General features: G+C 41.8%; 1 protein-coding gene across 1 annotated transcript; it reads right to left on the bottom strand.

Moving 5' to 3' along the window:
* Positions 1-25,829: 25,829 nt before the first annotated feature.
* On the bottom strand, positions 25,830-92,402 carry igdcc3 (immunoglobulin superfamily, DCC subclass, member 3). The gene is made up of 14 exons (XM_037096487.1): positions 91,954-92,402; positions 85,134-85,439; positions 57,756-57,900; positions 57,499-57,629; positions 57,065-57,202; positions 54,153-54,311; positions 49,657-49,822; positions 38,901-39,148; positions 36,975-37,139; positions 36,504-36,692; positions 36,242-36,346; positions 35,917-36,052; positions 35,584-35,794; positions 25,830-34,516 (listed from the first exon to the last, which is right to left on the bottom strand). The coding sequence occupies exons 1-14, from the start codon at positions 92,018-92,020 to the stop codon at positions 34,391-34,393; spliced, it is 2,292 nt and encodes a 763-aa protein (XP_036952382.1). The 5' UTR covers positions 92,021-92,402; the 3' UTR covers positions 25,830-34,390.
* Between the last annotated feature and the right edge of the window lie 10,149 nt (positions 92,403-102,551).

The raw sequence follows: 102,551 nt of genomic DNA, 5'->3' as shown, positions 1-102,551 counted from the left end.
CTTATTTGAAAGAGCAGCTTCCAGTCTGACAATTGGCAGCATACCGATAGGGGACAAACAGCGCTCTGTACACATTCACTCACACACACACACACACACACACACACACACACACACACACACACACACACACACACACACACACACACACACACACACACACTCTCCTTGTAGATACCCATGCTGTAACACTCATCACACTCACAACACACACACACACACATGCCGAGAGAGATCAACTTCGCTCCCGCTTAGTTTAAGTGTGTGTCAGGGAGGACAAGAAACCTCCACCACTGGTGACACAAAACCTACAATTCACCTTTTTAAGCGTACATTTCCATAACACTGGAACAGTTGCTGGTACAATACAGTACACTTCTCTTTCCTCCTCGGCATTGTGGAGGTGTCTGCCCGCAATGAATACTCCGTTGTGTTTTCTGTCTGACACTCTTGACCTGCATTTTTTTTTTTTTTCTGGGACCAGCATTCCTACCGGCCCTCTTTAGAGCTCGGAGAAATGTCCCCACCATGGATGGGATCCCTAGTGTGTCTCTTCCTCCCTCAGTGTGTGAGATAATCAACTGCAGTAAGGCAGTGTGTGACCCTCTTTCATACTCTCTCCATCTATCTTTGCTGTGCGACAGAAAGAGCCAGCGTGGAGTAGAGCGAGAGGATGGAGTACAGACTGGGCAGTAATATCACTGAGACAAAGATTGAAGCTCTTGGACTGCGCTGCCCGGCGCTCATCTCGATAATGGACGGGGTTAGGCGCAAGTGGCCCCATCTCGAGCAGATGAAGAGGGAAAATGTCTCTCTTCTGGCCTGGCCGGCATTGATCTACCTCTGGACAGAGCAGGAGTCTATTATCTTGGAGATTACTTTCAAAGCTTTTCATTTTGACCCCGCGCCTGTGGATCTGCCAGCACTATAAGGACTGATTGAGTGCCCTGCAGCCAGAAGTCTGACCTGAATCCGGCGTGGACATCGGCCTCAACCAACCAAAAGCCTCCAGTTCTCACTCACTCTCACCTCACTCTCTGACCTCCATTCTCTCCTCTTTTCTTATCTCATTCGCAGAGGCTCCTTCTTCCCCATGTCCACCTCCTCACTCTGACACCGACCCTTTAGCCTCTCAGTATCTCGTTTTTTTCCCGTCTGAACCCTCTTTTCTCTAGAGCAGATCCCCACATCACGAGATAAGTTTGTCTCTTTGATCGAAGGGCTTTCAGCAGAAGTCAAAGGTTCTCAAATCATGGCCTGACAAAAGCAGGAAAGCGTCCCATTTGAAGAAAAACTAAAAAGAAATGCTTCGTTAATGTTTCAATAAGCCTGTTAATCATGCATCGTTTATTTATATTCTTTGATGGCATTTAAAATTTCCAGTCGATTGGCATCTACAAACAACAGAATCATTATTACGCGAGGCTGGTTCATTTCTTAATCACTGGAACAAATAATATGAAGGCCCCATATCTATTCCTCCCACAATAGCATTGCTTCATTTGCTCACAGTGCAACACAGAATCAACCAAAAAATGTTTCCTATCCACATGTTCCCATCTCTGTGAATTACTGGTGTAACTCCCTATTTTTCTTTTTAAACTGTTATCGACCGAATCTCTAGGTGAATCCACAGCCTCGCTTTACACGCACCAGAAAAGTGCGACTCACGCAGCAAAAGTGGCAGCTCTAACCTGCTAACATCGACACCGTGAAACAAGACGTACCTCTATGCTGATATGTTCGCTACTACATTCACAATTTTGATGTTCCTTGAATGATTTAAGGAAAAGTACTTGATAGTTTTGGTAGTCGCCTCAGTGTCAACACCGTTGACCAGTCATCCAGTGCACCACCGATGATTTTCAGAATTTTGCTAACAACAGTTTGTTTTTTTTTTGTTTTTTGTTTTTTAGCTATTTTGGAAATGAGTAATGTGGGAAAACACGACTCAGAAAGTTCTACTCCTGAGGGATGAAAGATGACCTGAACGACTGGCTTATGGTAGCTGTAAGTTAACTTCACATTAGCTGAAATGGTTGATTATTGTAGTTCAAAAACAAACTGTGCTGTTTCACAACAATTAAGTTAAACTAAATTTATTGCTAAACTGTGGTGAAAATTAACCCCAGTGATGGCACAGTTTTCATCGCCTACCAGAAGACTTCATAACCAAAAGAAGCTTCTACTATGTTTACTCTGTCTGAATCTATCTGATTTAATGAAACATGACCAACTGTATTTCTATGGGAGTACTGGTGAACTTCAGAGTTTTCATCAATTCAGTGTCGGTAGCAACACCCTCAGTAATGTAGCTTCATATGCTACTGTACGTTATCAAAGGAAATTAATGTAAAGATGAAAAAACACTGTAAGGCGGAGCTGAAAATAACGTTATTGTGGTTGAGTCAACTCCAAGTAGCTGTTTTTTCACAGTTAGCTTTATGCTATTTGTTCATCTTTACTATTCGTTTTTTGCGTTCATTTTGACCTCACTGTCTTAGATTACCAGTAGTTTGTCATCCAGCGTACCACCAATGCTAGCTTGTTTTTCAGAGCTTTGCTAACATTTGGTTGCTATGTCTCCTTTTGTACACACGCTGCTTGCTACATTAAAGTAATGTACTCTTTTCCAAAAGAGGACGTCATTGTTCAAAAACTTGCTTTCATATTTTAAGGGACCTACTGTGTTATTGAGGTGATTTATCAAAATGATAAAAACTAAAAAAGTGACTGTTAAAACTGTTAACAAGTTGAACAAAGATAATTGTAAAAAGTGAAGCAACTAATTTAATGCTGAAAAAGAACCGTGCTCACTAAGTTTAGAGGTGGGGGTTAAATTCTGTCTTTGTGTTCTTTTGTATATTTGCTTCTGTATGAATTCAACGGTGACACACATTAAAATATCTGTAATGAAATGTGCCGTATGGACCAAATTGCCTCGCCGCGGTTCACTGTTGTTATTTCCCACCTCAACCTCACCTTGTTCTGAGGAAGGTCTTTTGACTGTCAACCACCAGCGTCAACAGACACAATCTGTCTTTATTAAACATTCGACTGTGAGCAGAACAGCCGTGAGTCTTTTCACTTTGAGTGTTTGTCATAATGTAATACCTCTTTTCCGATCCATCTCAAATTATTTTATATTCTTATTAAATAGACACTTACATTGTGATAGTAGCCTGCTGCACTGACTGCAAACATTTAAAAAAAAAGGGACCCAGACACAAGACAAACAGGGAAGTAACTTAATAAAAAGCCAGCTTTAATGACGAGAGCTATAATCCAAAATCTGTGAAATGCAAAATACCAAAATACAAAGACAAACGACAAACCAGAAGCAAAACAAGAAACAAGGAAGTCAAGAATCAGGAACAAAAGGCCAGAAACACATGATTACTAATAAAACAGAGGTGAGGAGCAAAAAGGGCGGGAAAACAGAAAAAGGGAGGAAGCGAAAAGCAAAACAGGACAGACCTTCAAAATAAAACAGTAAATGACTAAATCTAAAACTCAAACCATGACAGCTACCACCATTTATCTTTGAGTTTGTCTGAGTCTACACGAACACACACAACAGAAACAAACCATTGTCAACAAACAATATAGCAACTGACCTCAGACACCCTCTGAGATCATGAAGGATTTCTTTACTTTCATTTTTCATTCCTTCCCTTTTTCATTTCCTGTCCTTGTATTTCATTTCCTTCCCCATCTTTCCTTTCCGTTTTTCTTGATTTTAACTGGGCTTTCTATCTGTTTTGTGACTTTGTAACTTTCTTGTCTTTCCTTTCCTTCCTTCCTTTCTTTCATTTCCTATTATCTCTTTTTTCCTTTGTCTCCTCTTTTTTTGTCTTCCATTTACCTTTCTTTTTTATGTTTTGCTTTCACTTTCACTTCATATTTATTATCCCTTTCTATCATTCCGTGTCTTTTTATTTCCTTTCATTGTCTGTCCTTTCCTTTGTTTCCTGTCTTTTCGACATTTTATCTCCTCCAATCTGTTTTGCCCCAGTTTCTCAGGCCATCTGTCCATCCATCAGCAGGGCAACTCTCAGGAAGAACATCAGAAGAGTATCCCTCTCGGCTGTGTGGACAGATAAATCCGTCCATCATCACAGGGGCATGTGTCAGGCAATCAAGTACCATGATAACTTAACGAGGATCCTGACTGACCTGCCATTACTGACAGTAATGGGAAACCGAGAACTAAATTAATCTTAATGGCTCCTTCCCCTTGATTTTGTTGGCTTTTAATTTTTGTAATTGATTTTATGTGGGTTTTTGCAACTCAGCAGTCGCTGAGCCAAAATGAGTTTGGTCAATTCGTGTCCCTCTCTGGTCGGGGCCAATTGATTCTACGACAAGGTTATATTCCCTGGACCGTACTGATCAATTAATCATGATGGATTTCCAATTGTTAGAGGCCACAGTTTGTAAGACCCTCCTTTATTACCTTAGAGACTGATAGGATGACCTTTGCTGGCCTTGGACAGACCATCCAGAATAAAGATTTTTTTTTTACACTGTACACACAAAGAAAGGACTATTTAATAAGGGAGAATTAAAGTTTTATCAGTTTTATAGCTCAGAAAGTCATGTTTTAAAAGATCGAAAGTGACTATAAAGAAAGAGACTGACGGATAGTCGTTTATATCGAGACCCTCTGAGAGTGAGAGTGAATTTGATGCGACTGGAGAATGATGAGTGAATGATGGGCTGTGACAGTGACAGTGTAATTGGTCCCAGACGCGCCATTAAAGCAGCATACATTGAAGAACATCCCTGACACCTCATTAAAAGAGACTGCAATATTTGTGTTTCATATTCTGAGAAGTCAAATTAAATTCTCAGATGCTTTTATTTGATAAATGGCACTTCGAGGGGCCGAGCGGCTCATAAATATACCAGATTCTGTACAGTGCTTGATGGCTGATGCCCCTCCCCTTCTTTGATCAGCGCCTGAGTGATTCGGATGAAGGGCAGGAGGTGAATTGATCCAGGCGGTGTCCTGTTCATAGGCAGCAGCTCAGCCCATTTGATGGAAGTCAGGAGGGGACAGCTAGTCCATTGGTGGGGACGCACTGGGACTGAATGACATTACTCCGAGGTGGGGGAGGGGAGAGACAGGGGAAAAGAAGGAGGGAGAACAGATTTGTTGCTCAGCTTTGCTCTGACCTTCAGCAGACCTTCGACAGACAATAATAACCTGTCCGCCTCGCCTCTCTCTGCTCCTCCACTGTTGTGTGCTTTCCACAAGCACTTATCATCTTCAACAATAGTTGTGACCATGTATGGCTGACATGCACAACCATTTAGAGGTCTTTTGTCGCAACTCTGTCTCCTAGAAATGACACTTACATGCTACTTATTTGCGACCAATACAGTATGGTAGATGCATTTGTTGTGTAATCCACATAGGATGAAGGTTGTGGTGGATGAATGGGTCAAACACTGAACTTCTGAGTCTTTTGATGTGAAGCTGTATGAGGTACTTATCTCTTGTCGTGCTGCCAAACAGCACAGACACCAAGACATGTTGTATTTGCTGTCTGACCGCAGTGTAATCTAATAGGTGGGCCTTCTTTTAGGTGTCTAAAATATGTCTTGCTGTTGGCCCCTTTAAGCGGCACAATGCTCTGCTTCCCTGTAATTTATTAAAGTTTTATTCACAGTTGGTTTGGTCATGTTCTCCGGCTTCCTCCCAAGGACGCAACATACAATCTGTGAAAGCTGCTCGGTGGCGCTTCGAAGGCAAAAACGCTTCCTGGGTATGAAAATACTACAAAGACAAAGTAAAACAAGACATTACAAGCCAAACCTCCAAGCCATGTCAAATGTTAACTGTTGTTCACGTTTACAAACATGACAGCAGTTTTGATTTTGTCATCTAATGTCAGAAAGTACATTTTATGAATATATCCTGAACATTTCAATCAGAGGGAATCTGCCAATTTACAACATTTCCATGCTGAGCGTATTTGCAAATGCTTTTTTTTTCCACTGGTTGTTCAAGAAGCCCAAACTGAATTGGCAAAGAAAGGTGGTTTTTAGATCCCAGTGCATGGAACAATCTACAGACTCAACTTAAGCTTGAGAACATTGTACCACTGAACAGCTTTAAAACTATGGTGACATTGACTGAGTCCAGGTTGTTCTTGGCCAGCTCTCTTCTGTAAAACTAACCAAGATGAATTTGGTTAAATAAAGGCAAAAGAATCACAAAAAATCCCCAAGAACATGTTTGGTTTATTTTTCTCATAGCCGCTAATGCTAAGACACGTAAAGCGCTAGTCGAAGTCAAGATTGAACCGATTCTGGTCTTGATTCAGTGTTTTCTAAATTCAACAGTGACTCACAACAAAATACATTTATTTCAACTCATCCAGACCACAAATTGTTGCCGCTTCCTGTGACATCACAAGTGAACATAAACGTGTCGGCTTTTACATCTCCCATTGGGTGACACGGGCTAGCCGAGTTTAGGGAGACACTGTTACGTATGTTCGTCGCTGTAATTGATGGAAGTCTTGAGGAAAGATGGATGTAAAAATGCACACACACACACGCACACAATGCTCAGGCATATTCAAATCAATGCCCAGCCTGACTGTGAAGCATTAGCGTCTAATTGAAGACTTGGTTATTATGAGTGCTCGTACATGCTGAGCTGCAGCAGCAGACAATCCCTCGATATGTCTCCAGCTGTGGAATCTATTCTGGCAATTTAGTGTCTCTATTCAGAGAACCAGCGAAAAGCCAGGAGAGGAAGAGTCCCTCATTCAGTGTTATTGCCATGTGCTTGACAGGCATTATCTCTCCAGAAACTACATGTGGCACCTCAGCTATTGAAATGCAAATTTGACAAAAAGAAAGACACTACAAGGGTGGCAAACATCAGCATATTTCTCATATTAAATCTGGAGGGCTGGAGGACTGTGTTATATTGCAGGTATCCAACTGTGCTCGGTCCTGAGGAGCAGCGATGTGATCTAAAGCAGTGAGGAAGAAAAAGAAAAAAAAACACCTATTGAGTGTGTTCTTTTTTCGGCAAAACAGTTGATGTATTTCCATAATTGCATTTGGTGACAAGCAGAGGGAGGGATGGATGAACCAGAAGCAGCAGAAAATAATGGGAAGGAGACGATTAGGTCAAAGGGAAATGGAGATTTACAGGAGTGGACAGTCCTGTGTTCAACTTTTGCAGAATATATGGCATCGTTTTCACGTGCTGCCAAACACAACGATCACCTGAACAGTTTTGCTGTTGACATTATTCATCCGCTTACAACTTTAATCATTCAATATTTATGTAGGAAAGTAAAACTGCTCTGGGCGCCTGCATGCGGACGCAGGACCTCTTTGTTCGTCGCCGTAGAGGCGTACGCAATTATGCGCAATGAAAATTAACAAGTAGAATCGTCTGAGGAAGCTTTGAATTTCCCTGCCTCTTCCCATCTCCATGTGAAAAGTGCTGCCAGTGATATGCATAATGAATTATTCAAGATATGTGTGTCTGTGTGTATGTAAATTACAGGAGATAGTTATGACATTTGAATAAAAGGTGGAGGGTCGTCACTGTGATTGTAACTGATGTGAGGAGGGACAGTTGCTCTTTGGACGGCTCTGCACATTCATATGCTCATTACTGAGAAATCAATTTAAATATCTTAAAATGCACATACCATGCAAGTCTCAGACACACGCGCAGACACACAAACAAGACATGTGATGCTGTAATGCTTAATTGCATTCATGCACACATGTTTGTGTTTTGCCGTCATTTAATCACTCGCGGCAGCTCTCGGTGCAACAGAGAAACTGTCACGTTGCCATGTGTGATTGTGGTGCCGCCACAGATGTGCGTGACAGAGACAGGAGGACGTGAGCGTGTGCACGTGGGAAAAGGTTTCTTACGATAATGTGACACTTGCTTTGACCTCAGTGAGCCTCACAGTGAGAGATACAGTCACCTAACGATGGACGGCAGTGAAAAAAAAAGCAGCAGAAGACAAGAAGTCAAAATGTTTCCATTCTTCTGGACTATGACGGCGATGGCAGGTTTCACATAGAGCTTTCTTTCAAATTTAAATGACTAAACTAATCTCTGTCTTGCCAAACATCCCCCCCACACACACATTTAAGTCTATAAAAAAGTAAGACTGTGGTTGATATACAGTGATCATATCATAATGATTCACACTGAATTAAAGAATGATTTCCCCTTCTTTTTGTTGTTATTCTTGTTTTTCTCACAGGTGGAGCACTTCTACGACTTGGATTGGCTTGAAACTCTCCCTCTTTGAATCATCAGCACAAAAAATAACAGCTCTGTTAGGTAATGTCCGGTTCTTCGATAAAAGGTCAAAGGGACAGTACTTGGTGGAGGTTAACTGTGGCTACGAAGGCGCATTTTATCAAGACAGATATGATCACAGAGCTTAAAGATCTGCTTTATAAAAAAGTCCATTTTTGAGTCTCATTTCCCAACTCGTCAAATACTGACGACCGTGATGACTCAAAGCCCTAAAAATGGTATTCAGGAGAGCCAGAGTATGCGGTATGATGCTGGCAGAGAGTGTGTAATAACCTAATTTTAACTACCTTAAAATTCTATCAGGGAGAAAAATGTATAGATGTCTATCACTCATCAGATTCTGAATGTTTACTGGCTTAGTTTTGAGACGGAAATGACACATTCCTTTCCCTGAGAAACCGTGAAGGACTAGTTTTCTCAGATCCTCAAGAAGAAAAAAATGAAGGTGTGGGAGGCTACAAGTGCAAAACAAATTGTGCTGGTACATGAGAGGTGCTGTGTGCGGTTGGAATATGTGTAAACACATGAGGTGAGGGTGTCGGATGAAAAAGTTACAGTTTAACAGTGTTGTGTAATTTTCTCCTCAGCTCATGAACAGGAGACAAACCACTGCTGTACCAGACCAAACCAATGTTACAGTATTGCTCTAAACCACATTAGCACCAAATCGATAACAAACACAGGGTTGGTTTACGGTGTATCTCTGAAGACGCATCTACAGCTTACAGGTACGGGGTGGGGTTTAAGTCAGCGGATGCAGAATGGGGGCAGGGGGATGCTGAGCAGCCTGTCCGGGGAGTGTTGACAAATCCCCAGGTATTGATTGGATGCAGTAGCTTCTGGACACATACGTCCAAACTGATCCCCTCAAAGCCAAAGTGAGATGGTGTACACTCTGCGAGCAGAAGAAGAAGCTGGAGGGGAATTAAATGCTGTGACAAAGACATATGTACTGCGAAGAGAAAGCACGTGTCTCTGTGACAGCCTTACTGCTGCTTGGTTTACTGTACACAGCAATATGCAGCAAAGGATGACTGATTGCCCTGCAAGGTTTACGGTCGTTGCAGTTGAACCCTGAGAGTGTGTGTGTGTGTGTGTGTGTGTGTGTGTGTGTGTGTGTGTGTGTGTGTGTGTGTGTGTGATGTCCATCTAGTCAGTGAGATACTGGTCTGTTTGTATTGACATAGTAAAGAAACTGCACCCTCGTCAGCAATACTCAGCAACATAGTCAATCACTGCCCTGACGACCTGGATGCTCCGTTCCTCTGGGGCACACACACACACACACACACACGCACGCACGCACGCACGGACGGACATATATAAGCCCGACTGAAGGATCACATTTCCACGCTGTGAGGAGTGATGATCTTGTTGCATGCCACAACATCAAACTGCCACATCGAGATGGAAGAAATGAGAGAGTTTACGAGGACTTGTAGCTGCTGCGGTCTTGGCAAATGTAAAATGAGTGATATGTTGTGTCGCAGCCATACCGTCACTAACCGTCAATAATCAACAGTAACTTTAGTTGACCATTTATTTTTTTCCCGAAAGTTATTTCACTGTTAACAAACAATGAAATGTTTCATGTATTAAGCAACTGTTTATTGTAAAGTTTCAACTGATGCGTGAAATTCTTATATAAACCTTTACACATTGATTCATACATTATTTATAAAGCTTTTCATTTTTAGGTTAAAAATGAAAAGAAAAAATGGCTAGACTATGTGCTTCTCTGTGGATTAGCTACTGCATTTTTGTATGTTTTGTTTTTCATTTTTTATACTACTGGACCACTGCTTGATCTGCAAGCTAAACATATAATGGAAAAAACTGTACATTGAGACGAACTCCCTCTGCAGTGACAATATCTGACCATTAGGTGGCAGTGCTTTTCTTTCCTGTGCATTGAGATAATTTTTGGGGTTTCCATATTGTGTGTGTGTGTGTGTGTGTGTGTGTGTGTGTGTGTGTGTGTGTGTGTGTGTGTGTGTGCACGCACACGTTTCGTCATCCATACATTGCCGAGCCTGCAGACCAATGGCGATGTGCCTCGGAGACAACAAAGGAAGGACCATAGTAAAGAATCTGTGTAATGGCTACAATCATTGTGACAAAGGCCAGTCAGGTGCAATGATTTATAATCAAAGGGAGACTGAAATGAAATGATTTTCTGACAAAAATACAATTCAAATTATTTCATTTTTGCATTAAAAAAAAAAAAAATTGCCTTAGCGAGTAAACAGTATCAAAGCCAATAATACAATGTGTTATTCTTGCACCTGCTGCCCTCTTAATATCATTATGGGCTGTGATTCAGTTAGTGTTACACTCTTTATACTAATAGATCCCTCTGGTGAGCTCACGGGTATTTTATGGTCACCTATCGATCGCACGATTAGCGGCGCAGCAGGGTCCACCCACTTCATGTCCAGTTGAGAGTAATGGTTATTGAGTGAGCTGTCAATGGTTAAGAAGGACATTGACCAAAAGAACATGGTGGTGGTGGTGGACATGGGGGGTTGTGGAGGTGGTGGTGGTAGCAGCAGCAGCAGCAGCAGCAGCAACCGTCCTGACCTTCACCTCTCCTCCACACTGGCTCACTAATTTGATAAGACAAACCAGTAACTACAGTGACCTCCACCTGTGGCCCCACACTGTCCACAATCTCTCCACCCTAACCTGACTCTTCATGACTCGGAGCTTGGAAATAAGAGCAGAAGTAGGTCCATCCTCTATTAGGCCGCCTATCCTTCATCCTGCGGGTGATGATGCAATTTGAGAGCAATGCAATCATTCCACATGATCCAATCTTGGAGTACAACAGCGGGATTAAAGTGGACCCTCAGGCCAGTCCTCATTTTTATATGTTTGCGTCGTCAATAAAACAAGCCTTTGTGGACCTAAAGCTCCAATCAAAGGCCTTGTATACATCAAAAATTCTTGTTTTCCTTTTTATTTCTTTCAGGGCTGAATCTATTACCCTGTACACTGCTCCAAGAGCAACAAATCGATGAGAAAAATATGAATTTTAAATTGCAAGTAGAGTATGTTCTCTGTTTGCTCACCTGCCTTACAGACCAGACTTCAATTTAAATCGTGACACACGGGTCAAAAAATCCAAATCTAACAAATCTAATAAATGGGGCAGTGTTTGATACAGGATTAAGGATCTGTGCGTTGCACGCTTGTTCCGCAGGATTTGGTCGAGCAGATGAAGCAGTGGAAATGAATCCTCCTGGGACAAGAGAGGGCAGGAGAATAATTCAGGGTAACTTTGAAAGGATTATAGTGACCGCAGATGTTTTGGAGGAAGCAGCGAACAGAAGTGGCCACGTGCCGTAATGAACCAGGAGACAAGAAACAAACAGCCGCTGACTTCTTCAGATTGTGTTTTCACAAGCTACAACCTTCATGAATTCTTGATGCACATCCAGTCAATTAATCTTAATGTTAAATCTTAATATTGCATGAAACGTCAAGGTGAAAAGGAGATGACCGAATTCAAATTAGACAATAAATAAGTAAACCTGCAAAAAATGTGTCTTTGTGTCCACTGTGGGACAACAAGCAGCACTCATCACATCAACTTGCTCGTGCAGCATGTTAATATTGTCGCTGGCCGAGGGCTAATTTGAACGACAAAGTAATCTAAACTCAGTGGTTCAAGGTCGAGTACAAGTGCCTCAACCTGGTTTAACTGATTTGGGGGCAGTGGAAACAAGACATTATTAATGTTGCATAACAACTACACTCACTTCATCATTGATCTGTCCTTTAGAACAGGGTTTCAAATTATTTGAGAAATACTAAATCATTTCAGCATTTAGGAGTCTGATGAATGACATCCTGCCCTTCCTTTATGTAGCTTTGAGACTGTTACAGAGAGCCAAATTCACGGCCCTTCAGGCGGATCTCACGGGACCTTTTTATGGCGGTGAATGGAGAGAGACAAATAATGATTTGATCCGGCCCGAGTTGTGCCACAAACTACACATATGCTGTTTGTCAGTTTAAAAGATCATTTTCCAAGTCAAGAAAAGTCACATTGTGTCGTAAATATAAAAACATAACTGCTCAGCGAAATACATCGTCTCGACTGGCCGCTGCCTCGGCACAGAAAATGTACTAAAAAAGATGAAGATCACCATAAATCTGCTCATTATGACAAACTGCTGCTAGTTCATCAGTTCTGCGAGCTGCCAATATACAGGAGCCGCTCTACAGCGGTTAAGTTACGGGTTTTGGCAACAATTCACGGAGACAATGTCACTAACACGACTGTTGGCTGTGTAGTCTTTATAATTACGTTTTCTCACAGTCTTATATTTTATCATGACAAACTGTGACGGTCTCAAGTTGAAATATTATCTTTGAAATGACAATTGACAAACCTCGTGTTTGTGATTCAATGTAGAATTCAGATGGGATCAAGAAATGACTCGTCTCTCAGCAGAGCAGAAGAGGCGAGACTTTGGCACTCTGCATATTGTTCCAGCTCTCTATTGAAGCATCGTGATGTTTACAGTGACAGTACTCAAAACTAAAACTGAAATACAGACGTCTTCAAGGCCATTTTACACACATCTTGGCGTGGTGGATGGGTCTAAATACTTCAATACCCCACGAGCCTCGGCTTACGTTGCAATGGGCAAATTCAAAACTCTTGATGGGTGCAGCTGAGAGCAATGTCAGAGGAATTCATCTGTAAGTGGTGCATTTTACTGAATTTTATGGAAACAGTTCAGTTCAGTAGAGCGCATACCTCTGTCAAGGCCAAACAGTTCCCTTTAAAGCTAGGGTCTACAGTCCTGGAGAGCTAGCAAGATTTGAAAGTGGCACCTTCTCTAAGTCCCCCCCCCCCCACAATCCCGTCAGTGCTCCGTCCAAAGCCACGCCCCCACAAACTTGAACGCGCATCTGGCAGTGTGACTCAGTAGAGAGAAGGAGATGCCGGAGCATGACGCAGCAATTCAGCTGAATTTAGCACGGAGCAGACAGGAAGTAAAGTGCTGAAATAACAAACGACATCCGGTTACTTTTCAAAATAAAACACTCCGCGTTGACACCAGCACCCGTCGTGAGGCCAGCTGTCTACCGTACTGTGCTGTGGTGGACTCAAACACAGCCGGTGGGGACTGCCGGAAGGCGGAGCAAAACCGGATCGGAGCCGCAACGCAGCGGACAGTATCCAGTGGAAACTGGGCCGACTCATTAGCCATTCTCATGGCTAAAAACAACACTCAAAGAAGCTAACATTAGCATTGGGCTAATACGAGCTACAAACGTAGCCAAGTTGGCAAACCTTACAAAAATAACAAATCCCCACGAAACAAAACAAATCATTACCTGTCCAACAGAAAGACAGCAACCTCTGCATCACTTTTCAGGTCCTTCACATGCCCCAGTTGTCTCCACTGCTCAAACGCAGCACCAATGTTGACTCAGGTGTGACTTCTTTCTTTATCCAGAGCCTATTTCGTCGCAGCCATTTCTGCCTCAGTCTTTCTTTTCCTTGCCTTTTTAGCAGGGTGAGCTGTTGCAAGTCGCTGGCTGCATTTTCTCTGACATTGTAACCAAATGAACGTCTTCTCCTGCAACTCCGTATTTCCTCAGAGGAATGTGCTGAACACTTCTGGCATCAGTGAAATGTAATGTGTGCACGCGCGGAGGAGGGAGGGACAGAGGGGGGCGCAGGCAGAACGAGACATGAAGGCATCTGACCAATCCGAGCTATTCAGGCCGAATAACAGGGACTGGTCAGTTTTTTCTCAGTCCTGCTGCTGCCACAGAGGTCTGATTATTTTCGTTCCTTTTTCTGAATACATAATGTATTGACTACTCTCAGGATAGCAGGACCATTTCACCCAGTATAACAAAATGTGTTTCTGAACAACATTACAGGCCCTAGCTTTAATTCAGTCAAACAAAACGTGTTCTACTCACTCAGTTATCAACCATCTAAACACACTTGATTTTTTTCCCCACTCATGAGCCAATGCATTATTCCCTTAATGCAAATGTCGAAAAAATGTTGGATGAAAAACATCTTGCCTTGTGAGAGAAAGTGAGAGAACATACCATGTTCCTCACCAAAAGTTAATGGGTCCATTCTGGGTCAAGACCTATCTTTCATCCACGTTTAGTGGAAAAACAGTAGCTTTTGTGTAATACAAATTACAGGTAAATTTAAAAGTTGTGTTTTAGACCATGCATTGAATGGAGTATATTCACCCTCTTTCAGCTCTGTTTTGGTTTCAACCAGCTCCAGAAGAATATGTTCACCAGCCAGTTGCTAACTGTCTGCTGCGTGGTGTTGGGTGGGTGGTGTACAGGTGCGTTTAAGAGCTGTTTTTCGGAGCTGGATGATTACTTGGTTTATAATCTGTGGGTTCAACCAGAGACATCATTGAACATAGTAATAAGTCAACACGATAAACATAAACATGATCATGCAGCATTAAAGCAGCTGTAATCATGATTTATAGTGTGGTGTAGTGACAATGTTTTTTTGTAGGCTAACCAGGAAGTTAGCATCTCTCTGGCTCCTTTGACAAAAAGCCTGTGGGGGGGGGGGGGTTTGAATCAGATTTTTGGCTTATTGCCCAAAACGATCTCTGTGGGAAAACCAAGTTTATGATGCGTGTTTTGTTCAGTAAGATGATCTTCACACAGGCACACCACCTGAACAGACTACACTGTGGTCGCATTATTTAAACGTCACCACCAGTCTTACTGCACAATCATACATGTTTCCTATAAATTGATCTACAGTTGTGAAGTTAAAATAGTTTGTGACTAATGTCCGCCTGAAATGACGGACTAGTGAGTATATGAGTCTCCGCATTGGGTGGGATGATGTTTAATGTCCACGCACCGCTCTGTGTGCAGTGTGACAAGTGACAGCATTTTTCCCATGAAGTTGATTTCAACAAAGCTCTTGAGACTAATCGCACACCACCTGCCCAGCTGCCAACAGCAGACAGACACAGTTAGTGACTAGCTTGTGAACCCAGTGGAGCATTAGCGGAGCTGTGGATGTGTAGAGAGGCAAATGTCTGCTGACATGTTCACCATACGACCTTTAAATGTTACGATATGTTGAAGTGACGTTTACAGCCCGAAAAATCGTTAAGGATGGGGAGAAAACACATCCACAACGCACAGATTTGAACTCCCTGACTGTTTTCAGACAATAACACAACTCCCCGGTAACGTCTCCACCAACCAACCATCTTTTTTCCAGCAACTTCCTTTTTTCAACTGCCCAGGAGACAGCTGGGCAAACACTGACCCGTATCTACCCCAGTTCCCCATGACCCCTTAAGCCGACCTTACCCCCACCGGCTCCCCATTTAGGCCCCCCTGCTCCCTCCGTTGGCCCCTCGGTTCAAGCGGCCCATCTCGCCAGCCAAGCAAATGGACCTGATGCCCACCCAGGTCTGCGGTCCCTCAGCGGGAGCGATGTGTGAGACGCAGGAATTCACAACACTTAAGAGTTTGGGCAAATACAGAAGGTCGCTCCGCACAAGGAGCAGGGTCAGTCGGCGCTGACACTGCTGCCAGCTTTCTTTCTTTAGCCGTCTTTCTTTCTTTCTTTGTAAACTACATGCACATAGTTCTATATGTACACTTGTATTTCCTTTTATTCCTATTTTCTTACGTGTCCTGATGGGAGGGGGATGAAACATAACTGAACCTTTGGCATCTTCTCTCTCTGTTATTTCTGTTTTTCTTTCTCCGTCTCGTTCTCAGTTTCAAAACACACATTCACACTCAGACCAACAACAGCCCATCGCCTGATTTATTCCCCAGTGAGTTCACTCTTTAACCCTTCCAAGGCTCAGGCAGCCAGGTTTATATAATCTGCAGAAAACATCTCTCATTCTTATAATAAGAAAAAAAGAAAAGAAAACTCTACATTTCAGGGGTTGAAATTTCTGAGCTATTTATTCACATAGTGTTACTCTAAAGTCCTTGACAGACTTGGGAGAACATGCATTGAGAGATAAAAGAAGACGAGCAGCCGGCTCTGTCTTTGTGTGGACACATTTTTGCCTTGGCGTGATTGTCAGTGTTAAGGATAAATAGAAAACAATCGCAGTGTTGCATTTTAACGACACTTCACTGTTAACCAAATACTTCATGGTTGATGATCACACTAGGTGACGAGGATTTTTCAGGTAGAGTTTCTGCACTTCACAAGTATTTGCTTTTACTCCCCACATTTTAACACAAGGATCTGTACTTTCTACTCCTCACGTCTTCAGAACAGACTGGCTTTGTCAGTTTTAACGCATTATATCTACGCCAACAGCACAAGATTGATTTCAACCTATCAGTGAAAGAACTGACAAGGAAGACACAACAAGATGGAAACATGCCGAGAGGGAGACTTGAACATGGAGACGAGGCGTATTAGTGTCTCGTATCTGCAGAGACATTAAAGCCCGCTGCCTAGATTTTCTTATTTTCTGGATTTGTTGCTGTGCTCGCAACATTTACCAATCCAAAATATCAGTATTTGGCATCATGGGAATGAGACTCGGCAACAGAACTGAGTCTGTATTTTCTTACTTCTTCTCTTGGTCTTTCATCACACAAGTATCTGTACTTCTAATTGAGTAAAGAATGTGTGTGCGTTTTCTGCCTCTGGCTGATTGCAAAAACAGTATGTTGATTTTCAGGTGAATTTGAATAGAATTCAGTTTTAATGACTGGAAAAAACTGCCAGAGCTCCATTTAAACCATAAATATCAAGAGTGACACGTTAAGTAAGCTGTCTATCTGGCCAAACATCTGAAATTATTGCCTTAAAGGGTTCACACAGTGACACACATCTTCTATCTTTAGCCCGTTGCTTGCAGGAAATCTTGCATGTCTGCCCGTAACAAGTCAGAATTACCCAAAGAGACGTTCTTATATTCGTCTGACCTTTATCTCACATTGACTGAGCCAGTGAATTTGTGTACACACTGACAGCTTCTATAATTATCACCAAAATTACATAAATCTTTCCGCGAAGTGTAATTTCTTGGAAAGGTTTCTTTCTAGGAAGTAATTAGGGAAAACAAAATAAAGCGTCGCAGATTATACGATCCATTTAAACACAGGTGTTTTAGAGAGAGACGTGGTGGTTAGCTTTGATTCCAGCAAACAGAAACTCTCTCAAGGAAATAAAAATAACATGTTAAATTAATCAATACGAGGCTCCGATCTTAAAGGCAGAGGAATAGTACGTGCAAAAAGAATAATAATAACACAGTGGTAATAGAACATTTGCAGTGAGACTCATTTGATTAGTCAAATAACAAAAACGGCACTGATCCTGATTCATTGCTCGGCCTACGTCATCATTTTGATGACTTGATTTTCATCTACATTTATTGATAGTCCTCATAATTTACAGTCAGTTAAACATTAGTTTAACTCTTCCCGTGCGATGCTCTGATATCGTGCCAGCAGCTACCAACAGCATGCCAACGCAGCTGATCCCGGGCCAGATATCTTGGAAAACAACAGGTCTCCATCACTCTGGCGCCACAGCAATATTTACTGCATGTGACCCTCAGCTCACCTACTGTACATCCACCGTCCAGGTTTATGCCGGGAGGTGGATTTCTGCCATCGGCATAGCAACAGCTCAAGTCACTTCAGTCTCCAGTGTGTGACCACGCCCTGGGGTCTAATTAATACAACACACTGTGCATCCATATGGCTCTGTGTGATTAAACAGATAGAAAGAGGAGGGGGGTAAAGGGAGAGAGAGACAGGATGGAGTGTGCTGGGGGTCTACTCTTCCATGTTTCCCTGCATTGATGGATAAGAATAAACTGCTGCATTAGCTCTTTCCCCTGCGCTTGCAACAACTGTACTCAGTTCAGGGCAATGAAACAGGAAGTCGACCTTGGCACAAGGCAGCGCGATTAGAGCATGAAAAATCAATACATAAAATGTTTGAGTCAATCAAACAGACAATGAATACCACCTTTTTTTTTTCTTTTTTTTTTCTCCATGTCATACGCAATGAAACAACGCTTCCTCAAGGCCAGATACAAGCGTTGGAACAAAGCCCTGACCCTCCTGTTGGAACAAAGCCCTGTTTGCACACCACAATCCCTGAGTGGCTTTCTTCCCTCAGAATGGATTAGAGATAGGTGAGGGCTGGGGTTAATGGAGAGGGACAGGCCAGGGGCAACAGGCAGCAACGTAAAGTGCAGAGCAGGAGAACAAGAGAGAAGAAGAGAGAACATATGAGAGGAGTGAGATGGAAATGGAAATTTGTTTAGTGGTGATGTTTGCAGCCAGAATGAAGCTCCATCTCTCAGGGCACTCAAATTAGAAAATCCTTCATTTCCTCTCTTACCCCTGGTGGTATGTGGTAGATCCATCTCAAAGATTTCTGCCTCCACCCTCACATGATGGCAGCCAAGTCACCAGGATGTAATGTTGGCAGTCGGTTCACATTAGTACTTGTCAAGGGCTACCATATTGACATTTCTGCAAAACGTGTTATATTGGGAGCTGGAGGGGCTGGTGGTGGAGATAATTTGCCAAGCCAGTGACCACAGTTCAGGACTGTGTTTCAACATTTGTAGTTGTGAAACCAGGGGATATTTTTAAGGAGACCTCGGGAAAATTTCCAGCAATCCAGTCAATATTTTTTAAGACAAGTCAGGGCATCTCCAGCCACTCTTTTTCCTTTTTGTGCCTCAACCAAACCAGAGCATAAGCACAGCGTTGTCACAAGTTAAAATTAAGTTACAACATGAAGAAATATAGGCCGAATCCAAACGAGATGTGTTTACTGACATCACGTCAAGTGGGACTGAATGAGACTGTATGATGCGGGGGAATGCCGTTTCTAGCCAACATGATTCAAGCAAAGTTTTAATAAAATTATTGTTTTACACATTCATAATTACTTCTCAAATGCCAAGCCTGTATTGCAATGACTTGTGGGTAATTCAGTCAGTGAAGTCAGGTGAAGTCTGCACAGCAATCAGACTCTCTGTAAGCCAGTAAACAGTCCGCTAACTAAATGAATTGTGGGTTTGGGTAACCATCAATCTGTACTTTAAGCACAAAGAGGTTTTGAGCTGAATGCTAACATCAGCATGTTCATATGCTCACATGCAGATGTTAATTAAGCAGATACAGTGTTTGAAATCTTATATGTATTAGTTTAGCATGCTAACATTTGCTAAATTGCACTTAAAAAAGAAAAGCTGATGCTAATGATGGAATCACATTAGTTTTACAGGTGTTTGATCATGAACAAAAATATTAGACTAATCTGCAGTTTTGACCCGATGATGGTGAAGATATCACTAACATCATTTAAAAAAATATTCTTAAGGGATCACAAATGTCTGAGCCAAATTTCATGGCAATTAATCAGACAGCTGTTGAGATATTTCAAAAGTCAGGGGGTCACCAAAGTTATCGCAATGCATCTTCTGGGGACAATGACTTTTGTCACAATACGTCATGTCAATCCTTCCAATAGTTATCATGACATTTTTACTTTGGCTGACAGACAAACGTTGCTTTTCTTAGTGCCACGCTGCCAACGAGGCTAAAATTCAACAGCAGTGTGTAATCTTCTATGCGACCCAAGGACGTCAGTGTCAGCAGTGTCATACAAACTGTTCGTCAGGTCTGTGTGTTCAGGCCCGTGTCCCACTGACTTGTTGTCTTTGTGAGCCCTTTCTGCAGACTTTCTTGAAGGATTATCCCACAAATTATCACGCTCTAATGTAATAAATGAAGGCAGTGGAAACCCACAGTTCAATCCCAAACAAAGACCCAGTCCCCCCCAGCTTAAACCTCAGCTCTGTCTCTCAACACCTTAATGTTGCATGGCAGGACATGAGAAAACATTTTTTTTTTCTCGTAATTTGAACTTCAAAGCAGCATACACCATCTGCCGCTCTCGTTTTGGTTTTTACATCTTCACACCTTCTGCCGTTCGCTGCCACCTCCAGCGTCCTTCGAGCCCCTCTCTCCTTAACGCCACCCCTACGTCTCCATCGCCTGCTCCCTTTGTCCCATCCTCCCTCCTTTCTTTGTCCTGCTCCACACATCATTGCCGTCGTGCGCACAGGGGATGTGATATCTCTGCCGCTCTCCCTCCCCCACGCTCTCCCCTCCTCTCCCCTTTATTTTCTTTCTTGAGGGCGTTTGGGTGCGTTGTACGTGTTAAACGCTGGGTGTGTGCATGCATGTGTGTTCGGGTGATAAATGAAGAGAAACTTGAGGGACGGGGGGGGCTCTGTCAGAGATGATGGCTGCATATCTCTTGCACGTGAGCCCCGCCGCTTGGTGCCATTGCAAAGGCCACCCAATCTATCTCTAAAATACATATAAATGTGTTAAAAGGGCAGCCACAGCCTGCATGGTCGGCTCCCGCTGAATGATTCCCCTGGCACGCATTGCAATCACATCAGCCCTCCTTTTCTGAGAAACAGTCACTCCATTAATGCTTTCAGTGCCACGTCTCCTGTGGCCTCAGCATGTTAATGCCCACATTCTCCATCACTCATCCTCCACCACATGACACTCCATCTCAAACGGGAAGCCCAGGCAACAGAGAGCTCAGGGAGCGAAGAAGTGTCAGAAATCAAAATGTGTTTTTCCAACCACACCAGCCTTTGGCAAACGCATGAATCTGCGTGTTATACAACAGGTAGGAGTTCAGCTTAATTCAACCCACTCACTAGGATAAAATTTCGGCAGGTAGCGCGTCTGCAAACAGCAGATTTGTTCCCACCATGTTTTGTACGGGTCGTAGGCGACGTGCAGTGTTGACATTTCTACAATACGCGTCATGAAATGTTCTCATTACATGTTTATGATCTGTTTGTCTTATCTGGAGCCGGAGGAGTTAAAGGTGAGGAGGTGCCAAGCCAGTGACTGCAGCTCAAGAGTGTGTTTCAGCATTTCTAAGTGTGACAACACTGGAAACCTTGGTACAACTTCCAGTCATGTTTGAGGGTGCTGAGGGTGTTTTTGTAGACACCTCGAGGTCACTCCAGCTGTGTTTGTGGAAACCAAAACAGGTAATTTAAGCCAAAAGGTGATCTTTTCCTAACCATAACCAAGTGTTTTTTGTGCTAAACAGACCATAATTATTGCACTGTCACAACAAAATCTGGACAAGTAAACCTGAGAAAATGCAGATTTCCAACATATCCCTGGTTTGCAGAAATGCACATTGACAATATTTATCCAGCTAACTTACAAACAAAATATCTTAGAAAATATGGACCTCACATTTATTAGAGTTTTTATCCAAAGTTCAACATTCCCTCTAATTAAAATGTGTCCCTGTGAAGGTGGCTGGGTGAGCAGAGTTTGACACTCACAGGCTGTTTCACTGGGAGTGAGAACACTCTGTGCTCATTCAAAATCTGACTTCTCTGAGCGTGATTTGTGATGTCACAAATAGTTTGGATCAATATTCTGCAAACAAGCGTGAAAACTTATGGTGGAGACACACACACACTGAGAAAGGACTGAAGGTGAAAACGAGACATCTTGCATCTGGCTGTCAAACTTGTGAAATTAAAAATAATTACATGTTCATCTATATTTTTGAGGTTTTGATGAGGTAGAAAGAGAAGATGCCTCTGGGTCTGATTCATTGATTTTCAGTGACTGGCTACTAAATAAACAAACTCTTTTTGTTGTCATGACTGAATAAACAAACTGACCTTAAAGGACATCACAGTTTTATACTGTTTCACTTTGTTTATATGCGGCGGACCCTGCCACCTGTTTAGCTTCAAACAGAGTTCTTATTTTTCTCCAAGAATATTGAAAAATTTGGAGTTAGATCAACTAGATATTGCCCTTCTAATGTGTAAATACTTGATACAATACGATTACCTGCTTGCTGTGGCTCTCCAGGTGGGTGCTGTTACAAACTGGTTCAAGGTGACGAGGAAGAGAGTGAATGCTGGACATCCAGATCCACGACTTCAAATGAATTATGATGTGTTACGTTTCTCTGCAACTGCCGGATGTGTAAATAAAAAAAAACTTTATGCTTACTTACTTAAAAGGTGACGATACCATCTGTCGAGTTTGTGTTTGCAACCTCTTCCTGCTCAAACAAACAAACAAACAAACAAAAAAGGTATGTGATGCATCGACCAGTGGGAGCAGTAACCACACCTCGAGATGTAACAGAAGAAGAACATCTTGTGTACAGCCAAACAACAAACTGCGGGCTGAAAATGTTTCTCAAAAGACTTAAAAGACTGTCAGGGATTTAGTCCGACATCTTAACATCGAACTCATGATTAAATATTTCCTTCTGCATGACGTGAAATTCGTGCAGGTTACAGCTTTTGTTTCATCGCTTCACATCTCCGTGAACTGTTTCCTCTGAATAGATGAGCTGAATCTTGCAAAAAAAAGAATTATGATTTCAAGCATTTTCATGATGATACAGATCTACTTTCACTTCATTTTGATTGTGGATCTTTTACTTTTGAGTAATTTTATACTGTGATATTACTAGGTAAAGACTGCATGCACTCACACATGCGCACATGCACACACGGGCCGAGGACAGCGTTTAAAAAAGGGAAACAGGAGCTGACATGACGGTTTGGATTATTTGCGACGTGAGAGGAGGGATGTCACCTGGGAAGTGTGTTACGGCTGGGAAATCTGGAAACAGTAAAAGAAGAGGGGAAAAAAACGGGGGGGAACTTCAGAGGTAGGCGGGTATGAAAGTTGGCTGGTGTGACCTCTGGTCCTCCCTCTCTCTCTCGGCTGCTCCCTTTGAGCCACTAAAAGGCGTGCGGTGTGAGAAGCCAGGAGACAGCTGCACCCCCCCTTCTCCTCCTCTGGGCTCTCTCTGGGAAACCGAGGTCCCCTTTCTCAACTCACTTTAAATGCTGCGGGGTCAGGAGGAGCCGGGGCCCAGTTGAGGTGGTCCAGCCGGGGATAGAGTTTCACTGTTTTACACGGCCAGTCTGGGCTGATTTGTGTGTAAGTATGTGTGTGTCTGTCTGCGTGTGCGTGTGTGTCCGTGAGAAGGAACTGAAAGTGAGCTGCTCTTGGAAAACTATTCCGCTGTTGTCTCTCTGTTAAACCCACAAATAAAGAAGTGGCTCGCTAAACACCCCCCCTTCTTCCACACACGTCTCATCCCACGCAAAAACACATATTTATACATCACAGCATGTGCAAGTACACACATGGCCCTCCGTTGCTTGCAGCAGCTACCGCTGTCAGGAGGTCTGCTACAATGAACCAAACGCTCACATTTAAAGCTGATGTTCACACCTGAAAGTCCTGCGTACCGTCCACAGGTTGGCATTTGACATGTGGACGACTTTGCAGAAATTCTAAGGAATTGACTTTTTCCGTAGCTATGGCAGTCTTTTCTGTTGGGTTAATATCTGTGATCTGTGGTCCCGGAAGCAATCAGGCCATCGGACAGACTGTACAGAGGCTGATACTTCAGCTTCAACTTACTACAAGGATCTTCTAACTGCTCATGAAACAATCTTGATTTAATACCAATGCCTCTGTATGACTTACACATGCAGACAAGACCATCACCAACAAGACTGGCTGTCTCTACAGGTATGTGATTATTTTTTATGTCCCGTCACTTTGTCAGATTTGGAAGATTACACTGTTTTTTTAAGTGGAGTACTGAGGAAGAATTAAGTCTCGCAGTCTGAGAAAAGACAGGACGTCCTAATCAGATCAGATATTTCATCTGCTGTGAAAGCAGCTTATTATCTACATTTCTTCCTAGGCAGTGACCTCTAGTGGACGTAGTAATTATTACAATGGCAAAGAAGGAAGTCAGGTCTGCAGAGGGAGGAGGTTGAGGCAGGTCGCTGGGTTAAGCAAGGGAAAGACATTCGTGAGACCGTTGTCTGCATCCAGTGTGGAACCAAAATTGAACGGTGAGTTCTTTAAACTTGACGTAGTTAAGTGATGTCATGTGCTTACTGAAATTACCTACGTACCTAATGTGGGTATGTTTGTAACCTAAGTTACATCAGAAACTTATTTTAACCAACATCATGATGATTTTCTGCACCTCACGAAGTAGGTTTTGTTGCCACAACCAGCCACATTATCATCCTAGACGAATGTCCTGTACGTCTGCTGCTGGCATGCTGCAGCAGTTATGTCCTCGTGGGAGAAGTGAGAGATGTCTTTTGGGAGTCACTGGCAATTGACCCATTCAGTCATTTAGGAGAGAGCTTATGTCGAGAAAAGAAGCTGCTCTGTAGTCTGGTGGTATGGCAGCGGATAACTCTGTACTGTCAGAGAGCTGTACAACAAGCGGCTTATAACATCCAATGCTGCAATCAAGCTTCATCTTTCTGTTGCCTAAATATTATGAAGACAAATCATGACTGTGAACGTTTCTAACTTTAGCTTTCTCAACAGAAATGACTCAATCTGTGAGCTGTAGGATGTGACCCTGGTGTGTGTGTGTGTCTATATATATATATATATATATATATATATATATATATATATATATATATATATATATATATATATATATATATATATATATATATATATATATATGGTTAGGTTTGGGCAACAAAGCTACCTGTTGTGTGGAGGAAACGATGATGATTTGGATTAAAATAATATCTGACGAGACACCCAATGCGATCTGAGAGGAGATGCATCAGGAACACAACACTCTGTGTGATGCAGGTCGTAAGGATAGATACCAAATTTTTTAGGGAGTCCCATCAGACAAACAGATGCACAAGGTCGCCAGATCAAGACTCGACTCAAGGGTACAGAGATAGAGGATGTTGTTCACTGTACACTCCCCACTGAGGCAATGTGACTGTGATTTCCAGCTATTAAAATAAAATTGGTTTAATTTGCTTTAACAGCACAAGGCGGTGGTTTGGACAGTTTGGACAATAATTTAACCAACATCAAGAGCAAACTTTCAACTCGACATGGACGAGAATTCCTTCAAGTGCTCTGAAAAAAATGGGACTTTTTGCTACGTTTGTATGAGACTGCTGATGTAACTGAGCATAATGCCGTCGTGACCAACAGAAACGATGGCTGAAACTACAAAAATACTACTTATTGCTGATGCCTTAACCAAACACACGGTGGGAAAACCAGAGAGCGAGACAAAGAAAGAGGAGATTGATCCACTTTGGACTCTCTCTTTGTCTTGAAGTTCAATCATGCATTGGAATTCACAGTGATTAGATGTCCGGCACCAGCCTGCATCGACCAGCAGCTCTGGGTCTCATGTTCAATACTCTTTGTCTGGCCGGTGGGCTGCGAGTTAATGTGCTGAACAGTGGAACAGGACGGTAAAGTGGGAGAGGAAGAGGAGAAGTCTGCGTCAGATTGATCCGCTGCATCTCTGCGGACCGCAGAAAGGCCGACACACACATCTCTGCTGTAAAATAAGCTCCTTTATCCACCAAGCTCTCTTTCTCTCTCTCACACACACACAATGAATACAATCACATGATTTAATGTTACTAGAACTATTTTATTATCACTGTTATTGTTTTTTTTCTTCAGTTTTGCACAATGAACCCTAAAACAATACAAACCACTAAAAATGGTCTATTATGCCTTTTTACACACATACATACACACATACAGCACACACTGTATATGTGGATATGCATGCAGATTTATAATCGCGACACCTTTTGTCTAGAGAGAGTGTAGAAACGTAACTTTTGTGGAAAACATACAGTGGTGATCCCTGACAATGCTCTGAGAACGCTTATTAAATCATCTCATACTGACCTGAATTAAACTGTTAAAACAGACAGAGGCAGTGACCTCAGCAGACAGACACAAAATGAGACAGCCAGAGGGACAGACAGACAGACAGACAGACGGATGTGTGATCATGGGGCTGACTCTACAGATCTGCGCTCCCTTCTGTTTCATCCATCAGGTAACACTGTACAAGTAGTTTACACAAGCTGGTAATGCATATGGTTTTTGGTTTCAGGTTGGCACCACATTTAAACCCTGCAGGAGTGAAACAATAAATAAAACTGCATAGATTAAATAGAAGATTTACTAAAAAGAAACTGTAGTACCATTAAAAGCAACGTCGACTGGAGTGAGAGTAGAACGTAAGGCGGCGGTTAACCGTCTCTTGCCCCCTGTTGTGGTCAGATCCTCTGACGAGCTTTACACCACGAAACGGAGAAGATGGCAGACGTTACAGTCACTACATCGCCAGGACTTTCAGCTGGTTATCTGTCATTTTATGTTGTTAATATACCAATTTGTATGTGAGGGGAATGGTGAATATGAAAACAGCCGATTTTGCTCGGTGGGGGAAACGTTAAAAGCCATCAAATTGGCTATGAGAGGTGGCGAATGGCCACATTTTGAGGAATACTGGATATTTTTAATGACACGACAAAACTTGGTGTTTTCTTAAAGAGTCCTGCAAAACATTTCCATCAGATATTGTGGTGACCAAAGGCGGCTTCTTGTCTTGGTCATTTCGCAGGACATTAATTCTGGCCAGTTGGTTGGTTTGAAGACAGTGAAAGTGTATTTTCTGAATCCTAAGATGAGCAACATGGGGCCCTACATGAGAAAGTTAGAAAACGTTTGGTGATTTCATATCAAAATATTTCTTCATTTTTGTCAGGAATTAGCAAATCTGTGGTCATTGTTTTTGTTTTGCCAGACAGCAGTACAATCCAATCTGTCCTGATGAAGCAGGTTATCTGAGTTCTGAGTTTAAATCTTTTTCACTTAAACTTTAACCTCAATTGTTTCTTATTTCTTCATAAATACTTTATCTCTCATAAATATAGATGGGCTTTCATTGGCTTCAAATTGAGTAGCAGAAGGTAAACTTCATCTAGAGATGAGCCTTAAAGATTTGCAGTTGTACATTTGACAACCTTGTGCAAATAATACGTTACTTTTTCACCTCTTACTTTGGGAAAGGGCAACAAGATGTGAAAAGACTGACTCCAAAGTTTGATTCAAATTAATCTCACATCTGTTCTAATATTTTATGCATATGTGTAAAACTCTTGATGCAAACCACAGACTCTGGGCAAGAGAGGGTCAAATATTCTTACGCCTACGCGGTTTGATATGGCAACAACATATCTGCATAATTCTCCATTTAAGACTTAAACGCTCTTCTGCCTGCAGTGTGAATCGTAACTGCAAGGAATATCTTCTACGCGGTGCTATGTACAGGAAGATTTCCGCAATGCATGTCTCTGTAAACAGGCACAAACAATGACAATTTACTAAGAAGCCTGTTACTGACTTTCACGTTTGATGCTGACTTCACAGGACAGGTGTGAGGGGAGACTCCGCTCGGGAGCTCTTTCTATCTCAACTTCTTATCTTCGGTGGCCAAATTGGGGCTGATTGAATGGCTTGGGATCGCATTGACAACATCGATACAGAACAGACATTCTCCTCAAGCGAAGACGGTTTGTGTAAGGAAAATCAAGACGACTTGTCACCTGAGAGGGTGACAGGGCTGACAGGACCTCACCCCGAGTCACTCGTGTGAGGATGACTGGTGAGAACGGGATGAGGATGAGGTGATCATCAGGCATCAGCGAGGGCGACACAGAATGAGACACGTCAACGGGGAAAAGGTCACTCAACCTATTGTCATCAGTATGAACCATCAAAACAGATTGACCGACAATGTGGGACAGGACCATCAATAGCACCATATTGAGATCACAACATTATTTTTGCCATTATTTGGCTAAATATCACAGTGTTACCATCACAAGTCAAAGAATGATTAACTTACACTTTTTTTTCGTTTCTCATGCAGATCTACTGTAGGTTTTTCCTCTGCCTACTGCCTTTAAACACATTGGATTCAATCTGCCGTCTCGACAGAGCTATATAAATATAATAGTGATCTCAAACATTAAAGTACAATTACATTAAATCACCATCTGACTAAACTCAGCATTATTTGACATGTACAGGCATCAGGGGTCTCAGAGCAGAACACCATAGAGATAAATGCATTGGAAATGTAATCAATTCACAATCATATCCGATGATCATTTGGTGCCTCAACGATTGATATCACATGATGTGGCGGAGCTTTCGAGAGGCGTCGGACTTTTGGAGAAACAGCAATCTGTCAAGTAAAACACCCTAAACCACTGAGTTACAGTACTGAACATCCAAAATAGACATCATACAGCAATAAAATGTCATGGCGAGGCCTAACTTGTCCTTCTGACTTGATCTGGTTCCCTGCGTTCAGTTAATGCATGATAAAAGAGAGTGGAGCCACGTACAGTATTGGCACCATCGTCAATGGTAAATAAACCCTGCACATGCCCAGTTTGGGATGACTTCTTTGTGAGAACCTGAGGTTTTACAAGAAGAAGTCTGAATGAATAACAGATGCAAATAATCGATAAGTTGTTTTTTTCACAATCATAACTTCCTTAAAGGTGCAATATGTAAGAAGTTTAATTTAATTATCTTTTTAACAATGAACTAAACTGTTACTTACAGTGTTGACGTGAGCGATATCTACTGAAGTTAGCATGCTAACTAGCTAGCCCCATTCTCGTTCTAAAGCTCCTGTACTCGCGGTGTGAACACCAACATTCCCTGGTTCTCCAAACCGCCAGCTCCTGGACAGCTAGCTGCATGGCTAACTGAGCTAGATTGCTTGTTAGTTTGCTGCAATTAGTTGTTTCCTCTGGTGACATGCTGCTCCTTATTGTTCTGAGATTGATGTCAACAGTTCAGTTTCGACAATCCTTATATATTGCACCTTAAAGCTCCAGCTAACTTCTTTAAAATGCTTGTTTTGTCTGACCGACGGCTTAAAATCCTCAAAATATTCAGTCAGGAATTTTTACTTCGAAAATGACTTGAATGATTCAACGATTATCAAAATAGTTTCTGATAGATTTTCTGTTGACCGACATATGGATTCTTTGTGGGCTTGGGCCGATGAATGATGACATCTTCCATCATTGATGGCTGACAGCCACGGACTGCTTACTTGTTAGAGGGGTCTTTTTGGACCTCTCAATATTTTGGACCTGGGACAACAGAGCAGTGACTACTGTGCTGAGCAACTCCTGTTCTGCAGCAACATTAAGTGGACACACTACCTCCAAGTCAGACAAACATTTTACCCCCTCAACCAACAATTTCATTGTCCGTCATGATGTTTCACCGTGGACAACCGGAATTCATTGACTAACTGTTTAAACTTTCACAGAGAATAAAAATCAAAACTCAACTTGTGAATCAGATTTCCCTGAAGTTGTCACAGATTACCTTTCCAAAGATCCATGTTAATGTGTAATCCCTGTGTGTTTCCATCAGCCCTGACACCGTAAGAAGGCAGCTGAATCATTTTCTATCATTTTCCACTGTGTCCATCGTCATCCTACCAATGCTTCACTTTTACTAAAACAGCTAACAAAGACGACATCACCGACAGCAAATCTGTGTGAACTGGGCACAGAGCAGAATTCAAAGAGGGAAATCATGTCCAGAAGGCCAAATGTGGCCTGCTGATATACATATAACAAGAGGATCAGAGAGTCCCTGAGCACACACTCTCCCTGTCCGAAGGTCAGGATTCTGAACGGAGAAAAAAACGGACACTGGCTAACTGACAGGAGCAGAGTTTGGTGTATATACCACTTCTCAAGGCTGCGTGGAAATACATGAGAAAGGTCCCCTGACCATGTCAGCAGAGGAATAATCTGGTCTCCTCTGCTGATGGAGTCACAGCACCGGGGAGAACAGCTTTGAGGGCTCCATTAAATCACACAATTCTTGTTTTATACAGCGAAATGACAACCTGACCTATCAAAGTCCAATCACGTAAACATGATCGTCATTGCGCCACATCCCCCAGCGAATCAGGTTGAACAGTGTGGCACTAAAACCTGTCACATCCACCGGTGAGATGTGGGCAATTTCCTGCAGAAGGAGATTAACCCTAAATTACACCGTGGGACAGAGGAAGGAAGGGAAGAAGGAAGGAAGGAGGGAAAACACACCACTTGTTTCCCCACAGAAATTATTCAGAACAACAGAAGCAGAAACACTGATTAAGGCTACAGTAGCCTCGGAGAGTAAATATCACATTGGTAGTTAATAAATATACAAGCAGGAGACATTTAGGTTGGGCATTTGATCTACTATTGTGTACCTTTGTTGATAATGATATTAACACCACAGAAGTGTACAATTAAATACAAGGAAATGGATTCAAGGAGAAAATCTGAAAACCAATAGGCATTAAAAACAAATTTAAAAGGCAAAAACATTACAGTACTGAAGACAATGACTAAGTGGAAACTGTGTATGATGAAGGGTTTGGAGAACAAGCTGTGGGGGGAAGAAACAACTCTCACAGGAACTGTCGTGGACCATTACATTGACCCAAAATAATTTAAACACGCATTTTCCAATTACATGTTTTTTTAAATTTCTCCCATTTAAAATAAATTCAGCATTCACGCTATGTCATCAAAATGAGACAAACTGGAAAAAATGCCCTTTAGTCTGACATGAGCATGTCAGCCAGGATGCTAGCTAGCCCGGCTTCTAGACTGTTTAAAAGGCCAGAATTTGATGGTTTTATTCCAAGAAACTGGATACATCCAAGCAGTTGCTTCTTTTAACCCTCACAGGCCTGGAACAATTTTGAGGCGGTAATGTGAGGAACCACTTTGGATTCAACGTCATACTGAGAATCCAAAGTGTCTTGCTGACAAAATGCAACTATCTCACTGTAGCTTGATGTTCAAGTAAAGCAGCAGAGAGACAACTCTACCATGTTTGAACATGTGTCATCAAAATTAATTTAAACTAGATTTAAAAAAACAAACAAAAAAAAAACCAACAACCTAGTTTGCTGACAACTCAATTGGAGTTATAACTGCTCACAAAAACATCTTGAACAAAATAACGTGAATGCCGCACAGTTAAGATGAGAAATTAGGTTTAGGAGCCGGGACCAGTTGTGTTGGGAGCGTGTGAGAGCTGTAAGTGCCGCCCACTTTACTTTTCTCAGTTTACTTCACAAAGTCACTGATAAACCTTCCACAGAGGACACTGAGTCAAACACCAGTGAGGGAAAAATAAAGTTAAAATCTTGTGATAACCAACACGTTCACATCCACTAGATTCTAAGCATGAACTGTTGAAATTAGTGCACGAGATAAAGGTCCTAAAAAGTTCTCCCTCCATTTGTGTGTTTGTGTAACGTGTGTGTCCCTTTCTGTCTGTCTGTCTGTCCTGCATGTGTCGACAATTGCAATATATATACATTTATATACTATATGTGCGTTCGCACTCTGTATGTTTCCTTCAATGAGACCTGAGAGAAAGGCCAAAGATAGGGTTGAGGTAGGTAACCATAATGCATCAGAGCAAGTCCTGTACAGTAAGTGACTACACGGAGCAGAGAGCTGGAGAGAGAAGCCCTGTGATCGTAGAGTCACCCAACGACCGTCCATCTCCCTCAACCAGCTCTCTGTCCGAGCTCGTTATTATCAACACCGTGTTCCTGAAACACATTAACTACTCAGTGTTGACAGGAGGGAGAGGGCTGAGCAGCAGTTCTGGTTTTGGGAAGAGAGGAACAATAGTCAAACATGATCAGCGACTAACATGTCTCCTGGGCAATAGATGTCTAAAAAGGCTATTACTGTATTTAAGAAGGAGGCAGATAATGTGATATGAAAATGAAATTATTAAGACCACTGCAGCAACAAATACCAAGAACGAGGTTAGAAATACACTGCTGCCGATTTAAATCAAAGGAATCGTTTAACTTTTGGGAAATACGCCCATTCACTTAAACTGAGAGAAGACTGAAACCACTCTCATATTTGTCTTTTAAAGAAACTTCATGAGGTCACTGCTCCCAGTCCGGAGTAGTCCTGGCACATAAAATCAGAGAATCGTTTCAGATTTTTTGTTTAATATCTCATTATCTTATGGAGAGCCAAACGCATAGTTAGCTCTTTATTGTTTTTAATATAACTGTTCATAGAATAGTGTCAATTGTATCCTGGTATTCGAAGGAATACTGATTTTTTTTTTTTTGTACAGCCGAAACAATGCTATCAAACCAAATGGCTCAAATTACGATGATGTCAAACAAGTCATTTCGTGGCAGTTGTGATGCCCAAGGAAATGTATCCACCTTATTACAGATACTTCTTTTGAAACGTTAGTGACTAGACATCACGAGATGTGGATATTACACCATTAAGACACTACGAAAGTTAGCTTCAAAGCCTGGAGGCTTGGTTTCCAAACATTCTGCTAAGCTAAGCTAACGTCTACCATCTGTAGCTGTATATAAACTGCAAAGATCTTGTCATCCAACTTTCCATCTGAAAGAAAATAAGCACATTTCTCACCACATCAAACTACTGCCTTAAATATAAGTGAGAGTTCGGAGGCAATTAGCTTAGCTTAGCATAACGACTTGAAACCATGGGAAAAAACTAGCCTGGCAGGGTGGAAACAATAGTGGTATAATCTGACTGTCAGCAGGAGAGGCGATACATGTATTCCCCAAAGTGTCAAACTATTTCTTTGAGTCATTATTCCAATTTTGAGATATTTTGATGAGATTTGTGCTTAATTTACTTCTTCTACATGCATCACATATGTATGAAAACATTAAATCAATCAATTCAACAAATCTGGACTGAAACACACACAAAGACACATGCACACAGAATTCAATCACATCGCTAATTTTTAGACACATATATGATGCCTGCACATTATATTAAATTGAACAATATGTATCACACCTGGTGCAGCAGTAAATAGTCCTGAAAATACCATCAGCAATGCAGTGTATCTCTAACAGTGGTCCCATTCAAATGAATAAGGAAAAAAAAATTTTATGATCTTTTGAACAAAAAAAAAAATCTAGAAATTAAAAAAAAAAAATCAAGCTTATAGTGGAACAGCATAATTCATACATATTCCTAACATACTGTAATTCATACAACAGTGTTATCAGTCTGTCAACTTGCATGAGGTACTGACATTGCATCTACAAACACCATATTCATCAGAGTTAAGCCAGAATTTCACAGAGGGGGAAAATGGGTTTTTTCATTATGCAATAAACAGATAAACAACAACAACAACAGCGACAACATCAACATTGTTATCTTGAGGTAGAACATTAACTTCAGCATTTGGAAGTGCTTTATGTTGGATACTCGTTTTCTTTTTCGCTTTGCTTCGACAAGCAATAGTGAGAGAGAAACGATCTTGACATCTGAGGTAGTGCGGCACCTGATCTTGTAATATTTCAAACCAATCAGTTCCTCCGCATGTTAAGTAATTGTGAGCACAGGGGAAGGTAAAGTCCCTAAAAGCTTCCCGCAACACATTCATTCCGGCTGAGGTAGGTTTTTGTTGAATCGTAAGGTTCACACAGCCAAGTCTAGTGTCTGTATGAAGGCCGAGAACTCATAAAAAATGTTGATATCACTGAAACAAAGTCCTGAGACAGAATATATCGAATCCCTGGACGAAGGCTGAGGTCTTCTGTAAGCAAGAAGGTGGAATCATTGGTAGGTGAGAGCAGGCAGCAGGAGTCTTTGACATCCACAGAAAAGTCGAGATAAGACCAATAACTTATAACCACTTTGACATATAGGTGACAAAGATATATATGTATATATATATTCAAACTTAAAAATAAAATCATCATTGTATAACGAGGACATTCTGGGGCCTCTATTCCCTGTGCTGCCCAACACCAGAAAATTAACAAAAGACCAAAGTGTACAAATAAAGAACATTTATCTGGCCTGCTGAGCTCGAAACAACCGTCCAATCAGAAGAGAGCTCTCCCAAACTCCAGGCCCAAAACACTCTGATATACAGTCCTAGATCCTCTAGAACTTCTTAACTTACCAATAATAAAAAAAAAACTCTTTGCACCAAAGGATAAACTACTTTGAAAGGAAACACTGGTCAACCTGAGTGAGAGTCTAAGTGGACACTGTGGGCAGCGTCGTGTGAATTGGCCTTCATACATGGTTAGCCTTGGTCCTGCCGACCTGATCCTGCTGCAGGAGGCTCCTGGAACTGTGTCTCTCGCTCAACTGCGAACTCATCCAGCGGTATCGTAGACAGCTGGGTGTCGTTCAGCATGTATGAGTCAGACTGAAAACAAACACAAACAAATAGAGAATGCACAAAATTAACTAATTGGACATTTTAGCTCAATGTTGACAGTTAGGAGAGAGGCTATATTTTTTAAAGGACAGACGAATAGTAAGATTAAAGATGGTTCTTGATTATAAAGGCCTGAGTTGAAAAAAATGTTGATAAACAAGGGTGCATAAGTTCCTGATGGTTGTCACATCATCTACATTTATTTCAATAAATTCAACAATATAATAATACTTTTTTAGACACATTGTTGATCCAGATTTCTCATCTAAAGTGTTATTGTCTGATTTCAGTCTCTGCAGATTTATGCATGTTATTGTCTCAGCCAATTGGTATTTTGTAGTAACATACAGGCGCCACAGATGACAGTAGCTACTTTTCAGGTGCATAAGGAAACCTATTGGGCCAAGTAAATGAGTTTTCCACAGAATGCCTCAATGCATGCTTTTTTGTGCTTTTAATACACGCTTAGACATGAAACATAAAAGAAAGCATATGCCGAGGTGGGTGGAAAATCAATAGCTCATGCCCACACCTTGCCCGCTGTCTGTTGAAAACCTTTTATTCTGCCTTGTTTCCTGCTACTGTACTGTTTGCTGTTGACTGTTTTTGTTTTATTGAGTTGCCTATTTTTTTTTAGTAATAATGAATACATTAAATTAACAAGGACATCAAAGTAATTTGAGCCTTGATTTGCCCTGTGTGGAGCAGCAGGGAGATACACAAAAAACAGAAATCACAGTTGTGTCATGTAGTGCCACCTTTTTGCTAGAAAAGTGACAAGAGGTTATTTGAAACAAACTTAAATTCTGATAAAGAAATTAATAATAATAACAGTTTCCAGCTCATTCACATTGTTGAATTGGTTTTTCCGATGGAATAAGCAGTCAGTGAAACTGTTTTCTAAGCCTAATGGAAATAAATTGTGATGACTGAGCATACGTAAATTGATTTAATGGCACTTCATTCCATCAGTTAAGATAACATTTTCCTCAAAAAGTGGCCAGGTTGCAATGTACTACATTTTTCCAATAAAATGTAACAGGTCAAGGACTAACCATGCGTGTATCTTGTGTATTGGGTTGAGTGAAAAGTCTCTCTAGCTCGTTGCTGTCGGCCGCTTTCTTCCCCGCTATGCTGCCGTTGACCTCCATCTCTCTCCTGGCAGCCCCGTTCAGCCCAGAGGTCCCCTGTGAAGAGGAAGAGGACTCCAGCACCACGCTGTGTCCTGCCTGGGGGGTGGCCTGAACTGTCTTACACATCATTAATCTGGGGATTACATGAGCACATCAAACACGCGTCAGCTGCATGCTCATAACAAGCGGACATTTGACCACAAATACAAAAAGTTGTTTCCACCACTGTTGAGAGATTTACACGATTGTGCTGACCTGCCGCGGTAGCTGAAAATGAGGAAGAGCACACAGAAGATGATGCAGGTGACTCCGATGTGAATGCCGATTATGATGCCTGTAGTGGATGTTTTGCTCTGTTCATCTTTCACGCAGTCGCATGGGGCGTCCAACACTAAGGAGACAATGCACACCGCAGAGTCAAAACATGTTTGTATAAACAGGACATGTCAAGGAGGTGTAAAAGAGACCTCAAGTTTGATTTTCAGACAACAGATGACACACGTGACTCAGACAAGTCAGACGTGGATGCACTGAAGTGACGTGGGACAGTGTGTGGCTGTATTTTGTTGTGTCAGGTTACCAGATTTCTCCACCGCCTCCCGGAGAGAAACGAATCGCACAGTGGAATTGCCGTCTCCGTGTTGGTTGTAAGCAAGCAGCTTTATCTCATAGACCAGTGTAGGATCTGGGCAAAAAGACAAGACAGAAAGAGATGTTCAGATAATGAAAGAAGTACAGACAAAGGACGTCTGAGATGCTTGTTTCCAGGCTCAGAGCACAGTGTCCAAGAAGAAGATCACAATGAGGATCGAGTTCTATGACTAAGAAACTACATATCTCACCCAGCTGAGTGATGTTGTACTGGGTGACATTGCGAGGGAAGGTGAAGGGACCAGTGAACAGTGGTGTGTGGGCTCGTCTGTAATACAGCCTGAAGCCTTGGTGTTGGCCCATCTTGGTGGAAGGTTCCCACATTGCTTGTATAACGTTGCTGTTCACCACCTTGGTGGAGAGGGATGGAGGCGCGGGCACTGCAACAAACAAATACGTAAATAAATGAAAAACAAATGTGACCTTCAAATCACACATTTCAAAATCTTTGAAAGAAGCTTTTAAAAGTACCCTTAACTAAACAAGATAGATCCACAGAGACCAAAAGCAGATTTAAACAAGTTTAAATTCATTAAAACAATCATCAACAAGGTAATTAATCCCAGATTATCCACGTGTTTTAGATATACTGCCAACATCTTGTGTGTTTGCATCTCCACGCATGTTTAATATCATTAAAAGATAATGCTTTATGTGCTCACCCTCCCCATGAGTGCTCTCTGTGGCACTGTCTGATGGTTTGCTGGCCCCGTGGGATGTGTAGGCCTTGACGTAGAAGGTGTAACTGGTGGAAGGCTCCAGGTCCCGGATAATCTGCTGCAGCGTAACCTTGCTGACGGCCTCCTCATACTCCATTTCCACGGGGTCTGAGGGTGGACCAGAAAGAACAGGTGATGTTAGAAAAAAGTGAGAGAAAGAAAGAGGAATGACACATAGTGAAAAAAAGGATGGGAGGAGATGGAGGAGGAGGAGGAGGAGGTGCAGGTATTTAAGTGATAGCAAATAAGATCAAGAGAGGACACAGTAAATACAATCTGTTTCTGTCATCATTTTATGGTTATTGCCCATTTCATGGTTTTATCAGAGCAGCTCTGATACTGCAGCTAATCTAGTTTGGCCCTCCGAGCCTGAATGACAATGCCTGGGTGAATTGCAGGGGTGGAGTTAGAAGGTGGAGGGGGTTAAAGGGGGAGTTATAAAGGATGTGTTAAAGTATTTTATTGCTCTTAATCCAGAAACCAACCAAGCGTAGCCACTATCTACCTCCAGCCCTCAACCTATTGGGCCATGCCATCTTGGAATTGTAATTACAGCGGAGCCTATTGGCCCCCGGGGCCCTTAATTATCCATCCGTTAGAACTACCGAGGAGAAGAGCAGCTGGAGCTGCAAGACTCTCACCACACACAGAAGCCTAAACACACATACACCCTTTTACAGTTGTCAAAAGCTGTAAACAAACACACCGTGTGTAAACAGGCATATACGTGTGCGCGTATGAACATGCACAAACAGGGAGCATCATTTAAGTAGCCCACAAACATGGATGCCAAGGCAAAAATTATTATTTCTTTATTTTTTCTTATAAATCCTAATTAAATCATCTTTAGTGTGGGAGTATAGCACTGAACATAGTTGCAGTGGGGAGGGATGCATTTGCTTTTTGTTTGTTGTTAGAACTGCTTGGTTGTCTCTGACACGTTTAATGAGTCAAAAAAAACACCATACTGAGCATGGGAGAGAAATTCGATATTTTTGGGTCGTCGCACACGGTCCATGCGAAATGGCTAAATAGCGCCCCCTACAAAGTTGAAAAATTCCCATAGGGAATGTCGATGACATTGTCGTACCTGAACAAAAATTGGTAAAGATGTTAAGCATACCCAGACGCACAAAAATGCCTCTGTAGGCCAAATGCCTCTGTAGCGCATCCCCTTACGTTTACATGTACTGATACCACATAGTTGACTCCATCAACTTCATTCCACTTCTAAAACATCCAGAACAAGTTGGTGAAGCCACATTACGAACGCCGTGAGGCTACGAGTAACAGCGTCCGTGTGGCAGCGCCACGTCTGTCGATCATTCGCCAAGAAAATACGTTTGGCTTTTTGACGGCTTTAATAAACTCGTATCATCGTGAAAATTGATACACAGGTCAAGGGTGGCGACCTCTAACATCGGATGGGGCCACGCCCATGGGCGGGGCTAAATGCCTCCATGGCGCCCCCTTGAAAACTTGCCCCCCTATAGGGGTTTTTATTAAGTTAGAAGATGAAAGCTAGTACACATGTGTACGTCGACCAGACGCCCAAAAAAGTCTTTGGCACCAACGGTCTACTCCGAACAGGAAGTCGGCCATTTTGTTTTGAATTCTCATTTTGCCACAGATCCTCCCTTTACGTTTACATGTACTGATACCACATAGTTGACTCCATCAACTTCATTCCACTTCTAAAACATCCGTTACTGCCCCCTGCTCGCACCACTGCCTCCATGCCCCCCCCCACGGTGGCGCGGGGGAGCGAGGGCCCGCATAACCGCTCGCGGTTTTCTAGTTCTATTTGAATTTTACTCATGAATGTTTCCAACATATTTTTAGCTATTTTGATCTTCAGTGGAGACTCACCTGAGGTCCGGCGGATGTGGAGCACATAACCGATGATGTCCTGAGTGTTCTGATCGGGCTCCCTCCAGGACACCTGGATGGTGGTGGGTGAGAGGGCCTCGGCCCGCACGTGTGTGGGCACACCGGGAAGTCCATCGGCCCAGAGCACAGTGAGGCGAGCACTGGCCTGTGTGGAGCCGGCGAGGTTCTCAGCGATACACTGGTAGATCGCCTCGTCAAGCTGGCTGATGCCATATATCGTCAGAGTGCTGTGGGAGGAGAGAAGAAGTGGAAGTTAAGTTTCTCCACAGCGACATTAAATCGCTGTGGGGAAGAGTTGGGGATTATTATTAAGGCTTTATAAAAGGAAAAAGCTTACAAACTCAGAGCTAGTCACAGTTCAACCTGGCCCAAGCTGTTGGAAATATTGGGTTTCAGAGCACAGAGATTCTGTTGTCCTGTGTTCTGAGGCGTCCTGGCGTTCTGACTCATGCCCATAGAGGGATGGCCATTTAAATTTATCAGGGTGAATTAGTGCTACACACGGGCTAAATGCCATTTGTTGCACTGTATCACTGTTTCACTTTTCATATCCAAATAAATGAAAGTCAGTGTTTCCTCTTTGTAAAACAATACCATGCTGTCAAACATGTCATCGCTGAAGAAAGTAATAGCAATAAGAAGCATTAAATCTACTGCTTAAGCCCATAAGACTCTGTTTCATCATTAGCAAAGTAACCGATGAAGTGAAAAGCACAATGCTACTACCTGCACTTGAACAGAAGCAGTTACTGCAGCTACTTATCAGAACGGACCAGATAAGAACTGCACACAGCAAAGGCGATGAACATGACAGTATGTCAAGAGGCACTGTGTTCAGAAGACCTCATGCAAACACATGCTTCCAATAATCTTCTGATCTCAGAAAGGTGTAGATAAATATATTTGTATTAAAAATTGTGGCTTGCCTTCACATCACTGAAATCTTCCATCTTACCATGCATACACTGTAAAAAATGTTAAGCTCAGTAAGTTATCATAACTTGTTTCTGTCATTTACTTGTAATTAATATAATGAATTATAAAATTTCAACTTAATTTGATGAGTTATTGGTATTCCAAGGTTTTAAGTCAGTTAAGTGAAATGGAAGTTTTAATGTGTCAAAATAACTTGACAGTATGAGTTTTCGGTGTTAACCGGATCTGATAACCGGATTAACTGGAAACTGATCATGACCATGATGTGACAACAATATTAATGTGCCATAAAAATAGTGCTTGTTAAAATTTCGTCTTGATCTGATAAAGGACTAATAATTTTGATATAATGATTATAAAACTCCACCTGGTTCCGGCTGCGAGAGGTACAGAGGTACTTTTGTCTGCAGTCTGGAGGACAATTTAAGGACAGGTGTGTGGTGAGGGATACAAATAGTTTATGGTGTTTCCCTTTTCAGTTATTTCAACTCAGAGTATCAAGTTCAAGCAACAAAAAATTGTGAGTTAACAACTAGTATAAATGAATTGTGTGAGTTGAAATAACATATAATTTTAGGGTTCTTTGACAAGAAAAGGTACGTTTTCTCAATTCATTATTTAACGTAGTAAGTTATTTCAACTCAGAGTATCAAGTTCAAACAACAAAACATTATGACTTAACAACTAGTATAAATGAATTGTGTGAGGTGAAATAACATATAATTGTAGGTTTCTTTGACAAGAAAAGGTAAGTTTTCTCAATGCATTATGTGACATAGTAAGTTATTTCAACTAAGAGTATCAAGTTCAAACAACAAAAAATTATGAGTTAACAACTAGTATAAATGAATTGTGTGAGTTGAAATAACATATAATTGTAGGTTTCTTTGACAAGAAAAGGTAAGTTTTCACAATGCATTATTTAACGTAATAAGTTATTTCAACTCAGAGTATCAAGTTCAAACAACAAAAAGTAATGAGTTAACAACTAGTATAAATGAATTGAGTGAGTTGAAATAACATACAATTGTAGGTTTCTTTGACAAGAAAAGGTAAGTTTTCTCAATGCATTATGTAACATACTAAGTTATTTAAACTAAGAGTATCAAGTTCAAACAACAAAAAATTATGACTTAACAACTAGTATAAATGAATTGTGCGAGTTGAAAGAACATATAATTGTAGGTTTCTTTGACAAGAAAAGGTAAGTTTTCTCAATGCATTATTTAACATAGTAAGTTATTTCAACTCAGAGTATCAAGTTCAAACAACAAAATTGTATGAGTTAACAACTAGTATAAATGAATTGTGTGAGTTGAAATAACATATAATTGTAGGTTTCTTTGACAAGAAAAGGTAAGTTTTCTCAATGCATTATGTAACATACTAAGTTATTTCAACTAAGAGTATCAAGTTCAAACAACAAAAAATTATGAGTTAACAACTAGTATAAATGAATTGTGTGAGTTGAAATAACACATAATTGTAGGTTCCTTTGACAAGAAAAGGTAAGTTTTCTCAATGCATTATTTAACATAGTAAGCTATTTCAACTCAGAGTATCAAGTTCAAGCAACAAAAATTTATGAGTTAACAACTAATATAAATGAATTGTGTGAGTTGAAATAACATATAATTGTAGGTTTCTTTGACAAGAAAAAATAAATTTTCTCAATTAAGGCAGCAATTGAACTTAATATTTTAAGTTGAACCGGCCAAATAATTTTTACAGTGCATAGCTACTCACATACCTTTGAATACACACACACACACACACACACACACACACACACACACAACCTCCCACACAAAATAATCATGTCTAGTTTCATTCTATCAGTCAACGCTTTGTCCTCGTGTTTCGGTATTTCTCTGTTTCTTCTGCTCCCCTCTAACCTGGCCTGTCCTCCACTATTACACAAGAAAAATAACAGGGGCATTATGTGTATGTGTGTGTATGCTGAGTAGGTGCTATTAGACACAAATTCATTATCCGCTCCTCTCAGTGTGTCTTTCCTTCGGCAAAAGGAAAAATAAAGCATTTAACATAGTATGGAAATGAAGCCCTGTGGCGCAAAACATTTCTTCATGCCAAGGCCATTTCTGCAGTGTTTATGTTATAATATGTGTAGGAGAAAAAGTGGGAAGGCACAGATAATTAATCCAGCGGGAACGCAGAGGGGCGTGAGTTGCAGCTTTGTCCATTTTCTCGACTTCAAGACGGTGAAGCCCTTTGGTCATGGCATTTTAAGATATAAGGAGCATTTTTCAAAAAAAGGGGAAGAAAACCTCCTGGCCTCCACTTCTCATGCTGTGCTTTGAGTGGAAACAGTGGAATTGAATGCCACAGGAGTTCAACATATCCTGCGGCATCCCGCTAATCTGTCACATGCAGTTTTGTAAGAACCTGTCGAACAGATTGTCATTGTTGTTTGACTGACAGGTAGGTTCCTCAGTGCATTACATAAAATTTTTATGAAGAAATGCCAGGATGATTCCCTCAAGACAAAACATGCAATTTACAGAACGAACACAACTAAAGGGTCTGTGGTTGTCTACCATCACCGGACTTGTGAAATGGGATGTGAAGACAATGGCATTTCAGCTCTCGACAGACAGCGCTGACTTCGGACCAGCCTCAGCGTGGTCTGTAACAATGGATTTGTAAGGACAGGGAGGTGCTCGTCTGGGTCAGCAGGCAGGTTGAATCATTCCATTTCCTTTTCAAAACTGATGATTTTCTAATCTGGGTCAGCATAGGCTGCCAGGTGGAAGCGTTATTATTCGCCCCGGTACGTCAGGTGGATTCAATCTGGATAATTATCAGGTCAAAGAGGCCCTCTGTATTTCACCCTCACTGAGCCAATCTCACCTCTGACCCCAGAGGTGGCAGCAGTCGCCAGCCCTCACCTCGCTACTCAGCCATCACATTTCTGACAGCCTTTCATATCAGCGATGGATGGAGTGTTTGCAGACAGGCAGCCCTGACCAGACGCAGCAAAGAGGCCCCTGGGGACGCACTACCTGATGCTGCCGGGGGCCCCCGATGAGAAACGCAGGGAAATTTCACAAGGCCTTGCTTGTTTCTGAAGGTACAGTAGCATCCGACATTCACATGAATGACTACACACACACACACACACACACACATACACATGTCTGACCTCATTCAAGCCGACTGATCCTGCAGACTTTTGAAATTCTTATGAAATTCCTCACCTGCAGTCAATACTTGCTTTCCAACTTTGGGGTTGAAAATTCAAGTGGTTTCAGCATTTCAGAATAGACAGATATGAAAAGTACAGTGACAAGTAAGTAATTAAAGGCAATAACCAAATATAACCCTAAATTAGTTTTTTTTCCTGAATTCTGAGATAAAGAGTGTTGAATTTTAAAGTTACTGTCTGCAAGATCCTGTGCTTGGGTTTCATTTTGGCAGCAAGCAGCTACTTTGTTGTTTTCCGGACACTTTCAAGCAGCAATTTGGCAAATGAGGGGCAATGTGTCTCTGTTTGAAGTAGGTGTTACTGTTTTCTACAACCCTGCTGAAGCTGGAAATGCAAACCACATTCCCTCTTGTTCTCAGAAAAGGATGCAGGATGTTTAGAGGAATTTAGGTGCTGCATCGTAGGCAACTGGATTTGTTTCAGTTGCCTTTGACACAACACACACATTTATTCAGGAATATCCTTTGGGCTGTCAAGTAATAATTAATACAAGTTTGATTCAATTAGAAAAAGAACAGTCTCTGGAAAACTATAGTAGTTCTTATTTGGATATGCTTCTCATTTCTGAAATATAAACATTCCTCATTAAAAAGCAAAAAAAGTGACTTTTTCAAATAGTTAAGTCAAATAGGATGTGCTAACAGCTGCCAGCTGACTTTACCTGGAATGGGCGCTCTGGACACAAGGGAAGTGTTGTTGTTGTTTACTAACATCATCTCTTGAGGTACAAACTGGCTAGCGGGTAGCTAGTAGGCATGTTAGCTTCAAAAGATGTCTCCTCAACACAATAAAAATATGTCAAACCTGTTACAGCTTCACATTCTGTTCATAAATTGAGATAATCTTTGAACGAGTGAAACTAAAAGTCTTCCGTACTGCACTTTTAATAGGCAACAGCAGAGCAGGACCACCACAGATCCATACAATGTGTGAGGGGAAAAAAAAGAGGAGAGAAGAAGAGATTTGGGAGGTCTGTGGTCGGGCTGTTTGCTTGTCTTGCAAGAGCTCCAAAGCCAAGCTGCCCTGTCTTGACAGGTTGACACCATCATTTACTCATCAGTTCAAGGTCATTTCACTGATTGATGGATAAGGCCGAGGGCCAGGGGAGTGGCTGACAGCGGGGCCTTGGGCCTGTTGTTCGGTTACTGAGGCTGTGTTTGCTCTCCGTTGTCTCTGAGCAGCACCCCATCAACAGCCAGCGCGGCCATTCTGGATCTGGAGAGAGGAAAGGGGGGAAAAAAATATGGGGACAAAGAGAGAACAGGAGGAAGAGGTGGGGAAGGGGGAGGGGAGGAGCGATGAGCTGTCTGTGGCCTGAGAGGAGGGAAGGGCCCAGGGATATGACTGATTACTGGCGGGGTCAGAGTTCAAGGCCAATGCCCAGGCCCCAGCTCTCTGTAATGGGGGCAGGAAGGGGGATGTGGGGCACCGAAAGGGGCTGCAAACAAGAAAGGCAGGTCTTGGTGAAAGAAAGTGGGAGGAAAAAAGAAAAGAGGAGAAAAAAACCCTTTGAAAGGATTCTGAAATGTCCAGATTTCTGTGGTAGACTGTTCCTTCAGACGTTCACCATTAATCATAACACGCCACGACGCTCACACACTATAACATGTAAATGTAAAAGCATCCTAAAATGATTCAGAGAAAGAGACTATATTAGAAGAACGCTCATGGGATCTTCCTCTTATTCCTTCATTCATCACTTTTAAAATAATGCAGGCTAGCTTTCAACCTCACGATTATTACACTGTCGGATGTGAGGTCACAGCTCCTATGTGTTGGATGATTACACTCTTCAGCTTTAGCGACTTAAGAGTGAGGCGAGTCCTTATACATAATTAGCAACAGCTCTCACAGAGGCTTCAAATAGCTACAGCAGCATGTTTTACAGGAGCCTGGTCAGCAAAGGCCAATAATGAAAGAGGTAACGATAATGTGTGTGTGTGTGTGTGTCTGTGTGTGCACATGTGCGTGTATCAAGATCTGTTGCGTTGTGACTCGGAGAGCAATCACACAGCTCCAACGTGATCAGTGAACGCCTGTTTACAGAAGCAGCCAATCAGCTCTCCTCTGACATCATCTTATACAGTGTTTCACGTCGCTGCCACATCTCCGTGTGTGTTTTGTGTGTGCACAAGGAGGAGTTAAGGGGCAACGCATTTGTGAATTTTCATGTTTGATTATGCGTGTGCACAGAATGAATGATGGCATGCTCCGCCGGGCTATTTGTGCACATATGGGCTCACTTGCTTTTTGATTAATGTGTGTGCATGCGTGCGTGTGAATGAAATGTACAATCGATTCCCCTCCCTTCGCTTGTCCGATTTGCTTTTGAAGGTCAGCGTCGTGAGAGATGGCGGAGGGGCGAACCGTCCGCGTGTGTATATTCTGACACTAACACACACAACCACACACTTTAATTAAAATATCTGTGCTAGGTACGCTGCGCTCATTGTATATCCAAGCTTCCCATATCAGATATAGTGTGCGTACGTGTGTGTGTGCGTGTGTGTATGTAAGAACAGAATCATTGTGCTGCCCAGAGCGGCTGAATATCATTTGCATATCATTACTGTTGTTGTGATTTGGTTCTGGAGGTAAATTGTGCCCCGTGCTGTAGGATTTTCTTTCCTTTCAGGACCTCCACCACACACCACATGGCTTTTTGGGCCCCAGGTAAAACTCACCCTACTATGAATTTCCAACCCGGTCTTTCCATAAAAATTTCATATACAACTAAAATTTACGAGGTGGCTATGGCTCAGTGGGAGAGTGTGTTGGCCTCTAAGCAATAGGGGTTGGTAGCCCAGCACCATCAATGTAGGTACACCACCATTCAAACGTCTGGAATATCTGTTTTATTGATGCATCTCCAACAATAATAGTCAAACACAAAATGTTTTATGTACAGTGGAAATAGCTTCAGCCCCAAGAGAAGAATTAAAAAATATATATTTAACTTAAATTTATTCGATGTCCCCACAATGTTCCATGTAGGTTTGCAGCTATTTAGCATGGTGGGAAAACGGTAGGTAGACAGTCATCATACCATGAGCGTTTCTAAAGTGTTATTAAAAATGTACGTATATCAAGTTTATATCATGTTTCCCGGCTGTCATGAGATTATGTTTTAGGAAATTTAAATAAAGCGTTTCTCAACCGAGAGGCCCTTTTCAGTCTTTTCAGGGTCAATGTAGCAGATAATAACACTAAAAATTGTTCAGTGCCATGAATATGATGCCATGATATATTTGATATTAGAAAAATCTCATATCTCATATGTTTTGCCCTTCATAACCTTTGATTTTGATTTAGTTTTCAGTCCAAAAAAGTGTAAATGTCAGTTCATAGCTCAGACAAAAAAAAAATGTGTTGTGTGTGCAGCCAGTATTTTGTGATCGAATACCAGAAGTGCTAACCCAAGACTGACCTTGCTATTCTGAGGTTTACAGAATAGCTTTGGTAAAACAACCGGCCTGTTTGTTGGAAGTGTTATTTTGCACTTGACGCTGAAACAGGAACCTGTTCATATTCAAATCTGCAAAGACTCTGACGTTAAGCTTCCAATGTGTTTTTACCAGTGACTGGTGATTTATTATATTGTTATTTAACATTACTGTTTCGAAAATGCTTCGTACAAAATAACATCTATTTATATAGGGGACCAAAACTAGAACCTAAAGGCAGGAAAGGTCATTCAAATAAATCGAGTTTAGCCCTCTGACTGAACTGGATCAAGCTTTTGTGGCAGGCGATTCCAAACTTCTGTCCAGTACTGTACATGAAGTGAAAGTAATATGATTTCGGACATAATTATGAATTATGTCGATATCACTGCATATAACTTACTTGTGTTAAGAAAGTAGCATTTGATATTGTTGTTCAACAACAGACTGACAAAATGTTTATACTGAACAAACCTGAAAACGGTTCACATGCCATGCAGCATGTTCTTACTGAATGAGCCGGCAGATGTTCATATATCTAATTTGTTTTCTTATAACAGGTTATGTTGAGGCGTACATTTTTGACTCTACTTTGATAAATATATTTTAGTTTTGGAGTTTTGGAAAACTGTTTGGTAGGGCTAAGGGTTAATGCTCAGATTATCTGTCATATGAGAGAGTGACTGCCATGATGAATCGGATTATAATGTGTTCTCTCTGCTCGCCCCACAGCTCACCTACATATTACAAACTCTTCGGATCCACATCAAACTGCTCTGCTCTCTGAATGGCTGACAGCATTTCCTGGTCAACTAGCTGAGTTTATGAGCTAATTAGCTAATGGCAGATCTCAAGCTGAGGCCTGCCTCTTAAGCCAATCACAGTGTGGGCTTTGTGATGCATGCGATCCATATTACAGCAGGTCCATAGCATGCACTAATGGTGGCAAGTGGAAATGCTGTGATGCTCTGACTACCCGCTCCATCTTTCTCTCTCTCTCTCCTCATTTGTTCATCCTGCTGACTCATCATTTCTCTTTTGACCACTTGCTCATTTTTCTTCCTGTTTTTTGCCTGACCTCTCATTTATTTCTTCCCTCTCTTCTTTCCTCCTTTGTTAGCCCCTCGCTCCATCTCTCTCACCAATATAGACTGGTGGAGGCAAAGTGGGAGTGGAGCGGTGCATGTGAGCGATGGAGGTGTCTGCTCCCGTCACTCACTGCTACGGAGTGCAAGTATTGATTCTTTTTGGTGCATATTTAATACATTCACTTCATATTTCTCTCTCTGAATAATAACAGCATGCACGGATGGTTGCCTGCCAAGGTCAACTGGAAAAATTTAACTTTTCGCGTGCAATAATGCAGAACAGAATTTACTCCAAAACACATTTGCTGGATGGATGGAGTAAAGCAGTTTTACGCTCCCACACCCTGTTGTGTTAGCAACAGGCTGGACGCTTAAGTCTCCATGACATGTTATCTGATATGATACCGTAAAACTCACATGCAGCTTTTCTAAGGTGTAACTGTTTGTATTCATCAAACCCTGAGCAGAAAATAAGATCGAACATGCAGTTGGGCAGCTGAGGCTCAGGAGGTCGACTCGGTAGTCTACAAATTGGATGCTTTGACCACGGATTCCCAGGCTGCACGTCAAAGTATCCACTAGATACTAAACCTTACATTCCTCCTTATGGCTGTTTCATTGGCGTGTGAGTGTGTGAATGGCTGGGTGTAGAAATAAGAGCATATATACCCAGCCTGAACCTGTTGGGACCTGTTGGGCTGGCCTAGGTCAGGACAAAAATGTAGACATAAATGTTGGGTTGGGTCACATCAGTAGAAGGTACTGTACTGCCTGAATGTAGAGTGGTATTGTAAAAAGTACTGAAATAAACAAATAAAACAAAAACAAATAAACTTAAATATATTAGTTAAAAAATATTACTTACTAGCAAAATTGAAAGTCCCTCATACAAATAGTGCTTGAGTAAATCTTGGATGAGATAACTAGTAACTAAAGTCAACTAAAGTAACATATACATATAACATAGCGTATGAATGTTTGTATTGCGTGAACGTGACAAGTTCTGTAAAGCACTTGAGTAGTCAGTAGACGAGAAAAAGCACTATAACAATGCAAGTCAATCAAATAATCCTAAACATTATCTGTAAGATAGCACTCCAGTGTGTCACACTGTGCAGTTACTGCACCGCTGAGCCTGGCAACTAACAGAGGGTCCTCACGACATTCCTGGGGACCGCCATGGGAAGGCATCCAACATCCAGTCAATACGCTGCTCACATAGAAAGGCACAAATAAATTGAGGCTCATGTCTTGGCAGGCTTGAATTCCAGCAGCTGCCATGTTACAAGCAGCAGAGACGCAGAGAGATTGCACATGTGATGAAGCCAATGATCAGATCAAGGCAGTAGTGATTAATGCTGACATCCATATTACGTCCATGGGCAGGCTCCAAGTGTGAGAAGATACAGTGAGTGTGGGGATGGTTGGGAGAGAAATCTGGGCTGTAAATTAATGTTATTAAGGTTCTCATGAAAATGGATTTTGATCCAGATTCTCTGCAGGTTTTTCCAGAAGGTAATTTGTCTATTAGAGGGTGTTTAAGAGTGTCCAGCGGGAGGTTAAACACCAGCAACATGCAATGTTCACAACCTGGCAGCCTAAAAGTTATTCCTTATGATGGCTTAAGAAATTAGTAACAGCAAACAATTTGTTTACCTTCACTAAAGCAATTATTAGGACTTAAAAAAACTTTATAAAGTGTGACATAATAGGAAGTGGTATCAAAATCATGTAGAATATGTATGAACAATATATGTGTGCATCAGATATAAGCACTGCAAACATTTTAAAAGCGAGTTGTAGAGAAAATGCCAAGAAAAGTCAACCAGCAAAGACAAACGTTTGCTTAACAACACTAGAAAATTCCAAAAAAGGCCTTTTTGAGGAAACAATACGTTCAAAAGGGTTAACAAACATTGAAAACAACTGACTCTACACATTTGTATAATGTGCAGGGCTTTTGTTCAGCTATTTTCTTTTTACCTTTATAAATCTCAGGGATATAGACATGTAGAAATACAAAGTGAAGCTCTTGTCGTTACCTGTTGTTGTTCCTGAGTTTGACGTGTCCCCCAGGCTCCAAAATCTGCCCATTCTTCAGCCAGGTGAGCTGGGGCTCAGGCTCACCCTGAGCTTGGCAGGTGAAGATGGCGGTGGTGCCGACAGGCCGAGCGATGGACTGTGGAGCCTGAACAAACTCGGCTGGAGCTGAAAGAGGAGATCAACAGAGAGTCAGATACATTGGCCTCGTTCCCACATCCCAAAAAAAAAAACAATGCCAGAGAAACAAACAACAAGAACTGAATGAGATCCAGTGGTGACGTTGCAAAAAAGAGTCAGAAAAAGAAGAAACACAGCATCAAAGTAAAGGAGAGAAGAAGCACCAGATATTGAGATATAATAATTAAAGAGCCTGGAAGGTTTCCAGGTCACTGTCGTTTATCAATCAGAAGTGTTTGCTGTATTATATTTGTAAGATACATATGCTTCTCCAGACATTTAATTCAGGGTCATTTTGCAGGAAAGAAAAGAAAATAAAAGAGAAAAAGAGAGCCAGAGGAGAGAAGAAAAGTGGAACGATGAGAGTAAGACGATTCTGCTCAACAACAGCCCTTCTTGTAACTGATGTGCTTTAAAACAGAATTCACATGAAAATAAAGTGACGCAGTTTAGAGTTTCATCACATCCCGTCTTATCCCAGGCTGCAGGCCTCCAGCTACGGTCAATTAGTGGTAATAACTTATTCATACGAAACGGTTCTTTTAGAGGAGCAGGTCCTTTACTTAAATCACAGGGTAATTAAAGTTAGAGTTTTCATTCTCGGGCTGGTGTTTTTTATTGCAGCCAACTGAAGGAGAGGTATTGTATCATCTCCTCTGCATTCATTATTGTCCCAGTGGTTCCAACTGATTTGATAACCTGAATTATTTATACGCATATTAACTCTAAAATATTTTACAGTAATTATAACATCTGAGCATCATCACTAGAGGATAGAAAGCTGGAACAACCAGTGTATTATATTGCCTGTTAAAAAATATACTCCTCTGTCCCAATCGTCTAACTAATCATGACCTTGTTGGACTGAGAAACTGGAGTCAAATTATAGAAATTAGAGCTTTAACACAGATGCTGCTTTGAGGGATCAACACATTGAATTCTCCTTTTGAGAGTGTTTTAAATCAGAAATGTGATTTTGTGTGATGATTTTTGTGTTTGGTTGTTTCCTTTGCTGTATTGCTCTTTCCTAAAACCATATTTAAAGGTGGGTTTGAGCAACACTGGAGAAAAAATGGTTGATTGTTGATTCTCATTCTCACATTATGAAATATCGACAACCTGGGAATGAGACTCAGTCATGTCTAAGGATTTTGTTTTTAACAGAGACATATTAAGCCCATTTCCAGGTTCATAACTTTATCTTAGGTTACTACGAGAATATGCCTCCATGCTTGAATGCTCAAACGACACACTGGTTTTTTCGCTCTGTGTTCCCCCTCTGACTGAAACACTGTTTTAGCTCCTTTCTCTTTAAGGTCCCCCCTCCCCCAAATACCCAGTCTACTCTGATTGGTCAGCTCACACAGGCCTGAGCCACCACCACTGCCAACAACAACAACAAAACATCGGTGCTAAATGCATCCTTAGTGCCAAGCTACCCGCTAGGCATAAATTATGCAAATGGAGGACATGGTGACATGAACAAAGAGTTTAATATTTCCGTTCCGTTTCAGTTGTTAATTTCCCCACTGTTCCCTCCCTCCTCTTGTTCCCACACTAATAGACAAAATGTTGCCTGACATTTTTTCAATGTAAGCATTTCCATTCTCCCATTGGAAACACTAAAGGACCCTCAGGCTCTTGAAAGGAGGCTGCTGACAGCGTGTGATGGTCCTTTCATTTATCTCTGCCTCTTTCCTGTCTACATTCTTTCTCTCTCTCCTGCTCACGGCATTCTTTGAGGACTGTCCAAAAGGTGAAGGTCAGAAGGAGCTCGGGCAGATATTGATCTGTACCTGTATGGGTGCTGCATCATCCATCCATCTTACCCTTGTTTTTCCCTTTTGACTCTCACACTCCTCCTCTGGTCTTTGTTTCTCTTATCTCTTTTTTTGTAACCCAAAGGAGCTAAATTAAGCTAACTGACTGCATTCATTTAATGTTGTATGAACTCTTGTCTGCATTAATTTGGTTGGAGTTCCTGAATATGCTATTAACTGAGCTTATTTACACTACCCTGATAGACCTATTCCTCAAGGAAGTGCAGTACAACTTTATTTTTCTTATAATGAACCAACCTACATTTATTTGTCACTGGAGTTAACACTACACCTTTGTTTCCACCTATCGATCACAAGAACCAAAGACTTTGACATGTAATTAACATCCAGGGCTTTTCCTCTTTGTTCCTGCTAGGGTACGGGCTCGTCTCACACTTGACAGCAAGATAAAATGAAATATTGATCAGGATCAATATTGCTATGGGCTGAAGCAAAGTGTGGTCCATCTGGTCAATATGTGAGTGAGGCAGATGTTGGATGTTTCCTGCTTGGTGACAATAATTGCACAAGGCCACCCACACATGGCTTCCTCTCACTGCTAAAAACCAGCAATCTCTCTAACCTGCAACTTTTTTATTGTAAATGCAACAATACTCGTATGATGGAGAGAAGAATTTAACAATGACTGAATGAGAAAGCGCTTTTAAAGGATGAAGTACAGAAGTACACGAATGAGCTTTACAACTTTACCAAACATGCAAATTCAACTTTCTGCTTGATACATTTTGTTGATGATATTGTTTGTGTATTCTTGGCTGCTGAGACTGAACTAAAATGTGTAATCATGATCCGAACCTGCCATTTAATGTTATTTTTAAACAGTAAGCATTTGTCTTCTCTCTCCCTTTGTAGAATTTTTTAAAAAGCTGTGGGTACAAAGAGGAGGTTTCAGACAAAGACACTTAATCACGTCGTAGCCTTTGTGATCGACACTCCCCACAGATCTGTCACTTTAACATCTTTGAACAATCTAAAAACCACTGACATCCTCTGACTGGTCTTTGAAATCTTCATTTATATAATTGCCTAGTTCTGTGTTTAAACAGCTAACAACACCCATGACTATGGAGTTTATGCCAACTTGGTCTCAAAACCTTTCTCCCAACAGAGTCTGCTCTTTACAGCCCCTTCTTTAATCACTAGTATCCCTACGGACACTGTGCTCAGTCCCTCCAAACTACAAACAATCACTCTTCATCCTATCTCTAAAAAAAGCAATTTGCCATTAAAGATGTAATCACAACCGCCTGCCAAAATGTGTGATACTGTAAATGATTTCTTGTCCATGTGGAAACTCAAATCAGCAACCCTGGTAAAAACCCAACAGATCAGACTGTGGTTGTACTGAGCAGCCTCTGGGTGTGAATGAGTAACTGTGTGAATGTGATCTGGGAACCTTCCCTGAATAAATCAAAGTGAAAAAAGAAATTCACCTCAATTAGTAGATTAATTGGTAACATTTAGTTTGATACTTAATAACCCAAACAGGTTCAGACCAGTGAATTAGCTATGAGCAAAGCTTCACTTCAGAATGTGGTACATATTTGAGTTAGAAAGGCCTAACATAGAGTTATTTGGACAATAAAACAAACTTGTAGTTTTGTGTTTCATGACATAACAATAAACAATATCTATGAAGTGTTATTCAGAGGAAATGACTATTACTATACTCGCAGTGCTACCACCTTACTAAATAAAGCAAAACAACTTCCTTCCTGTCATGATGACTAATAAAGGGCGAATATGAACGCTAATGAGCAACTCGTTAATTGTTAATTTGTGTTCCGTTATATACTGATTCCCTTACTGATTTGATTATATGCTATTGTTAAAAGCATAGTGTTAATAAATCGTTTGTTGTTCATCTTGTTTTTTGGTTCTCATGTTTGAGACTGACAGCTCAGCTAAATGCAGTGTGTTACCTAAGACGACCAGGGGTGGACTTTTCAATTATCTTTTACGTATGATCTTTTATTATTATTATTATTATTATTATTATTATTATTATTATTAGTAGTAGTAGTAGTAGTAGTAGTAGTAGTATCTTTTAGGAATATTATATATCATCCACCTGGTGCACTGGAAGCTGTTGATCGACAGGCTGTTTGCTTTGGTTGGCAGTAATGTAGAAAATAAATGTGGGTTGAAATCAAAACATTTAAGTCTGACAGATCTGCGCCACCCACTAGTTCAGGATTAGGTATTCAAACTGAAGTCCACCCACATGATGCACACACCTGATGGTGGGGCAAAATGTTCGCTCGTGGAATACTGTAGACTCTGGTTCAGCCACAAGCAGAGCAGCTGGCTGCCTTCTAACAAATACAAGTGACAGCACTGATGGGAAACCAGGGAAGTTATCACAGTCAGGGCAACTGCACAGATGTTAACCCACAGAATTCACAAGCGTTACCTTATCACCTGTCCACAGCTCCCTCTGCAACAAAATGTCAGATTCCTTTTTATCCAGAACTCACCCTGGACCACAAGACGTCCCTGAGCAGTTCTGCGAACACGTGTCCCTGGTTTGTTAGCAGCACACACGTAGACCCCCGAGTGCTGCACACCAACGTCTGAGATCATCAGGTTTCCTGTACCGAGTACCTGGATTCCCTCCACACCGATGGGACGGCCATCTTAGCAGAGAGAAAAGAGAGAGAGAGCAGTTGAGAAGGATGGGAAAGAATTTATATATGACAAGAAAAAGGGGACCAGGTGTGCTCATGTACAGTATGTGTTCATTGTGGTGAGAGTGAAGAGGGCTGTACTGTAGTAAAGATCAGAGTGGGCTCTAATCACCAGCAAGGAAGACTAATTAAATGTACTGTATGTGTACAGGCACAAGTGCTATTTGTGACAAAGCACAACAGACAAGAAAAGATGTGAAGGTCGCTGAGTGCGTGTTTGCTGTGTGAAGCCATGCTTTAATCCTGGTGGATTTAAAGAGTATATTCTCTTCACTGAAGAGTCATCTTGTTTTCTGATGTTTCAAGACGGGTTAATGTTTTGATAGTGCGACTTCTGTTATGGATGTTAATTTAATTAAAACTTTCACACTTCAGCATGAACTTTCTTTTATTTTTCCCTGCCTTTATCTGACAAAGCCTTTCAGTACATTTGCCTTTCAACGGCTACACAGGAGATGTTCCAGCTGCCACTGGGGGACCAGAAACTCTAACTGCAACTTCTAATCTTCTATCTCCTTATGCAATCCATAGCAGCCACTGTACTTACATGATAAGCTCACACTTTCCTGTGCTCCCTATCTGCAGTCGCAGCCCCAACAATGACTCCAGTCTGCCTCTGATATTAGCTATGGGGCCAGGAGAGCATTTCTAATCCCATCTTTGACATCCATCTGCAGCCTGCCAGCCTGTATGGTCCAGAATTGAAGTGCTGAAAGGATGGTCAGGGAGGCAGGGAGACGGGCACCGTACTGGAAGCAGGAGCTCCAGCCATAGATACAAACCATATGGTCAGCTGTGTATTTCTATGTTTATCTTTAGTGCAAATAATTAAAGGAGACCTATTAAACTGTTGTGTTTTTTCCTGTCGTTCAGCGATTAATTTGGTCCTTGTGCATGTAAAAGATCTTGAGAGTTAAAAAGGTCAAAGTGTCCACAAACAGAAGCTCCTCTCTCCCACAGAAAACACTGCTCCTAAGACGCATCGCCTTTAATCAGACATGTCCTCTGGTCCTGTACTGTGGAAAGTAGACAGCAGACATGTCGTCCCTTAAAGGGCCATGTACCAGCCATGAAAGCAACATTATGTTATTTATGTATTTTACCTTAAAATACATGTTTTTAACATGTAACATTGTTATGATGTAATTAGTTATATTTATAGTTGCACCTATGTTATGTCTTACAGATTGTTACAGATCTTGGTTTTATCTGGTAGCCAGTGCAGCCAACGGATATGAGCTTGGTGTTGTCACAATACTTTCTAAATTCTTTACATTACCTTGAAAAATATCGATTTTCAATACCATGTTTGATTCAACGGGGAAAAAACATAATTTGAAGGCATAGAATTTCAGATTTTTATTTAAAGATAAATATAACAATGCTTGTTTACTGTGTGTTTAAAAACCAACAGCTTCTAAGTTGATAAACTTCAGGAGGAGGTGGGCCTGTGTGAACGCTGCAGCGGCTCAAATATTCAGATTCTAAATCCATCAATATTTCTGCACTAGCTCCACAGTCTTTGTAAGACGTCTTGCTGCTTCATTGAGACAGGATGTAATCTTGTGGTGATGGATTATGACGATGACAATATTTTGAATTAATCATGACCAGTTATTGAGACTTTTCTCTGTCTCTTTCATTATGATGTGTTTCATTGCTATTTATGCATTTTTCCATTATCACTATCCAACTGACTGGACTGGCTAGTCACGGTTCACTGAGCTTTTTTTTCTCTCAACAAAAGCAGTCTTGTTCTTTTCTTGCCTTTTTCTTCTATATTTCTTTCTCTCTCTCTCTCTTGCCCCCTCGGTCCGTTTCTCTCTGTCAGCCCCTAATTAACTTAGTGTCAGAGAAGAAAGAGCACAAGCTAGCAGGCTGTGGCGCTGTTCAATGAATAGCATACAAACAAACTCTCGCATTAAGCAGTGACTGATGTGAAACTATCAGATTCATTATGCAGCTTATCCCAGCCTCCATGCCGTAATCTAATACATACAAATCCCATCGTGTTAGCATTTCATTCTGGCGACTTTGTGTAAGGCAATACCGTCAATCTGATTATGGCCAACTGCTTGGGAGGGGTGGCAATTTACATTTGGAACAGCAAAATCAGATCGGATAATAGGTTAAAAAAAAGGGAAAAGGAAAATCAGATACCAGATAGAAAAATTGGCCACGACAGACTTTGAGTGATAGTCCAAAAAAAAAAAAATGCACATTGAGGGCGGGGAAACTAATCGCATCTGTCTCAGCCCCTCACTGCAATTACTCAGAGGCTCCTCGCTGGTTTGGAAGGAGATTTAACTTCATCAGGAGATGAAACATGCATTTGTCAACATGTGGTCGAAACATAGCCCTAAGGCCTAATGCCGAATCCTGTTTCCTCATGTATACACAACAGATGCACCACTGATCAAATGCAGTCTGTGCATACATATACAATACACAATGCAGGACAGACCAAAGGTGCGCTGCAAAGAGCATACAAACACACGACAGTAAGCTCATGCGACCCACACGAAAGAGTCAGATTCCACGTGGATGAATGCACACTGTGGTTGTACTTGGGTTCAGTTGCACATAATTCCTCAAACATGTACACACACACACACGGAGATAGTGAACAATTCAAACTACATATATGCACCTTCTGGGGCCTTTTCTTTGATCTGATCAGAGGAGCGAGGAGTGTTTCTCACCTAATCTGCTCCAAGACACAATGGGCCGAGGGTACCCCGTAGCAACGCACTCCAAGATGGCCGTTTGGTGAACAGTGAGGGTGAGGTTTTCTGGACCGACCAGGATCATAGGCTCCTTGTAAACGGATGACTGGGAGCCTGAATGAGAAAAAAAGGAAAGAGGAGGGAGCACAAGATGGGAATGAGCATGATGGATGGCATCCTTTAATTGGATTCCTCTAGAGTGCATTAGTTCGATATGCTGTATCTTCTTGATCAGGCGGAGGAACAATAGGCTTGGAAAATCTTGGGAATTTGCTTGATAGGAAAACAGAGGGGAATGCAGTGATTGGATTCAAGAACAAAAGACCAGCACACAACACAGGTTTTGAGCTAACTTAATCTACATCCTATCCCTGCCGCTCATGTGAGATTCATTAAAAAAAAAGAAGTACCTGAAACAGTGAGAAGTGCCTCCGAGCTGTGTTTCACTCCTGCACTGTTGTGTGCCACACAGCAGAACCTCCCACTGTCTTCTTCACGCACGCCTGTAATCTGCAGAACCCCTGTCGGCAGAAGAGTGTACCTATGAGAGAGAGAGAAAGAAACAGATATAAGACAGAAGGCAACAAATGCAAAGAGACCTGTTAAATGACCTGTAAAGTGCTGCCGTCTCTAATAAGCGTCAGGCTGTGATGTGGTTTGGTCCAACCTCTCATCCTTGGTGTCCACTGGGCGTCTGTCTTTCTCCCAGCTGATGACAGGCTCTGGCAGGCCATGGATCTGGCACTGGAATCTCGCCACGCCGGACTCCTCAGCATGCACCGACTCTGGCTGGACATGGAAGTCTGCCATGGCTGTAGAAGGAGGGAGAGGGGGATTCCAGGTCAAAACACAGCTTCAGAGCGACGAGCCTGGCTGCTGACAGTACTATCACATGACAAAGTACGGAGCATTGTCCTTTCAAGTTAATGATGTCCTTTACCATGTAGTCATTATGTCTGCAAGTGTGAATTACAACTTCACAACAACACTGCGTGTCGTGAATTTATTAAGACAGAGGTGAAAATACTGACTGACTGAAGACAATCAGTGTGGAACTGCTGTGTTAAGGACACAAGCATTGTCTTATAAATGTGGTAACAGCAGTATTGCTGCTCTCTTTACTCATCACAATGAGAGAGAAATTAGTCTATACAGGGTGTTGAACATGAGCAGAACAATACTGACAGCTGTGAAGTTACTGTGAAAGACATGATTCTCCTCTAATTGTTTTAACAACTCTCTCTCTCTCTCTCTCTCTCTCTCTCTGTATATGTACACACACACACACACACACACGTTTCTATATCATGACGCAAGTAATCAAATGAAGAACCTGTACGTACTGAAGGACAGTGAAGGACAGTCATTATCTCTGAAGGAGGAAACTATATTAACTATATATAATATTACTGCATTCCTCAAAGGAAGTGTTGATTTTCTTTTTACTCTATTTTCTACAAAAATGTTGGAAACATGTTACTCGGTGACAAAAGACAGCATTTCTTTCATATGAAACAACATATAGCATCTTCAATAATGCCATTGTGATGCCACCAAAGTGTAGCTTCAAATCCTACATATTTTTCCTAGGAAACATTCCCTACAAATACAATAATGAAGAAACTTGTTCTAGTAACAGGAGCTCGTCTGCAGTTCTGTGCTCGGGAGAGGACATGACATAATGTACAACTGTTTCTGAGCCACAGTCGGTCTTCTGCTGTAGGGGATCTCTTTAAACATTCAACGGGGCAGGCGTATGGATTTCCTGCCACGTGTTAATGTTTAGTAAGTAGGTTGGGCATGTTTTTTTTTTTTTTTTTTATAAATGCATGCTAACACAAACAACATAGCCTAAACAAGGACATCTCCATGTAGCCAAAATCACTATCAATATCCCTGCAGAGAGCCCCATTGCTGCACTTCACATGTCTACTCCCAGCAGCAACAAAAGCAGCATCCAAGGTGGAGCCAGTGACAAACTCAATTAGGGAGAGGCCCTCTTCTTCCACAGTTCTCCCACCTTCTTCAACACAAGTGTACTCATTTAAATGTCAACCATAATTAACTTGGATGAAGGAGGACTTATCTGAACACCGTTAGCATAACAAGAGGGACGGACCCCTTATTATTTCATAACCTCCTGCTCTTCCCGAACCTGCATTAATTCATTATTTACAGTACTGGGAAGGAGTAAGCAGCATGACTAAGACGGCTTTGTTTTTGCCTGACACATGCTTGGCTGTATGTCCTTCCTCTGATGCCTTTTGTTCCTCCTATGTGTGTCTTTATACTTCTTGTATACTGACTTATTCATTGTTTCCGCTTTGAATATTTTCGTACCAACATGTCTTAAATATTTTTTGTGCTGGGTTGCTGTTGAAGAGAGAGTACAATTAAAATGTCTGTATTGAAATAAAGTCACAGATATTCTTGTTAATGGACAAGAGATGGAGAGACAGAAACAGAGAGAGAAAGAGAGAGAGAGGCTTCATTTGGAGTGGCAGCATCAGCAGTCTAACTCTGGGATTATTCCATTTCAGAGCTTAATAAGAAGCATGACATTCCGCAACACAAATTGACCTTAGATCTCTGAATGGATGTATGGAGCTCAGATGGAAATTTAAACATGCCAATTAATATTCTTCCAATAGTGACAGTTCACTATTGCAAAGTGATGAGGTCTCTGTCTGAAGAGATTACACATTTGTGTTCCATTATTTTGTCTCAACACTAAGAAAAAAAAACAAAACAAAAAACACTGGAGAAATCTGACAGCTTTCTCAGGCTCATACATTATTTTTATTTTGCCTCTCCACCGTGAGCTCACACTTAAACAGCTGTTCATCTTACTGGGGTAATTCAGCTTAAGTGCCTATCTCAAGGGCCTGACTGCAATTTTTTCCACCTGGGACTCACAACCTTTTAGCCATAAAATGTTTGAGGCCGACCTCCCAGCAAAGCATAGATGGCTTTAAAGTCACGGAGAACATCTGTAATATTTCATCACCAAACATCTTCACATTTTCTTCAGATAATAGCCGTTTCTTTTCACCACAGAACCACAAGCTCTGGAACATCTTCCTCTTTTATTTTGAGTCACTAAAGTTTTAAAACGCTGAAAATCATCGCGAATGTCTCTCCTTGTATATTTCAAACCACAGAACCTTGTGAAACAGCTACGAATCCTTCAGAACACAATCCACAGAAAACAGGGAGCTCGGAGTGACTAAAACGATCAAAGAGGCTCGCTGTCTTGGAATACAGTCTCAAATTAAGAAGCACACATGCTGTTTCTATCGTCCAAAGTGTACTGGGAACACCAGGGGCATTGAGAAAGAAACAAAATTGCACTTGAAGTCTACAAGAACAAAGAGTTAAAAAGGAGGACCAGCGCCTTTAAGAGTTTTCTTGTGCATCTCTGCCAAGTAGTCATGGCGTCGGCTGATCTCGCTGTTGTGTGTGTCCGTCGACATCAACCCCCCTAACGGGCCCCACCCTTGGCCCTCATGCATAAAACATGGTCTCTGTAAGAGGCCCACACCCCTGCGAGTATCGACACACTCACAGAATCAGACACAATCGGGGGAAAAAAATGACAATACATTACATATGCAGATAAACGCAAGAGAGAAACTTGTTAACCATCTGTGCTGAATCGAAAAGGAAAACAGCCACTCGTGATCGGGATTGTCCATGTGCCTTTTGTTGACGGAGGGGCTTCAGAGGCAGTCTGAAGCGATGTAGCTCGGCTGCAGCGCGCACGTATAAAACAAATGTGAAAGGCTGCTTCAACAGAAACACACAACTTTATTGATCCCCCCCTGCGCTGAAGGAAGAAACTGACACACAAGAGGCAATGAGGCGCTCTCCACACACCCCGACACCCAGCCCCAGCAGACATGTTCCTCCATTGTTTTTTCACCCTTCCTTTGCTAAGTGTTGACAGACCCTCACAAGTGATTAAAGACTGTCCACTACCAGCATGACGTTGCTGGCTTAAATGGAGCAGGTCTAATTACTGCAATAAGGGAGAGAATGGTCGGGGTGCATACTAAAGAGAGATCCATACACAAGTGCACAGGCAGGAGATTGCGCCTTTGAACATATGTTTGACGGTGCCTTGGTGACAACCACAAAAGAAGAATGAGTGAGGGAGGAATATGAGGGAAGGTCACAGACAGGAAATGTGAAGCGTGGTGATTTAGAGGGGCAGCTCAGCCGTACATCACATCTTGTCAAAACTCCGCCCTGCTGTTTGTTCCACAATTTACAACTAAACTGCTCAAAACACGACTCAGGGCAAGGTAGAAATTCACATTCACAAGGTCTGTTTGATAATTCAGCATTTCACATGCTTTTATATATGAATCCAAGTGCACATGTGCTACTTCCAGTCGATGGCTAATAACAAACTGTTCCTTCAACATCACACTGCTGGTCGTGTACAGCCGAAATTATCCGACTTTTCCATACGAATGACTCAATCTCCATCTAATGAAGAACCGTAGATTAAATGGTGATTATTTGAATGACCCCTGGCTGAATCATTTTTTTGCCTAATGGCTCTAAAGTAATGATCCATTTCTTTATTGCTCGGTTAAGCACAAACACACACACACACACACACACACACCCACACACACACACACACACACGGCACACACACAAATACAGGACTGAGAATAATTAACAAGGTGATTAAAACCCCAAACTGTGATGATCAGATTTAACATTTTTCGTGTTGTATTTATTGTGTGTCTGTGTGGTTTTTTTTGTTTTTTTGTTTTTTTTTTTACAGACCTGTGGTCACATGTTTTTTTTTTTTTTTCTGTGCTGTGGATGATTCATTGATATGACAAAGGTAATGATGCCAGCAGAGGAACGGACATCCTACAGTACCATTCAGACCTGCAGCGATGGCGTAAAGCTTCAGTGAGCCCCCATGTTATAATGTCATCGCCCTCCCTCTCATCTCCCCCTCGCCTCCAGCAAGCCCCCCTCCCTCGTCCTCCCGACCCACCTTACATTTCAACCGTTTCCTCAGCTCTTCATCGCTCCCCTGGCCCCACCCCCATGAGTCCTCTCAAGCCTGTGACATCATTAAGCACATGTTGTTCAAGCGGCGGTGATGACTGCTGTACCCACCCCACCCCCCACCCCGGTAAACCAGTAAAATAGAGATAAGGGCCATAAATAATGGAGATGGTGTATGGTGCTATTCCAGCGTAGAGAGCCCACACTTCAACAGCCTTTAAATAGGCATCCCTAAAATAGCAGACTCTGTGCTGGGACCCTAGAGATGGCATTTTAATGCAGATGTGATATTTTATTGGTTCGCTGCCACACAAGGCCCCCCTCCACCCCCACACTGCACCCAAATCTGGGCAATCCCGTGATCAATCTGCTGGTTTGTGATGCGTGATGCTTATCACCTATGAAGGAAAGGGCTGCACGTGCACAAACTGTGCCCTGTCTTCCTTTGACACACGCTCATTCCCCACCTTTAATGCTTTAGCACATCAACGCCTTCCTGTGTCAGTGCCTGCATGTGCAAAAGCATTAGCTGAACTGCACATCTGCCACTCGGGCTCAGGTGGCATATGTGCTGATGTAAATGAGGACAGTTAAGCTCAGGAACCAGACCTGTTGAACCTTGTTTTTTTTTTTGTTTTTTTTTTATCAAAAGCTCTCATGACAATATACCAGAGACTGGGATTATATAGCAGGACCTTACAAGCATGCTTTCCATATCAGGTTTCCTCCTTTTGTTGATGTGATCCCAAAAGTCACATCTTTTTTTTTTATATATCTGGCATATGATGGTTATTGCCTCGTTACAAACAGCAGGTAGATATTTATTTTAAAAAACAACAGTAGGTATTGGACAAATGTAAATTTTGACATTATGATGGCTCTAGATTAAATGTCAGGGGATCATCAAAGCCTGGTGAACGGCAAACCACCGATTTCTGCTGAGATACTTGGCTAAAAAGCACATAGTGGGTCAAGGGAAAAGTCAAGGGACTGCTTTCACACACACGTGTGCTGGCTTTGTTTGACTTGGCTCGGTGGCAGGGATTTGCATCTGCATTACAACAGGGCTACCTGCTTAAATCCTCCAGTGTATTTTGGTACTTTTATGGCATTTCATATGTTCTGAGTCCTTTCCTGGCTGTTGATGAGGCACACTGTTCACCAAATATTTTTTGAAAAACAATTTGATTATCAATGTCATACAATTGAAGCTGATGTTAATATGGAAAAACAATGTATGACTACCTGGGTCAAATCCGGGAGTCATACGACAACAAAATACATAATTGGTGTAGTGACCTTTGAACCCTCAGTAACCAGTGTCAACTGTAACTGTAATATCCACCGTCCCTTTTCAGTTTATTACAACAAGGAAACAAACTTTGTCTAAGAAAAGGCTGCTGGCAAAAGACTGCTGTAAATTTGGAAAATCCTACGTGAGAGCACAGGCGACGAGACAGCTCTGGTTGTTCGGACTCACCAATCAGTGGTCTGCAGTGTTTAAACTTCACCTTTTAGTATCCGATAAGTGTGCCTGTTATATCAAGAGAGGTGCAATAAAAAAACAGGATGGTACGGAACAATTCTTTTGGTACCATACACAACTTCAGAGCAATCACAACGAAAAGCAAAAATAACCGTGAACAAACAGAATTGGGCGTCCTGGTGGAAACAAGGCTTCACTGCAACATCGTTAGAACCTTATTCCTAATGTAAAGTGAAGATGTTGAGAAGGATCTGACAGCACTTAGTGAGTCATGGTCATACAAAGCAATCAAAGGCATGAGCTTGTTTTGCTGCAACAAATCGCACATGGGAACACATGGATGAGCTAAATGTCAGCCATAAAACACATGGATTCTGTCCACCTAAATCAAAGACTGCCTTCTTCTCTACATGATTTCCAGTCTTTCCTTTACTTGTCTACTGTGATTCTCTGGGTTTTGATTTCCTGTACTCACAGCTCAACATGGAAGATTTTGATACTTGAGTGAATTTCCCATCTCACATGACACAACTGTTTTGACTGCAAATTAATTGCCTTTCCTGCTCATGTTGCTCGCTTGTTTGCATTAGGCTTTCTGGTGGTGTGACTGTCCTTAGTCGGTTGTACTGATCGATACTGTGGAGCTTGTGTGCACCACGTTAAATATAGTAAGATTGATGGCTGCTATTAAGGCTTCCTGTAAAAGGTGGAGGGAGCAGCAATGCCACAGCATTGCTCACAAAAATGCCAAACATTCCTTTTTTTAACCAGAGGACTTAATGGAAGATAACGATACACAGAGTGGCAGAAAAATAAAAACCCCTGTAGGCCACTTGCGTATAAGTGGATGCTGGATCCCTGCGCTGTGTGAGCCATATTTTTGTTTTCATGTTTTGTTCACTTTCGACTCAGCACCTGCCCTTTTCCATGTGCTTGTACACTACCATTTATGAATTGTATTTAAACCCGATGCAATTTCTTTGGGATGTAGCATGAACCATTGCAATAACTGGTATATGACCTGCGACTAGGGATGTCCCAATCAGGTTTTTTTTTCACCCCAATCCTGATCTGAGTCCTATGATATTTAGTAAATGCCAACACCAAGTCAGGATCCGATACTTATATACTTAGCCTTAACTTATATTTTCCTGGATAATACAGCTGTATTAAGAAAAAAGCACCTGCATCCAAGCTGTTCCTTAATAGGTATTTTTTCTTTTGTTGAAACAAACTATATACTTTCATATGGCTCTTTCTTATTCTACATATGCTATTGCAACCCTGGCCTACCACTTTCCTTGCCTTAGTAAGTCAGTCTGTGATGCTGCACAGCAGATCCTCATGTACAGCCAGGTTAAGTGTGTGCAAGATGCAGCTCACACTTGGTACCTCTGCTTTTTTCATATTCCTTATGTTGTCACGTAAAATGACAACATAAGGAACAACAATTGTCTGTTTTACTTGCTTTGCTGTATGAGACCCACGAAACTAGTGCACATACCGGCACATTGTAACTTGAAAGTGGAATAAATGTAATGTAATGCAGAGTTGATAGGGCATACCGAGGATTCAAAAACTCCAGATGACTAAGAAAACCCTGATCTTCTATCACGGAGATGAGCTGACTGTCAAGAGTGATGAATTCAATTACCCTCTCTGAAATATTTTATCGTATTAAATGCAGCTCTTTTTTACCCCTTGCTAAACGGTCGTATAGCAGATGTTACATGTTGCCGTTGGACTGCTTTTGCTTTCCAATTAAAAATATTTCCACACTGCAGACATTTTATCCACAGGTTTGCCAGAGTAATGTAACACGTGCATCTGCGTTCTGCCACAAACTGTGCTGCGACTGGTTCCATTTACTCAGTGGGGTTTTTCTTGCCTTCTGTGATGACAAGCTATAAACTAAATCTCTTTTGGCTCTGAACTGTTGGTTGGAAAAACCAAGCACTTTTGTAAGTAGCTTTCAGTGTTTCATGAAACAAAAAATAAAATGTAGAAGATTAATCGATAACCATTTGCACAATATTATGAGTTTCTTCTAATCTTGCTTTTCTAAACATGATGGTAAAGCAATTCTGTTTTTAGCTCTGCAAAGAAAGTTTTGTTTTCAGCTTTGTCTGCTGATTGGTTGGCTGGTTGGTGAACAGGATTACTGAAAAACTACTGAACAGCTTTCCATGAAACTTGGATGGAAGATGAGTATTAGTCCAGAATAGATCCCATTAACTCTATGTGTGGATCCAGATGAAGGGACGGATTCATCAATTATCTTTTCACTATATTTAATATTTTTCAGGAAATAATACATGTATCCTGATGTAAAATATCAGCTGTATTTAGAGGGCTGGCATCTGAGAGTGACAACAATCTGACGCAGATTCAAAATTTGAATCTCGATCTAGCTTGAATGTTATATTTGGCACTGGATTAGGCTCGAGTGAATTAAAGGCGAGTGTTGGGCCATGGCGGCAGTATGTGCTCTACTTAGTGCCACTCTAGTTATATTTGTTGTTTCATCTGATCAATATTGATTATAAGTATAACTAATATTAATATTAATTAATATATATTAATAATATATATTAATAATAATATTAAACAGTATGTAATATTGTCTATATTTATTGCAGTCTTAGCAAACTGCCTGCCAAGACATCCAATCATCACCGCTGAAAACAGCACAACTAGACTGTATAAATTATATCAATCTGGAAAAAAAATTCGCTAGTAGCTTAGTAGCAAAGTAATTAAGGTAAGAAGATAGAAGCTTTTATGGTAGTGCTAGGGGAAAGGCACATTTCTCACTGTCTAGTTGTTTTTTTCCCTCCGCCCTCACCCCAGGGACAAAGCCTGGGCCTCCCCTGGTGCCCTGTTATGTGCTGGGCCTCTGTCACACCCCTTACTCTTGCACCACCTCAAGCCCCTCCACTGTACACCGCACACCATCGTCCCTCTGCTCCTCCCACCCCAGCATCCCCAGCCCCTGCACTCCTGGCCTGCCCCAGTAGCCCCCAAATCTCGGAATTAAGCCGCCTACGCTCACTTCAGCTTGCAGACTCTAATTAAAGAGAGACCCATTAAAGCACAACAGATGCTGAAAATTAAGGGATTATTTAAATGATTCCCGGTCGCGGCTTTGGGTAAGATTAGAGACAAGCGAGGGAGACAAGGGAGAGTGAGAGAGCTGGGGGTGGACAACAGACAAAAGAGGGTTAAAATAACAGACAGACAGTGCCATTTGATTTGAAAATTAACAGTGGAGTGTTTCTCCTTGTTGGTGTCAAATTTGTTGACATTGTTCACTTATTTTCATTTTAAATAATTGTTTGTGCGTGTAAAGACTCACGAGCAACAAAGAAGGGATTTGATGCATGAGAATAAAAAGACCTTTTTGTATCATTAAAGGATTAGCCAGGCGTAAAACTGAATTTTCATTTAACACATTGAAACATTCCCTCATGTTGTAGAACAGAGACTTGACTGGCCAGTGGGCAAGAAGAGGACAGAAGAGGGGTGAGCTGATTTGGGGGTTGTTTTTTTTTTTAGCAAACACAATACAGAATAGGACAAATGCGACTCTACTGGTTCCAAAGAAAATCTGATTCCATGTAAGCATATGAAAAAAATGACCCTACTTCTCACCTGATTTATTATTTAAGTAAACACCTAATGACTGTATAGTCTCAATCGCTAGTTCCAACACCTCTTCAATACAGCATGATGTTCATTTCATCAGATCCGATCAGCATATCCTCCAGCTTCACACTCTCCTCTAAATATGGTCACTTCTGGCTCCAAAAAACAAGATGGTGAAAGTCATAATGCCAAACTTGAGGCTTAAAAAAAAGCAAGTCCACAAACCAAATGGGTTGTTATGGTGTAGTGGTACCGCTGTCACCTTAATTTCACTTGTCAGGTTTGAGTAAACAAAACTACATTTAGGCTCCAGATACACCAAACAAACGTCACAGAACCAGCTCGACTGTTGTCCCCACACACTGCCTGTGTCTCAAGCTGCACCTGCACACACCTGTAGCTAAGCTATAAGTTCTGTGAGACTACTCGTGCTGGCAATTCAACAGCTCAGCAGTGGGGGACATAATGCAAAAACTTGGGCCACAGATGCTCACAGACAGCTCTGACATTGGCTGACAGCCAACCGTTGGTCTGGTGTGCTTCAAACTTTAAAACAACATGCAGACCAGTAGTTTTCCCTTTAAGTTCCCTGGTTGAACACCGTGGACACAATTCTGCTTCTGTTCTGATTTTCTTTGTTAAACTGACAGGGAGATAAAGAGTATATGAAGTGACAGACATCTCAGAGAATGAGCCTCCTATTAGCACAGCCTGGAACCATCTACTTGAGAGCATTTGATCTGCTCTTAACTCCTCCTTAGTTTGTCATTCTGCCAGATTGCTGACACCAGACAATGTTTTTTTTTTCCTTATAGAATGCTCCAAATCATGGGAGTCATAGTTGTTGAAATCTTAAAAAACAAGAGTATTTTTCCTTTAAAATAGAAAAAGAAATACCCTAACCCTAACCCTAGAAAAGTTATTTGCCTTCCCCAGAAGAACTGACCATCTACTGTCTAGTACTGTACTGGATATCTATTTAACTTGAACAGAAAACATCTTTTCTCAGACAGAGTACTCGCAGACAGCCTGAATTGGAAAATACAACCAAGACCGGAAAGCTATAAACTAACCTGTAAGTAGGTCAGGATTTAGGCTCTCTCTGGAGCTGCTGATTTCCCACATTTTCTCTTCTCTTTAGCTTTCCAGGTAGCGGAGAGTAACTCTTTTAAGTTAATGAAATTCTGTTCTCCTGAGCATTTCAGGGAGCAATAAGCCTTCCTTAAGGGCCTGTGTTCAAAATCATTTCATAGTCAAAGAAGAAATTCACCTACTTTATTCTGACACTCACTCATGCAATTCTTGGCTCAACAGCATCACCAAGTGAAGAGAAGACAGGGCGGGAGAAGTCTGTTTCCTTTTCTCCTGCTTTTTAAAAAATCTTTTCACACCTGATGGTTGCTGGGAAGTGGCGATGCCTTCACAGGGCCATTCTCCACTTGCCCGGAGGCCATATACCTAATTAATATTACCAATACTTGAGCATAAAGCTGTCTGCTTTTGAATTCAAATGAGACGCTTCTCCCATCATCCTCCCAGTATTTATGAGCTCATATCCACATGAGTCATGGGCTGTCTTTAATTCAGCTCATTCACAGTACACTCTCTGCACAAAAGCCCAAACCCTACAACTGCTTTATCGCCCTCTTGAGTTGTCGTTTCTTAGCGTCGGCGAGTTTGAAATATTTTAAAACGTTTAAGAGACATCTGGGGTAAAATAACTTTTATATTCAAATGTAAATGCCATTAAATTCTTCTTTGGCTCGTCTCCGCCTCTTGTTTTGTGTAGCCAGAAATAAGCGAGGCCCGCAGACAGCAGAGGCTCTGAATAACAACCTGGATGGACATTTGGCATCACCATTCTCCTCAGTCTAACACTCATTACTTCCCCCTCATTAGAGGACAACTGTTGGGTAGAGAGGCCATTCTGAGAAGGCCGGGATGAACCTCTATCAAAAACTCTGGCCATTGTGCTGCCATATATAGCTGGTGGAGAAAATATAAGTCTAGAGAACTTTCTGAGATGAGTAGACTATGCTATGTGTGCATGTGTTCCTTCCTGGGAGTGTAGCGTGCAGGGTAGCTGTGCATCTGACAGTGATTTTGAGGGGGGCTGGTCTGAACCTGGGGTAGATGGATGACCCCACATCTGGCACTCCCACGGGACATCTGAAAGACGCAGGGCGGGACCGGCCCATGCGCTCCACTGCATCTCAGAAAACTGGGCTCCCCAAATGGCTGAAATGGCTTTGTAAATCTCACCCCTTCTTCACTCCATCCCACACACACACACACACACACACACAAACAAGAGAAGCCTCTGGTAGCTGTAAGAGGGAGGTCCACTGTGCCTCAGCTGTGCGGTTCCCATTGGGAATTTATCTGTCTTAGTGTCCCTTCTGCTTTCTAAGTCCTAAGATCACATTTTCCAAAAACACAACCCTGTCAGAAATTCACACAAACAAATCCGTCAACGGAGCGGTGACTGCAAGTCTGAAACCTACGGTTGTGTTTTTTATCTATAAATCTCCAGTATGTCCAAATATGACCCAATGTTTGTTTTCTTTTTCTAAGTCACTGTGGTGCACATTGTGACTGGTTTCATAGCACAAGTGAACTAGAAATCTGTGAAACATTCAGAACTTTCCCTTGGAGGAAGACTGAGGCGCATATAATTTGCGGACAATTCTATATTTTTCAATAAAAAAAACAAAAAAAAACCCTTTTTGTGAAAAAAAGTTGAAAAAACAAAAGCAGATAAAAAAACAAGATCCAAAAACTTGCAAATAAAATGAACTAAGACCAGTTACAACCACTTGATCAGGTCATTTAGTCAGTTTGGATGTTTTCCATATTGATTTTACATTCGATCAGCTTTGGTGGTCCCAAAAGTTTTTGATGCTCAGCCTTATAATTGCAAGGACAACCCTGATATGGATTTAAGTAAGATTTGTCGCAGCCTTAGAAAAATAAGACTGCAAAAACATTGTGATATTTGGTTTTCTGTGGTATATACTGTGTTACAAAACACTGGTGACATTTTTTTTTATCAGATACCACATGAATAACTTAGTAGATGCTATGCACGTGATGTCACAGTCAGCAGAAGTCACCATGGTTACAACCCCTGATTGACACAAGCACTTGACGTTGCATGTTCTGCAACGTGACATTTCAGATGCTGAATAATATATTGCGCAGCCCTAATAACAATATGTGCGAACACCAGCCAGCCTCAACTTCTAGGGATGTTGGTACGTTTTTTATTGTATTTTGTGTTTTTGACTTTGACTTTGACACACAAATTTATTTGTACCATTCTGCAGCTCATACTCAAAGTTGTAAGACCTGATGCCAGACACCATAACCATGTTTACTATATCTACCCAACAATACAACATCCACGTCTAACTCAGCAAGGCTGCCCAATTCCAATTTAATTAAAATGGCGGGACACACTGTTTGAGAGTAAAAAAAATACACTTTACCAAAACTTTATGAAGTGAGATAAATCATATATCCACAATTCAGATATTGTAAATTTGTCTTCTAAACCAACTACCCACCTCCTAAAAGACTTCCAGCTCTGGTCATTTTTGGGACCTACAATGGTGAAAATTTTTAATTTATCACTTATGACAGACTCTATACCTTCTTAATATATGATTGCTTTGGATGAAACTCCAACCAAATCTTGATCCAGGGTCTTTGAATAATCATCATCCAGCCTCTAACCTCCTGTTCTTTTAAAGAGAGTTGTGTCTCTCCTCAACCTTTGGCCCACATATTTAACTGTAATTTTTTTTAACCTTTTCATGGAGGGTGTTGTATGCCGTGCAGATTGTAAAACCCCATGAGGCATATTTGTGGTTTGTGATACTGGGCTCTATAAATAATTGACCTGGCTTCACACATTATACAACCCAAATGATTTAACCAAAATAATAAGATTAATCCCCCAGCTCTGGTCCAATCGCTTCAAAACTAAGCAGCAGAGCAAAAGCCTGAGCCACATATGTAGATGCTTTCCATATGAGCTATGTATATGTGCATGTCCTCTAATCTTCAATTTGGCAGCATGTCAGTGACTACAGATAGCAATCTCTTAGTGAATGGCACACTCCAGTTATCCGTATTACGCAGGCCTACCCTCATTTTCGGCTGCTTTTCTCTTCTTCCTCCTCTCTGCTCTCCCGCTTTACTTTCTCACTGCCATTTTATCTTTAATAAGAGTGGACAGGCAATTTTAAAATGAGGACCTTTCCATTAATGCAACAAGAATTGACTTTAACATACGATAATGTGCAGGAGTAATATCCCCACCACCTGCCATAGTTTCCATATCAGAGAAAAAGTGCAAGTTTATCTGTAAAACTCCCAATATTCCAAACAAATGTGACATACTGTTGACGGGAGTGATTGCCATCATAAAGCAGCAGGTTGCGGTTATCCATTGGAAAAAAAAAAAAAACTCAAGCTGGAGTGTTTGTGTGTGCAGGGTCATTTCTGAGAAATTATCCAGGTTACTTGGATACCAGGCCTGGGACACGCTGTCACTTTTACACTCAGCTTAAAACACGTGGACAAACTTGCTCACGCATGACGGTTCATGCACAGCAAAGGTAGACCAACGTGCACGCACATACTTACTGACATGCACAAAAATGAGTTTCTCTCTCTCTCTCTCTCTCTCTGTCTATCTCTCTCGCCCTCGCATGCACACACACAGACACACGTACAATCACTCACACCCCTCCCTGCTCCGTCAGCTCAACTGACAGCAGTAATGAGTTTCTTCTCTGCGTAAGCCAACTGGCACCCACTCAAGGGAATTTTTCAGGCTGAATTGCGGCCATTAATCACAATCCCGGGCAACACAGTGCCATCACGTGTGTGGCAAACAGAGATGAGTTCGTGAGGGGAGGGGGCAAGGGGGCTACAACATAACGTAGGAGGGGCTTGCTATGGTGACAAAAAAACAGAGGGAGCGGACTTGTGAGGAAGGAATGAGAACGACCATAAAAAAATTAAATAGCACTTCATGAAGAGAAACGCTTGGTTCCCGCGAATCATCTCTGTCTTGCTGAGGGGAGGTCTGCGCCTTGGTTCACACTGGGCTAAATGGAGGATAAAGACATGAAGTATCAAAAGCCCAGATGCTCTATTCTGTAAATATGAGCTTAATTAGTGGGAGGAGAGACGCTGTAACATCAATCATGACCAACAAGATAGGCGGGACACACTTCTTCTGCACAGCCACTGCATGCCTTGAGGAACTTGTAGCAACGACGTGGACGCAAATCCATGTCCATGTAAACAGGGAAAGAAATACTGTGTGTGTTGATGAGTTAAATGTATGGAGCAAAGGCAGGCAGTGGAATAAAAACTGGATCAACCCAGAGCAGTGACAGCGGCTCTCTGAGAGCATGCAGCATTTAAGATAATGATACAGAGCAGCAGCCGTTAATGCACAGAGAACTGCCATCGCCTCGTTTTGTGACGTCACACATTGTCATTGCCACATACTCTCGTTGAGACAGCTGGGAACTCAAATTCTGCCAGCTATTCTTTCCTTTTCACTATCTTCACTATCTCCCCGCATTCAGGCTGCCAGCTGACTGCGGTCACTGGGAGTATTGCTGCCCCTCTCTGATCCGAGGAACCCAGCACCCCCATCCACATCAAAACTGGCTAATCCTGATGAATTTATGCTAATGTGCAGTCAGTAACCCCTGGCTCTTTTTGTACGCACATGTGCGACCCCTCCATCACGCCCACCGCTCGGACTCTGGTTCACGTCAATTCACCAGGAGAAATAACCACGGGGATGAGGAGCAGAGAAGGAAGAAAGAGGAAAGGCAAGTGTAGGCCCTGTCATAACCACTTAGTGTTACAAGACAGTGGGTGAGAAATGAAAGCCCTTTGTCTCTGCCTCTACCTACAGCCTGTGTGCAAACAAAAGACTGTGTAGATACTGTATTTGTTATGATGGCATATCTGTTCCATCAGATAATGAAATACCATTTTCAGGATTTGAGTGAACAAAGAGCAGCCTTGGATTTACATAAATTGTGAGAAACATTTATTTTTCTTCCACCATCCCAAGACAAGGGCTTATGAGCAATGACAGAAAATACTGGCTTTGTCTCTGTAGGGATTTTTAATTGTAAATCAAATACCTGTTAATTAAATTTGGATTATCAACTGACTCATTGTGGCTCCAAGTATACAACTTTGATTACTTTTATGGCTGCAACAAATGATTACTGTCATTGTAGATTAATCTGCATATTTTCTTGAATTAGTTGATTAGTCTATAAATTGTCAGAAAATGATGAAAATGTCAGTCAGTGATCCCAAAGCTCATGATGACATTCCCAAATGTCTTGTCTTGTCCACAGCCCAAAGATATTCTGTTTAATTTCAAAGAGGAGGCAAGAAATTAGACAAGAGTCGCACTTAAGAAGCAGGAATCAGAAACCTCTTAATTCTTTATATTTCAGACCTTTCAACTGATTTTTACAGTAGTGTAGTGACTTGTGATAGCTGGTGATTAATTCAAATGTCTGTTCTGGGTTTCTGTAGAAACACGGCGACAGAAACCCTTGGGGGTCTCCGTGGAAAAGGACCAACTCCATCTGTAGACAGAAAAGTCTCATTCTCAGGTAATGAAAACACAACACAGTTTTTTTTGTGATACACAAATGAAAATTTAATTATGAACATTATATTTCTGCCAAAAAGATCCTTCTATATCCTTCACACTGGACCCTTTAAAGTCTTTTTCTCCCAACTGACACTAAATTACCATAAAACACAGTTGATGTTGCATAAGAGTTCTCTAACTGAAAACCAACACTGTGGATGTCTCGAAGCAGTCCCGCACACACGCATCTATCTGCTATTACATGTGATGTAAACTAATGCCCTCGAATCACAAAGGTTGCCACAGAACACACAGGCAGCCTGCAGCGGTGGTTCTCTCTGACTGTCATGCTCTCATCTCATCTATTCCCTGCAGTGCATGGGAGGAGCACAACCATAAGCTGTCAGACATAAGCACATATCACCGGCTCTTCCAACCTGCCATCAGCCAGCTAACCCTCTAAAACTGTCTTCCCACTCACAAATAATGCCTATGCTGGCAAATGGAGAGGGCTATTACACTACTCGCATCATGTTTCATCTTTTCACGCTGTGGCAATGAAATGGTCCGCCTTACAACTTACTAACGCATGACATGAAACCACTTCTGTAAAAAGAAGAAAAAAAGCGAGATACATTCATAAATATGATTAAAGACTGCAGTGGGATGGTTGACACCAATTCTTTATACGGTTATGAAGTAAACACTTCTCATCCCCTGAGCAGCTACCGAAGGACGGCCAGTTGAATCACCTCTTAAGATGGATCCTAAAACTGCTGCTACATCACTTTAGGTGGGAATTCAATTAAATGCTACAATGCTTTAAGCAAAAGAAATACAAACATATGTTGATGTGTAGAAGGAGAGCACACTGCAAATTAATTCCTGTTTTTCACTCATACAAGTTCCCGGCGTGTGCAGGCACTGACCGTGAGCCCATGCCACAGCGTGCACATGTCCGTGTCGGTGCGTTTATTTGATGTTAAGCGTAGGTAATGCGCATGTTACAGTGAGGAATTACGAGAGTGGGGTCAAGGGAGCGGTTTTCCGGCATGTTCTAACGGCAGAGGCGTGCTTCTTCAAGCTAAGCGAGCCCGCCGCTGTTGCTTTGCATCCTGCTGCTGCCTGTCGAAAAGCTGCCGGGGTCAGGAGGTCACGGCACAGCATTGGAATGGAATGTTCCTTCCTGGTTCAAGGTCCAGTCTCCAGAGCCAGAGGGGCCCAGAAATCATTTGAGACCACCGACACATGCGCCATCTATTTCACTTGCTCCCCCCCCTCCTCTTTCATCTGCTCCTGCCTGCTTTACTGGTGGCAGCTTACCTCTGATCACTCAAATTAAAGCTGCAAAATCGCTAACACCTTTACGTTATGTTTACATTATCTGCACAGTCAAGGAAAACAAAGGTGATTAGGGGAATATTGTATAGCACATTACAAGCTGTTTGAATCAATACACTTGATATTTCGGGCTGCAATTATATTTGTTATTGACAAATATAGAGACTTTCTCTGAAAAGTTTGAATATTTCAATATATGTAGCACACAAGCACCCATTTTCTGCCGTTAATGGCCACACTTATGGGTGCTTGCAAGTTTATTGTATTTGTTAGTACTAGTCGTAGTTCCTTTCAATTTTTTTTTGCATGTATGCCATTAAAACTTTATCATATTGCCAAGACACATTTTGGAGCTCTCCCAACTAGTCATGATGTTCTTGCAGTGAAAAAGATATGTCCACAGTGAGTAAAAATGTGACAGGAGCAACAAGATGCCCAGAAGTTGCTTTGGGTTCTGAGCATTAATCAATTACCTGTTTGGTCAATAAAATGAAAATAGTGAAAAAATGTCAGTTACACTGAGGTAAACCTTTCTAACACACTGAATGACAGGAAAAAATGAAAAAGCACAACAGGTCTCCTTTAAGTCTCAATGATCAACACTGAACATTATAATTATGTGCAATAAGGTTCTTAAACATTTTGTGAATCATCAAATCCCTAAAAGTGATATGTGCTTACAATATTAGAGAGACTGAAAACAGGTTGTCAGGAGGAAATGGGCCATCCCAGAAATCTTTCATCCTACGCCAGCAGCTACCTCTTCTAATTGGTTCCTGTGGAATTCATTTCATCCCTGGTGTCCGACTCCACACACAGTAGAGCCTGACAGCCTTTTAACCTCAAACACTTCAGGTGCTTTGCCCTGTGAAGACCATGAAGAAAACATGGTAAAGACTGATTCTTACTTTCAGATGCAGATCCTTAAGAGTTTATGATTTTACAGTAGATGTTTAATTTCACAATATGATTTTAAGATGAACACTGAAGCATCTTTTCTTCCTGCAATCTAACAGTTTCATTCTTGCCCTCTCTTATGGTTCCCAGCACACAAATGCCAATTAGCCTCCACCAAAACAAAAAATAAACCTTCCGATGGGAAATCTGTGTTATTTACATTTTGCATATCAGCAGGTAGCTGGCTGGTCGCTGACATTTCTTAAAATTGCCAGTTTTCTTTGACATCTGAGCAATGTTGGCAACCGCAAGTATTCTCAAACCATTCCAACAGCAATTGTCTAGTTGTGTATTACATGGATCAGTAAAGAAAACAACAGCAGGATTTAAATGAGGTTAAAAACTACATTGTTATTCACAGAGACTAACTGTTAAACCTCCAGGGAAAAGAAGAAAACAGATGACAGAGATAAATAAATGTCCTTTCTGAGTGAGTGAAAATGTGCTTATTTTGCTCTTGTTGTTCCAGGCTGCTGCGTTGCTTGTTTGGGAAAGGGCAGGGTTAGAGCTGTGATGCCGTGGCAGGTTTGGGCCACCTTATTTCATTGCCAAAGCCAAGGTCACTGTCACTGCCCTGGGGCCATCAGGCCGGGGGATGGGTCCCCACTGGGGAATGAGCAGGAGGCTGAGTGATGGAGGAGGGGAAATGCAATGGAGGGAGAATAAAAAGAAGGGGAGGGGTATTCTGCCCTAGCACATACAAAAAGGTCACCGTTTCCCAGATAAGCCCCCCTCTCCATCGTCCAGCCCCTCATGACCTCTGACCCCTCTATTTCTGAGTCAATGCTGAAACAGAGTGAGGAAAAGGGGGAGGGAGGGCGCAAGGGGAAACACACCCACCCAGAGTCAGCGGTGACAAAAGGGGGCCTCAGCCGCGGCTAGCTGAGTCGGTCAGGGGAACAAACGCTCAGGCCACTATCACAAAGCAGAGCCACCAGAGGCTGCACATCTCTACAGCCTCTGCCTGTTCACAGCCACTCCACGGCCCTGCATTTCACGACTAACAATAGGTGCTGCTCAGCTCCGAGAGGTGCCCCAACACACACAAACACACATACATGGGCTAGAGGAGGGAGAGGTAGCTGAGGCCCAGAGGAGAGCTGCTGCCTGCCCATCACTGGCTGGCTTTTGTCTCCGACTCTTCTGCTTGTTGGCCATCGCAGAAAGATTTCCCAATCCCCACTTAAACCGAATGGGAAACAGCACTGAGAGGGTGTTTGTGTTTATATTTGTGTGTCGGGGCCTAACCCTAACCCTAACATTACAAGATAACACTATTAGGTTTGCTATTACCTCGACGACAAATAAAACTAACTTGTGTCCGTTTGAGCACATGCGAAACAAAATGTCTGCCAAAGGAGAAGACAGGAAGAAGGAGTTTTGGTGTTTTTATTGGTGGATGGTGCAGACCCCGTAAAAGCTTTTAACTGCACAATCTGGCCATAAAGGCTCTGTTAAGTGTAGTGAAGCGCGGTGACGGGGCAGTGGTGAGAGCTCGCCAAGCACCCGTTGAAGCCCGGAATCATAGGAACACCAACATGCACCCGCATGTCGCTGTGCCTCCATCGTCAATTCAGTGACCTAACGCACAACCTCACACTACATAGGATTAAACCAGTGCCTTAAAGAAGTGAGGACCAAACAAAGTGCCAGTTTTGTGTTCACTCTAAGAGACTGAAAATTCAAACACACTCTTCCGAGGGGCCAGGGGACCTTAAGATGACGAAAACACACACATACTGCTGCATTTGCAGACTGGTCCGCCCCGTCCAACCTTTGGCCCGGCCTCTGCTCTCCCTCCTTTCACCTTTCACCTCTATTACTGAGGAATTCCTCCCATGAGCCTTAAAAGTGGGCAGAAGGAATTTTAGGCCCCCTTTTCATTTGTTTGTTTGAGAATAGTAAGGGTGGTCCGCAGACATCCGGAGACCAACACACAGACAAACACACACACACGCCACACAAACACCCACCAGTCACTGAACTTGAATTTCAACATAGACCTTGTGCAGGTAGAGCATCTTTGTTTTAATCCATCTCACTTAAAACTTATCAGACCAGCACATTTCTTCTTAATTTATGCTTTATTTAACCAGGGGGTCTCTTGAGATTAAAATCCCTGTCTCGAGGGAGACCTCACCTAACAGCACACCTGTTACAGTTTAAATAGGAATAAAAAAAAAAACTACATACAGGGAGTACAAACATCAAACACAGAAGGAGACGAAATCCAGCTCAGTAAGGCAGCTGCATTTCTACGTAATATAGACAAAAAAATCACATGCTACTCAGTTTTGATATAAGAACTGTCACAATCAACCCACTGACAAGCTATTTAACACTGCTCTGTCGGGCACAGAAATAAAAAGACATTGTCTGAATGGGCATTATCTAGACGATCAGCTACAGTGAACACAGCTGATGAGAGCAGCTGCTAGATGTTTTGCACAGTAGCAGCAGAGGGCATCCTGCAAAGACTGGGTCAACGTATACTCGTGCCTTTGAGCTAAATATGTCTGATAAATATATGTTTAAAAAACACCAATATAAGGAAAATGTTTGCAAATCTGAGAAATAATTACACAAATTAAAATGTGATTCTAGGCCAGGCTGTTTTTAATCATTTGGCTGTTGATTACTTTCTCACATTCATTGTTTTTTATCACATTTTCAGTGATGAGCAGAATTAGATGCAATTATGTTTCATTTTCTATCTTCAAACATTTGAAAAATTGTTTCTATTGCAGGAAAGGCAATCGGGTACTACTAGTTAATCTTTTTGTTGTGTTTTAAAGAGGGAAGCAGGACGTCAGAAGTAGTAAGAGGGCATTGATCTTACCAAGATGGTTATAAATATACCTGGCTACTTGCCAGCTTGTCTTTCCAAACAACAAATGTAAATGGAAGGAAATGAAGGAGTACAACTGAGGATGTGTGTCTATAATTTTGAAACAGTACCACTCAGCCTCCAACCAAGATTTTTCTCTTTCTTTTTTCTGGTTATGGTCACAACATCCGATTATCTCAGTCTTATGCTTTGTATTGTACAACTGTTATTGATTCAGTTTATTGCTATGTTCCAATCTCTACCTTCCCTCTATTTTCAGGTTCTCTTTTTACCATTCTATAGGTCACATTCATCTTAAACTGAAAAATAGCGAATCAACTTGTCTTGTACGGTCTGACCTGAGTTTTCTGTGTATGTATGTATGTATGCCTGCCTTTCGTTCATATAAAGTACAAGTGTGTATTGTCTTCCGCTTGTGTAAAAAACAATTAAGCACAAATCTTTAAGGCGATCTATAACCAAACATATACCATGATTCCATTTATCATATCCCGCAGTGAAAGACATACATAGGATTAAAGTAATGTAAAACATAATGTCGGTGCGCCTGGGGGAATAAGCGAAAAGCTTATTTGAGCAGTTCAATATTTCCATCGTCCAGCTCTTCAGTATCCCTTCTTCTGTTTAGTGGCTCGATTCGCCAAGTGTTGTTGTTTGCACAGGCAGATATCTTTAGAGCACAAGGGTGCCTGTTCTGCACCGCACAGTATCATGAAGCAGCTCCCCACGAACATCAACTTGTTATAGCTCTCCCGGCGTATCTGTTCTCTGTGCATGGCTGAATTCCTGTCAGCACAGCTCAACATTTAAGCACACTGGTGACATTTGCGCTCTAGATTTAGTTGTGTGAGCTGTACATTCCTTACATTTGGGAATATACGAGATTAAATTAATGTAATTCTGTATAAATTAGCAAGTAGAAAACTCTCACTTGGTTTGGAAATCTAACCAAAACCAAATTTTGCATTGCACCTCTCCGTTCCCCATTGTGTGAAGACATACAGCAAATTGAGACAATAAGGCACACTATGAGCTGTGTGGGATCCCTTGCTGATTTTCCACTGCTTCAAGGTCAATGACTTGCCATCTTCAGAAATAATCTCCCCTTCCCCACAGGAGAGCTGGACAAGCTTAAGCATTTGTCAATGCAGATATCCAGGGCTGGCATGAGGGACATTAAGTGCTTTTTATTCAGCTCCTTGACAAAAAAAGAAAATAACAATAGAGGAGAAACAGCATATTTATATCCAAGACAATTAGATTTGCAGTTGTTGACCCTTGCTTCTGCACAGAGTGTAGGAAAGGATACGCTTCGAGTAGTAATCAAATCTCTTATTCGTTGTTGCCACTTCTAAATCAGCTCAAACAGAGCAAGCATAATGACATCTGAGTATTGAGTGTGCAGGTGAACAGTAATAAACCAGTTTCTGCTGTAATTACACAACAGAGGTCAGAGCTCTCCTCCCTTCAGCCCTCCTCATGACTACAGAAGGGGGAAAAAAAAAAAAAAAAAAACGCCCTCTGCCTCAATCCTTCTGACGCACTTGGTGGACAGATGGAGGGGTGCTGACCACACAGCGGGAGCGAACACTGTGATTTAACATCAGCCACATACCTGCCCAAAGGAAGGAACAGGGCACCCAGAGACCACGTGAGCATGCACAAGACAATATGAATGAAGTGTACCATATCAATCGGTGATTCTATATTTGCTTTGGGGCATGAAATGGCAATACCATATACATTTTCCCAACTTTCTAATGCAACGATTTAAAACATTTTTCGCATGAAACAATCTTGTTTGGGTTTTTTTGCGAGCATTAAAAGCAAACGCCAAGTGGCTTTGTGTCAAAACGAGCTTTAGTTGGCTAATCTGTATGACAGTGAGATGACTTGCTTCGTGTGGAGTGAGTGGAGAGGAGTAGGAGGGGGACAGCTCAAGGGCGGGGTTTGGCTGGCAGACAAAGGGAGCTACAAGGAGATGTAGGGATGGAGCTTCAGCATTCACCCAGGCAGGAGGCCATGAAAGGGGTGGGGACAGGAAGGTCTGAGGGTGATGGAGAGCCACCATCGACTCTCCAAACACACGCGCACGCACACGTACGCACACTCTCGCGTAAGCTAACATGAGCTGCCCATAAATCACTCTCACTAACTGTCTGAGTGGCTGCTAGCAGCAAGCCATCCGCGCAGCTTTAAAATGCGGCAACTTCTCATCTTCTGCCACAGCTACAGAGATGTGCATTTCTGTGAGACATTACACTTATTTACATTTACACCCCCGAAAGGAGTTAAATTCACACAAACGAGAGGCATGGGTATAAACGGAGACACTTTTACAGGCATCCTCTGTCTTCTCCCATTTCATCCTTTACAGCCCCCTGGGTTCCTCTTTTTCATTAAAGTCTCATTCAGAAGCCTACCATTATAATGGCAGCACAATTCACCATGACAATCTCAGAATTAAACAAGGTGGAAATGATCATCCAGCAGCCAAGGGCTCTGTATCAATACTGAAGTAGTGTCTAAAATAAATAACATGTATAATACACAGTTATTATACTTTCACTTATTGCATTTTTCATGATTTGTGTTTTCACCCTCCTCAGGTTTCGCACTGACTTTGCCTTTTCTCAGCACACTTCATATTGTGTTTGCCAATCTTTTCAAACTGTCCCTGAGGTCAATTGTAGTCTTCCCAAATGAATGGGACAGGCAAAAAAAATAAATTATTTCCTAACAAAGCTTCAACTCTTTCCAATTAATTCCAGACAAACAGACAAAAGCAAGTCATTTCAATTGATCCTAAAAGCTATTTTGTTTCAGGGGGGCTTTTGTGGTGTGTTGCCTGGTGATGCGGGTGTGCTGTGGGGGAGGGGCGGAAGCCCTGGCCGGGCCCACTGTACCAGCCTTGTCATTCATCCAAATGATGAAAAGCTTCCTGAACGTAAGCTAATGAGGAGGTCCTGCAGAAACCGAGGAGAGAGAGAGAGTGAGACGGAGAGGGAGAAACGGACACTCAAAGAGATAACATTTAGGAGGAAAAAACGATTTTTCTGGACCAACCGGCGATTTAGAGGGGCAACGGGGAGTCCGTCCTACACCAGACCCCGACAGTGAGCTCACACAAATGGTTGTCAAGCAAATGAAAAAGTGAAATTTATCGAGGGAGGTAGTGTTGAGGCTGAGATGGAGGCTTTATACACTGAGAGGGCTATAAAGAGGCTTCAGTAATCACACCACCCATTGCATCACAGTGGTGCAAGTCAGAGCTCTTGTTGTGAGAGGGACTGTAACACAGCAAATTACCTCAAAAACACAAAGAGAGCAAACACTTGGAACAGAAACAGAAACAAATACAAGTCACCGATTTTGTTTTGGGCCATTTCTCTTCATAAACAACATGAGCAAACACTTCCTTAATTATTGATGCCATGCGTCCCAAACAAGGGAGAACAAATGGACCAGTGATTGTCCCAGCGCCTGTATACTACTTTACAAGATTAAGCTCCTTCAAGACTTTATATTAAAGACCCAAAACATAACAGTTTGATAAATTGAGGCTTGATCAACAGGGGAGCACTTCTGTTCTGAGCCAACAGGAGCCTGGAGGTTGATGAGTGTAAGAAACTGAGCACTGAAGGACGATTTTTCTAATCTAAGTACAGTAAGGAATCACCTGTTCCCACCGATTTCCCAAGAAAGGAAAGCCTTTATGAGTGATGGAAATAAACCACCACAACTAATGGATGTTAATTAATGAATTAATTTTACTTCTCGAAGAATTCAAGCACAACAGAACAGTGCAACTCAAAACACATTAAAATCTACTGTGAAATGCCAGCATTGCTGTTTTATGGCAAACCTTACAAAATACAGAGGATATCAGTGGGCAATGAAGGGTAACATGGGGACAATTTACAGTCAGGGGTTCCTGTCTTGTGACTCCCTCTGAAGGGTCCCTGGAAAATTATTTTCACAGTGATGGCTTCTTGCTGCCTTGATAGAAGTGAGACTCCATTAAGAAGGTGCAGAGCATCATTATAGCTGAGCCTTTACTCATTCAACGACTCGTCAAAATCCTCCTCAAAAAAACTCAAAAGGTCAGAGGTCAGGGGTCAGAGTGTGACTCTTGGTAATCCAATCCTTCAATCCTTTGAATCAATGAAAGTCACAAGGAAGAGACAGAAAAAGGTCTGCAGGAGCGCAGAGCCCAGACAAAACAGAATATTTCCACCATGAATGGTTTTGAACTTGATGTGTGCTGCTGGTCAGGTTCATTCACTGAGATGAAATCTGTATTCACATTCCACATTCAGTTTCTCAGAAACACAAGGTTGCTCTGCGATTGCATAATTATTCACTTTCTATGCTCCCATACAGTATTGAAGCCTTGAATTAAAAATAGATTAAGGATCAAATCAAAGAAAAATTTGTGAGGCACGATGGACAGTAATACGATGAGTCATTATTTTATCATTTGCAACCATTAAGTCAGATTTTAATGAATTTATAGTGAACCAGATTAGTGAGGGACAGTGTTGTATGGTTTATGGGTGGCTGTGTGCGAGAGGAATTGAATTGAATTGCTGCATCACTCCACTCTTTCACAACATCAACAAAAACTGCTGATTCTCACTCTGATTCAGAAAAACACAAAGCCAAAACTTTATTTGAATAACATGTGAATGCTACCAGATATTAATACTATAAATATGAAGGAAAATCTGATGACTTTCCCCTGCAGCTGAGTAATAAATGTGCGAACACAGTGGCTATGATCTGACCTTTAAAGAAGAAAGAACCTTTGCGGACGCCTTAAAAGGTTGCATGTGTTTGACGGCGCAAGCCACTGAGCTGATGTGACTTTTCCCTTCGGCCAGTGAGACATCCATGCTAACCTCCCTACATCCCACTGAGTGGAAAAGCTGTATTGGCCACAACAGCACAGCAGTATACTGTCTACACACAGCCCGGGAATCAACAGGCCTTTGCAAGCCTTTGTCCATCCCTGTGTTACAGAGCATATATAACAGAGCATTCAAAAAGTCTTAACTCAGCACAGGGTGTACAGTATCACTAAAGCTGCCGCTGCAACATCTCAGCATGTCCACAGAGGAATGCGCACATCCTCGAGGCCTTTGATTTAAAGTGAGTTGAGACATTCACTGTATGTGTGCGAGAGAAAAGAGAAGAAGTGCGTACAGAGCGTCAGACTGCCTAACTGTGATATAAGAAATGTTATAAATGAACCATGGCAACACCGCCAAGAACTCGACGTTGAAACAGAATGACTTCAAACAAGAGATCCGGTGGTCAAGCCAGAGAGAATCTGTCTTGATGCCTCGACCAGTGAGAGGGCTGCTGGGCCGCTTCAAGCTTACTGCACTCTTACAAAGCAGCTCGGAGACTCTCAGCGGGAGCGCTTGTTAATGCTAAACTCAAAGGCTTGAATTTCTAAGCAGCGCTGTAGATGAGCATCAGAAAGTTCATTACACTGAGAGAATGATATTAAAATATTCAAATTACCCCACAGCCAGGGATATTAAACACATTTACAACCAAGCAATACCCCAATGACTGGGACTGGACTGAAATCTGATTGCTTGAGGCACTTTTTCAATTACAATGTTTACATTTGTAGGGAACACAGATAACAAATTAATCAAACTTAAGTAACCATGTTGGCTGCATTACTGATCTGTTGACTGATGCAAACAGGTTCAACAAGCTGTATGAAATTAAAACAAAGAAATGTATTCAAAAAATAGCCAGATGAGAGGCTTGTGTGATTTTACAGGGGGTTGTATGCAGGACTTTTGGACTTTCTGATGCCATTTGGCAACCAGTTACCTTTAGACAGAGACAAGCTAGCAGTTTCCCTCTGATTCCAGGATTTATGCTAAGCTAAGCAGGTACGTGTTGAACTGACAGAGGAACTGAACTTCCCAATTGTAACTCTTGACAGCACAGCTGATAAGATTCTTACCACAATGTCAAACTAATCCCATAACTGATTAAAACTGAATGCATGTTTACATACAACAAAATGTGAAATGCATCAATAGAGACAAAAGAGGAGACTTACTGGCTGCCTGAATTCGGGCCTTGCGGCTCACCACCAGCCCGAAAGAATTCTGGGCCACGCACTCGTAGTCGCCCTCATCAGATGAGCTGTCAGATTTGGTCTTCTGGAAGTGACTGATCAGGAGCGAGCCATTGATGAAGGTGGTGTGATGCTGGTCCTGAGTTAACAGCAGGCCGTTGTGCCTCCACTGTATTGTAATTGGGGGGAGGCCGTTCACCTGGCAGTGGAGCATGAGAGGCTGCTCCTGTACAGCGATGATGTCACTGGGCTCCAGTGTGAAGGAGAGCTCCGCTTCACACATCACACCTGAAGAGACACAGGTGCGCATGAAAATCGATTATTAACCTTGTAAACAATAGTCACAACAAGATCTCAAGGTCCATGTTGTTAGCTTGTTCACATTTTTCACGTTTTGCTTGTAAACGTGTCAGTTTTCGATTCAACAATAAATAAGTTCATATGTACACCTACACTTAATGATTGGAAATGAATGTTGAACAGTATAATATCAGCCCAAACAAACTGATGTATCAGTTTTACAAACTAAAACTTTATAAATATGTTTGCCTGCAGGTTGTGTTTGCTTGTGGGAAAGATAGATAGCCTATAGTATGTCAGTGTCCAGCTCTGTGCACAGGATTGTCGAGTTGCGGTGCATATGAGCACGAAAGCTCACAAACGTACACCAGACCACAGAGCACTTTAAAAGTGATGAGTGAATTCTAAAATCGACTGGAGGCAAATGCAAAGAAGCTTAAACAGGGTTTATGTGGTCGCTATTTGTTCTCATTAAGACTCCGGTTGTAGCACTCTGCTGCTGATGAGACATACACTGTTTATCTTTTACACCATACTGATTATTTCATAACACACATTAATCATTTCATTCAATCCTGGTATGTACTCTGAACATACTGAAGTTGTATTCACTCATCCATTTACTGCTTTAATACTACTCTCCAGGGTCAGAAGGAACTGCAACAGTTGCGGCCTTAATAGTCATTTCAATAGCCACACTTCCATTCAAATGAACATGAAGACTGCTCCTCATGGTCAGTTACTGATAGCAGCTCAACAGGCCTAGCGGCTCACACATAAAAAGCCCTGACCAAGCCCCCTCCTGGCTACTTTCACGAGGGAATTCATAGACTGTGGATTGAATTCCCTCGCGTCATTTGTACTCTTGTCCCAGACAAATACACATACGCAACCTCTCCAAGTTAAGTGACAGCAACTTTATCATAGCTGTGACCTTGTCTTTTTTTTTCAGCTCTAAACATAAACTACTGCGTTACTAAAAGCTCCAGATCAGTTATATTTGTTTCTAGTGATGCTTTCCACTTTACAACAGTGTGATGGTGAGATTATTTTACATTTACAGTGTCTGAGAGAAGAGTGGGAGAACAATAAATAAAGGATGTAAACAGCCTGACCTGTCTTGGTACTATAAAAGAGGAGCTTAGTGGGCTCTCTTGGTATCATGTTTCAGCTGCTGATGGACTAAGCACTACCAGTCTCTGCCCCAGGCCCTGGAATCTGGCGAGAGGGGGGCTAGGGGAGGGCAGAGAGGGAGGATAAGCACAGGGGTCAAAACAGAGAACCTCCGGCTTCATCCCTCAAATTCCAGCCAAGAAATACTTCCCTTTAGGTGCAGACAAGGAATTCTTTGACACACTCCTGCATGAAGATCACATATGGGGCATAATGCAAAGAAACATTTCCTCTTCCTCTCCCCTCGCTTGGTATCCCTTCTTTAATGTGCCAACCCCCTTCCCTTTTTTTCACTCAACAAGCACGGTAAGTAAATGGCCATGGGACCAGAGAGACATCAGTGCTACCACTTGTGAAAAACAAGGGGGTGGCGGTGGGAGAAATATTTAACCCTTAGCTGGCAGGCGGTGATCCCGCTGCCTGGGCTGCTGCTCTCCAAAATGATGCTGCCCACTGAGCCGAGTCTCCTTTGGTCCAACAATGATCACATGTGTTCACACAGGAAGCGGCAACTAGGGGGGAAATAGCATGCAGCCACACATCCACTCAGTCACACTTTATGATTGATCAAAACAAGGATAATTCTCAATGTAAAGTAAGTATTTTATACATACATTTGGGTGTTACATTTAACCTTTCTCTGGACTTAAACATAGCGGAGGCCTTTTATTTTTAGCTTTTAAAGCTGTCAAATGACATCGGTGTTATCAAGCCTTGCAGCAAACAGGATACTAACACTACAGTGCTCCATGTTACAATGTCATTGATTCGGGGTTGATTAAACAGTTTATTGATGTTGTATTTACTTCCTCATGACTTCAATTAATAAGCATTTCCTCTGTTAGCTAGAACACTGTTAAGCTTCTCGGGCTTTGCCTTTCCTAATGAATAAAGGATGTTGCTGGACCGACTGGCTAATGCAACCCTGAGCTCTGGGTGGGTGGAGGGTTACAAACAATCATGTGAAAAAGGTCAGAGAAAATCATTTTTGGAGGCAACACTGGAAACATATGACAGATCCATTGAGACGAGGGAGATAAGAGCCAGATTTTGAACTTTGTGTGGTTTAGGTTCAGGTCATCTGTAAATGCTGAGCATCCAGAGAGGAGAGCACAGCTGCAGAAACCTGTGGCAAGAACATGCCTATCCACTAAAACACATGTTCACAGACACAATTCAACACAGCCATGGATTTTTCATGGTTAGATAAGGAGACAGACATACACACACACACACACACACGCACACACACACACTCTAATGCTCTTTTCACCGAGGAAAGAGACACTAGCATGTAGGATTACTGGGTGAGACCAGAGACAAGTGTTGGCTAAGCGTGGCTCATGCTCTGGCTTACTATTGACAGATAAGTGTGGCTGGCTGGCACAAAGGTTTACTGCTGCAACTGTAAAGTGAGGATCACCCAGCAGCTACCGACAGACAGATGTAGTTAGCAGACACGAGCACCACTGATGGAGCTAACTGAGCATTAAGAACGCAGCTACTTGGCATCACAAAGCCTGATGAAATAACTGTTTTGGAAATGATCGGTTTTAAGTGTTTGTATTTTATAAATGCTACATAATATGACGTTGTTGATGGAATCTTACAGACTTACAGACTTAACATTGCTTAAATCACTAAATAACTTTGTTGTCTCTCCTTGTGCCACATTTCCACACAGCTTTGTTTTGTGCCTGTAATTACAACATACACCCATACAACCGTTTGTTTGTTGGCTGGTTGTTTCGTCAGCAGGATTACACAAGAACTGCTGAAAGGATTTCAATAAAACTTGACTGAAGGATGGGTTGCCCCCCCTCGTGCTAACCAGCTAGCCCCTCACCAGTTTGTACCCCGAGAGTTGATAGACAACAAACAACACCAACACTCCCCCAGTTCTCCGTCAGTCAGTCAACAGGACAGCTAACTGCGCGGCTAACTGAGCTAAGTAGAGAAAAGCAGCAACAGGTGGAGGCAGATGGCCTTTACTCTTGTGACATATTGCCCTCTATTTGTTTGGAGTATTAATTATCTGTTGGCCAATTCTTACATATTGCACCTTTAATTTTTTGTTTCCTATGTACATCACATGAACAACCTGTTTTACTCTATACGACAGGCTGCTGCAGCTATATGTTGGGTTTGTTTTGCATACGGAATGAGAACTGCGGACTCCAATGATCTGACTGAACTGTGGATGGAAGCAGCGTTTCCACTTCAGAAAGGATTAAGTAGGAATAGATTTACAAACTTATTAAGTATTCCTTTAAAGGTGTCTTCCAGCATGCAGTGCAAAAGTCACATATTTGCATTCTGATCAAGTAGAATGTGCATGGATGAAACACCAGCCACCAGTAAGAATGAACTATTAAAAAGAGCATCCACAGAGGAACTCTATTTCTTTTTTCATAAGTTTTAGTGGGAGTGTTTTATTCGTTATTATTTTTTAATATAGTGTCTGGCTAAAAGGCAATATTTGTTCTATTTCCAGGGGGACGACTACGCATGCAAGCATTGATACCTCCCTCCCAGGCTTCTGCTTGATGAATTATTAATCAATACTCTTCCTCTCTTGCTACTTTAATACTCATGAGCATGTAGTTTCACATACTCCAATACTCATCTGTTATGAAAGCAGCTCAGTGATGGTTATGCAGAAGTCACAATATTAAAGGCTACAACAGTAAAATGCAACACAAGAATGCTGAAAATCAGCCCACATGTTGGCATGATGGGAGATGTAGGACAGCTGCGGCACAATTCACCTTCTCCACTGTCGATGTGCAGTAGTCTTCCCTCACAGAGGTATTCACCTGTAGTATTACAGTCCAAACCCTCATACTAATACACCAAATACATTCTGGCAGTATTGGATTCAAATAAATGTCATCATACTTCATTAAATAGTTGTGAAGTTAAGTTAAACTTCTCAGGGTTTTTCTTTGCTTCAAGTTTAAACTCACACTGTCTTTTATTCTGACACTTGAAAGACTCAAGCTAACTCAGCCAATCCATCAAATGCAAACAATTACCCTTTGTTAACTGCAGCTGAGATCCTCCGAAAGATCTGTTGCATTTTATCTGAGTTTGATCTCTTTAGACCACAGGAGATCTGAGGCAGATACTCCTCTTATTGCTGCCTTCACTCTCATCAATTCTGCTTTTAATGTCATAAAAAGGGTCTTTATCTGAACTGAGTCGAAACTCTGAGGCAGAGAGAGCACTTGAAAGAGCTCCTTCTTTAATGTGATGTGTAAATCGGAACTGCATCCATCACAGAGCCATGTTTCTGAAGTATTTGTTCCCAGTCCTCTGACTGAACGTGTTATGAACCACTGTGCGCAAGCCTTTATGATTCCAGTGGGGGCCTTTGTGGGTCCCTGTGTGGTATGCTTTGCAAATACTCAATACTCTCTCCTGCCTTTGAATTAAGGGGCCTCACATAGAGAGAGAAACTGTCTATCATAGTGAACAAAGGGCCAAAAAAGGAAAATTTGAAAAGGAGGAGAGGGACAGTCTTGACATTTAATCTGTACAAATATTCTCCCCAGCAGGCAATAACCACAGTCTTTTAATCTATCCCCACAGCAATAACCACTGTCATTTCACCCAGGCATGGGGTGGTGTGCTGCACCGACCCATCAGGGACATCATCTACTTCAGAAGTGCCCTGGTATGATATGAAACTCCATCTACTGCTGAAATGTGTCACCTTTTAAAGTTAGCTTCAAGAGTTAAGGAGTGGGACATTATGACCACGTTAAGAGATAGAGGCCACCGTGAACTGCAACTCAAAAGGCTGTAAGCCCGTCACACTACATAGCTTAGTATCTCCTTTAAAGGTGCACTGTGTAAGTTTGGGGAACAAATTTTAATCAAGAGAGAAAGAGCTTCACTGATCAAACTGTTTTGATGCCTCACAAATTAAATGAACAAACTCTATAAACTGACCTTTAAAGACAAAACAGTTTATTTCTGTTTTACTTTGTTTATATGTGGTGGACCCTGTCACCTTTCTAGCTTCAGTACTGTGGGGACCTTATGGTCATCTGAGAACAGCTTGTTTATTCAGCTATGGTAACGATGAACATTTCTGAGTTTGTGTTTTTAACTCGTTAATACTGTAAATATACACATTTGGAGTTTCAATTTCTTCTTTAAAACCACATTGTGTCTGATTTAAACGCACCCTTTTCAGTTTTGGGGAAATACATTTTAATCAGGAAAAGTCGCCACCTTTCAAGCTTCAAACATTTTTCTGGGGACTTCATTTTCCTCTGAGAACAGCTTGTTTATTCAGTTACGGAAAAGATGAATATTTCTGAGTTTGTATTATTCCCTCATTAATACTGTAAATATACACATTTTGAGTTTCAATTTCTTCTCCAAAAACTACATATTGATCCTTTAATATCTGAATTAAAGGCACACTATTCAGAAAAGTCGCCACCTTCCAAGCATCCAACATTTTTCAGGACAGCTTATTTAGTCACTTACAGAATGATATTTATCAAACAAAAGTTTCCATGACTTTATTATTACCTTATTAGTATTCTGAATGAGGCCTTTGTGAGTTGGAAACTACAAGGAGCTGGTTCCTAAGTATCACAACATTTTGTCCTGGTTCTCCCCTCTGTGCTGAACAGTTAATCCTGACACCATGTGGTTCACAATAACACGGGAAAGTTGCTGTATCTCTGCAGCCCTGCTCTCACTGGGACACATGACTTTAAAGGCAGTCATGAGGTGAAAACCTCCTCTGATAACAGACAGGACCAGCAAGTGCAACCATTTCACTTCGACTATCACTCGACAATTGTGACTTTCTCAGTGGACAACCTCTGAGCAGGACATTCTTTACATTCCTCTTATTGTGTCCCTGTGAAAATAAACATGGAAAAACTATCCCAGAAGCACCGCTGGCGACACTGCACGTGGCTAACGTGTATTATTGTGGTGCTGGCTGGACGTCCAGGATCTGACTACACTGTGCGTCCTGAAACACCAGCACAGAGGACATTTAAAGTTCTGCAGGATGCACGAAGTGAACTTTAAACGTGGAGATGCGCGCGTGACCTGCAGGTACACATACCGCAGTGCACACAGCTCCTGCCATTAGCCTTCACGTTGGCATTTTACTGCCGGAACGCCACCGGACATCGGAAAAAAGGGGGGCCAAGTTCAGGGTGACTGCTGGTCAGCAGCGCACGTACCGCGGCGTGCAACGTGCACCGTGCTCCGGCTAGCTGCACACAAACCCCCCCGCGGGTCCCGCGAAGCCCTCACAACCCCCTCAGCACCACCGCGATAACATAATGCCACTTACCGATTAAAGCATTGAGGAGTATTCCCAAAAAGCACGGAACGAGGCGGCGGCGCCTTGTGGATGCCATTTAAAAAAATACACTTGGGAGGAAATATTCCGGCACTTGGACTAAACAACGTGAGGCGTGCAGACGCAGGGGTTCAAAAATTCAGCCACCAAAAAAAAAAGAAAAGAAAAGAAAAAAAGGAAAGAAGGAAGAAAAAGGAAACACACACACATGCAAGGTGTCCAGCTCCCGGTCAAGGCTACTACATGTTCCGACCTACGGTGCCACGGTTCGGTGGCTCGGTGGGGTCGAACAAGCTCTCGCCATTTTAACCATCTATCAGCAGTCTGTCAGCATCCCGCTCTCTCTCACTCTCCTCTGCTGTATCCCAAAGACAGCCTCCCTCTCTCTCTCTCTCTCTCTCTCTCTCTCTCTCTCTCTCTCTCACACACACACACACACACACACACACACACACACACTCGGTTGCTGAATCCGCTCTCGGAACAAAAGAGCCGACTGCTGACTGCTTCGCTCCCAGCGCACGAGAAACCTGCACAAACTGCGTGATTCCTGCATGTCAATAAAACAGTAAAACACCTATTAATGACACTTCTTCTTCTTCTTCTTCTTCTTCTTCTTCTTCACATACAGCACGGCGCTCACAACACAACCAACAATAATAGGCTACTAATAATATTAATCAACATAATGGACACAGAATTGACATCAGTGACCACAACAGTAAACTGTGATGTACTAATAAACCTTCACATGATATAATACGGGTAAACTGACAGATATGACAGCAAAACGTGAGCTGTTTCTCCGGCAAGTCTGTCTCCTGTCCTTATCCGAACACGTGCACCAAATATATGATGCAGCCTTATAAATGACACAGAAATAACAGCAAACCATAAACCATGTTGTCCACACTGACCACATGGACCAGCTGTTAGTGTGTTTAAAAAAAAACAACAACAAAAAAAAACAGGCTCAGTTTTCATAAGGACAATAAAAAAACACCACTACCCTGTGAGGTGGGTGTGCTTTATTTAAAGCTGGTGGTTCAGCACATGTGAACCTGATATGATAAATAAACAAGGAGCACCCCGACACTCAATTACAACAAAGCAGCGGTGGTTAAATTGTACTCGAGCTCCCACTAGTGGACAAAATGTGTATCTCATCTCAACTTGAGATCCTTCTAAATGAATTGTCCATAACCGCTTATCCCTTTCCATGGGGTCGCGGGGTGTTGCTGCTGGAGCCAATCCCAGCCTTGTCTCAGGGCAAAATGGAGAGAGAGAAAAAAACATTGTTTCCAAAAGTAGTCCAAGATACATATACAGCTGAACTTAGTACTTCCTAGGCTACTTGCATGAATATTATGCAGTACTTTTACTGTGTTCTTTCTGAGTAATCCTGTGTCAAAATCCTTTCTGTCCTTTACGTTGAAATCCAGAAGGAGACCTTCTTGAAACCTTCAGTTTATTGCCAGGAATAATTACTGTTAAAGGACCCCATGTTTCATGGGTCTGATTGTGAGACTGCAGTCTGCCCCAAATTCACTACCAGCAGCTCTTCAGAGTGGTTTCATTACTATTACTGTGAATGTTAGTGCATTTGTGCACTGGGAAAAAAGGTGCGGCTGATTTGACCAAGCAAATGCAAACTTTGAGTAACAGTTGCGCTGGCGAAAACTGATGTTTCCAGCAACACGTCACTCTGGGACTGGGGTTGAAACGGGCACGCAGTTGCTCTTATTTTCTCCATTCTTCTGGTCATTGCAGAACTGAAGATGCATTCAGGTGCATGCCCACCCACTGGACATTTGGGTCGATGCACTTTCCCTTGTATTGCACTTTAAGCCGCTCTCATGTCAGAACCATGTGACGTCCCAACACAAACATAATGTGATAAAATATTAGAAACATTTTCTACTGACCTCCTCATACAATTGCCATGCACTGTGACTGAATCAGAAACAGTATCAGAATCAGAATCAGAACTCCTTTATTGGTTCTGCAAAGAGGAATATTTGTGTGTTACAGAAATAATAATAATAGTACAAAATAAACAATAAAATAAAAAGGAGAGAAATAGATTCTTGTATACAGAATACATAATATGTACAAGTGCCCTGCCCCTTTCTGTGACATCACCACCATAAAGTTGTCATTCACATTTAATTTCTTTAATTTTATGGAAAAAAGTAGAGAACAGAAATCAATAACACTTGGGCTGAGGTGTCCAAATTACCTGAATTCACCCGATTACAATTTTAAAGCAATGTGACTTGATTATACATTCCATTTGTATTGGAATAATAACAAATAAAGACAAGAGAAATCAATAAAACAAGTGACCTTTTTAATTCTATTAACAACTGTTTATCTGTGTTGGTTCTACGAATGTTTGTTTTATTTGTATTTTAACCTCTTTTGACAAGACAGATTGAGAGATTACAGGAAATAGGATGCAGTAAAGGATCCCAAGCAGGGAGTCACACTGGTCAAAGACAAACACTCTGATGATTTGATGCCTGTTCTAAATGGCATTCAACATTCAATGACTCTCTGGCTGTTATCAGGTAAACCAGCAAAATAAGCCCCACCCATAATTTTCTGACGAATCCAGGTGGTGCGTGCCAAAAGGGGCAGTCTCGCTCTATTCCCGCGTGAAGTTACTGCATTTCCCTCCAAAACCTTCAGGTGAGTATATAAGTTGCTGATTGATCTTTACTCTGGTTGGAGCAGCTCTTCTCTGAGGACAGGAACACGGTCAGTAAACTATTCTGTACAAATCTGCTTTATGTGTCCAGTTACCTGCTGAGTACAGGTGTATTCATGTCTGTGTGAGAGGTGTGCAGATCAATTAATTGTAACCTAAATCAGATAATAAGCCCAGGGGTTTGTTCATATATAAGTGAACTCCACATAGAAACTACCTTCATGCCTTGTCTGCGCAGTAAGAACTATGTACATGTGGGTTAAAAGGAAGCCGGCCTCCCTGTCATGTTGGTGAGATTTATTTTTGCCTCAAATGCCACAGTACACCAGTGCAAGAAACCCATGAGGAAAGCATACAACAGTGCAACAAACCCAAAAGGAAAGTGTAATACAGTGGAGTTAAACCAAAAGGAAAACTGCACAACAGTGTAACAAACCCACAAGGAAAGTGTACAACAGTGCAGCCATCCCAAAAGGCAAACTGTACACCAGTAGAACAGACCCAAATGGAAAGTGTAGCACAGTACACCAGTGCAACAAACCCAAAAGGAAAGCGTAAAACAGTACAGCTGACCCAAAAGGAAAGCGTAAAACAGTGCAGCCGTCCCAAAAGGCAAACTGCGCACCAGTGGAACAAACCCAAAAGGAAAGTGTAGCACAGTACACCAGTGGAACAAACCCAAAAGGAAAGCGTTAAACAGTGCAGCCGACCCAAAAGGTAAACTGTACACCAGTGGAACAAACCCAAAAGGAAAGTGTACCACAGTACACCAGTGCAACAAACCCAAAAGGAAAGCATTAAACAGTGCAGCCGACCCAAAAGGTAAACTGTACACCAGTGCAACAAACCCAAAAGGAAACGTAAAACAGTACAGCTGACCCAAAAGGCAAACTGTACACCAGTGGAACACCCCAAACGGAAAGTGTAGCACAGTACACCAGTGCAACAAACCCAAAAGGAAAGCGTAAAACAGTGCAGCTGACCCAAAAGGCAAACTGTACACCAGTGGAACAAACCCAAAAGGAAAGTGTAAAACAGTGCAGTGCAATCGGACTGGATCGGATTTCTCCTAGTCGGATTAATACACCTAGATTATTCGATTGATAGTCGCATTACTCCTGCATGTATATGCTCCATCGGATGGGATTGGAAGTAGAAGGACGGTAGCGGTGGCGGTGGCATCTTTCCTCCAAAATAACCGCAAGCAAGAGCACCACTGTGCATCTAGTTTGTGTAATTATCATGCACACCATATACAAATTGTACAAAGATGTAGCTCCTCCTTGTTCTTCGTATGGCATGTTTCTCGAATGCAGCGGCAGCTGGTGACAAAAAGAGGTCAGCTGGTGGTTGCTCTATTACCACTAGTTGAAATGGGTACAGCGCCACCTAGCGTACTGGTAGCATACATGCTTTGGCCAGTGATTTGATTTTCTCACCGGCATGTATACTCGCACAATTGCAGTTGTCTGATTGAGTAGCATAGTCGAACTGTAGCTGTAATCTGACTAAGCTGTGCATGTAAACGCACTGACTATTCAGCCAAAACACTAAAACGACTGACTAGTGAAGTGAGCATTGATCATCTTGTTAAAATCAAATGTTCTGCTGGCAAACTTTGAGTTCTGTCATTTCTGTGGAGCCTCTTTGACCAACACGACCCACCCAAACACCATTCAGACCAACTACATCCCCTCATGGCAAAGAACCCAAGGTGTCGAGCTGGCCTCCTCATTCTCCAGATCCCAATTCAGTTGAGCATCTGGGGGATGCGCCAGAGCCAACTCCCATCCATGTTGGGGCCCCCATGGATCGTTCTTGGCTCAGACTGCATCCAGTGGAAGCTCAGTTGGCTTGAGATCTGGGGAATCTGGAGGCCAGGTTGACACCTTGAGCTCTTTCCTACATTCATCGAATCGTTTTTGAGCAGTTTTTGCCATCAAGGAGTGTTGCTGCCATGAGGGGCTGTATTCAGTTTGCAGCTGTGTTTGGGTGACTGGTGTTTGTCAAAGAGACATCTACATGAATGCTAGGACTCATGGTTTCACAGGAGAACATGGCATTGGAACAAAATGACCCGTGATATTTATTTCACCTGTCAGTGGTTCTAATGTTGTGGTGGATGTACACGTTAAATATTTTAGAGATGAGATGAGTGATTGATCAGAACCAGAAAAATGGGGAAAATTGTGCGTCACAGCAGCCAAAGGTCAGTTTAATATATCAATAAACAATAATGATAATTTTAAAAAATAAACAATATAATAAAAAAGGTAAGATGAAGAGTCAGAGCAGAAATAGAAATAGTATAAAAAAACAACAACAGTGTAATTATAAATGGTATGGGAAGTGTATATTAATAAATGATGAATGTGAGTATGAATCTGGTGGATAATTAACTCTCATTCACAGGTTATTGAATACTGACAGGTTAAAATAGTGCAGCAAACCCAAAAGGTAAACTTTACACCAGTGCAACAAACCCAAATGGAAAGTGTACCACAGTACACCAGTGCAGTTAACCCAGAAGGATAATTGTACAACAGTGCAACAAACCCCAAAGGAAAGTGTACCACAGTACACCAGTGCAACAAAACCAAAAGGAAAGTGTACAACAATGCAGCCAACCCAAAAGTAAAGCGTAAACAGTGAACAGTCCTTTTGTGTGTGTGTGTGTGTGTGTGTGTGTGTGTGTGTGTGTGTGTGTGTGTGTGTGTGTGTGTGTGTGTGTGTGTGTGAGAAAGGACTCTGGTTTTACTTTATGAACATTTTGAACTTAGAGAAATAATAGTTTTGTCACACTGAGAGTGCTTGGACCCTAGTAATACAAAAATTAAACAAAAGTCTGTCAAGAATTGGATATTTTAATTTGGTCTTGTCTTTGGATGTAGCAGCAGTACCCAATCATACAAAAACATATGTTACTGCAGATCCAATGGAGAGCTGTCAGGGTAAGAGAAAATGACAGCTGCAGCAAAAAGCCTTTACAATATAGTTTGTTAAGTGTCCCATGTACAGAGGCTTTGTCCTCGCTGCAGCGGATCTGGGTTTGAGTCCTGGCCTAACCCTGTCATCTCTGAAGCTATCAATAAAGCCATACAAGTTAAAAAATGAAAAATTAATTAAATAAATAATTAATCATTCTATATACAACTGAAGGCCTACCTATGTGTTGTTTTTTAGTCCTGTACACTATTAAGTCACTATATGGTACATGTTTAGTCTTCTTTGAAATTATTACTGCATTATAATTATTACCTGGGATTTATAGTAATTTTCTAGTATTAATTGTATTGTTGTTTTAACATATTTCACAAGTAAATATAGATGTGCCTATAGGAAAAATATGTGCAAAAAATTAAGGGCAGTGAAGCAAATTGCTTCATTTCTGACTCATTCTTTTCTGGAAGGTGTGAAAAAAGGAAAACAAAATCTAAGATTCAAGTTCGGAATTTGGGTACCACCTCCCATTGTTAGTGTTAAGCCTGACAATGTATGCTTTCAGAGTGACAATTGTTGTCAGTAACAGTCAATGGGCATCTAAATGTAAACACATGTCCAGGAGATTCTTTATCTCAAAATCACAGTCTGAACCCAGAGACACAAATAAGAATTGTCCCACTTTTGCTGCAGTGGTCACTCTGCTTTGGTATAACTCATTCTACTGTAAATGTTTGTGAATGAAGACTGAATGTGAAGCAGCTTTCCTGTTATATGTGAAAATAGCAGAAGGAGGGGAGGGGAAGCTTCTCCTGTGGTGCCTTTCAACAGCCTCTTGTGGTCAGGTGGGGATGGATGACTGAACCATTTCTTCAGGTTGGGGGTCTGTCTAACAGCCTCCCCAATGGAAGGGTGTGGGTATTTGGCAAATGATGGGTGACTGTATGAGCTGCACTCCAAAGACAGAACAGGTGATGGCACTGTCTCCTCTCTGACTTTATGGTCGTCTGGGCAGACGGCCTGTGCACGATGTGGTATTTTAAAGTTCTCTGTTCTCACTTCCATTGTCCTGTCTCCTGCTCCGCTGATGGAGTCACAAGTCCTAGTGATTGTTGCCATGGAGCTGTTGGAGCAAGGGTGCTGTCTTGTGATCTAGGATGAAGTCAAACGCAACTGTAAAGAAATGTCACAAAAGTGAACAATTTGTGCAGTGACAGTACCCGACACACCTTGTTGTCATTACTTCTGCAGTGGCCTGGAGAAAAGGTCTGATGCACCAAGTGTGACATCATTGAAGCTTCTGGCCTGAGACTGGTGAGGAGGCAGCAGCAGGGTTGTTGCTGAGGGTCCGGAGGTTTTACTGGGATCAAGTGATGCAGCTTTTTGAAGAAGGATCTGATAGTATCTGACCACTGTACAACCTCCCAGGCCTGTAGCTTTCGGGGAGAATCATCCGACTGGCGATAAAGTGAGCCGTGTCTTAGCTGATGGAGCCGTTCCCAACAGGTTCTCTTAGCCAAGGCCCAGTTTCTGTTTCGGGCAGCTGGAGGACACAAACAAGAGCAGGGATGGTTGAGAAACAGCTGCAGATGTAAACAAGAATTTCCTAAATGTTGTATGATTGTAGCCTGACCGGAACTGGACTTTTGAGGCCAATACCAATATTGAGTTTGGTTTGTTTATATCAGCCATTAGTACATTTTTTTTAAACATTAACAAACAGTCTTGATACAAATACCTTAGATTTTATCCAGGCTAGTAGCATGACTGTCAATGGCAATGTTAGTCTGTCAGCTGGTCGAGTGTCCCTTTTTTCCACAAATCCAAGGTGAAAACTCTATTCAACATCTTGACCTTTAAGTTACAGTTGAATAGTTTTTGTTAAAAATGGACAAAATTAGAGCAGTCACTCGCATAATTTTACAGTGCGCCATGCCTCTTAGCACTTCTAGCTCCTCTTCAGGGTCATGTTCTCCTCAAGTCCCTGAAACAAAGAGTTGAACTACACCTGCAGACCAACAGGTGACACCAAGGGACAGTATTCAGCAGGTAGAGTATCATTAAGCAAGCTGCAATACATTTGTACTATACTCAACTGTACTTTTTAGAGGAAAATTGTAGGCTGCTTTGAAGCATTAACATAAATGTCATATTGACTAGTTATTTTCTAGATTAAGATGATGTTGTAAAAATGCTGGAGAAGCATCATCTTCACTGTTACCTGATGAATCAAATAGTTGTACAGAAAAGGAATGTCAAGTCGGGGCCTCTTGTCATGTTTCAGGTGTCACCACAGTGATTTAGACCACAGATGTAGATGGTGTCATTTGAATACTGATCAATGCTCAAAGAACATTTCACACAAAGATTAGAGGAAAGTGCCAAAATTAGATTTCTCATAGGCTCCATTATGATATACTAATCATATACACTCACAAGGGTCATAGTTATTTTCTTCATTTTGTGCAAATAAAGTTTGGAATTGAGGTCTTGAACTTGTGATGTCTGGTGATCTCTGTAATGGTGCTTTTGTTTCAGTAAGGGATCTACTTCCTAGACCATGACACTAGAAAGTAACCGGGGAATTTCACATTTTTTCTTTTTGCCATGTGTTCACTACTAGTTTATTATTCAGGGATTCTGGGACCCAGGGCCAGGGCTCCATTAAGTCATAAAGAGAGCTTCAGTATCAGCTGGAAACAGCAGTTGTGATTTTATTTTAGTTGAGGACAGTGTACACCAATTAAGGCCACCGAATTTGTTTAATCTGCTGAGAGGCGCATTTTAAACCAGGAAGGCCAGCCGCCCCATTAACCTCTGGTAATTGGTGCTGTGTGGTGAGTGAGTTGGGGAGCCGGTCGGCGCGATCCCAAAGCTGCTCTGAGAGCGAGATTATCCCGATGATGATAATGGCGATAGTTTCAGGGAATCTTTTTTAGCTGCTGTGAGCACAATATAATCTCGATTGTTCAGTTTGGGTGTAATGGATGTGGAATGCTTCTAAGTCGGATGATACACATTGTGGAATCAAAATATCAACAACAAAATATCCCCGCCGTGATTTTGAAGCTTGTAACGTGTACTGTTCCAATTTTGAGGCTGCCGTTCATGGCGTTGTTGTGCTGGACCGCCAGTCGCTCTGAGGCCCGTTCACCCATGCACAGCTACATAACGGCATCAGAAGAAAGAGACAAAACAGTTACTGCACCCGACATGTTTTACTGGCATCCATTTGTGTTTACATCGATGTTATGAACACGTCAGCATCTGCAAGACAGTATGGATTCCTTCCTCTGCACCACTTTCGCATAAGCCACCGTCTTAAAGGGTTTATAGATTGTGACTTATGTTAATAATTCTTAAATCATTAACTGTCATGCTTTATTGATCAGCACAAGCCGCTAATGTGAACAACTTTGCGACCATGTTGTGAAACCGTGGAAGCTCTCGCTGATGAATCATTGATAGTATAGTCGTTCATAAATCATAATTAGTAATTAGTTTTTTTTCGCTTTAATTAGACATGAGTTCTGCTGATATGGATATAAAAAAATCCCAAATATGATAATACAGTTGTGAGCAAAAATAAGTTGCACAACTAAGTTAGTACAGAATGTCATCAGAATACAATTAAAGAAAGTAAAAATATGAAAGAAGTCACTGAGGAAGTGTTTCAATAAGCCACAAAGTTTAGAAAATAGATTTTGGCCTCATGCTATGCTGTCATTTTTCCAGAAGGTCAGAGGTTAGATGGTCTATTTGTCGGTATGTGAATTAATGCATCTGCATCAATACTATTTCATTTGTACTCCTGCAACTATATATCATACCTTTCATAGTTACCTTAGACACCCACTGACTTATTGTCTTTTTGTTTTATTATTTTTAACTTCGTCTTTTTTGCTGGTTATGGAATTGTCTGCTTCGTCATGTTGCAGACCACATTTTTCATGCTGGGCTGAATTACAGGGTCCGGCTGGAGGAGAATAAACAGCAGCCAGAATGATGTTTCACCATCTGGCAGTCCATATATTGTTATGAGGAAACTTCTTATAATTGAACTATACACATCATCCTCTATGTAGTCATGAATAATCATGAACTAAGACCTGAATTTCAGCAGTCACAAACAAGACATTTACAAGGGCAGTCAACACTTGCCTTAAAAATATATCCAGGATAAAAGTACATAAGACTCTGCAGGATTTGGAAAAAAAATCTTGTCTATGCTTTTATCTTCAGCAGACTCGACTACAGCGACGGTGTCTTTACAGGAGTCTCCAAAAAAGCCATCAGACAACTGCAGCTGATTCAGAGTCCTTACAAGAACCAAATAAGTAGTTCACATCCCTCTGCTTCTTAGATCTTTACACTGTCTTCCTGTCTGTCAAATAATAGAGAACACACTCTGCTGATGGTTTACAAGCTCCCTAGAGTCAGAAGTAAACATGGAGAGGCAGCGCTCAGTTATTATGCGCCACACATCTGAAGACAAACTACCTGAAAACTGCAGGTCTGCTCCACCTCTCACCTCTGAGATTGACTGAAGACCTCTCTGTTTGCCACTGGCTTTCACTGAAGCCATGTCAAGGCTGTGACTTTTGTCTCTTTTAAACCCATTTTATTTTTAGTTTACTTTCCTATTTCTTAACTTATCTCAGTGTTTTGTTCCTTAATGCCTTGCAACTTGTATTTAATGTATTTACATTTTGAAATGTCTTTTACTGTAATGCCCCTGCAATGCACTTTGAGTTGCCTTATGTCTGAATGGTGCTACACAATTAAACTTATCTAAAACTATATATTAAAATGTATCAACCCTTTATGACGTGGTGCAATTTCCCTTTATTTAAATGCTTAAATAATCTTATTTCTTGTCATATTTACTGTCAGTTGGGTACACGTGTGCAATATTTAAAAAATGCCCACAAGATGTCGC

The sequence above is a fragment of the Acanthopagrus latus genome, chromosome 4, assembly GCF_904848185.1.
Source record: "Acanthopagrus latus isolate v.2019 chromosome 4, fAcaLat1.1, whole genome shotgun sequence".
Taxonomy (NCBI): domain Eukaryota; kingdom Metazoa; phylum Chordata; class Actinopteri; order Spariformes; family Sparidae; genus Acanthopagrus; species Acanthopagrus latus.
The sequence above is the reverse complement of the archived record's forward strand: the minus strand, read 5'-3'. Positions and strand labels throughout refer to the sequence as shown.

Excerpts from the sequence above, each read along its gene's own strand:
- igdcc3 (XM_037096487.1), bottom strand. The coding sequence starts at position 92,020 with ATGGCATCCACAAGGCGCCGCCGCCTCGTTCCGTGCTTTTTGGGAATA. Across the intron at positions 85,440-91,953 it reads ACTCCTCAATGCTTTAATCG|GTGTGATGTGTGAAGCGGAG; the intron begins GTAAGTGGCATT and ends GTGTCTCTTCAG. Across the intron at positions 36,693-36,974 it reads AGAGAGCACTCATGGGGAGG|TGCCCGCGCCTCCATCCCTC; the intron begins GTGAGCACATAA and ends TGTTTGTTGCAG.